The sequence below is a fragment of the Phalacrocorax aristotelis genome, chromosome 4, assembly GCF_949628215.1.
Source record: "Phalacrocorax aristotelis chromosome 4, bGulAri2.1, whole genome shotgun sequence".
NCBI lineage: Eukaryota > Metazoa > Chordata > Aves > Suliformes > Phalacrocoracidae > Phalacrocorax > Phalacrocorax aristotelis.
In genome coordinates this window covers 77,473,766-77,614,954 of record NC_134279.1, presented here as the reverse complement: position 1 = coordinate 77,614,954, position 141,189 = coordinate 77,473,766, and the positions used below count along the sequence as shown (strand labels likewise).

Sequence of the window (141,189 nt, the reverse complement as noted above, 5' to 3'; positions counted from 1 at the left end):
CAAAAAGGATGTGGACAGGCTGGAAGGGGTCCAGAGAAGGGCCACCAAGATGATCAAAGGACTGAGAAGCTGCCATACGAGGATAGGCTGGGAGAGCTGGGTTTGTTCAGCCTTGAGAAAAGGAGGCTCAGAGGGGATCTCATCACCGTGTACCAGTACTTAAGGGGCAGCTACAAAGAAGATGGAGACTCCCTTTCTACACGGAGTCACATGGAGAGGACAAGGGGGTATGGACACAAGTTGCTCTTGGGGAGATTCCGATTGGACACCAGAGGAAAATTTTTCACACTGAGGACAGTCACCATTGGAATAATCTCCCCAGGGAAGGGGTTGACTCGGCCACATTGGACACCTTCAGGAGTCACCTGGACAGGGTGCTGGGCCATCTTGTCTAGACTGTGCTCTTCCTAGAAAGGTTGGATGAGATGATCCCTGAGGTCCCTTCCAACCTGGGATTCTGTGATATTCTACTATCAGATGCAGTGCCAGAGCACTACACAGTCAGCCGCGCGAGGTCCTGGTACAGAGAAAACATATTCTGGTGGAGTGTTGTTCTTGTTTGTGAACAAAATGAACTGGGGATGAGGAGATGACAGTGAGTCATTCTGTTGCTGTGATAGTCCTAGAAATGCAGTCTGAGGAAGGGGGATTTAAGGAGCAAGGCTGTTGCTGCAGGGCTGGGTGTTCGAGGCACCTGGTCTACAGCCAAAGTATGGAAGGAGAAAGTAAACAGTTTCTGCCTGACCTACATTCTGCACCCGTTTACGGCAAGACAAATAAAGCAGACTGAAGGCCAACAGAAGGCACGTCCAGAAAGCTGCTGGAACTGGGGCCAGGCTTGGATGGTGGTCTGTGCAGAGCAGAGCCGGTCGCACTGTGCAGGCTGGGAAGCAGCGTGATTAATGCCGAAGACATGAACATGGCAGTAAAACCAGAGGGATGCTGCCAAGCTGTGATGAGGAAGTAAATAGCATCAGAAAGGCGAGATTTCTTGACTCAGTTGTATACTGAAATCTCCACATGCATTCTTCCAGTGCTGCCAGAGACTTAAAAAGTGGCTGTATGTAAGCCAAAAATTAAACATCAGAGAACTGCACATGCCCTATCTGGCAGGTCTGAACAAAGTGAACTCTTTCCTCAATGATAAAGATAAGGCTGATTCTTGAATTATTTTTAGTATTATTTTCATAGAACCACAATAACTGTTGAGGGACAAAAAAAGCCAACTGCATTTCACAGGAAGTCCCACTGCCCCCAGGGATCAATGTCTTACATGCCCTCAAAATGGGGAACAGAGAAGGACCTGGCCAGCTGTACGCAGAGCGTCAGGTAAAAGCAAGTGTAAAACAATGAAATGATCATTGGTAGTAGATGACAAACTGGCCTCACAGCTAAGTCCTGCTGTTGCAAATATTTTTGGCAGTGCTATTGCAAGTAGACAGCCAGAGAAGCAAGACACTGCTTCTATCGCAATTTGCTTGAGGATGGCTGGAGAAATTTCACTTAAAAGGACATGTGAAAACATAATTTTTAGTGCATTACTGATGAAAAAGGGGCTTAAAATGGATGGTCCCTTCCCTTCCCTCCCCTTCCCTTCCATGACCTCTGTCCAGTGAAAAGCTATGGCAGATTTACTGCAAAACAAATTGTAGTTATTTGCCGTTAAGAAGAAAATCAAGCAGTTACTCCGAGGTGCTAAAAAGCCCTCTTTACCCAGCCTGTATCTGCTGTACCTGAGGGTTTATGAAGCTGGTGCTAAGAAGCTCTCACTGCCTGACATTTTGAGGACTTCTGGGCCAAAAGCTCTTCATCCTATTTCATGTCCACATGAGGAATGTCGAACCATATAATTTCCAAAGATAAGAATGACTAAGGGTGCTTACGTTGGATTAGATTACATATTCAGCAGACTTTTTAGGAGCTTTTCTGCTGTATTAAAAGCCCTCTTTTGTGCTAGTGATAAGTAAAGGGGGCTGGGGCAACTAAACTGAGCTCTGTCTTCTTACCACTAATTAAACAGCAGTAATATTGATTTAAAAGAAAGCTGAAGACCTCATTTTCCAAGACAGCTATCCATCTTACTCTTCATACCTTTCATGAGAAGCAAATAAACACAACACAAACTACCCAACACAGGTGTGGTGAGTTGACCCTGGCTGGACACCATGTGCTCACCAAAGCTGATCTATCCCTCCCCTCCTCAGCTGGACAGGGGACAGAAAATACAACAAAAGGCTTGTGGGTCAAGATAAGGACAGGGAGAGATCACTCAGCAATTACTGTGACAGGCAAAACAGACTCGACTCAGGGAAATGAGTTTAATTGTATTACCAATAAAATCAGAGCAGGATAATGAGAAAATAAAAACAAATCTTAAAACACCTTCCCCCCACCCCTCCCTTCTTCCCAGGCTCAACTTCTTTCCCAAGTTCTCTACCTCCTCCCTCTGAGCAGCGCAGGGGGATGGGGAATGGGGGTTGCCATCGGTTCATCACACGTTGTCTCTGCCACTCCTTCCTCCTCAGGGGCAGGACTCCTCACACTCTTCCCCTGCTACAGCGTGGGGTCCCTCCCACGGGAGACAGCCCTCCATGAACTTCTCTAATGTGGGTCCTTCCCACGGCCTGTAGTTCTTCACAAAGTGCTCCAGCGTGGGTCCCTTCCACAGGGCACAGTCCTTCAGGAACAGACTGCTCCAGGTGGGTACCTGGTCCTGTCAGTGACTTGGCACTCTCAAGTCCTGCCAGGAACCTGCTCCAGTGTGGGCTTCCCATGGGGTCACAGTCTGCTCCTGGCACATCCACCTGCTCTGGTGTGGGGTCCTCCAGGGGCTGCAGGGGGATATCTGCCCCACTGCCAACCTCCAGGGGCTGCAGGGGGATATCTGCCCCACCGCCAACCTCCAGGGGCTGCAGGGGGATATCTGCCCCACCGCTAACCTCCAGGGGCTGCAGGGGGATATCTGGCCCACCGCTAACCTCCAGGGGCTGCAGGGGGATATCTGCTCCCCCGCTAACCTCCAGGGGCTGCAGGGGGATATCTGCCCCACCGCTAACCTCCAGGGTCTGCAGGGGGATATCTGCTCCCCCGCTAACCTCCAGGGGCTGCAGGGGGATATCTGCCCCACCGCTAACCTCCAGGGGCTGCAGGGGGATATCTGCCCCACCGCTAACCTCCAGGGGCTGCAGGGGGATATCTGCCCCACCGCTAACCTCCAGGGGCTGCAGGGGGATATCTGCCCCACCGCCAACCTCCAGGGGCTGCAGGGGGCACAGCCTGCCTCACCATGATCTTCACCATGGGCTGCAGGGGAACCTCTGCTTCAGTGCCTGGAGCACCTCCTCCTCCTCCTCCTCCTTCACTGCCCTTGGTGTCTGCAGGGCTGTTCCTCTCACATATTCTCACTCCTCTTTCCAGCTGCAGTTGCACAGGTTTTTTCCCCCCCGTCTTAAATACATTACCCCAGGGGCACTACCACTGTTGCTGATGGCTTGGCCTTGGCCACCAGCGGGTCCATCTTGGCTGTCGCTGGCTCTATTGGACACGGGGGAACCTTCTAGCAGCTTCTCACAAAAGCCACCCCTGTAGCCCCCCCTGCTACTGAAACCTTGCCATGCAAACCAAATACAACAGGGTGAGTGGAAGAATATAGATGGGAATATAATTGGAAGATACTACAATTACATTATCAGCAAAATTTGTAACTCTAATTTGATTTAAATTGCCATATTCTATGTCTTTTCTGTTTGCAAACAGGCTACTCCCTAGGGAGTCAGATTAATTTTTATACCTCTGCTTGCTGCTGCTACAGAAAAGCTGTGAATAGGTGACTTACAGCCATGCTCATGCATGAGTCGTCTGAAACATCACATTTTTCCATCTCCAGTTCTGCAGATCCCTGTTACTATCCATCAGAGGCTGTAATACCTAATTAAATGAGCTTTCCCCCCCCATTTTTTTTTCCACTCCAGTCTTTTAATACTGTTCAACCTTGCTTAAGGCAAGGTCTGTTTATCTGCTTGCCTGACATTGTTTATCCGAAATGTGATGCTGGTTTCCCCTGAGGTTCATCTTACCCAACCTCCAGGCCTCCCACAGCAACGTGGATATTTGAGCCAGATGCTCTGAGCCTCCTTTTGCAGCAGCCAAGAGAAACAGGCATGTTTAAGGTAGGATTCACCCTTCTTCCCATAGCAAGGTCTGCAGCAGAGGTCCCATACTATAAGCAGGAGCCCCACAATCATCCATGACTCTATCAAACACCTCCTAAAATCAGGGGGAAGACATTTGCAATGAATTTTATAAGGGCTTTACATTACAGGCTATGGTAGAAACATTTGTCAACGTAACCTCAGCACGTGCAGTTACTGCTGGGAGAAGATACTCCAGCAAATGCTCTGAGAGAATCACCCCACTGATCTTTCAGCCAAAATAAAAAAGTCACAGACAACAACTTTTCAGTACCAAAGCTTAAAGACGGAGCCTGGCCCCTATGGCCACAGCGGTGGTGAATGCCCTTACTGCTTCCTGTTCATTATCGAGCAGAGTGAGGATAATACTCAAACGCTGCATTTCCTCTGAAGATACTTCACCTTTGTGCTTGTTAATGCACTACTTTCTAATGCTTTTAAACTAGTAAACTTCAAAGGAGTAAGTATTTAATAGTGATATAAGTGCATTTCCATTTGGGGAAATAAACTATAATGATGTCAGCATGTTTATACTAAAATATTTGTGGTTTTTCCTGGTAGGATGCCTCTGTGAAAAAAACCCCAAGCAAACAAAGTTCATACCCCTAATTAAAGCAGTTATAATCTTTATAAGGGATTACAACACCAAAGGCCAGACTGACATCCCCCAAGTCCTACTGACAAAGCTTGCTGCCTGTTGCCTTGCTTTCAGCGGTGCCAGAAAACCTCCTGACATGCAAGTGGGAACTATTTTCAGAGGCAGAACCGCAGTGTCATTCAGCTGCTCCGGCGCCTCTCGCGCTGTGGTATCGGCACCACCACCGCAGCGATGCTGCCATGCCTTAGCTCTGTGGCATTGGCTGCTCTGCTTGTATTTTTGAATGCTGCCCCAGACCTAAAAAGGTAATTATTTATAAAAACTGAATTTAGGGATGAGAAAGGGCTCACTGGTCTCTCATCAGGGGAGAGAAAAAAGTCTTTAAAGGGGCATTCAAGCAACCAGTCTCTCTTCCACCTTAATATTTCCCATAGGTTTTGGAAAGACCTCTCTTCCTGCTAGTAGTCTCAGAGCACAGATTCCCAGCCAGTTAAAGTCTCAGCTAAAAATAAAAATTCTTGGGTAATCTTGGGTTGCTTCCTAGAGGCGGAAAAGTCCTGGCTCAGCTTAGCTTGCCAGGGAAGGGAGCACTGTGAGCAGTGCCAGAGGGATGGAAATTGCTGTTTGGATAGAAGGGATAATGGGCAAAACCTGATCTGGCAGGGAAATGGCAATGCCGGTGAAGGGGGTGATATGGCAGCACTGCTGGGGGAAAGGGAAAGCCAGGAAAAGCTCTGGTCCCTCGTCACTCTCTCAGGCTTGGTGCTGCAATGCACAGCAGGAATGGGCAGCCTTTGTGGTGCATTACAAGAGACTCAGTGACATCCTCTTCTATCTGCAAGGCAGAAGGCTCTCAGCAAAGCAAGGCAATGTTTGGGTGGGGTTCCTGCAATGTGAACTTCTGTCATGTTCACACACTCCCAGAGTACATCAGTCCATCCTAAGTATTCACCATGTTCCTGTAGAATCGGCATCTCGCAGTTGTCAGCTCATGGAGATCACACGTTACTCTGCAAGGTTGAAAAAGAAGAATAATATTTAAGCAAGGTGAATGATAGTATTTTTGATAACAAACATTGCAAAAAGAACAAAATATTTTTCTGATTGTGCTTTAAAACACAGCATCCTTCCTACAAATTATTTCCGTGGTTTCTCATTCAACACTCTTCTGAAAAGCAAAGACTAGACCAGCAGTACTTCCTCTTGCCCTGGATACAGAGCTGTATTTATTCTTTTGGTTCACTAAGGCACCATCTGAACAGCCAGGAGCTCACAGCCTTTGGCCACTGTCTCTCAGGAACAAACCTTTTCAGCAGAAAGACAGTGTTCAGAAACCAATATGCATTCCAAAGATAGTTTTGTGGTTTTTTTTTCAACAGAAATAAAAACAAACTGGAAACAAAAATAGAAAGAATAGACAATGCAGATTTAAGCCGAAGTAGAGACATGTCACAACATATTGAGCATCCAAAGCATGGAGAAGGCCCAAAGATGCCTCCAAGCAATCCTGCAACTGGGTTTTCAGGTTACATGCTTTTGCAGGAAGGATTCTCTATAAATCTATCACAATATCAAACCCACATTATTTCTGTTTCTCAGCATGAAATGCCACATCTTAAGCAAATCATTTGGCAGCAGTGGGAAGGGTAGAAATGGCATGATTTGACTTAGGGCATTTGGTTTTGAACTGGCTCACCAGCCTAGCTGGCAAGTAATGTTCTCCACTTTCAGCGTTCATTTGTCTTGGCCCAGGTGCCTCTTCGGCTCTCTCGCACAACTTCAGCAATACTAGCGAGCAAGCGTGATTTAACTTCCGTACATTTCTAGGAAGAGCAGCTTTATTTCTGCTGTCAGGATAAAACATCTCCCACACACAGGAAGCGTTGGTGGTCATACTGCAGTGGGGAGGCTGGCAGGTGAGTCCAACCTCCAAAGGTGTGGCCTAAAAGCACTGCTGAGCCTCCAGCTCTAAACGCACACCCCTGCCTCCTGCCTCTGTATTATTAGGGGAAGACATGGGCACCCACTGGCCTTTTTTGTAACATCTACCCAGATTTACAGAGAAAAAGTCAAGGTAACTCTTTTTCCCTGAGCTCTTGAACCAAAATAATCTGATTTAACAATGACTTGGAGTGGTCTGCTTTTGATGAGTACTCCTCAAAAGAAAATCTGATCCTTAGAATAGGGGAAGGAAAGAAACAAGGAGATGGTTTGGACCTGCTCAGAAGATGCTCTGGTCGTGTGTGGGCTACACATCTGACCACAGGATGACAGACAGAAGCACATAGCCATCACATGAGGTGGGGCTCAGACCACGCTGCCCTGCTGGGCTTTGCACGGGCAGGGGAAGGGAGACATTTGCTGCAGAAAATCTTTGAGAAAACAGACTTATTTCTGGAGAGGAGGGATCAGTTGTGGGATTGCTGTGCTTGGTATGTGAGATGAGTCACCACTGCCCAGTGCAGCATTGATAACCCCATGCTCTCAGAGCTTGCGTCCTTCCCCTTTGGGTAACAGCAAGCAGCCTCGTATCTCCATGGTATGAAAACGGGACTGTTTTCATCTGTCCCTCGCATGGCCTCCATCTTGCCTGTTCTTTTTCAAGCTTTTTAATTGTTTTATCCAGCTCTGATTTCTATTATGGCACAGTAAAACTGTGCGCTGCAGAGAGCACGGTTTATTTAATTTGTACTGCAGTTCAGAGAAGTAAAAGAAACTCTTCAATGACAGATCCTCAGCAGATCCTGAAAACCCTGCATAAACTCCTGACACGGCCAGGCACTAGTTATTCACAACATAACGCAAAGCAGGACCCTGTCTGCCTGTGGCACATTGTCAAAATACGCTCTTCACGCTTTCTGCAGCTGAGAAAAGCCTTGATGGGCTCTAGTAATTGCTCTTGCGTCTGTCAGGCAACACTAAATCAGTTCTTTCCTCCTCCTCATTACCCTTTGGGCTCACAGAAAGCAGAGAAAATACAACACGTGGCAATAGAAACAGAAATGTTTGGGTGTGTTTGGTTGGTTGGAGGTCAATGGTCACCCTTCAATGTCTTCTGTAAGCAAAATCCCCCTCCTCCCAAAGCAAAGCCATAGACTTTCATTTCAGGGCAGCTCCCTGGGATGTGCCTTGCAGATGTGACTGCAACTCAGCAGTTGTAGCACCGCTGCCTAGTTATGAGTTATGTATGTCATGCTCAGACACTTAACTTATGACTTTATTTTAGGTAAAAACACTTTTGGCAGAGCATACACTAAAGCAATCAGCAGCTTGCACAACTGCTCTGTTTCCCAGATCCTAGCACTGCCTGAACAGAAGCCCTCTCAGCTCTGGAGCAGAGCTAATAAGCACCTTCCCGTCTACAACAGCTTTACATCTTCTACATCAGCCTGATAAAGCTTGTGCCTGGCAGCTGTAGCCTTGGTGCAGTCCTCTCTCTGTGACACCTTAGCCTTACTCATAACAAGTTGTCATTTTGCTGCTCACGCTAAGCAAGTATTTTTTGCCACGGCTCTCTGGCTCATCTTGAATATGGCCCTGTATCAGGGGTGGTCTCGGAGGGTCCCAACAGGAAGGGACAGGAGGTTTCTTTCAATCATGGTCTTGCTAGCCTCCTCTTTCTTACTGTTTTAATCACTGCCTGTCTGGTTTACCTCAAGCAAAGCTGCTGTGAAGATTACAGCGGTGGTTTTCTCAACAGCATGGTGCTTTTTTATCAGTTCACAGCAGGCTGAATCAGTGAAGATACTAGTTCTGCTTTAAGAAGCTGGCACCCCAAATGGGCTGTATTTGTGTGTCTGAGCATGGGCATGAACAAACATAGGCTTGCCATGACTTAGCTGTAAAATACTAATGTATCTCATTGAAACATCCGCATGGGGCAACTTAGTGTGGAATAATTGCTGGAGGTGACTTAGAAAGTAAACCTATGTTTTTAGAAAAGGTACAGCACTGAAGAAGCTGTCAGGGTGAGGTGCAGCTGCTATGTGAGGAATCCATTCCACAGAAGTTCCCTAGTAACCAGAGATGTCGGCAATACCAGGAGAACTTGGCGCACTGACTCTAAGAGGAGTTGTCCAGAGGGTGGAGCGGTGTGGAGGCATCGTGGCCAGGCTCTGTGATAAATGGGAACTCGAGGTACCATGGAGCTGGTGCGCTGCTTATTTGTTACCCTGGGCCAACAGCCTGTCATACTTTTGACAAAATGCTGTCCTTTTGGTGAACTTCGCTCATTATAATATCATTGTAATATGAAAACACACCTCCGTCCCAAAAGCTACCCACCTCTAAGGTACGACAACCACTCACTGGGCATGCATTTTGAATTTCTTCTAGCCTACACTTTTAAAAGTAAAGTGAGAAAATTTTAATGCAATCATAATAAAGGTATGTATGACTAGAGTCGCTCAAGCTCCACCTGAAAGGTAAAAAATAGTATTACACGTGTGAAGAGAAAGAGGGTGTAAGGGAAGATGCCATCACGTACCACTCTGACTTCTGGGACCAGTAGAAGGGCTGAGCCTCTCTTACCCCCCACTGGGATGCCTTTGGGTAAGATTGGAAACCTCTATAGAGTCACTTTAAACCTCTAACGTATTAGAGTTGCTTCATATTTGTTTTGTGTAAAACTCCATTGTATAGAGTTGCATAAATCTAAGGCACTGGAGTCATCCTGTAAATCTCCATTGCATAGAGTTGCCTCATATTCATTTAGCATACTTGTAGCCTAGCAGTGTACTCATATCTTTGGTATTTATGTGTATCTTGTAACCAGCAATCTTATCACCGGTAATCCAAAGAACCTGTGTATCTGTTCCTTTAATAAATTGCACTATTCATTAATTTAGCTGCGACCGCTCTCGTTGAATGCGACCGGCCTGGGCATCTGCCACATTAGTTACTAACAACAAATACTCTGATGAGTGCTTACTTCTACAGACTTTAGGAAATAAACCGTTGACCAAGTCTAAGACTGGACTTAGCTGCACCTAGACTCCTCTCAGAGAAGGAGTTTAGAAAGCAAGTGGGTCCTGTCTGAACCTCATGACACAATGGTAGGATCTTCCCCTAGCCACTCCCCAGGCTCCTACCATTAACGCAACACACAGCAATGGATGATCGTCAAGGCAAGGGATCACTTGAGAGAACTTGACACATACAAGTCCATGGGACCTGACAGGCTGCATCTGTGGTGCTGAGAACTGGCTGATGTCCTTGCAAGGCCACTCTCTGTCATCTCTGAAAGGTCTTGGAGATTGGTGGAAGATGCCAACAACTGGAAAAGGGCTAATGCCAAACACATTTGCAAAAAAGGCCAAAAGTTCAACCTGTAGAAAACAGGTGGGACAATATCACTTTGGACCCTGGGAAAAATGTGGAGCATGTCCTTGTGGAGCATGTTTCTGGGCACCTGAAGGAGAAGGTGATGGGGAAAAGGTTTAGATTTAACAAGGGTAAATCAAGCCTGATCAACCTGATTCCCTTCTATGGTAAAATGACCGGATTTGTGGATGATGGGACAGCAGTGGATGCCGTTTACTTTGACTTTAGCAAGCTTTCAAGAGAGTCTCCAACAATATTCTTGTATCCAAGTCAAGATGTTATGGTCTGGAGGGATGAAAACCGTGTTGGATGATCAAGATCAGAGGGTAATTGATGGGTGTACTCCTCCTGGAGGTGGCTAACAGGTTCAGTACTGCAGGGGTCTATCCTGGGACCCGTCCTGTTTAACATCTTTGTCCATGATCTTGAAGAGGTGATAGAGTGCATTCTCGTCAAGCCTGCAGTTGACACCACGTTGGGAGGACCAGTCCATACACTTGAGGGCAGGGCTGCCACTCAGAAGGACCTACACAGGCTGGAGGAATAGGATGACAAAAATGTTAAAAAATTCAACAAGAACCCATGGAAAGCCCTGGACCAGGGAAGGAAGAACCCCTGGCAATGACACAGGCTGGAGAATGACTGGGTGGGGAGCAGCTCTGCTGAGAAGAACCTGGGGTCTTGGTAGACAGTAAGCTGCACATGAGCCAGCAGTGTGCTTTGGAAGCAAGGAAGGTCAAAAATCATCCTGGGCTGTATTAACAGGTTCACAGGCAACAGATTGATTACACCCCTCTACCTAGCACTTTAAATGAAACATCTGGAGGGGACCACCAAGGTGGTTGAGGGCTAGAACACATGCCCCATGAGGAAAGACTGAGGAAACTGGAAACTTGTCCAGCCTGGAGAAGAGATTCATAGGAGATCTGATTACTGCCCCCCAGTTCCTCTAAGGAGGTCACTGAGAAGAGGAAGCCACGCTCATCACTGGGGTTCATGGTGAGGGGATGAAGAGACAACAGGCATCAGCTGAAACATGAGAGGTTCTGCCTAGATGTAAGGAAAAACTTTTTCACTGTGATAACACCTGAACAGTGGAGCAGATTGCCCAGGGAAGTTGTGCAAAGTCCATCCTTGGAGATTTTCAAGCCCCAAGTGGATAACACCTTGAGCAACCTGGTCTGACCTCAGAGCTTACCCTGCTTGGAGGAGGTGTCGTGGTTTAGCCCCAGTCAGCAACAAAGCACCACGCAGCCGCTCGCTCACTCCCCCCTGGTGGGACGGGGGAGAGAATTGGAAGAGTAAAAGTGAGGTAACTCATGGTTTGAGATAAAGACAGTTTAATAGGTAAAGCAAAAGCTGTGCACACAAGCAAAGCAAAACAAGGAATTCATTCACTACTTCCCATGGGCAAGCAGGAGTTCAGCCATCTCCAGGAAAGCAGGGCTCCATCACACGTAACGGTTACTTGGGAAGACAAATGCCATCACTCCCAACGTCCCCTCCTTCCTTCTTCTTCCCCAGCTTTATATACTAAGCATGACGTCATATGGTATGGAATATCCCATTGGTCAGTTTGGGTCAGCTGTCCCGCTGTGCCCCCTCCCAGCTCCTTGTGCACCTGCAGAGCATGGGGAGCTGAAAAAGTCCTTGACCAGTGTAAGTGCTACTTAGCAACAACTAAAACATCTCCACATTATCACCACTGTTTCCAGCAAAAATCCAAAACATAATCCCATACCAGCTACTACGAAGAAATTTAACTCTATCCCAGCTGAAACCAGGACAGGAGGAGATTGGAGAAGGGTTCTCCTGAGGTCCCTTCTAACCTGAATTTGTCATATGATCCTAATGTATGTCATTTAAGTTTATCTACACAGAGTAGCGTATCTAGAAAATGGTAGACAAGGTAACTTGAAAGTTTGCATAACTGATAAAGAATGGCACAAAAGAGTGTGGTCTGTGGTGTGTACATACTTCCCATTAAACAACTCTTTTTTTAGGTCCCTGCTTCAGAGGTATGCCAAGAGTTACAGTAGGTATGCTAAGTAAACAGGCTGATCAAAACCACAGTGTTGGAATTTAAAACAACAGGTGATAAGCACATACACTTTACTCTGCAGAAATCTACTAATCTGCCTAAACAAAATTCAGGTAAAAATGACAAACTCTATTTGGTGTTAAAGATAACTGCTAAAGGAACTGCATAGCAATTCAATGTTCTAGAATAAAAAAAGGCAAAATTTACCTAACATCAAAAGAAAGCTTGCTAAACAAATCTAGAGATTTGCTCCTTTTGCTTGGTGTTTTAGATTGATTCAGTTTCCATTGTAACATGGACATTTCCAGGAAGGGCTGTGGCAAGGTAGAAAGAAGCCAGAAAAGTCTTCCTTTTGGCTCAGGCTGATGTGACCGTATGTGACATTCCTGGGAGTGGCAGGCCACAGTCTTGTGGCCAAGGTATGCCTCCTACCCGGCTGAGCCGTGGAGAAAGAGCTTCCAGCAGGCCGGATGCTTTTGTCCTCTCAGACTGCTTCACTCCACATGCTCTTCTCTCTTAGAGTTCTTAGAAAAACTATTAGACATCTACAGTCTTGTAAAATAATTTAAGGTTATATTTGCTCTCTATTACTAATGCTTTGTGGCATTAGGTAATTGCTTAATTGAGCATTTAGGAAAGCATTAATATATTTTTCTCTGCAAATGCATTATTAATATATGCATTACAATCTCTGCTGTTAAGGCTTTGTACAATTATTAATAGACTTAAAACGATATGAACTGCATGAAAATATTTTCATCTAGGAAGAAGAAACTCAGAAGGACACAAATTGTATATGGTCTATCATAATTATAAAGTACATATTTGTATTGATACTTCTTTACTCCAATAGCTCTAAGCCTGTCTGCACAAGTTAAATGGGAAATACAGGAAATATGAATATTTCTACCCTGTTTCCCCTTAATTCACAAAGCCAGCTCAGATGTTTTGAAGAGCAACAAACTGCTTTGCACCCACCCATTTCGACCACTGCCTTTTCCACAACACAGTGTATTACTTTCCTCTCGAGCAGCGCACTACGTATAACATTACTCCCTCCATTTAGGCCATATTTAGGATTGCACTTACAACCTGCATTCCCCTGGAAGTGAGAAAGGCAGTACTCCTACAAGCATTAATTTTTTTTAATGCTTCTGGGAAGAACACATTAAAGACTTTAAATGAGATTTTTTTCTCAAAATAGTGGGCAGTGACAAAAATGCATGCGGGCTTAAACATAATACTGAGGTACAGGAACAGTGAAGGAATTAAGGCAAAGACAAAAAGGAGGTGCAGAAACCCTACATGATTACTTAATGATCTGAAATAGTTTGGGGAGATTATAACAGTTGGATGATCTGGGGTTAGGAAGTAATATTATCAGGCTCACTACAGTCAAATAATCACAAGTACATAAAAGCTGATACTGGGTCGGATGAAAGCTCCATCTAGCCCAGCAGCTTCTGACAGCAGTTGATAGTATCTAAGTAGGAAGAGAGCAAGAACAGGGCAAACACGTTCTGTATTTCCCCAAAATACCTTCCCAGCTCCAGCAACTTGCAAGTCAGGAACTTGCTGAGCTAGATCAAGAGTCTTTGATGATTCTTCAGAAGCAAAGACGACTTCTAGCTTAACTGTATGAAGCATTATTTCCTTTCGTTTCTTCTGAGCCTTCCAAATTCTACTTTTATTTAATGTATGTCAGTTCTTGAGTCTGATAAGTTACTGAACAATCTTGATTCTTGTTCCTTATTTGGACCATTGCAGATTTTATATAGACTGTGATATTATCTCCCCTCCATTTCAGACTGAAGATACCCAAGTGAGTTAGCTATGCTTCATCTGGAAGCCCTCCTACTATTTCTGATAATTTTATTAATTTAAAAAAGTATTTTCCAGTTCTACCATATTATTTCTGAGATAAGGATACTAGAACTGCATGGGGAATTCAAGACGCAGGTGCAACAGAGATTTACACAATGGCATAATTACTCTTAATTTATCTTTTGGTCTCTATTTCTCTCCTAATAAATTTTAACAATAATCCTAACAGTTCTCAATTTCCATTTGGTCACTGCTGAGCCCTGAGCTGATGTTTTCACAGAACTCTCTCTCATAACACCAAGGCTTTTCCTCAGTGGTAAAAGTCAACTCAAAGTTCCTCAGTATATATGTAAAGTTAGGATTTTTTTTCCTCATATGTTAACCTTTCATATTTATCTGATTTTAATTTCACTTGCCATTTTGTCACTGAGTCTATTAGTAACATGAAGCCATTCACTGTTTTTCTCCGTTAGCCCTACACTGAATAGATTAGTATCATCTGCACATTTTGTAAATCACTATTCACCTCCATTTCTATCAGTTATTTGTCCATGTTTCATATCCATTAGCAGCCTATTTTTTATTCCTTTTGGGGAGGAATCTTACTGAGTGCTTTTGGAAATCATCGTAAAAGGTTAATTGAATCTTCCCTGGTCCAAGAAGTTGTTGACTTCTTCAAAGAAAGATGATAGATTTGTGAGACACTAATTTGCTTTACAAAGACCTTAATGACTTCCCCAAATATGTTGTCCTCTCCATGTGCCCACTAAGTCTTTTCTGTTCTTTAACATAATTTCTACTTATTTGTCTAGTAAGGACATCAGGCTTCCATGTCTATAGCTTCCAAAATCTTCTCTGATTCTAAAAAATCTGGTGTCAGATAAGCAACTTTGCAGACCCCTCTGAGGCCGGGGTAGTTTTTTTAGGTGAGAAGTTAGAGACAGCAGATACAACCTGAACCACTTCATCTCTGCTTGAAAACTCTTGGCTGAACACCATCTGGTTGCAGCAGTTGGCTACTGCTCATTTTGTTAATGTATTCCTTCATCTTTTATACTTACACTTTAATCTGAGACACGTTTTCCCAATTACCTCCCTTTAAGAAGCTTCCCACTACTGGAGTTTATTCAAGCTCATCCATCCCTTTCACAAATGTAAAAATCCATTTAGCTTTTCTTTCATGGCTGTATCTTCTCCAGATGTTTCTTCTGCATCTTAAACAACCTATTTGCCTTACAGAGCAGTCAAGCTCTGGCAGGCTTCCTGATTTGTTCCAGGAAAGACATGGTATTATTTTCTTTATCTTTTGCAAGTTGATCCTGAAACCTCCTTCTGGCTGCTTGTCATGATTTTGTACTTAACCCATCAGAGGTTATAGTCCTTTCTTTTCCTAATCTGGGTACAACTTCTGCTTGTTGAAGGAAGCCTTCTTCATCTAGTAACATCCCTTACTGTATTTTTTACTCAGTCTTCCTTTTAGAAATTCTTTTTTTCTGGTGCATTGGTTCTGCCTCCAGAACAGCAGCTTTAAACAGTCTCCATGGCACCCAGGAAGACTCAACTCTTTTAGATGTTCCTTTTAGGCCCCTTTTAATGAGAGGTGTGTCTTGTTTTATATTTCTCCTCTTTTTTTTTTTTTTTTTTAAAGAAATCAGAATACTATTGATTTTCTTGGGGCTAAAGGGTGTTGAATCCAAGGATGCTACAGTTACTGCTACAGTGTGGTTCTTTGTCAATAATGAGGCTGTTTAGGACCAAACCAGGGACTTCTTTTCCTCTTCTGGTTTCCCCACTAGTAGTCACGGACAGTTTCTAAACAGTTAGATACAGCACCACCCCCTCCCGTGACATTTACCCAACCTACATTTGAATTATTGAAGACAGTTATGATCTTGTTTCCTGCCCTGCAGACTCTCTGGTCTTACCTCCTTGTCAGCTAGACCGGTGAGACAGACCTAGTACTGTGTTTTTCCTATTTAATTCTGGGACTTCGATCCACTGAGACTCTATCTTATTTATTGACAGAGTTAACCGGTAATTGGAAGATCCTCTAAGCTTTCTTTAAAATATAGCATCACTCATCCACTGGCATGCTTCATCCTGCCTTTATATTTTACATCTCAACAAGGAAACACATAATAAATTTATTGTTCACTTTTCCTGTTAGCTTTCAGAACCTGAGGCTATCTTCCCACTGAGATTAATAATGTTGTGGCTCCCGTCTCAGTTTGAAAGATGATGGTCAGGTGATGGTTTCACATGCTGTTCATGTCAAGGGGGTATATGCATACTGCATAGTTATTCCAGTAACTGATCCTCTGTTAGCATAGCCAAGGTGCGTGGATTTCTACAGTGGAGTCGTATCTCCATTACTTTGTCCTTAACTGCTCCTAGAATGTATTTTGACTTCTTTGTGCTGTCACTAAGCATCTTTCATGGCCAGTTACAGAAGAAGCTATTTTCCAGGTAGGATAGTGGGATGGGACATGGAAATGATAAATAGCCATGTCATTTTGCCTTTGTCCTCCATTCAAACTGGACAGGTCCCTCCTATACAGATGAGTAATATCATTATATACACTGTTCTAGGTATACAATTTATGCCTAACCACAGGAGAAACTTCACTTTTTAAAATTACTGTGGAAAAACAGCCTGTATTTTTAGCAACAAACACCTAGTTACAAAAGCACTCTGTTGAGAAAATGTCTCTCCTATGAACTACAGCAGAACTGTCTAAGTAGTTCTTCTCTAGTACAACAGCAGTGTCACTATTCTGTAATTCATTTATCAATCAGAATAAACACTAAAGCATAACACTGCTTAATAAATCCATTAGAGCTGTGCCACAGAAATAATTACAAAGACTGGTAATAAGAGAGAGCCATTTACTTAAATGGAGCATCCTTTTAAAGTGATGACTTACCTTACCCCACCCATCAGAGTAGGACATCTGGAGCATGAGAAGCAGCAGAGTCCAAGATTCAGACTCTTTCCTAGAAGGCCAAATTGATGACTGACCCTGGAAACATTTTTATTGGGTGGATCTAATTATGCTCAGACCTGAGATCTCTCAGGTCTCCTATTCAGTAGTGGCTTGCTCCTATTCACCAATAAAAACTGAAAGGCATCCAGGGTCTCAGTTCTCCTACAGAAAAGTAGTTTGTGGAAATCACTAGACACAAGCTCACAGTTAAAACAACAATACAGGTAAGAAGGCAATTCTTAAAAAACAGCTCTAGAAAATAACAGATGCGCACAAATCTAAAACCAGATCCAAATAAAAAATTTTCTTTTAGCAGCTCGTGCATATGCCAAGGGGATGGTGTTCTCAGGCTTGCTTAAATAAAGATACTGAGGATAGACATCACAAGGCTTTCAGAAGCGTTCTGGTGCCTAACTCCCACTGATTCAGTGAATAATTGCCCAGATGCACTTAAAAACCCCTTTCCATGCCTAAACTGTATGTTCAAGCATCCAGGCATCTCTGAGAATCACTAAGTCCATAACCACAAATCTCAGAGATCATGGGAGCTATTCTCATATAATGTTTGATGAGATGCTGCCTCTCTGCCCGTCTACTCTTCCAGCATTGCCCGGCGGTGTGAGCTACGTGCACACCGCCGTGTGTACCCTGTGCATCCTAACCCCAGACTGCTGATCCGCCGCCTCCCCTGTGGAAGAGTGGACGACGTTTCAGAGACTACATCACGCAGCAGGAGCAGGAGCTGGCAACAGCATGGTCCACACCTCTGCTAGCTCCTAAATCCAAACATATGTACTGCCATGATGCATTACACTGTCATTGTCAAAGCCGCTGTAGCAACATACTTTCAGCAGCAAATATAGCAGTTGAAAACTGACTTGAATCTATTTCTAGCACTTTTTCACTCCGGTGGAAGTGAACATGTTCTGAAATGTTTTCTGCTATTTCTCTCCCTGCCTCCCCCTACCAGATGCCATTTTTTTCTCTTCCAATGATGTTTTTTCTCAGATTTATTAGGATTTTATTTCTGATCCACTGAGATCACTCCTGCATTTTTTTAAAGAAATTAATATAATGCATCTTTGTTGCAGCAGCTCTTCTCAAGGCTGCTTGCAAAGCCTGGTTGTTTCCCAGCCAAAGCCCAATGTGACAGACCCTGTGATACCCTTGTGCACGCCTGGCTGTACAGTCGAGGTCTTTATTTGCATCTTCAGGCTTCATCTGAAAGTCCAAACCAATGAATAGTTGCTTGCAATTATGGAGGACCAGAGTTAAGAGCTAATCCTAAAAAAATATGCCCTTGGTTATGCCAATGGCTGAAAAATGGAGAAGGAAATATTCTTCTGTCATTTATGTATTTTCTCTTGAATTGTATAAAAAGTGGTCAAGGATCTGCCCTGACTATAAATCAAACCACCAAACAGCCAACATTACACATAAGCAATATATAATCTGTTGTAGAGACTAAGAGACATTGTTTAGCAAGAAACGTGAAGAAAAGACCAATTTATGGATAAAAATCACACCTGCATTTATATTGTTTAAAAAGCATCTAAACCATCCTGCTTCAGGATATGAGCTCATCCATCTCTTGCAATAAAGGAATATATCCGTCTAAAAAACATGGTTGTTTTCAGATCTTGTGTAGCAGTTCTTCTCATAGGAAAGTGATGCAGACCTCTACCGCATCACCCCTTTTTAACTGTGAATGACAATGCAGGGCCAGTGTTTCCCCACCTTGCCTAAGAGCAAGTGTGTCCCTGCAGCTCCTCTGACATGGCCACCGTGGTGCGTTATGTGCTGTATTACCAGCGCTCATATATTAGCACTTTCTGTTTCGCAGCAATCACCTAGGTTAGGAACCAATTTTTAGGTGCCATAGCAATAAGCCACAGATTTAAAAAAAAAAAAAAAAAAAGGAAATTCCTAGCTAGCACAATCCGTAATGACTTAAACTGTTTTCTTGCCTCATCAGCTCTCTCCCACAGCCAGCACCCACGCTTTCTAGCCCTGCTCCAGTGGTTTTTCAGCTCTTTTTTCCTTTTGGTGGTTCAACATGTGACTTCTACACCCTTGGTCAGGCAGGTCTACAGGGTCATTTCTCCTCTCTTGCAAGTCAAGCGGCTATTTATGCAAGTCCACTACTGAATCGGACATTTTTTCATGCTTATTGTGGTGGCGAGCTTTGTCAGAACAAGTTTCCTAAGACAGCTGCGGAGAGGCCTGAAAACCCTCATGCACCCGAGCTCCTGGGAGTGTAAGGCACGATAACAGCAGCTAAAATGCTGTGATTTTGGGAGCGACCGCGATTTTCCACAGGGAGAGGGTGAAGGTGCTGTGCAGGCAAGGGGGAATGAGGTGGCGGAACGGGGGCGGCCGGGCTGAGGGAACGGGGGGCGCAGGTCCACCCGCACGGCCCTTTCGCTGTGCGTGTGTGTAACCCCCAAATCAGGATTTTTTGAGGAAAGAAAGGTGGGGAAAATGTTTATTTCGTGAAATAACACGACAAAAGGCCGGTAGGCGGGTAGGAGGTGGCCTCCAGCCGCCGGCTCGGCGCTGCCCCCCCGCGGCCCCGGCCGGCGCAGGCCCCGCTCCCCCCCCGCCCCGCTGCGGAGCCGCGCTCGGCCCCCATTGGCTGCGCTGCGCCACGTGCCGCGGCGCCCCCCGCCCCGTCCCCGCCGCCCCCCCCCCCTTGCCTGGAGGTGGGGGTGTCGGGGAGGCCGGTGCGGCGGCGCGGGGCCTGCGGGTGCGGGGAGCTGATGGGGGCGCGGCGGTGCTGAGGGGGCTTTGCGCTCAGGAGCACCCCGGGAGCCTCTGTGGCTGCCGAAGAGGGTCTGAGGCGCAGCTGAGGCGTGAAAGCACCAACATTTGTGGGGGTGTTTTTTGAGGGGGCGACGAGTCGTGGAGATACTGACCCGAGGCCGCCGGGGTCACCCGGGCCAGGCCGCGGCGCCCACCCGCTGTGATGTGGGGCTGAGGTGTCCGGGATGCGCCCGCCAGCGCCGGTGCTTCGAGGTGTCTCCCGGGGAAGGTGAGGAGACGCGGGGCCCGGGAGGTCTCCGGGCGGTAAGGTGGCGGCTGCGAGCTCTCCAGCAGATGGGCGATCTGCTGGAAGGCAGGTCTGTCTTGGGCCTCTCCTGGGAGGAGTGTAGCTGGGGCTGCTTCGAATTGTTCCTCTGAAATAAACCCCATAGGTTTCCGCTCATCTGCGGGTTGCAATGGCCTTTCTTTGGGTTATTTTCTTTTCCTCCTCAGGAGTGATGAAAATGCAAACCAGAAATTACTTCTGCTGTTGCTGCCAAAACCTTTTTTATCTTCTTCAGCACTACTCAGAAAAAAGAGTTGTGCTGAGCTGGTGTTTTTTTTTTCCCCCTATTTCAGTAGATAAGATCAAAATAAAAGGCTAATGGAGGAGAAGTGTTTATTTTGCACCTCTCTTTAGTTATGGAAATGAATGGGAAACGTTCATAAAATTACTGGAGGTAAATGGCTTTCCTGTGGTAAATGGCTGGCTTTGTCTCATTCCGAGAAAAAGGGTAAAGATAGATGCATATTTCTTACTTTTCTAAAGAAAACTTGTTGAGATCATGCTCATTATGCATCTAAAGTGGTTACATGTTTTTAAACGTAGTTTATGACAGGACTGTACAGATGCAGTTCAGAACTGGTGCGTGGTTTTCCTGCAAACCGTGTTATTCCATCTGTTTTGCTGCAGCGAGGTTACTATCTCCCGTCTAGATCATGCAGCAGGAAACCTTGAGCTGTCTTCCAAGCTCTCTGCTAGCCGGACAAGAGGCAGCAAACACTGGGAATCTCATTGAAAGGTCAAAATGCACCTGGAGAGTTAGCACATGCAAGTGCTTTGGTGTGTTGGCCACTTCCTAAGGGCTGGTGAGAAACAGGCTCATCCTGCTTCTGGTTTCCTGGACCTTCTTGGGATTTAGCATCCTCCCTTCCGCAGAGTTTGATTAAATTGGCCACATGATTGTCAGGCAGTTAGGGGCAGGATGCAGGAGGACAAAGTGGGATAGCAGAAACTTCCTTTCACTGAGGAAAAGGGGCTAAAAATGTTTAAGTTTGCTTGCTTTGCATCCATCTGTTTAGGCGACAGATGCAGAATATGCTAAGATTGCTGCAGAGTTGGGGTGCTTGGAGGGTGGGTGATTTTGTTTAGATAAGAGAGCCTTGAAAACTTAAGTAGGTCTTGAGTTCTGATAAACGCTAGCTTACTGAATGAGACCCAGCCAATGCTTCAAACTTGTCATGGAGTAATTTTCAAATTACAAGTGAGTCTGAAGGAAATTTAAACACAGCAGATTCAAGCAAGTGCAGTGAGTGCATCCAGTCCTTCAAAACCGCACAATGGTAATTTGGACATAGGACTTCTGGATCATGGAGGAGTCTCCTCAGCTGCAGGCAGCTGTCTCCCATAAGGCCATTCAGAAATTACTAAGGGCTTCTTAAGACTTGTGTAGGCTGTTATTTTCTGTTACTGCCTTGGGAAGCCATGGGAAGGCTATTCCTTTGCTGTTCAGGAACCTTTTGATTGTAGTCCATATATATATTTATGACTACTTTTTTCCTGTGCCTTAACATTGTCCTTTTGTTTGAATTGTTTGCTTTTGGATCTGGTGTTCATGTGTTTGGTGTATGTAAAGACAGACTCTTAACCTGTCTTGAGAAGCTAGACGAGCTGAGCTCTGTTTGCCTTGGGAGCAGCTTTTCCTTCACCCATCCCACCAGCTCTCTCTGCAACCTGTTATGTCCTGAAGTCTTGAATTCAGGGAATGGCAGGAAGATGTGCCAGGGGAGGGTTAGGCTGGATATTAGGAAGAGGTTCTTCCCCCAGAGGGTGATGGAGCACTGGAACAGGCTCCCCAGGGAGGCAGTCACGGTGCCAAGCCTGACACTATTCAAGAAGCACTTGGACAACGCCCTCAGAGATATGGTGTGAATTTGGCGTGTCCTGTGCAGGGACAGGAGTTGGACTTGATGATCTTTGTGGGTCCCTTCCAACTCAGGACATTCAATGATTCAGACAGTAAGCACTAAAATTGGTCACAGCAATGATCTTCACTATATTGCAATTTCCTTTTAAGCCTTTTCATCATGGGAGGCTTTTGGCGTCTCCTGTTTTGCTTCTGTAGGCTCAAGTGTGATTTTTACGATGATCTCTTGGTGCGTTAAATGATACGGTGGTAAAAATGCTGCTGTACTATTAACATTGTTCCATAATTACCACTTGTTCAGTGCTTTTCTGCTGCATAGTTCAGATGTAATATGAAACATCTTGGCTGTGTAAGTCTGCTGGCATGTTTCCTTAGCCCAGTAAAGATTAACTCTATGTCCTGTCTTTTCTGGCCATTCTTCTAGGGAAGATTTATTCCTCAAACTTCCCATGCAAGGGGAAAGACCTAATTTGTTTTGGCTTCCTTGCAGGGGCTCAGAAATACCTTCCACTTGTGCTAGATGAACCCACCCAGCTGGTGTTGGGTGATGTGCTGATACATGGTGCGCTCTTTTTTTTTTTCCCTCCTGGCTGGTGTGGCTCTTCCGCAAAGTACTGGAGCAGAGCAGTTCTTTCATGTATGCTGGGTCTGTGGGCCTGGGGAGGAGATCCGCTGTGGAAAGGAGCATGTGAGATGTGCATAGGAGGGGGTTTCTGAGTAGCAGCTGCCTGCTGTTACGCTGCAGTTAATTCTCTCTGTGTGTTTGCTGCCTTCAGCAGATGCTGAGAGGAGTGGCTGACTTCAAGTTCTGAACACCCCGAGCAGGCAGGCCACTGTTTCTTAGAGAAGTAATATAAATGGGAAAACTGGGATTTCTCTTAAAAGGGGGGGGGCACTCAAAAGCTTCCTCTGCAAGAAATAAATCTTTAAAATATCACACTGTTCACAACAGCAGCGCTTTAACTCACCTGTTTCTTCCTGCTTGGCTGGAACACTGACTTTCTGTGGCTCATGTGGCAGTCAGAAAAATTCCAAATTCAGATACTGTTTTCATCTGTTGCAAGATGTCATCTGTCCTCTTAAGGGTTGACGCACATCTTGTTGATATTTCTTGTTTATGCATTGTGGATTTTTGCTGTTCCTCGCTTTAGAGCCCCCTAAAGAGGTTTCACAGAAAAGCTTAGAAAAGCTTGGAAAGCTTGACTAGAGAAGAGGGTGCCAAGGCAAAAGTGAAATCAAGAGGGTGATCCCTGTTATGAACATTGAACTGCCATTCAGATCCCCGCTAAGAGTTCTTTGTCTATAACGTTATTTTAGCAGACACTATTAATATCCAAAAAGCTTCCTGTGAATGCTGCTGGAAGGGATGGTGTCACACCCTGAATATCTCTAAGCTGCTAATTGGACTGAACTTGAGCTGGAATAAATTTTTTTGTGTTCAATCTGGATGACCCAAAGTTAAGAGCAAGTTAATAGCCTAGCTATATGTATCCTTCCTAAAGGAAAAGCCTGGGCAAATAGCCACAATAACGTAAGGTTATTAATGATTTCATGAGTTAGTTGGTGATTGATGTTGCAAAGAGGATGAAGGACCGAGCCATTAAACAATTAGAAGAAAACGCAAGTAGAGCATCAAAGACAAGGAGGGAAAAATGCTGATGCCTGTAAGGTACTGTTGCTTCTTGCTGGTATTCATGGATCCAGGCAAAATAATTTTCACCTGTGATCCTCTCTGTGCCCTTGAAGAGTGCCTGTCAACTGCTCTGAAATTTTCATTTACTTCTCATTTCGCTTTTGGCTAATTGTGTCCACAAGTGTAGGATTCAGTATTACGTTCTCATTTTCTGAGGAGACAGATCTTGACCAAATGAATTGCAGATTGTACAGATGACATTGGTTTTTACTTTTTATTGTCTGATTAAAAAGCCTTACCAGTCAAAGTTCATTTTGTAAGACACATTATATGCTACTGTAATCAATGTCCTGTTGTAGGTGCTTATAACCATATTATAGGTTAAACTTCTTTCTGCCATCAAGAATGTAGTCTTTCTATTGACTTTATTAAATTAACCAAAACAACGGACTCTACTGTTCATCAGAAAAGGCACATCTGGTAAATGCTTTTTTTCATTCAATAGTAGTAGGTGCTAAGGAGATAATATTCAAAGAAAGTTTATCAAATATCTAAAAGTACCAGGTTTACTGTAGGGTTTATATAGTTGCAACAGAAGAAAGAATTGACAGAAGTCTCTAATTTTTAACTTTAGTTCCAATTTTTCCTCTGGTGAGAAGCTGTCAATCTTTAATCTGCAATAGCACCTAGGCTGCTGGCTTGTCATGATTTGTGACCGTTTCTGCTAGGAGGTGGTAGGATGATGATCAGAGGATTATCTGAAGTAAGACAAATATCCAACAGTTAGTACATTGCTAAAGATCGTAACATGAGTTTCTCATGCCTCAAAGTGTCCCTGATAAGTCTGCCTCAGATCTTTAATATCTCTGGAATTTTTCATCATGCTTGTGGTTTTAAGGAATTTTTGTCATGTCCATTGAATGAGAGTCTTAAAGAAGGTTTTTCAATGTTCATTGTGTTATACAAAGAGATTTCCCAATCAGAAACGGTTCCTTTGGTATAACTTGTCTGTTCCTCTTCTTTCCCCATTTTTCCTGAGTATTTTGTCACTGTGGGGAAATGGGCCCATTCAGATAAAGGCTTTTTACTTTCCTTGTGTAGGCTTGAAATCCAGTTTCAACATCTGGGCAGCTTTTCAGTTGACTTTCTGTCATGGTTTAACCCCAGCCAGGAACTAAGCCCCACACAGCCGCTCACTCATTCCCCCCCCAGTGGGATGGGGGAGAGAATTGGATGACTAAAAATGAGAAGACTCATGGGTTGAGATAAGAACAGTTTAATAATTGAAATAAGGAAAAAATTTGATGATGATAATAATATACAAAGCAAGTGATGCAGATGCAATTGCTCATCACCCGCCGGCTGATGCCCAGCCCGTCCCCGAGCAGCCCCCTGGCCAGCTCCCCCCGGCTCTATGTGCTATATGGAATATCCCTTTGGGCAGTTGGGGTCAGCTGTCCTGGCTGTGCCCTCTCCCAGCTCCTTGTGCGCCTCCTCACTGGCAGAGCATGGGAAGCTGAAAGGTCCTTGGCTTAGTTTTTGCTAAGCAGGGCTTACACTAAAACACCGGTGTGTTATCATGTTATTCTCATGCTAAATCCAAAACGCAGCACTCTACCAGCCACTGGGAAGAGAACTAACTCTATCCCAGCTGAAATCAGGACAGTATCCACCCCTTATTCTATACCATCTACATCATGCCTAGGTCCTGTACTTCCCAGTACATACCAATTAATCACCACCACTTTTCCTGTCTTTTGCTATGTACACACAGGTATCATTAGTCTATGGGTCATTCCTCTAAAATATCTGCTGGGTTGATTTAGTCCATGCCTTTGCACTCCATCTGTCATAAGTCTTTCCGGGCAGGAGAGATGGTGTGTGGTGTTGGATTGTTGCATGCTGAAGCGGGTTCTGGCTCCATCACTGCTGCATTTTAATCAGTTTCATCAAAGTTCATTATTCATTAATCTCGGTGATCCTTACTGTAATATCATTGATATGGCATATAGTAGTGGTGACATACAGTATTATATAGCAATTAACATCATACAATTCAGTTTGCTGGCTGTTTTCACCCAAACTCAAATCCCCTTGATATACACATTGGGCTTCCCCAACCTTTCACATAACCCGCTGAGTGCACCTGGATCCTCAAGCAAAAGCAGTCCCACAGATGGGTTTGCCTTTGCCTGTGACATGAGTATTGCAGGCTGTCTTCCCCAGCAGATTTTTAATGTGCCCTACAGCGACTTTATCACCCTTTACAGTACATAAGTGTTCTGATTGGGCAGGGGCAGCTCGATTGGCAGATCCCGTAGTGATGTCTAACTAGGTGGCCTTTAATAAATGTGCATCCCAGTGTTTAAATGTTCCACCCCCCATTGCTTTCAGTGTAGTCTTTAGCAGTCCGTTGTACTGTTTGATTTTCCAGAGGCTGGTGCATGGTAGGGGATGAGATACACCCACTCCACGCCGTGTTCTTTAGCACAGGCGTCTATGAGGTTGTTTTGGAAAGGAGTCCTGTTGTCTGACTCAATTCTCTCTGGGGTGCCGTGTCGCCATAGCTCTTGTTATTCCAGGCCCAGGACTGTGTTCCAAGCAGTGGCATGGGGCACGGGATATGTTTCCACCCATGTGGTGGTTGCTTCCACCATTGTAAGCACGTGGTGCTTGCCTTGGCGGATTTGTGGGAGTGTGATACAGTCAATCTGCCAGGACTCCCCATATTTATATTTCAGCCATCTTCCCCAATAGCACAGAGGCTTTACCAGCTTCACTTGCTTGATTGTGGCCCATGTTTCATACTCATGGATAGCCTGCGCAATAGCGTCCATGGTCAAGTCCACCCCTCGATCACAAGCCCACCTGTATGTTGCATCTCTCCCTTGACACCTGAGGTGTCATGGGCCCACCGAGCTAGAAATAATTCACCCTTATGTTGCCAGTCCAGATCCACCTGAACCACTTCAATCTTAGCAGCCTGATCTCCCTGTCGGCTGTTTTGATGTTCTTCACGGGCCCGACTCGTGGGGACGTGAGCATCCACGTGACGTACTTTCACAACCAGGTTCTCTACCCGGGCAGCAATACCTTGCCACAACGTGGTGGCCCAGATGGGTTTGCCTCTGCGCTGCCGGTTGCTCTGCTTCCACTGCTGCAACCACCCCCACAGGGCGTTTGCCACCATCCAGGAGTCAGTATAGAGATAGAGCACTGGCCACTTCCCCTGTTCAGCAACGTCTAAGGCCAGCTGGATGGCCTTTACCTCTGCAAACTGGCTCGATTCACCTTCTCCTTCAGCAGTTTCTGTGACTTGTCATATGGGACTCCATACAGCAGCCTTCCATCTCCGGTGCTTTCCCACCAGGCGACAGGACCCATCAGTGAACAGCGCATATTGCTTCTCATTTTCTGGCAGTTTGTTATACAGTGGGGCTTCTTCAGCACGTGTCTCCTCCTCCTCTGGTGATATTCCAAAGCCTTTGCCTTCTGGCTAGTCTATGATCACTTCCAAGATTCCTGAGTGACTGGGGTTTCCTACTCCAGCCCACTGGGTGATCAGTGCAGCCCATTTACTCCGTGTAGCATCAGTTGCGTGGTGTGTCGAGAGGACCTTTCCGTTGAACATCCAGCCCAGCACTGGCAGTCGGGGTGCCTGGAGGAGCTGTGCTTCAGTACCAACCACCTCTGAAAGCAGATTGAACCCCTTCCTGTGCTGCCAATATCTCTTTTTCAGCTGGAGTATAGCGGGCTTCGGACCCTCTGTATCCCCGACTCCAAAACCCTAGAGGTCGACCTCGGGTCTCCCCTGGCGCTTTCTGCCAGAGGCTCCAGGTAGGGCCACTCTCCCTCGGTGCGGTGTAGAGCACGGTCTTTACATCTTGTCCTGCCCAGACTGGCCCAAGGGCTACTGCATGAACTACCTCTTGTCTAATCTGTTCAAAGGCTTGTCGTTGCTCAGGGCCCCATTTGAAATCATTCTTCTTTGGGGTCCCTTGATAGAGAGGGCTTACGATCAGGCTGTAATTTGGAATATGCGTTCTCCAAAAGCCCACAATGCCCAAGAAAGCTTGTGTCTCCTTTTTCCCAGTTGGTGGAAACATGGCTGTTATTTTCTTGATCACATCCATTGGGATCTGCCAACATCCATCTTGCCATTTGATTCCTAAGAACCGGATCTCCAGAGCAGGTCCCTTGACCTTACTTTGTTTTATGGCAAAACCAGCTTTCAGAAGGATTTGGACTATTTTCTTTCCTTTCTCAAAAACTTCTTCTGCTGTGTTGCTCCCCACGATGATGTCACCGATGTATTGAAGGTGTTCTGGAGCTTCTCCCCGTTCCAGTGCAGTCTGGATCAGTCCATGGCAAATGGTAGGACTGTGTTTCCACCCCTGGGGCAGTCCATCCCAGGTGTACTGGATGCCCCTCCAAGTGAAAGCAAACTGTGGCCTGCACTCTGCTGCCAGAGGGATTGAGAAGAATGCATTAGCCATATCAGTTGTGGCATACCACTTGGCTGCCTTGGACTCCAGTTTGTATTGAAGTTCTAGCACGTCTGGCACAGCAGCACTCAACGGTGGAGTGACTTCGTTCAGGCCACGATATCTACTGTTAGCCTCCACTCTCCGTTAGATTTCCGCACTGGCCATATGGGACTGTTAAAGGGTGAGTGGGTCTTGCTGATCACTCCTGGCTCTCCAGTCAGTGAATGAGCTCATGGATTGGAATCGGGGAGTCTCCGTTGGTGCAATATTGCCGCTGGTGCACTGTTGCGGTGGCGATCGGCACCTGTTGTTCTTTGACCCTCAGCAGCCCCACAACAGGACGGTCCTTCGAGAGGCCGGGCAAGGTAGGCAACTGTTTAATTTCCTCTGTCTCCACGGCAGCTACACCAAAAGCCCACCGGTACCCTTTTGGGTCCTTGAAGTACCCTCCCCTGAGGTAGTCTATGCCAAGGATGCACGGAGCCTCTGGGCCAGTCGCAATGAGGTGTTTTTGCCACTCGTTCCCAGTTAGGCTCACTTTGGCCTCTAGTAGAGTTAGCTCTTGGGATCCCCCTGTCACTCCAGCAACGCTGATGGGTTCTGGCCCTGTAGAGCTTGATGGCATTAGGGTGCACTGTGCACTGGTGTCTGCTAGAGCCTTATACTCCTGTGGGTGGGATGTGCCAGGCCATCGGATCCACACAGCCCAGTAAACCTGGCTGGCCCTTTCCTCCACCGGGCTGGAGGCAGGGCCCTTCTAGTCCCGATCATGGTCATGCTATTCATTACTCACTTCTTAAAAATGTGAATCAGGAGTGTATTTATTAAGATTGGAAGTAAGGTCAGACCTTCTACTCTGTCTTGGGACCTGTTCACTGGAAACTCGATCAACAATCTTCCTGGAAGAACCCCCTTTTTTAGTTGGGTTTTGTTGCAGCTTACGTACCTGTGCCTCTAAGGCTGTTGTTGATTATCAATCCCACTTTCTTGTGTCCCCTCTGTGGTCATGCAGATGCAACCATAGGGTGGCTGTGTAGGCCTGAGTAGCTTTCCTTTTTGGTTTTGTATTTAAGACAGACTCTGTGTTTTGGATGAAGAAAAATACCTTCAATCCATTGCAGTTGTAGTGGTTTTACTGTACAGCTTTTGCAACTGCGGAGTCCTCTCTGTATAATAGGTTGCACAACTAACTATCTCCAGCTTAGGCGTTTTTATTCTTTGTGTTATCATTTTTCACTGTGAATATTACTGGGACAGGGCTTGGTCCACTCTTAATTTAAAACAAATATTAAAAATAGTTTATTATGATTTTTTTAAAATAGGGTAGAGATTATTTGCAAAAATAATTTCATTATGGTTTGTTGTTTCTAATGAAGGGATGATGAAGTTTGAAAGCGTAGGAAGGATATGAAGGTATTATATGTTGATTAGGAGGCTTGGGAGGGAGAGTCCTGGGGGAGGGACACCCCTGAGGGACTTGTGGACTGCCTGTGCCAGAGGAGGTAAGCTGGTAAGAAGCAGAGAGCACCAGAGGAAACCCACTGAGAATCACAGAGGAGCTGCAGACAGAAACTGTTATGCATGTGACCCCAAGCTCCTGCACTGCGTGTCGCCTCCCCAAAGGTGTTGGGGTGGGCTCCGTGTAACCTGTAGCAAAAATAAGGGAAATTGAGACAAGGAGGGGAGATGGAGAAGTGTTTGCCTTAAGTTTAGCCTGTGAAAGGGGAAGCAAAGGTGTTTACTCATGGGTTAAATTGGTTGCCTCCTTTTTATCAATATTAGAATTGGTGATCAGAAGTTGTATTAATTGGCAATAAATCGTATTACTTAAAAATTCCCAAGTCAAGACTGTTTTGCTCATTAGGGAGAGTTGAACAGGTTTAGAGGATGTGGGAGGCAACTGGGAGAGTTTTATACTGATTTCTGAATCGTGTTTTTTAATGACTTTCTTAAAAAAGAACAGAAGATAAGTTACATTTTTCATATTCTCAGGTTTCTTCAAGTGAGAAGCTCTGCTTAGCAGATGGCTCTTAAACAATTTTTTACATCTGTTTAAAAACAAGAAGCACAAAACCCCACAAAAACTACTAATTAACCTTTTGTTTCTTTTTTTTACATCTCAGCACTTACGTTTGATCTCTGTGGGTTTCAGTACTGCAGAAGCAAACAAAATTAATCTTAACTATAAATTTTACCAAACCATTTTTCATGTTGTTAGATAAATTAACAGCCTTCTATTCAAATATTATCAGTCTTGAAAGCCTTTATGAAAATTAACATCTCATGTATTTGGTCGATAACAAGGATAGATTAAAATGTGTAATATTTTTATGGGCACAGCTCTCGCAAGTAATCACAGACATTGGTGTTGTAGTTGTGTCCTGGTTTTGGCTGGGATAGAGTTAATTTTCTTCCCAGTAGCTGGTATGGGGCTCTGTTTTGGATTTAGTATGGGAATATTGTGATAACACACTGGTGTTTTAGTTGTTGCTAAGCAGTGCTTATACTAAGCCAAGGACCTTTCAGCTTCCCATGCTCTGCCAGCGAGGAGGTGCACAAGGAGCCAGGAGGGGGCACAGCCAGGACAGCTGACCCCAACTGCCCAAAGGGATATTCCATACCATGTGACGTCATGCTCAGCATATAGAGCTGGGGGGGAGCTGGCCAGGGGGCAGAGATCGCTGCTTGGGGACGGGCTGGGCATCAGCCGGCGGGTGATGAGCAATTGCATCTGCATCACTTGCTTTGTATATTATTATTGTTGTTATTTTTGTATTTCATTTGAATTATTAAACTGTTCTTATCTCAACCCACAAGTTGTATTTTTTGTCTTTTGCCCATTTTTACTCATCCAGTTCTCTCTCCCATCCCACTGGGGGGGAAGTGAGTGAGCGGCTGTGTGGGGCTTAGTTCCTGGCTGGGGTTAAACCATGACAAGTTGACACTTTGTCTCATCTGTTTTCCCCAGATGTGTCCCAGGAAACAATCTGTAATTGGTTTAAGTTTTCTTAAATGTACTCTTCTAACTCCTTGCATAAAGTGTCGCAGTATGTCTGTGGGTCTTTTTGTTGTTTTAACAAGCCTGGGAACAGGAAGTTCTCCAGAACTAATCACTGATGATGTGCACATCTCAATGCAGAGTGTCTTGCTCAAGTTGTGAAAACACCTTCTCTGATTTTAACTTCACCTTTTTTTTTAAAAAAACACAAATGTAGCTCAAAACTAAGTAACTTTCATTTTATCATTTACTGTTTTTGAAAATATGTTCCATAAGTAATTTGTGTACCTGATTTATAGAAAGGGACATGAAATGAGCAGGTCTTTTTAGGTGTTTTTGCATTATGTTTTACCTTCTGTTTCACTGCCTGCTCAAGCTTTGTTGCTTTTGATTAGCAATTCCTTTTATACACATGTGACTTTCCATTTTCAGCTGCTGTGGGTTTTACACTGCAACCTTCTTGATCTTGTTGCATGAACTTCAAAGGCTGCATTGTGCAGCAAGATGGACTGTGTTGCAGATGACTCATAAGGCTGGCTGTTTCTACTGCTTCTGGTGGTACTGTGAGAAGGAAAGTTAATAAAGATTTTTCAGCTCCTAGGAACTTCAGGTGTAGTCCAAGATCATGTTGTGCTAGATGCTCTACAACTGTAGGACAGAAGATGCCTCTTCTCCTGCTGGGTTTTCGTCGGCGGCCTGCCTATGGTAGCTTTCCCACAGGCTTTGGTAAGAGCCTGTAAAGTTGCAGGTTGCAGATAACAGCCCATGTGCAGATACTTGAGTAGGTAGGGGGATAAGCCTCGACATGAAGCGTTACTGACTGACAGTAAGTGTCTGTGCTGGTGCTTCCTCTGTGGCTCTGGTCCTTGCCTGCACAGGCAGTTATTTTGGAATGGTAACTGCCCATGTAAAATGCTGGACTCAGCCATGGTGGCTGTTAACTGGACCTCGGTATGTGGGGAGACAAGAATGTGCTTGAACTGGTAGGGCGAAGGGGGTAGGTGGAAACATCCCCTGCGTGGGGTTATGGTTCTGGGGGCTTAATGAGAGGATGGTGAGGGAGGTGGGCATATGCCTCATTCTGCACTCATAGGCAGGCTGGTCTGGTCCTGCCTCTGTGCCTGGTAATGCTGTTGACACTCAAATGATGGGGGTGAGAGTCCTTGTCTTTGGGTAAAATCAGGTGTGGTACATAACCAAACGCAGTTTTTCAGGGTGTGGCAGTGGGTCATGTACAGCTCAACACATGCTGCTTTTTAGTTTTTAGCATTCCCACATAAAAAGACATCCTGAAGACTTAAATTAATTGCTTCTGAAATATTCCAAGTGAGGAAATGTTGTCTGCTTAAGAATAACAATGAGACAAAAGTAAATTATGGTTAAAAGAATAACACCACAAAAAGCTGTGGAGTGTGTTCCTACTGATGGACAATTTAGCTTTTGCAGCAGCTTTACACAGATCGCTCAAGTTCAGTAGATGAAAAGCAAATTTAAGTCCCTTGAGTCCTCAGTAATTACACCACAATGAGTAGCTATGGAAATGTCAATGCAAAATGTGATTGTAATAGAGCACTACTACTGAGACATCTTTTGTATGTAAATTGAGACATTTGCATTTATGGCTTCCAAAACAGCTGTAGCACTGCCCCTTTCTGAAAGGGTGTAGTGGTGTTTGGCAGTGGTGTTTGAATGCAACAACAACAAAATCTGGATGATATAGGCATAGCTTGTCTTTGGTGCTTGGTTTCTTAACTGCCATTGTTCTCTTTGTAAACTTATAGATTATTTTTTTCTTTTGAAGCTCAGGAAGCCTGTGGGAAGGGCTGGCTCTCAGGTGCTTGTTACTGCTGGCCTTGATCTTTTGAGCACTCTTACACCATTCCAGCCAGTGGAAGCTGCTTATTGGTTTAGGTAAGAGTGTAGGATCAAACCCTGAGTAGTTTTCAAAAAGTGCTGTGCTGCACAGGTGTATTTTGACTTGATCAGTCTATCTATCGATGTGTCATATATATAGACTTGATCAAGAAAGGATTCATCTGAAGTAAACAGAACTAACAAAAGTCAGCCTGAAATACTGTTGCAAATGAATTGAAAACTGACATTATTTCAGTTATGTAAACAAATTAAACAAAACCATGGAGCATACTAAGTACTGAGAGCTGGACTCAGAAAGGATGTTCTGAGGTAATTAATTAAATTCTTTGTGTTTTCCTGTTCCTTTTTGCACATCCAGGATGACTGAAGCAACTGTTTGGGGATGACTTCCCTCAGACGGAGGAAGACTTTCTGATAGTACTCGTTTATTGCAGTCTTGTATTCTTCATTAATCCCCTTCTGTCTTCATTGCTTTCTACCTCTTCAGTTCCTTCTCCATCGTTCAGATCTCTTGCAGCCTTCCCTTTTCTTTGTTTTGAAAAGCCTCATGAAAAGTGCATCTGTTGTAGGATCTCTGCATACAATTCTGTAGTAGAAAATTCTCACCCTTGGAAATTATTAAAAGCATGCTGTTTGCAGAGCACTCTTCTTTGGTAATTTATAGAGCAGAGGAGACTGGTCGTGTCGTTCCATGCTGCAGGATGATTCCAGCAGTATGTTAGTGCCATTAGGCAATAAAAAGTTTTATATATATTGAGCAGTCTTTGTGCTGGTTTTGGCTGAGAAAGAATTAATTCTCTTCACTGTAGCACCTGTAGGAGTCAGGGACCTTCCCAGCTTCCCATGCTCTGCCATGTGGGCAAGAGGCCAGGAGGGGTGGGGCCACAGCCAAGACAGCTGACCCCAGCTGGCCAATGGGATGTTCATTCCATACCATGTGACACCATGACCAGTATATTAACTGGGCCAGCTGGCGTGCCGGGGGCGGTTGTGGCTCAGGGACTGGCAGCATTGGGTTGGTGGGCGGTGAGCGGCTGTGTCAGGTGCAGTTTGTTTTAGTTGTTCATTCCCCCTGCCTCTGGGTTTTGTGCTTCTCTCGTTGTTTTCCTTTCCATTGAATTTTTGTTGTTGCTGCTGTTGTTGTTAATTATTAAACTGTTCTTATCTCAACCCATGTGCTTTAACCCTTCTGATTCTCTCCCCCATCCTGCAGCGGTGGAGCGAGCGAGCAGCTGTGTGGGGCTGAGTTGCCGGCTAAACCACAGCAGTCTCTTTTGGCGCCCAACTTGGGCTCAGAGGGTTTGAGGTAATAACTGTTGCTGGTCACAGCACCATGTTCTTGTTTTTGCAGTTAGTGATAAAGATTGGTGTTGGTTTGTTTAGTCTGCTGTGTTCTGCCGTGATTAGTGATGTTCTGCCTAAGAGGTTTGTTATGCAAACACTGGTTTTCAGCTTTATCTGGTATTTGGGGTTTTTGCTGGAACCGTTACTGTACTTTGGATACCACTTTGTTGAGGCAATTGGCAATTATACCTACTCCTCTGAGAGATTTTATATGGAAAGAATACAGAATGGTATCTTTGCTACTTTCTTCTACAATGTCTCCACCTTTATTGCAACAACTCTTTTGTATCTTGAACATCCTTGGGTAGTTAAGATATACTTATTGTTAGTTTTTGGGCATGTTGTTTCGGTTTTGACTAAGGTTAGAAAGCAACTTAAGAATATCACTCAGAGATCTGCCGCAAGGCTTGATAGTTACGAGTGGCAGGGCATGTGGGATAGCATGGGCAAATACCTAGGGCAGTGGGCATCTCCAGTGTTTTGGAGCTTTACCCCTGAACAAGTGCAGAATCCTGAAAAACTAGTAGAATATTTGGAGAAAGTACGTTGTTATGCTGGGAACTCCAGAGAGACACAGATAACTGCAATGTGCTGGGGCCTGGCCTGTGTGTACCAAGCCCTGTTCAACAGTATTCAGTGCTTCCAAGGGGAAGAGAAGGTCTCTGGATTGAAGGACAAAGTGACGGGCAATGTGGTCACTCCAACCCCGATGACAGGCACTGCTGCCACTCAAACCCTCAGGACAAGCACTGTGCTACTCAAACCCTCATGACAGGCACTGGAGCTGAATGAGAATCAACCCATGCCAGTATCGGTCGCCCCCATACACAAGATGAAATCTTGGAAGCAGAAGTCAACCCATTTAGAAACGGATGATGAATAATCAGGGCCATCATGATAAGAAGAGGCGGAAGAAGTTATAAATGAAACAGAGACCACCCGATCCCTGTCCTTGAGTGAGTCATAAGATATGTGAAAAGATTTTGGCCGTTGTCTAGGTGAGCAAATTGCCACCTGGCTGCTCCGATGCTGGGATAATGGGGCCAGTACCATGGAATTAGAGGGGAAGGAAGCCAAACAACTGGGATCCCTTTCTGGGGAAGGGGGCATTGACAAAACAATTGGAAAAGGGACACAAGCCCTCAGCCTCTGGAGGCGACTTCTGTCCAGAGTGAAGGAAAGGTTTCCCTTCAAAGATGTTACATATCGCCTAGGAAAATAGACAACCGTGGAGAAAGGCATGCGGTATCTAAGGGTATTAGCTGTGCTTGAGGTGATTTATGGTGACCTGGACAATCAACAGTCATCCAAAGATCCAGATGAAGCCCAGTGCACACGACCCATGTGGCGGAAGTTTGTACGGAGCTCACCATCCTCATATGCAAACTCATTGGCAGTAATGTCCTGGAGAGATAATGAGGCACCAGCAGTGGCAGAGGTGATTGATAGAATCTGTGATTATGAAGCAAATATCTCTTCCTCCCTTGTCTCTGCTGTGGAGAAACTATCCCAAGAGGTCCAGCAACTCAAAGAAGATATGTTCTGCTCCCCACCTCTACAGTGTAGTGTATGAGCTGTTAGAAATAAGCGTCCTTTGGCTCAAAGGAGGGGATACAAAACATGGCCACCCTATGGTTCTACCTGCATGAGAGGACATGAGGTGGTGGGATGGCAAGCCTACCTCGATTCTAGAGGCACGGGTGCGTGAACTGCAAGGAAGAACAATCACTCAGGGAGGTTCTTCCAGGAGAGCTGCTGCTAGAGTTCCCAGTGAGCAAGTCTCCAGACAAAGGAGTAAAAGTGCTGATTTTATTTCTGAACTTAATAGAGGGACCCTTGATTCACGTTTACAGGAAGTGAGTTGTGAATGCCATGATCAAGACTAGAGAGGTCCTGCCTCCAGCCCGGTGGAGGAAAGGGCCAGCCAGGTTTACTGGGCTGTGTGGATCCGATGGCCTGGCACATCCCACCCACAGGAGTATAAGGCTCTAGCGGACACCGGTGCACAGTGCACCCTAATGCCATCAAGCTCTACAGGGCCAGAACCCATCAGTGTTGCTGGAGTGACAGGGGGATCCCAAGAGCTAACTCTACTAGAGGCCAAAGTGAGCCTAACTGGGAACGAGTGGCAAAAGCACCTCATTGCGACTGGCCCAGAGGCTCCGTGCATCCTTGGCATAGACTACCTCAGGGGAGGGTACTTCAAGGACCCAAAAGGGTACCGGTGGGCTTTTGGTGTAGCTGCCGTGGAGACAGAGGAAATTAAACAGTTGCCTACCTTGCCCGGCCTCTCGAAGGACCGTCCTGTTGTGGGGCTGCTGAGGGTCAAAGAACAACAGGTGCCGATCGCCACCGCAACAGTGCACCAGCGGCAATATTGCACCAACGGAGACTCCCCGATTCCAATCCATGAGCTCATTCACTGACTGGAGAGCCAGGAGTGATCAGCAAGACCCACTCACCCTTTAACAGTCCCATATGGCCAGTGCGGAAATCTAACGGAGAGTGGAGGCTAACAGTAGATATCGTGGCCTGAACGAAGTCACTCCACCGTTGAGTGCTGCTGTGCCAGACGTGCTAGAACTTCAATACAAACTGGAGTCCAAGGCAGCCAAGTGGTATGCCACAACTGATATGGCTAATGCATTCTTCTCAATCCCTCTGGCAGCAGAGTGCAGGCCACAGTTTGCTTTCACTTGGAGGGGCATCCAGTACACCTGGGATGGACTGCCCCAGGGGTGGAAACACAGTCCTACCATTTGCCATGGACTGATCCAGACTGCACTGGAACGGGGAGAAGCTCCAGAACACCTTCAATACATCGGTGACATCATCGTGGGGAGCAACACAGCAGAAGAAGTTTTTGAGAAAGGAAAGAAAATAGTCCAAATCCTTCTGAAAGCTGGTTTTGCCATAAAACAAAGTAAGGTCAAGGGACCTGCTCTGGAGATCCGGTTCTTAGGAATCAAATGGCAAGATGGATGTTGGCAGATCCCAATGGATGTGATCAAGAAAATAACAGCCATGTTTCCACCAACTGGGAAAAAGGAGACACAAGCTTTCTTGGGCATTGTGGGCTTTTGGAGAACGCATATTCCAAATTACAGCCTGATCGTAAGCCCTCTCTATCAAGGGACCCCAAAGAAGAATGATTTCAAATGGGGCCCTGAGCAACGACAAGCCTTTGAACAGATTAGACAAGAGGTAGTTCATGCAGTAGCCCTTGGGCCAGTCTGGGCAGGACAAGATGTAAAGACCGTGCTCTACACCGCACCGAGGGAGAGTGGCCCTACCTGGAGCCTCTGGCAGAAAGCGCCAGGGGAGACCCGAGGTCGACCTCTAGGGTTTTGGAGTCGGGGATACAGAGGGTCCGAAGCCCGCTATACTCCAGCTGAAAAAGAGATATTGGCAGCACAGGAAGGGGTTCAATCTGCTTTCAGAGGTGGTTGGTACTGAAGCACAGCTCCTCCAGGCACCCCGACTGCCAGTGCTGGGCTGGATGTTCAACGGAAAGGTCCTCTCGACACACCACGCAACTGATGCTACACGGAGTAAATGGGCTGCACTGATCACCCAGTGGGCTGGAGTAGGAAACCCCAGTCACTCAGGAATCTTGGAAGTGATCATAGACTAGCCAGAAGGCAAAGGCTTTGGAATATCACCAGAGGAGGAGGAGACACGTGCTGAAGAAGCCCCACTGTATAACAAACTGCCAGAAAATGAGAAGCAATATGCGCTGTTCACTGATGGGTCCTGTCGCCTGGTGGGAAAGCACCGGAGATGGAAGGCTGCTGTATGGAGTCCCATATGACAAGTCACAGAAACTGCTGAAGGAGAAGGTGAATCGAGCCAGTTTGCAGAGGTAAAGGCCATCCAGCTGGCCTTAGACGTTGCTGAACAGGGGAAGTGGCCAGTGCTCTATCTCTATACTGACTCCTGGATGGTGGCAAACGCCCTGTGGGGGTGGTTGCAGCAGTGGAAGCAGAGCAACCGGCAGCGCAGAGGCAAACCCATCTGGGCCACCACGTTGTGGCAAGGTATTGCTGCCCGGGTAGAGAACCTGGTTGTGAAAGTACGTCACGTGGATGCTCACGTCCCCACGAGTCGGGCCCGTGAAGAACATCAAAACAGCCGACAGGGAGATCAGGCTGCTAAGATTGAAGTGGTTCAGGTGGATCTGGACTGGCAACATAAGGGTGAATTATTTCTAGCTCGGTGGGCCCATGACACCTCAGGTGTCAAGGGAGAGATGCAACATACAGGTGGGCTTGTGATCGAGGGGTGGACTTGACCATGGACGCTATTGCGCAGGCTATCCATGAGTATGAAACATGGGCCACAATCAAGCAAGTGAAGCTGGTAAAGCCTCTGTGCTATTGGGGAAGATGGCTGAAATATAAATATGGGGAGTCCTGGCAGATTGACTGTATCACACTCCCACAAATCCGCCAAGGCAAGCACCACGTGCTTACAATGGTGGAAGCAACCACCACATGGGTGGAAACATATCCCGTGCCCCATGCCACTGCTTGGAACACAGTCCTGGGCCTGGAATAACAAGAGCTATGGCGACACGGCACCCCAGAGAGAATTGAGTCAGACAACAGGACTCCTTTCCAAAACAACCTCATAGACGCCTGTGCTAAAGAACACGGCGTGGAGTGGGTGTATCTCATCCCCTACCATGCACCAGCTTCTGGCGGCATTGGGTTGGTGGGTGGTGTGTTCAAATTTATACTTCTGCCCAGCCGTGTGTGTGGAGATATGTGGGACTGACAGATGTTTTGCCTGTTGTGTGTTGTAACTTAGCCATATGCAGTGTTCAGTAATCACATCCATGCATTAAGTCATCCATGTCAGTGAGTGATCCCCTTTCATTTGGCAAACAGTGCTGAGTGCCCCTTGTTTGTGCTGGTCTGAGCCAGTCTCCTCTGAGGTGATCTGTCTGTTGGTACCCTATGTAGTACGCTGAGCAATCCTGGAGTTTCCACATGGTGTACAGGCCTCATTCATGCAGCTTTGCAGTGTTTTCTAATGCCGTTGGTTTTGTGTGACTGTGCTGGCAGGCTCCATGAGCAGGGGCTGCTCCCTGTGTGCACTAGCAACGTGATCTCTGTGGATACCTGTCGTCTCCAAGATGTATTGGTATGAAGGTACCAGGTCCCTGGTAGCAATGAGGGGTTGTCGTGGTTTAACCACAGGCAGCAATGAAGAGCCACAGAGCCGCTTGTTCGCTCCCCCCCTAGTGGGATGGGGGAGAGTATTGGAAGAGTAAAAGTTAGAAAACTCCTGGGTTGAGATCAAGGCAGTTTAATGGGTAGAGCAAAAGCTGTGCATGCGAGCAAAGCAAACCAAAGGTTTCATTCATTGCTGCCCACAGTCAGGCAGGGGCTCAGCCATCTCCAGGAAAGCAGGGCTCTATCACACGTTATGGTGACTTGGGAAGACAAATGCCATCACTCCGAACATCCCCCCTTCTTTCTTCCCCCAGCTTTGTATGCTGAGCATGATGTCACATGGTGTGGGACATCCCTGGGTCAGTTGGGGTCAGCTGTCCTGGCTGTGTCCCCTCCCAGCTTCTGTACCTCCTCAGTGGCAAAGTATGAGAAACTGAAAAGTCCTTGACTTGTTGCTAAGCATTGCTTATACTAACTAACATATCAGTGTGTTATCACATTATTCTCACACTAAATCAAAAAAATAGCACTGTACCAGCTACTGGGAAGAAAATTAACTCTATCTCAGCCAAAACCAGGGCAGGGGTGCTTAGCTGTCTTGCCTGTGTAGTGTTGGCAGGAAGGACATGTGTCACACCTGGAATATAAGGTGACTGTGCAAGTCCTGCTGGATCGGCACTGGACATCCCAAGACAGAGCAGCTCAGCTTGGTGATCTGTAACTGGCACTAGGGTATGGTCCTTGTAACAAATTTTTCCTGATGCACACTAGGCCTTTACCTGTGAGGACTTGACTGATTTCCTGCAAATCTTAGCTGAGAGGAAAAGGGATGCATAATGTGGATGCCTGGGGTGGTGGTGTCAGCACCCAGTTTTGTTCCTCAGTGCTGTTTTTCAGTGGTATAGATGCAGCTAGTAAAGATAAAGTGTTGCTCTGAGAAGAGGATGAGCTTGTAAGGCTTGATAGGTTCACTGTTACCTGCTGCTGGTGTCCTGACACACTGTATGGGAGACTAGAGCTGGATTTGATTTCCAGCTTAACTGCTAGCATCCTGGGGGACCTTGGGTTTTGGTTTAGCCTGTTCCAAAACAGGTGTAATGGTACTGATTTTGGTTTGTGCAGTGTTTTCAGATCTCCTAAAACGTGGTGTTTAAGGTATTGCTGCTTTGTGACAAAGGCCTACAAATGGGTGTGACAGCTCGGAGAGTCTGTGCAATTAATCGCTACAGCTAGGTGTGTAATTTGAGGTTCTTGGTAGTATCATAATACCTCAAACATAGGTAACTTGGTTAAGTGAAGTTTTCTGCTGGCAAAAAAGCAGTAGGCTCCCCCCCCCCCCCCCCCCCCCCCAATGGTCTGTTTTGTGGGTTATGACCACTAGCATGTGACTCTAGAAAGTATCACTTAACTGTTTGCTCTTCAAAGGAGTTACGATGCTGGTGTCGATCTTATCTCCTTGTTCTGTCTCACAACGGTTTGTGGCTGTTGACCTTCCACCATGCACAACTGAGAAATGATGCATGACTGTGCATGACTGACTTTGAGTCATATACTGAATTAGATATTCCTGAAATTTCAGTGGGCTGGATTTGAGATCTGGAGGGGGTGCTTCTGTCTCATCAGCTCCTTCATCCTGGTATTTAAGAACATCAGTTGTTTGTCCAAACAAACAGTGTTTTAAAGTGGCAGTACAGGCTAGTTCAGATGGGTCATATCAGCATATAAAGTAAAAGGAGGCAGAGCACACAAGAGAATGTGGAAGATCATCCCTAGATAAAAGCCCTGCTTTTTTAAAAAGCTCTTATGATAGAGCTCTTGGCAAGAGAACAGAAGAGTGCAAACATCTTTGCAGTGGAGAGTAGAGAGGGTTAAGCACCGAGATCAAAGGGAAGGAGGAAGGCTGAAATCCTCCATTGTGGAGGACCAGGCTGCACCCTTCCATGGTTGGCTGATCAAAAGGAGTGCAGCTCTGGGGAGTTGGTAAGGCAGCAAAACCCCCTGCCTGTATCCCTTCTCCTTTCAGGGCAAAACCAGCAGCTCATATGGGTAGGCTGTGCATGGCATTTCCTTGTTTGCTCACGTCTTGGGTTAATGGCAGCAGACTGAGAGAAGTTGATGTGTCACACAGTATTTTTCTTTCCAGAATCAGGATTGAAGCATGCTGATGGAAACTCGTGGGAGCTTACAAACAGTGAACAGCAAGATGGCTTCTCGTTAGCTGACTATCAGTGACTTGGCCGTCTGTGAGGGAGCACTCTGTGCTTCTGCTGGGTTCACAGTTTTTGTTGGAGGGGACCTGCTGCTGTGCACAGGAATGGCCCTTGTGCTGGCAGCCCCCTTGTCCTGCTGCGTGCCAGGCCGAATTTCCTGCACACCCCCTTTGGTGTTTGCTGTTGAAGTTGCTGACCACGTTGTTGGGGCTTCTGAAGAAGTCAGCAGTAGATTCAGATTGATGATGAGACAGGTTTGCTTAACCTCAGGGAAAGCAGGGAGTTGATTTGAGAAGTGGGCTCTGGTTTTAAGGATAGGATCAGGGTAGCATAGTACTTGGACGCTTTGATTTGGGGATCCTGAATACCCTGAGCACACCGCGTTAGATGTTTTTCCTGTCCGGAGTCTCATTGCTCAAACAAAATGGTGTTTGACTAAGATCAAACAATAGTGTTTGACCGTAACTGGTGTCATTGCAATTATTAGACCTCAGACTTATGAAGAATGCAAAGACCTTTACATGGCAAATATGTACATATTTTTAGAATCATGTCCTAGTGGTGCATGTGAAATGAGTATATTCTTGATCACAGGGAGGTCGGGGTGATTCAGTATTCCTGACGCGATAACCAAGAATCACAGTCTTGTCTGGGAAACAGAGTAAGTTAACAGTTACTGGATGTCCTCTGAAATATTTTCCATTCAGGAAAAATTATGATAATTTTTTTCTTTTTTTTTTACAGCAATGCTGAGTGACAATAACTCTGTGAAGCTGAAAAGTGATTGTTCACCTCCTGTGCAATGGTATAAGGTGGCTGCACATGAAGATGAGAAGACCAAGCTGGTTTTTAAAAGGTACTCGCAAGTAAGTGTCGTTGTCATGGCAATATAGAGGTCAGTTGCTCTCCCTCTAGCTTGGGCAGTTACAAGAAGGATGCAGAAATCAAGGGATGAGACTGCCACAGCCACTGAATGGAGGGTTGGGCTCACAGCTTTCCTGGGGCACCTAAAGCACTTGGTGTAGGCTCTCTCGTGGTAGTACCTGTTCTCCCAAGCCCATGTGAGATCCCAATACTTCGCTCACACATATTTCCAGTCTTTTTTTGTACCCAGATAAGTAACAATGTTGAGGCTTTTGTACCCTATGAAAATTGAAGACATGGAAGGGCAGTGGATATTTAGTGAGTACTTTGGAGGGGTGTCCCCTCATAGTTAGTTTGTTTATCAAGACTTCTGGAATGCTACATCACAAAGTCTTCATTACTCTATTGTTTGTAGTTTAACATCAAATTGGAATTAATGAGTGTGTGCTAGTGTACTTCCAGAACTGTATTTTAAACCAGAAAAGCTCACTACGGTGATGCCTCTCTGCCACATGAATTTTTAGGTCTTAAAGCTGAAAAAACCCAAAGCCGAACTGTTACATCCACTGGTGTTTTGAGCATCTGAATGGTGCAGCCCCAGCTGAATCTAGAGATACTTGATAAACCTTTCTGGAGGAAATTCAGCCTCATTCATCTGCTCTGAATCCCCTGTTTCTGCCAGTCAGTCGATTTCCAGGGGCTGCAACCTAATGTTAATGAATGTTTTAGATCCCCTAATGGTGCAAAATTTAATTTAGTTAAATCAGATGTGAGAACAGTGCTGCTTTTCCAGTGTCCACCTTATTTGCAGCTCATACAGCAAATTAAGTGCCAGGGTTGCATCTGTTAGCCCATATGGTACAAGATTTTTAAAAAAAAAAAAAGTCTTGGAAACCTGCATTAACTTCATCTGAAAGAGTTTCAAGAAGCACTGCATACTTAGTAGATTGTATATATTTTTAAGACATTTAAACAAATATTCAGTCCTCAGGAAATCATGGGAAATGAAAATCAATAATAAAGCTCAAACTACGTACTTGAGCAGCAACCACAGCTCTAACCAAATCATGATGCAATTTTTGCAAATTGGTTTAGATGTGAAATGAGCCAAGTGAGTAGTTGGAGATCAATGGTATGGTTCCTTAGGAATGAGAAATGAGTAGATCAAAAATACAGATAGTCTATATTACTCAATTTTAGAGTTGGGGTTTTTTTTCTTCTGCATTTTTTTTGGATGTAAAGAATTAAATTAGGCTTCTTAAGATAAACCCGAGCATCTAAATTCTGCATTCTAGCCTGCCAATGAGTTGAAAGTTTTGCTTGTGGGTGATGGCCATTGTTCCAAAATCTTGCAGTTTGAAGTTCCAGCCCTTTTTTAACTTGCACGAAAATACATATTTCAGAATAAAGTTGCCCTTTAAAGTAGGAAAACAGAAGTCACTTTTGGTTTCTTTGTGAGGAGAGCTGTTTGACCCATTGGAGATGCTTTTGAAGTATATGATGCAGGCATAGAACTGCATAAATCAGAGTGTCAATATGTAACATTTTCCTTATCAAAGCATCTATATATGTTTGTACGTTTCTGCAGATAGCTCTGAAGAGTTGTGAGAGACTTGCAGTAAACAAAGCAATAGTTTTTCATGGTTTGAATGAAATGCAAGTATTCACCTGAAGTTCTTGATCTGCCTTAAATTTGTTTAAAAATATTCATTTAACAATTAATGGATTGCTGGGAAAAAAGATGACTTCCTACACCCTCTTGTATGTTTTCAGACTTTTCGCAGTGTTTGTCGTTGGAGGGTGCTTCCTTTATATCCTCAAATTACATTTTGGCCCTGAAGAATGTGACAGAACAAAAATGCTGTATGTGGACCTCGATCGTGTAAGGGTTGGTATTTTTTTGAGTCTTTTTTTTTTTTACTTGGCTTAAAAGAAGTTATTAACTGACAATATAAGAGTTGTAAGGGTCTATAACAAAGAACTAGAAAGCTGAAATTATCCTGTGAGCGAAAATATATTTTTGCTTCATTTCATGCTATAGAACTCATGGTTTTTGTTCTTGTGGAGCAAAAACAGAAGTGCATAGAGTAACTGGATTTTTAGAGGTAAAACAAGATAACTGTGACTGTTAAAAATAGCATTTGAAGCGGACATGTCATCATACAAGTGTGTCAGTGCAGGTGACACTGGTGATCAGAAAATTGATGCAAATGAAAAGTAACATATTTTAAAAAAACAAACAAAAAAAAGCCTCAAACTCAACACATTAAACCAGGGGTTTATTTTACCTAAGCCAGTGCCCGGTCTGCTTTGCCTTGTAGTTGCTCAGATGTTTCTGGAATCACAGGGTAAATGTGCAGGAGGGTGCAGCTCTTGCTTCATTTATTTGTTTAAGGTAGCAGCTACTTCAACTGCAATTTTTGTGTGGCTTTTAAGCTGGTGTAACAGATGCCAATAAAGCTTTCTCTTAATTCTTGCTGACATTTCTCTGCTGTTGCTACTTAACTTGTTTGCTCTTTATAACAGTACACCTTGGCTTAGAGTTGTTACATTTCTGTCTTTGAATGTCTCAGTCCTAAGACACAGCTTATAGCAGAAGCCCTGATTTAAGGTAGTCTCATCTGAGCATCACTGCATGCGCATTGTCCCCCATCTCCCACCTCCTTCTGTGCATGTTTTTCCCCTTCTGAGCCTCTTTGCCTCCCCTTCTTATTTGACTTATTTCTTTTCTCAGTAACATATTCTTGCTTCCAAACAATCACCACCTTAAGCCAAGCAAACCTAAAGACTGCATGAACTGTGTTTGTTGCTGTCTCATGATTCATTTTGTTTGTATTAGATGCAGGATGAGGAAATAGCATTGCAGTTTGTCTAGTTAGGTAGTAGCTGATTGCAAACTATTTGGGGCAGTGGTTGAGTGATTTGCATTAACTTTTACTGACAGGATGTACAACTGTCAGCCCTAAAAATGAAGCTATTCCGAAGAGGCAATGACCTTTGATGGCATAGTACAGCATGAAGTTGCTCAGATGCGCTTTGCTCAGGAGGAAGTGTGGTGTTTATGCCCAGACTTGCAGAGATCTTTGTAACGGTGGCAGAGGCAGTTCTGTAGAACAATCTTTTTTTTAAAAAAAAAAAACAAAAAGGCAGCACAATTTCCCTCCTTTTGCACCCAGATGCACACTTCTCTTTCCTTAATGGTACAGAAGGGGAACTGAGTTAGCATGAGATTTGAATCTTAGCCCTCAGACCCCTGTGCTTGCTCATGTTGTTTTTTTTTTTTTTATTACATGGACGACAGATCAGCCGAGTTGGACTGAGGAAGATAACGTGCAAAAAGATTTTATTTTAACTGATAAAAATAATATCTTCGCTATTTCTCTTCTTTCTTACATCAGATACTGGCTTGCCACTACAGATTTCTAAAGAAAGTACATGAACGGTTTATTGGGTTTGTGGCGTTCTTTTGGTTGTTTTTTTTTTTAATGAGATGAATCAATGTGTAGTTTTATCTGACAGCTTGATCTTTTATGGAATATGGAACTGTAGTTTTTTATTTTTGTGACTACGCTTTGAAATAAGACCTGAAACACCTCCACCTTGCATTCCTTTTAAAGTTGTGTTTTAGTCATTAGCTATACCACTTCAGCAATATTTCTGGAAGAAGCGTTGCTTCGTTTTCATGAGTAAGCAAGTCCAGCCTGGCATTTCACAGAACTTACACCCAGTGGATGTGTCTCTGGTAAAATCTTACTGCAGGCAGAACCCAGGTCACACAGCTGAGCAGCAGAGTAGAGTTGCGCTTGCTGGCTGGCTGCTGAATTAGATGGGTAGAAGTACGTCTAGATTTTTAGTCTGTTTTTGTAAGTAACGGTTCTCAAACAGTTCATTTTCAATTACCTCTTTTAGTGGCTGAATTTCTTCTTCAGAAAAGTTCCTATCCAGATTTAAGTGTTTGGATGGAGAGACATTCCTTGCGGGTTTTCACCCCGCACTGGTTAGCGTCTGCATTTGAGTGAATGCTTTAAAATGTCTTGCATTTCCATGTTTAAGCTTTCTTTATAAACCCCTGTCTTTGCTAAACTGCTGATGGTCAGCTGGTGGGTTGCATTAAGAGGGCTTTATGTTCCTGAAGGTAGCTTTCCTGACTGAAATCATGTACATTTTATTTTAGAGAGCACAACAGTATGCCAGCGCTGCACTGCAGGAACAGTGCCGGCCTTCTTACGTGAAGAAAGAAATGGGGAAGTTATTTGCGGAGAAATACAGCGTTGACATATCTCCCTTTGTAAGAAAAAATATAAATGAAGATGAAGCTTTATTTAAATATGAGCCTCCTTTTGGATTTCACAAGTTCTTTGATAAGCTTAAAAATCTCCTTGAACTCTTACCTGAGCATGATTTACCAGAAGATTTGAAGTCAAAACACTGTAAGCGTTGTGTTGTTGTTGGCAGTGGTGGAATTCTTCATGGATCAGAGCTGGGTCACTTACTGAATCAGTTCGATATTGTTATAAGGTAAGTATTTCCCACTTAAGGATTCTAACTACTTCAACTTTACTTCATGAGCCGACTTTGTTTTTTAAGGGGAGAGTATCTCCAACATTTACACAACTTATAAGACTATTTCTGAAAGTGCTTTTGAGAAATTTACTTGTGACTTGATGGAATTTGAAGTCTTAGGAGCAAAATAAATTGTCATGTTCGCAAGACAGGAATTCAGTGTAATTATTTGTGGACTTCAGATAAAACAAAACAAAAACAAAACCAAAAACAGTAACAGAAAACCCAAACAAACATGGGCAGAAATGGGATAGAAACCAGTGAAATGATAGACAAGCAGACAATCCTGTTTTTACCCATTCATATGTTTAAGCTTTCAGAGGTGGGCTTTAGGAGTCACCTCTGCCTTTCTTCCCTTGGTTAATTGGGATGCTTATTTGACAATTTTTTTTATAATAGCTATTTCAAACACAATAAAAATTAATTGGCATTTCAGTATACGGTTTGTTTACACACTGTATAGCACGCTTATCTTTCCTTATCTTTATAAGATCAGCACATGCTTTCTACGATTACCCGTGTTTTCTAATCTCTGAATTAAACACATGCTTTGTATTCGTGTCTTCTGAACATCACTGTTTGAACTCTCCTTCTTTGTGTTTTGAATCATCTAAAGTCATGACTGAATTTAATACACGCATTTTCCCAAGTTGCTTTGTAAACTAAGACTTGCTCCTCTTAAAAAGGGAAGACTTGAGACAGTGAGTCCATATCCCTTACACAAAGGTAAACAAGCCTGTTAGTTTGTGGAGGGGCAGAGAACTTGCATTAACTGTTCCCTGAAATTAGGGCTGGCACTGTGAAGGTGACTTTTCTGTTAATATGGAAAAGTTTGCAGGACTTGTACTGTTCTGCAGAACTGATGGAGCCGGATGATGATGTTCGTGTCAGCAGTGTCCTAGCATCTGAAGTTTTTGGTGAGCTGGAATGATGTACACCCACAGGATGCATTACATTGCATTGAAGGGATAATTTGAATGCCTTTCTGTATGTAATACTCCTGTGTGTGTGTGTGTATGTAAGTGTATAGAAAAAAAGATAATGCAGGCAACTTGCTGTGTGTTTTCTTTCCCTTCCTCTTTTAAGCCTCTCTGAGCTGGCACAAGACAATGAACATGAAATTCTGCAGTGCTGTTTTAACTTACTTTTCTATTCAAGCTTTTCTTTTTGAAGTTTTGCGCTTGGGCCAGTAAATCTAGAAATAGAATTGGCTTTCTCTCAAAGATAACGGGTGGATGAGTGTGTGAGGCGAGGAACATGGAGATACTGGGAAAACGCTGTACTCTGCTCTGTTAAAAATCTGTGGGCCAAATGCAAGTTCTTTGCTTAGTGTCTGATGCTGTGATGAGATTGTAACTCATGATTATTAAATACAGCTGCTCTCTGTGGGTTGTTTTTTATTTTTTGTTAGGTTAAATGATGCACCCGTTCAAGGATACACAGATCACGTCGGTAACAAAACTACCATACGGATGACTTACCCGGAAGGAGCCCCCCTTTCTGAACACGAGTATCCTCCTGCTAGCTTGTTTGTGGCTGTTTTATTTAAAAGTGTTGATTTCAATTGGCTTCAAGCAATGGTAAAAAATGAAACCTTGGTATGTAATGCGGTAGTGTTATGTACCTGTGATTTGTGTTTGTTTTTTCTAATGCTTAAGAAGCTGCTGATCTGTTATTCCTGTTTTATTATACTAAGGATCTTTTATTTAACTTTGCAGGTTTTTTTAGCTATGTCTCCTGGTTACAGTTGGTACCAGCATTCAGCATTCATGCTGAAGCCCCGTGCTGGCAGGCAGTAACACTTTTTTTTTTCTGCAGATATTGGCGGTTTGCTACAAGTTACATGACATATTGAGTGTCTACTAAAGTGGAATTCATTTCCCATTAGGCTTAAGGGACTTGTTCAGGTCTGCAGAGCTTGAAACAGAAATGAGATTTCTGGATGCTAGTCCTTTTTTATTTTTTTTTTTTTTAACAGCCAAGCCTGTGCTGCTGAAATAGGCATACCTGCAGTTAATGTGTAACTGAAGCATTGCAGTTGTTACTTCACATTTGCCTCTGGTTCCAAAATTAAGAGGTTGTTTATTTCTCACTGAATATTTAAAGAAGTGTAGAGATTACTAAGGAACCGATAGTAGGGTTCTATGTTTCCAAATGCTCTTTAAATTGGTGGTTTTCACCTCTTTCAATTTGCGGGCAAATAAATTCTCCAAGTTGAAAACCAGAAGCTAGGTTTCTCTGACCACAGATTGAATACAAGTGGTCTAAATTATTGAGACGGATTCAGAAGAAAGCCTGACAAGTTTTTTTAACAATTTGATACATACTAGTTTAGGTACGCCACGTTCCCTTCTTAATTCTGTGATTTTTACGACATAAGAGCATATGGACAGTCTGTTTAATATTGACCATGACTATCCACTACTTGAGAGAGTGTGTGCAGGGTTATTGCCTTGTTTTGGATAATCTGAATATGCTTTGTAGAGGGGAGATTTTCCTGAATGCATAAATTTTTGCAAATGTAAGAACTATTTAATGTTTTAAGGTTTGGTTTTGAAGAATGACTAGTACAAGGATGGCTCTCTGTATTAAAATTTGTTTTGGGAGGATTGAAAGAGTGATTGGTTTTTGGCATCCGCAGCATCCTCTGTTAGTGAGTTACAAGGCTGAAGTATGTGCTTTATGAAAAGAGTACTTTTTCTTGCTTCGCATGGCTTAGGAGCAGATGTGCTCATTCTCACCTTCGTCCTTGCTCTGGTGTTTTTGCTGGTGCAGAGAGCCAGTTTTGGGAACTGATCTGGGAATGGACATACTGAAGAGAGTCCACCAAAGGCCCATGAAGATGCTTAAGGGACTGGAGGATCTCTCCTGTGAGGAAAGGCTGAGAGAGATGGGACTGTTTAACCTAGAGAAGGCTCAGGGAGAAATCCTATTCATGTCTATAAATGCCTGAGGGGAGGGTGCAAAGAGGATGGAGCCAGGCTCTTTTCAGTGGTGCCCAGTACAGCATCAGAGGCAATGGGCACAAACTGAAACACAGGAGGGGCCCTCTGAACATCAGGAAACATATTTTGACTGTGAGGGTGGCCGAGCACTGGCACAGGTTGCCCAGGGAGGTTGTGGAGTCTCCATCCTTGGAGATATTCAAAAGTCATCTGGACGTGGTCCTGGCCAGCTGGCTCTAGGTGTCCCTGCTTGACCACTCGACCTCCAGAGGTCCCTTCCAACCTCAATCACTCTGTGATTCTGTGAACTGAAAACATACTTCTTTCAAATACAGGGCTTTCAGTTGGGTCAGCTCTCTGTGAAGGCATTGCTGCTTTAGTAAACTTGCTCAAAGTATGGGTGGGAACACAGGACCATGGCAACCTAAACCGGGTCAGTTTAAGCTGCTGTAGAGTTGTATGTTAGGGCAGTAATAAGCATGTTTGAAAAATACAGGTCTATGTTGCAGCTATATTAGTTTTATCATTTGCTTAGTGTTATGCTTTATATGGAAAGATTTGTCAAATGAACCTGATTTAGTATTGTTATTTACTTTAGCATGCAGGTAATTGACTGTGAGTGGCGTGAGATCAGAATCTGGCTTGCTGAGTCTTGTGTAAATCCTCTTCTGAAGTGTTATATTTATCACTAGGTGGATGATATCAAACAACAGCTGTTCGCTTCAAAGCCTGGGCAAAACTGTTTTAAATCCAGGGCTTGTTTCAGAATGCCCAGTTAATGTTTGTGGAAAACTGCGATTCCCTTTCCCGTTTCTTTAAATACTGATGCCTGCTTGGTTGTGGTGAAACCATGTGGATTCTGGTGGATATGTTGACTGATTAAACACAAAGTGCAGTCAAATATTCAGGATAAACCACTTTTCCGCCTGCTAATCCTCTCTGCAATTCCAAATACTTTGAAACCTTTTCCTCTTTTGGGTCACTCACTTGAGCTGTACACTGGTATTCTTGAACCCACCTTAGCTACAGACTGTTTCCTGAATGTCTCAGCATTGCTGATGGATTCTAACTTGTGTACTGTCTGCCATACGCTTTGCAGTCTCAGAGTTTGCCTTTGCCAATCTACTTTCTCTTTCTCTTAGCCTCTGTGGATGCGACTTTTCTTTTGGAAAGAAGTTGCTGAGAAAATTCCTTTTACATCAAAGCAGTTTCGGATTCTGAATCCAGTCATCATCAAAGAGACAGCTTTGGACATTTTACAGTTCCCTGAACCTCGATCAAAATTCTGGGGTTGGGATAAGGTAAGAATTTTCATTTTAGGAGAAGGAGGCTAAAATACAAAGTCAAATAAGGAACTGGAAAAGGTTTTGGGCTCTTCCTTCAATATAGTTTCTCTGTACAGTTTCAGAGCTGGTCTCAAGTAATAGGGAAATTCATGTGCTTTCAAAAGACTCTTGTATTTTCTTGTGTAAAATCAAAATAGGATTTCAGCTCACCTTTTTAGATGAGGTATTATGCCTGGCATGCTGACGTGAACTGGCTTGTTTTATAAAGCATTCGGATGCAGTGAAACGTAAATTAATTCCAGTACAGTGTGTTCACTCACACATCGTTATGACTGGTGTTAAATATTCAAAACACGCATTTGATGTATGTTAAGAGCAGCCCTGTTAAGTCAAAGCAGCGATCAGTATAGACAGGTGTGTCTCTAGCTGCAGGGACGGCAGAGAGAGTGTGGACACCAGGCCCGTGTAAAGCAACCTTCCAGCTTTTGGAATTGCTACGTATGCCAACGTGTTTGATAGCAACTGATGGGTATATCCTCCCCCTACGTCCTTCCTCCTGCAACAGCATGGAGCGATGAATCGCCCAGTGTAATTATATACTGCATTTTTGTTATTTTAATTATTTGTTTGAGAAATTGGATGTCACTAGTTCTACGAAACTACGAAACTACGAAAAATACTGAATAACCATCATCTTGTTACCTTTCGTGTGAAAGCATTTAATGGTAGTGTTATTGCACAAATGTTTGAAGGATCTCCTCACGTTTATTTATAAAAATAATGTAACATACCAAGCTGCATATCTTTTACTTGTATCATAGTATAACCTACTTCTTCATGGGTGATTCAGTGAAAAGTCGTATCGTGAAGAATACCATTAGAGAGACTGTTGCTCAGGACTGAAGTTAAGTGTACATTAAGAAATGTCAAGTTTAACTGCCTCTCAGGAGTTGTTTGAGTGTTTGGAGCAAGGGTTCACTTGTAGTTTAACTACACAGTAATAGGGCGTCTTGTCTTTGCAGAAAAAAATTGAGAGTTGACAGGCAAATACTCAACTTGTGTTAGTATTTGGCTCTGAAGTTTTTAGTTTTACTTGATCATTTAATTTAGTTTTAGTTTCAGTTGTAAATGGTTGTAAATGTTTAATTGATTTCCGTTTAAGTGAGGAGAAGGAATAGACAAAGCCATTAAATTTTGTAAAGTGTTTATAAAACTGGCAAAGGAGAATATATTTGAATTCAGCAGGATTCTCTTTCCCCCTTTTCAGAACGTACCTACAATTGGGGTCACAGCAGTCGTTCTGGCCACCCATTTATGTGATGAAGTGAGCTTAGCAGGATTTGGATATGACCTCGATCAGCCCAGCACACCTTTGCACTATTACAACAACCTGTGCATGGCTGCCATGAACGGACAAACTATGCACAATGTGACAAGCGAGACTAAATTCCTGCAAAAACTGATCAAAGAAAAAGTTGTCAAAGACCTCACCGGTGGGATACATTGTGAGTTCTGCGGAGAAGACAGCTAGTGATTGAAGTGCGTCGTGGTTTGGATTTGTTAAATTTCCAGAGGTTCAGCTGGAACAACCTTCTCACTGTCTTAAGTAGTTCTTTACAGCGTGTGTAGAATGGACGTAGATTCTCTGCTGCCTTTTTTAACATCAGGTTCAATTTGTTGGACTTTTAATTTTATTTTTAAGTCAGATTTTACTTTGCACATTTTTTTGGATAACTATGTAAATACAATGTGGAGTTGAAAGAGATCCATTGAAAATATTTAATGTTTTAAGTTGTCTGAAGAAAAGCAGAGTTTTTGTTTTCAGATGTATATGGTATGCACAACACTAGCCTGAGTTGTCTAACTGCATACAAGAGTTGTTTTCCACTGAATTACTGTCCTTGTTGATCTAGTTCTTGGTGTATGACTCCTTTTCATGGATGCCATGGAAAGAAAGACGTATGCTTCTCAAGTCTTTCATTTCTTACAGCTTGAGCATTGTGTTTCCCCATGAAATACTTATATTCCTTTGGTTTTGTGCTAATATTTGTTGGGGGTGGAGGAGGAATGTGGGAGTGAACGTGAAGGAAAAGGAACTGTCGTGGCAACAACTGAGTAGTAAGTACTTTGGCGTTCATGGTTGATATTAAAATCATTGATGCATTAATGTATTGGGTTAGAATCCTGCTTTATCATGAGGCACGTTTGGGCTGAGTGCACGCTGTAAGATGATTTAGCCAGCAGGAGACTTGCACCTAAATCAGATCTTTTCTCATTTCCATTCCTCAATACCCAGAAGAATGTTTCTAACTAATTGATTTACAGCAGAGTTCAGCTACCCCAACTAAAGAAGTGGCATTAATACAAAATCTCCCCCCCACCTTTTTTTTTTTTTTGAGTGACTTGAGAATTGCCAGTTCTATAAAACACTGGTTTGTATAAACTTTCCATTTAGCAATAATAGAATCTATGACTAAGCTAAAATTTCCATTGGTTTACTTTATGTTCCTTTAGTAATTAAATACAGATATCGTAACCTTAATAGTTTACAATGATGATAACCCTAACGAGCTCTAGTGTTGACTGTTCAATTGAAGGGAGAGGTAGAGTTGGTGGTTTTCCCAGATCAGCTTTTAAGTCAGCAATTGGGTGAGTGTGCGTAAGTTAAGAAAATCACTTTGAGAAAGTAGTATGATCTAGTAGCAAGCTAGATAACTGCCGAAAGCAGCATAATTTTTTAAAAATAGCTATAAATATATGTTCTTGTGACTGGAAATCAGTGCGATGCAAAGAAACTGGACTGTACAGATCTGCGAGCAGGTTTTGGTGTTCATTTTCATTTTGTTACTAGTAGAGTAGTAGGTATGACTGTGTTTGCACTGAGTAGTGTTGTTACTCTGACTACAGTATGTGAAAAATGCTTTCTTTGGGAATGAAAGCTCGTTAGCAAGTTGATCAAAGGGTGGCCTAGAAACACTGTTCATGCTATGAACTCCCACATCGTGAACATTCCCACTTCTTTTTATGGGCTAAGATACTGAATGTAGTTGTAGTTTTGAATTTTCAAATTACTAAGGCGGGAAAGCAAGGTTAGGGTGGTTGGGGTCTTGTGGTGTTTCTTTCCTGGTTTTTTTTTTTTTTTTTTTTTTCCTTTCTCCCATGGAGAGAAGTTCTAATGAATGATAATGTTAGCACACAGGAGTAGCAGACTGCTTCTGGCCGTTATATTAAAAGGCAATAAAATGACATCAGATCTTACAGCAGAGCTCTAAAGAAACTTGTGGACCTCATCTTTCCTAAGTCCCATGTACCTACATGTCTTTCAAAGCCAGTTTCGGATAGCGAACACATTGAAATACAGATTCTTGTCTCTGGCACTGTTTGTGTTTATAGCAATAATGTTAATCTAACTTCTCCGTGAAACATGTTAATTTTGTACTAGCAATAAATTTCTAGTCTGTTTTTCTTAATTATATTGTTTAATTTAAAAATATTTCATGTGTGAAGAGTTTTATACAGATAGTCTTTTAGTTAATATATTTAAATGTGCTAATTATTTTTGCCTGGTATTTAAACTGGAAACAAAGAACCTTAATTTCATTTGGTATTAGTGAAACTTTGGAAGATCTCAGAATGCATGTGTTGGGAGGACATCCTGAATGCACCAAAAGTTCAGAGCACTTGGTCCCTCACCAGTTTGCTTTACTCAGTATCTTAAAAATAATCAGTTGATTAACGTAAATGCCAATAGCTTTTTGGAGATGCTGTATTTACTGTCAAATTCTCAAATTATGTTGATGTAGGATTAGATTGTTTTCTCACCAGTTTTGTGGCTTGTGATAAAGCGTTTTCTCGGTGGTAGTGTGTACTGCATTGAATACGCCTGCACAGACTCAGCCATCCGTGAAATGGCAGCAAAGTTCAGGTTGCAAAAAGCAATAAACTGATGAAACCACTTTCTACTTACGTGTCTGTCTCACAGTTTGCGATTTGTTCTGCCTCCTTTATTAAGGCTTTTACGTTTCATACTGGTCCAGTTGAAAGTCTTGATGCAATCCCAGGCACTCAAGCAGAGGGCAGTTAGTGGCTGATGATGACTCTTTCTCCTTTCATTTATGGCTTTTTTTTTTTTTTTGACCTGTCAGCAGAGTTATATCTCTCTGGGCATGGAAGAGAGAATCCATCTCAGCACTGACTAATGGGGATGAGAATATGCCTCCGTGCTGCTGTGTCCCACATTTTACGCTCTGCAAAGAATCTGCATCATCCCTTGTAGATACGCCTTCATGGTGTTTGTTTAAAAAGTCAACAAGGAATCTGGGAGCTGTGATAAAGCCCTTGTGTTCCACATCAGGATTTCTTTTTGGAACTGTCAGTGTAGGAGCTATCAGTTATGTATGTGCCTGACCGGTTCTGATGCTGGTTTTGGTTTTTCATGGTTCCTCTCAGGGAACATAACTTCAGCTTTGTCCTCCCTTGAATTCAGAGCGGTCATTACTTGCATTATCTGTTATGCTTTAGTCTTTCAGGTGACACAAGTAGAAGTTCTCTGTTAGGACTGAGCAATTCTGAAACTGTTCTGAAGATAATTTGTGAAGCTTTTTTTATTCTTTCAGTATGTTCCGATTTTTATGACCACTTAGGGGGTAGGGAAAGAGATGAACGACATACTTATTTTGGCTAGATCTGATTTATTCAAACAAATGGGAACTTTGAATTGCCAAGTGTGACTTTATGGTGCCAATTTTCAAGTGTTTTAGAAGTCTTGCACCCAGCTGGAGACAAACTGATGTCGCCTTGGAGATGTACCATGGGTAAGGTTCGGATTTGTTTCTTATGATGCCATGAACAGGTGCCAGAGTTGCAGGAGGAGGGAGTTGCTTGGGTGCAGAGTGGGAAAGTGCCACAACTGGTGCTTGCGGACCATGGTCAGTGACTGGTTGACGTTGGAACTGGATATTCAGCATGTAGGGTCGTTTGTTGGGATGCTGATAAGGAACCGAAGAGCAGTTCAGCCTCTTCAGCAGATGCACGGAAGTGTGCCGATAGCTTCAGCTCTCATGCTGCGGTTGGCACTCCTGCAGGAGATGGGAGGGGATCAGAGGATGCAGCTGCCGCAGTGTGGTGCTGATCTCTTTGCCTGTCGCCGAGGGCAGATGAAGGAAGAGCTCGTGCACCTCTGTTAAGACTAGCACAGATGCGATGCTGTGACTTTCGTCCTCCAGCCTGCCAGCAGCAAGGTTTTACAGAAATACTGATTTTTATGAGCACCTGCATCTTGCCCTCTGAAATTTCTGTTGCCTGGGAAGGCTCTTGCCTTTCCTTACTTCAAATGTACCTAAGGTGATGGTATTCTACAGAGCCCTTTCATTATTAAATAAATGCAGGATATACATGTTGACAAACTAACATTTGTTGTCGTCTTCTAAAATGAAGGCTGTTTCCCATGAAAGAACAACCTTGCCCTGTGTCATAAACAAAAAGCCCAGCAAAATCCTGCCTGTTGAGGTTGAGATGATGACCAACTCCGGCAAAACTGGAGAATATGATATTTTAAAATGCTACTGCTGAAAAGCTGGGTGCTGTTGAAGAAATCATTGCCTGAAGTGGCATACGACCAAATCCAAATATGAATTAAAGGATGAAGAGGTGTGAAGAGGGACAGCTGAGCCCCACTGTGAAATGCAACTCCTTTGTTCTGCAGTCACCTAACTCTGGAAATGTTTATCTTCTCGCAGCAGCCCAGGTCTTGACCTAGCAGTTCCCGAAGCCCTGGGAGTTATGTTTGTAGACAAATGTGGTGTGCTGGTTTTGGCTGGGGTAGAGTTAATTTTCTTCCCAGTGGCTGGTATGGGGCTCTGTTTTGGATTTCTGCTGAAAGCAGTGTTGGTAATTCAAGGATGTTTTGGTTCCTGCCGATCAGGGCTTGCACAGAGCCAAGGCCTTTTCTGCCCCTCACCCCACCCCACCAGCGAGGGGCTGGGTGGGCACAAGGAGCTGGCAGGGGACACGGCTGGGACAGCTGACCCCAACTGACCCCAGGGATGTCTCACACCATGTGACATCATGCTCAGCACATAGAGCTGGGGGAAGAAGAAGGAAGGGGGGGACATTCGGAGTGATGGCGTTTGTCTTCCCAAGTCACCGTTATGTGTGATGGAGCCCTGCTTTCCTGGAGATGGCTGAGCCCCTGCCTGCCCGTGGGAAGCAGTGAATGAATTCCTTGTTTCATTTTGCTCGCATGCACAGCTTTTGCTTTACCCATTAAACTGTCTTGATCTCAACCCAGGAGTTTTCTAACTTTTACTCTTCCAATACTCTCCCCCATCCCACTGGGGGGGAGCGAACAAGGAGTTGTGTGGTGCTTAGTTGCCAGCTGTGGTTAAACCATGACATGTAGGTACATCCTGGTCCCAACAGGCTTGAGCAGTTTGGTATCGGCCTTGCCACATGTCTCATAAGGTGCTGCAAAGTAGGCGACCCACCCCTCGAGTCCCTGAGGAGCTTGGTCACACCACACCTAAAACGCCCTGTATGTCTAATCACCTTTCAGAGGCACGCAAAAAGTGCTTTTCCTACAAGCAGTCTCATGTGTTCTCTGCCTCCGTGGCTATTTTCTTTATTTTCCCTAGAACAACCCTGTGAGCAGGGACTGAAGCGCCCACCCACGTGCCCACCGGTGGTGTGAATCACAAACCTGGGTAGCGAGCGTCTGCATTTCAGCATGTCCCCAGCCACCGGGGGTGTGTCATAAGGTGAATGCTCTTACTCTTTGACCAAAACTTGCTATATTTTATATGTATATAATCCTCCCCACCGTTCCTGGGAGGGAGCCGCAGTGGCTCATAGCTCTGTGCTGGTCTGTGTATGGCTGGTGACGGATTCATACGCTGCCCCGAGGGAATCCTGCTCAAGCTCTATCTTCATGCCTTGCTCCTCTCTGCGTAAAGCTTATTGCGCTTCTGTGCTAAAAGCAGCAAGACTTTTAATTAAAAATAATACACTAAGATGCCCTTCCTTGAAGCATGGCAAGGGCTCTTTTGGTGGGGACCTGGTATGTGTTGCTCACGAGCTGGAGTTCAAAATTTATCACATGTGACTGACTCTCGTAAGGTCATGACATCATTGGTGGCAGCTCTGATGGTCAAGGTAGGAGGCAGGCATTAAATCACCTGGGCTATGACAACTCCTGTGGCTTATATTGATACACATGGCTAGGAATTACCAGGACTGGGTTTTAAGGCGGGGGAGTGGAGAGGCAAGGCCCATAGATTTCATTAATCTCTTCAGCTACCTGCCTGTTTCAGCTGATTTACCTTTTTCTTCTTGCCCAAGCACTTGCGCATCACCTCTTTGTGCTTTGACAAATAAAACCTATCATTGAATCTTGATGGAAATTCTTGTTAACACTTGTATTTTCCAGCCTGTGAACTTTAATTTGAGCTGCTCATGCTTGTAGAGTTGAGCAGGGCTGAACGTTTTCACTCGTTTTCACAGCCTGCCTCTCTTGTGCCTGGGCCAAACCCAACTTGTTTCCAAGCTCCTACACATGCCTTTGAGGAGAACAAAGCTTTCCTGTTCAGTGCAGCCGCCCCAGCTCCCTCCGCATGGGAAGTGAGGAGCACTGGCCTTTGGTAGGAGGCACAGATGGCTTCAGCAGGGGTTGAGTGCTGGAGCTCCTTGTTGGAAGGGGCTGCCAAGGGTCAACAGGAACATGATGAGTGAGTTGCAGAAAAACAACCTTTTTTTTTCCCCATCTTTCTGACAAAAGAAAACCAGAAATACAAGCAGGTGCTGTAGTGCTAAGCATTTCATGCTTCCTTCTCAGCGGTCTTTGCTTTCCTGCTGTAGCTAACGAAATTATTCTCTAGCTCAAGGAAGACTTGATCCCCAGCTTGGGCCTTTGGTATATAAGCCAGTCCTGAGAGGGAAGCAGAAACAAGGTTCCTTGCAAATTTCTCCCTTTCTCCGGTCTGTTTTGACCTGATATCAGCTTAAAACCCCCACATCTTGCAGAAGCTCGAGTTATTCCCCCCACTACCACAGCTGTGAGATCTGATGGAGCTGATAGAGAAGCTGCGAAGGAGTTTTTCCTTTGCAAGAGCTGGATTGTTGCTCATAATTTCTTTCCCTTGCACCCCTTTTGGTTCTGCCTCCTTTATTTTGGGCCATCAATAGGTTTTGGGTTTTTTATGCTGTTTTACTCCTTTCTCCACCACCTTGCCTACTCCCATGTGCTGCACTGGGCTGTGGTGTCTCTCTGGCCTCTTCTTGAGGCTGACCAGCTGGAGAAGTTCAGGTGGGAATGGTCTGTGCCCAAGGGGTGCAAAGGCATTTGCTGTGGGGTTGAGACTGCAGCTGAGAAACCTGAGACAGGGTCTTGGGGAAACAAGGGATATGGTGCAGAGGAGGTGTGGGACAAGCAGGCCTGGAGGGGAATGAAACCAGCACTTTGGCAGTGGGCTGGAGAAGACAGGAATATACACGCATCTCATTTCATCATCTGAGTGCAGCTTTAGGAACACGTCTGGAGCAGGACAGCAGCTGTGAGGATTGACCCTCTAAAGCATTGTGTGCCTGGGCTTTTTGTGCTATTGTAACATAAAAGACCACAAAATATCTCAGTAAAAATTTTTGGCCAACTTCTTTTTGCTGAGGAGAGCAGATGCTCATGAGAAGCAGCTGGTGTGATTTTTCAGGGCTTGGCATTGCTGTACCTGCAGGAAAAGATGAGGATGTGGATCTGGGGAAGTTTTATGACCCCTCTGTGATGCTCTGTCAGGGAAAGAAGTTTGCAGGTTATTGTAGTTGGTTGTATCATGCCCTTTTTTATGCAAAATATTCAAAAAGCAGGAAGGGTTGGTTTGTTCTAGCAGTCAAGTATTGAGATTTCTGTGAGCATTTTCAGCTTTATGGCTGGGTGGAGAGGTCTGTGGTTATTTTTAAGGAAGTCCTTTCCTGTTTATAGAGGCAGTTAATTGGGACAGGTCATGGCTTAGCTCAAAACCCAAGGGGTTTTCCTCTGTGTGGTCACAAGGGTCTGAAGCCTGTGACCATTTCTGCTGTCTGGTTTTATCGGGCTTGATTTCTAAGCCTACTTTTCCTCACAAATGAGCTGTGCCTCATGTCACTGGCCAGTAATTCGTGCCAGCTTGTCCCTGGGTCTGGCTGCTGCTCAGAAGTGGGTGGATGAATGTTGGTTTGTAGCTCTGCAGCTCAGGGAAGCACTTGTGGGTATCCTGGGCTGGAACCTGCTGCTGCAAAGTGAGAGTCCCAGCCATTACCTATAACGGCTCACACTCAGGCTGCATTAGAAATGTCAATGATTTTTTGATATCTGGGTACCGAAAGAGAAGTCCCCATGCCTGACAGCAGGTCTGGAGGCTCACAGATGCTGAATTTTACACTGTGGTATAAAAGGAAATGTGGTGAAGTGGTCCATGAAAGCAGTGCCAAGGAGAGTTCCCTGTGGTCGGTAAATGCATCTTGGGCTTTTATTCCAGCTGGGCCTCAGGGAGGCATTTCACGTTTGCAGAAGGACTGGAAATGAGAAGCAGGTGCGTAGCCCCATCTAGTGCTTTGGCGTGAGTCATGCTGCTTAGCTGCAATGTGCACAGGCTGTGGCGAGGTTCTCCTCCAGCTGCAATGTGCCGTTCTGAAGGATCAAAATGGGAAAAATCCTTAACCACTAATGCAACACGTATGGGCTGGGTGCTGGAAGGTAAGCCTGAAGTGAAAGCCATGGGAATGAACTGTTTTTCTTGCTCAACACACAAGTGGAGCTCAAAATGAGGACTTTCATCCCACGGCTGAGTATTAAATACCATCAGCTGTTGGCCCAGCCAGAGTGCAGCAAAGGATGCAACCCAAGGTGACAAATATCAACCTACACACAGGCCTGACACTCTCCAAAAGGAGTCAAGTGTTTTTTTGACCAGATAATGTTTTCTTGGATTGTAAATTCAATTTCTTTCATCTGTGTAGGCATGAATATAACAAAACCGATATCTAATCATGTTTCTATATTCCCTTTCCTCAGAGTCAAAGTCTCCATTGGTCTGAGAGCTGGACCAAGGCAGCGGTATCTGAAAGCTGCTAAAGGACCTGGGTGTCCAACTCTGCACCTGTGTGTCCCTTGCCTGGGACAAATCAGGTATCCAAAGAGGAGCCAGGAGTGCAAGGTAGGTGTAAGATGGGTGTAGAGCTCTTAGACAGGACGGGTGTAAAGTGACAAGCAAAGGGTGATAACAGGGCTTTCTCCACATGGGCTGGAGGGAGGAGAGCTGATGTCCCCATTCCTACTCACTCTGTCCCCCACGGATACAAGTGTGTGTCCTCTGAGCAGAGCATCACCCTCGACTTCAGTGCTCAGGTGGCCAGCATACAGCACCAGTCCTGGATTTACTACCCGCACCAGGAATAAAATAATCATGGGTCTTCACACTCTGCATAAAGGTATTTAGGTTTATCCCTCCTTTATTTATTTTAGTTCCTCTGGTGGGGGAGGCCACTTAGTGATTTGAGGTGTTCGTATTTTGTTCCCCACCCCACCAATGTTTAAAAGCATTTGGGAAAAGGGATTTTTTCCAATTCCCTCAGATCAGGGGCAGGTTGGGGAGTGTTTGCACGTTGCATGGACAGGGAAAGTCACTGCTCAGCTGTGACACTGCTGCTCTGCGCACCAGCAGTGTGGAAGGAAAAGCTCACTTTGTATTTGAGGTTGGTGAAGACAGAAGTGTGGAGCTTGCCTGCCAAGGCAGAAACTCATCAGACCTCTTCAGAACAGTCCAAAAAATACTACCTCCTTTACCAGAAACCCTGAATCTCTGATTCCAACACAGTATTTTGAAGGTAAGTCAAGGTCTCTACCACCTCCTGCCGTGATCCTGCTTTGTGCTGCTTCTGAAGGACCACCTCATGGTCTTGATCAGCCAGAACCAGTGGTCCTTCTCCACATTTGGAGGAGTCACCTTGCTTCCCTCCATAAGCTCAAGCCTCTCCCCTGCTCTGGGAACTGTGGCAGTAGGCACCAAGTCATAGACCAGCAGAGATGCCGTGGTGCTGAGCTGCCTCCGTAACACCTTGCAGGGCCTTTTGGAAGGCAGATGACCCAGGTGCAGCCCAGCACGGGGCCTTTCCCCAAGCTCAGGAATGAGCTTTCCTTTGTATGCAGCATAATTGACTCTTGGTTCAGTGGTTGCACCCATGAGCCCTGCAGAAATGACCTCAAAAGGGGTCTCAGCCGTTTGGCTGCCAACCTGAAGCCCTGGCTATGGCTGGGGGTAGAACCATGGGCCATCCAGACAATCTCTTCTCCGAGGATTCACAAAGCACTGGGATTTGGTATCATTTGAAGGAATCTGCCCTGTATTTTATTCCCTTCCAGCACGAGAAAGTGGAAGAAGGCACTTGAGACAGATGTTTTATGATGCATCTTCACTTCTCTGGATGTGGGAGTGCATCAGCAGGCTTACTGATGCCTCTGGCTCCAGCCTTCATGGACATACAGGCTGTTGCTCACAATTCCCAGAGGTTTGTAGACAGCAGGAATATTCTGTATCTGAGGAAAGCTAAGATCTATCTGCGTGGGAAAGTCTGGGCAGCCATAATGGACAGGACAACAGTGATGCATGTAAAATCCTCAGCAGCCCTGGCTTTAACCCAGTACATCGGGAATTGTGCTAAAGTTTGTTCCTCGCTTCAAAGCATGTAACTGATGAGCCAGAGCTTGTTTGATGGTGGCTAATATTGCAGCCCATCTCAGTGCTGATGCCTCTTCTGTGTGAGATGGTTTCAGCAGATTGCTTATGCTATAGGCAAATGGGGAGGAGATCAGGACTGAGCCTGGGAACGGCCTGAGCCCGTGAGTTCATAGTGATGAGTCAGTCTTGATCTGTCACGGTTGAGTCACCTGTGTTGGACACTCACTGTGAGTGCTGTTCAAGAGAAGACTAAAAATCAATAGTGTTTCCTAGTTCTCTGCTGTGAAGTTGCCACAGAGGCCATTTAGGACCTCATCCAAAGCCCACTAAAACAGAGAGGCTCATTGACTTCAAAAGGCTTTTGACCAAGTCTGGGAGCAGCTTACTTTACAGAGCAGTAAAATACCCCTGCTCATGGTGGCTCCACACAGGTGTAGCGCCACAGGAGGGAAGGTATAAAGCAAAAACAAGTGGTTATGTGACTTTTTGAGGGTGTTCCTTCTCACTTGTTCGGGATTCATTAGCACCAAGGTGAAGGTACTGGGTGTTTGCCTGCTAAATTCACCCAAACCCTTCCATATTTGGTAGTACAGGGAGGCTCAATGATGGTCTTTTCAGGCATGTGAAGGTACAGGCAGTAGCTGCCTGTTCTCTGGTTCAGAAAACCTTCCCATTTTCCCCTCCTATTTTCAGTCCTAGTGCTTTGCCTTCAGAAATGTGGGGCACAAATTTAAGGAAACCAGTGTGTTGGAGGAAAACTATTCTGTGATTCTATGAAAAGCAGGACTTCTGCCAGCCTGAACAATATATGCATGTAGCCTAGAAATCTTGTGTAGAGATTTGTGGAAGGGAACAGTCTTCAGCTCTAGAGGGATCATTGCTACATATATTGTGGGTTACTTTGTTTCCCAGGGAGTTGGACCAATCCACGGAGGTCTGCCCAGCCTGGCTCAGTCCTTTTTGCCACCAGAGAGATTTGGAGGGCAACAAAAATCCTGAGACCTCCAAAAACATGGCTGGCCAGGATACATGAGCAAACAGAGACCAGCCAGTCCAGAGAAGATGATGCAAAGGGTCACTGACAGATTCCCTCCTTCCTTCTGCATCATCCCAGGGAAAGGCCAAGCAGTAACAGACACAAATAGCATCCTGGGAGGTTTAGGTTCAGCAAGAAGATTTTTCTAACATGAGATTAGAGAAGCATTGGCATGGATTGTGCCGGGAGGTCTTCCAGCACTGGAAAGTTTGAAGACTGCATTGGATGAACTCCAGACAGGGCTGTTTCAGCTGTAGCTGATCCCACCGTGGGCCGGGGATAGATTTAGCTGCCCCAGAGGGAGGAAGGGAGTGTTCTTTCCAGCCTCTCTCTTTCTGCCCTTTCGGCTCGATGCATGATATTAGACACTGATGCTGGGGTTGCAGTTACTCACCCTTCCTCCTGAAGCATTTTTAGCTCTACTTACAGGGCATGTTGTGAAAAAGTAAAGCCCAGTGATAAAACTGGGGACAGACTCTCCCCTGTAGCTAAAGTTGATGCTGGAGGCAGAGGGGAGGGAAATGCAAGCCTTTGTTTCAGAAGGAGCTGCATGTTGAACTCAGCCGTGACCAAAATTAGAGCATCTCTTGGACTGATTTAAAATTTACAATCCTGGAAAGAGCACCTTAGCTTGCAGAACCTGTTATTTAGTTGCAGATGCATCTTCAGGTATGTTTGAGCACTGGGGCTTGGACTTACCTCTCTTCTTGAGTGGTGGTTGGGAATGCCAGCTTAGGAGAGGATACAAAGCTACTAGAGCGTGTCCAGAGGGGGGCCATGAAGTTGGTGAAGGGTTTAGAGGAGAAACTGTTTGAGGAGCAGCTAAAGTCACTTGGTTTGTTCAGCCTGGAGAAGAGGAGGCCGAGGGCAGCCCTCATCATGGCCTGCAGCTTCCTCACAAGGGGAGGAGGAGGGGCAGGCGCTGATCTCTTCTCTCTGGTGACCAACGCCAGGACCCGAGGGAATGGCGGGGACATGTGCCAGGGGAGGGTTAGGCTGGGTATTAGGAAAAGGTTCTTCCCCCAGAGGGTGGTGGAGCCCTGGAACAGGCTCCCCAGGGAGGCATCACGGCACCAGCCTGGTGATATTCAAGAAGCACTTGGACAATGCCTCAGAGACCTGGTGTGAATTTGGGGTGTCCTGTGAAGGGACAGGAGTTGGACTTGATGATCCTTGTGGATCCTTTCCAGCTCAGGACATTCTATGATTCTGTGATCTAGGGACAAAAGAGGTTCTACATTGTGCAGAAATAAAGGGGAGGCTCAAAAACTGCAGGAAACCTGCTCTCTGCACTTCCCTTTAGTTTCTCTCTCCTCCTGTGAAAATAATGTGTGAAAACTGGAGAAGCCAGCTGGAGCAGAGGGATGCAATGGACCTTGACACTGTAAAACACTTCCCTGCTAAATCCTGCCTGCAGCCTGTCCAGGGAGGATTTGCTCCGTGGCTCATTGCACTCTCAACTGGCCTTTTGCTTCAGCTGCTTCTCGCACCTGCTGTGGTGGTGGCAACAGGAGGAGCTACCATGTGAAACGTGCGGCACAGATGAGGTGGGGTGACACGGGGCAGATATGGTTTGGTCTGTATACAACATATACATCATTGCGCATGAAGCCACTGAAGCGAGATGGGGGTGGGTTTTTTGCAGGTGCAGATCTGCGTAGAGCTGGGAACTGCATTGATTGATGCCACAGCAGGGTGTGAGCCCACCCATCGATATCAACTGCTGCCGCTTCTGCTACGTCTGATGTCCCCGGACAATATTTTCCTTGTGATTGAAGGACCTCAGCTTTTCCTCTACTCCAAGTTTCTGATCACTGTGTTATTTTCACATTTATTATGGGAGAGGAGAAGAGAGGGAAAACTTAATTGGGTAAGACAACTGGCCTGGAAAACTTGAGCGTTTTTCCCAGGCTCTGCTTATCTCTGACCCTCAGCCCAATCCTTGACTATAAAGGGATTGTATGCATACCACTCCTGTTCTTATTTTGGAATACACTTGTAAGCGTGACCCCATATTATTTGTTCTTGGCGTACGCGCTTGCCCTTTGCTGGTCTCACAAGCTTGTTGTGACTGTTATTAGGCGATGTAGCCTGTCCCTGATCTAGCATGTGTGACAGTCAAGTCTCCTCTCCTGTTCTGGACTGGTTTGCTTGCTGCTGGTGATGGCTGCGGTGAGTTATGGTAATACAATGGCATCTTTTGGGCCCTTGCTCCAGGTGACAATGCTTGGAGGTCTCATCCTTTTTAACCCTAAGCTGATTCCTGAGCATGTGTGGGCCAGCGAGGGAGAACCCCACCACGCTGCTTCCAAACAGTGCTTCCCAGATCACAGCTTTGCTGCTATTTCTCTCTGCAGTCCACGAAGGACAGACTTGCCTTAAAATGATCACACCTGGTAGTACAACAACGTCTTGATGTACCCGTGAAGAGATCCTGATGTTCGACCCAGCAGCTGGCAATCATCAACATGCAGAGCTCCAAATAAAATGCATTCCCGTGCGGCTTTCGATCATTTGACAGAGATGTTTCCCAGTGTAAAGCTGCCATGAAAAGTGTAAGCCAAGAACATATCATTTCTTAACCAGCCGTGCTAGGAATACTCCTGCAAAATGCAGGAATGAAGCAAATACACCTGGAGCGGTTTTATTCTGGCTCTGACTTTTGTTCCCATCTGCACGAGCTGTTAGATGAGAACTAAATGATGCTCAATTCATCATCTCATCAAAGGGCTGCAGGAAAGAAAGGAGTAGGAATGTCACAGGAGGTGTAACGAGCTGTCCCTGGCACATGGTTGCCCCTGCTAACAGCAGCTGATACCCAAAGCCTGTGGTGTCACCCCAAATCTGCAATTATCCTTTGTGTTATCAGCTCTCTGGGAAGTCAGAGGACATGCAGGTGTTTTCTTATATAAAAACAAGGAGGCAACTGGGTGTTGAGGCCCCTCATCCAGCAGACACGTACAGATGTCGCTCTGGGAGGATCTGCAAGTCTGGCAGTTGGTTCCTGCAGGAGAACCATGGAATACCTCCAACTGCCTATGGAGAGCACTAGGGGAAGTTTTAAACTGACGGATCTTTTAGCAGGTCAAATTTTGGTTTTGCATGATCTCTGTGAGCCCTTTAGGTTGGGTTCCAGTGTCAATATGAGAGCAGTTTGCCTTTTGCTGATGTGTGTTTGGGTAGGCATGCCCGCAGCAGGCAGGCAGGGCAGATAAGAGGGGACGTGGCTGCCATTCAGTGTTTTGCTTCCACTGTAGCCTGCAACTAGCTTTCACTTTGTTCTTGAACGAGTTGTTGGTACGTTGAATGATAAGTATTTTTCCTCTTTTTCTTTATTTTTTTCAGTAGGTTTACTGAAGGACTAAAGATTACGCAGTGTGACCTTTGCCCCTTCGTCCCCAAGGTAGCTCATGGCCAAGTTTATGTAAACGTTGCATATGGGGAGGGTTGTAAAAGGTATTACGAGTTTGTAAACAATGTAAAAATCTGTGCCTGGGTAGCGGAGGAAAAAGGTAGGTAATTTCCCACCCTGTTTTGGCCAGCCAACTCTGGCTGTGATACTTGGTGGGAATCCAAGCTTGCTTAATCCTGCTGTTCACAGACCTTCTAACTTTGGCTTTTGCAGGTACAATTTTTGGGGTGACTTTAGGGATGCAGAAACACAATCACGGTGTTTTTCATTTTGCTTGAAAAGATGATGATATTACAATGGGGAGTTCTTGCAGGCAGGAGTTTCATCTTCATCAGAGGGAACCGGTGGATTTGATGGGTTCCTTGCTAGCAATCAGCGGGAAATCATGTTAGGGTCAGCCTCATCGCCAGGTTGGGCTGGAAGGGAATGGAAGGACCATGCTCACCTTCTGTTGTCTGTTGTGTTTGCTCCGCAGGAGAAGTGATCGGATGCCCTCCCGTGTTCTCACTGCTGCCATTATACAACTTGTGCTGCTCCTCTTCCAAAGCCCTTTCAAAAAGGCAGTCCTGCTGACAATCACGCTCTCCTTGAAGTGCCTCACTTGCCGTTGGCTCTCTTTTCCTTCCAGCAGACAAAGCTTGAGGGATATAAATCGAAAGGGACATGTGGAGTGTATGAAACAGGCTACTTCAGTGTGCACATTGGGGGAACCTCATAAAGTCCTTCAGAGCAGCCAGGAGATTCCAGGTTTGGCTGCAAGACTGTGGTCCATAAAAGTTGCTGGGATAGCTCTTGTGCTTTCCTCCTGAGAGAGAGGAAACCTTTTTCTTTGTCTCATTTGCTGCTTCTGCTGATGCCAGATTTCCCTGTGCAAATGTGTTTCTTTTCCTTCACACCCACAGACAGAATTTCCACTGATCACTGCTCAACTCGGTGGCCTTTAGATCCTGGACCTCAGCACTGAAATAGCCTCCTTCAAGATGAAAAGGAGGGATGAGGAGCTAAAAAGCAGTGGGTTTCACTTCTTTATCATTTACAGTGCTTCCTAGTCTATGAGGTTAGAGAAGTGCAGAGCTCAGGAAAAATCCAGGCTGAGGACCTGGCCTCAGCATCAAGGATTTCCTTTCTGAGATGAGCTAACTATTGCTACGCTCTCCAAAGTAAGGATCTCCCACTGTTTTATGTGATTGTATTGTATTTTTTATATCACACACCTCATTCAAGGGGCATATGAACATGGTTTTCTCATGGAAAGTGCAATCTGGAATGTGTTGCTGCGGAGTATTGCTGAATCCAGGCACTTAGCAAAATTGAAAAGGAGGTCAGATATTTGTATGGATCACACCACTAGTTCAGACCCATAAGAGATTATGCTAACAAGTTTTGGACCAGATCTGAATAGTGCTTTCAGGCCTTAGCTGTTCTCCAGTGCTCAGAGCTTAAGAGGAGACCCTCACGGTCTAGAGTTTCTCAAATATCTGCCTCCTTGATATCTTCTTATACCTTCTCATTGCTGTGTGCTGGAGGAAGCATGGCTCTGATCCATATTTCCTCACTGTGGTTGTCCATTTGCAGTGTGTATAGACTAGCTGAAGGAGCGTAAGCAAGATGCTCCCAACAAATGTTGTCTTGTCCCAACTATAGAGCAAAGAAGAAGCCAGCACAGGCAGGTCTCTGCCAGGGAGAGCTGGGGTGGCAAACCTGCCTCCAGTCCCATGCTGGATGCTGGGGTTTTGTGGGGTATCTTCTTGTGTCATTTGGGAAGCAATTCGTGTTCTCTTCTCCTTTTCCTGTATTACAGGACTAAGAAAGAGGTGTGTGAGGGCCCAAAACCCTCATGAACAAGGGGCAGAATAAGGCACCTGTGCAGGGATTGGGGTTCTCCACCCCTCAAGGCAGGTAAGTGACAACTACCTCTGATGGCCACCATGTTATTTTGGCCCCTTGTCACCAGATGTGCTCCTCACAGCATCTGGTACAAATGAAGCTACCAAAGGGGACAGGATGAGTCTGCAGACAACACAGGCAATGGATGAAATTACACCCTCCAGTTGCCATCTTTTGCCTGTGTGCTGGAGCGGTCGCTTTGCCCTGGGAAGAGGGGAGGCATTGTCTGGTACCTAAACATGCAGGCGTGGAGTGAAACACTGCTGAGCCTGTCGTCCTTCTCCAGCAGAGCTCTGTGTTGCATATGAATCCATCCATCCGTCCATCCATCTGTCCATCCATCCATCTGTGGCAGAATTAGAGATAGCTGTGATGGGAGTATTTAGAAGACTGGCACATCAGTCCAGTTTTGAACTGTAGAATTAAACTTTGCTAAAATCTGAACAGGCTTCTTGCTGATGGTCAGTTCTTCCACTGTGTTAATCACCATCACTGCATATACAAGACTCAGCCTCCAGCAATCCTATATACACTAGCTGTAAAAACACATTACTGACGGATGCTGTGCAGTGAGCGCCGGTCCCTGCAGTCTCGGTGGCTCCTGATCACCCAGGTCAAGGTAACCAGGCTTGAGAGAGCAACTCAGAACCAAACTGCTTCTTTTCTTGTTTCTCCAGTTTTTCCTCATTTAGACCTGATGTTTTTATGCTACTGCCCAATTCCAAAAAGGGGAAGGGAGGTGGTGGTTGTGTGTTCCTCCCCTCCTGATACTGCTTACCTTGTTTCCTTTGTCTTGCCAGCCATCCTCCTCGTGTATTGGGGGGATGCTCTGCCTTTTTGCAGCCCCTTGTATTTATCTTGGCCTCCCTCTGGCAACATTTGTCACCCGGATGCCTCCTAAGTGTGCCTACACCATCTCTGTCTGCCTTTTTTGTGATCACGGCACTGACTTACAAATGCAAAGTTGCGTCTGGCTATGCCATCAGTGTTACAAAGCACTTGCATGCTCTTGCTAGCTATGCTACTTTAGTAAGGTTATACTGGGCTTCAAAGCAAGTTTTAATTTTATGTTGGTCAGTGTGTTTAAAATTTATGGGTGTCATAGGTGTCTGCATCGGCCAGGCAGGCTCTCATGTGTGGGTGCATGGGCTCCGTGGCATCGCTCACTGCTCCGGTTTGGGTTTCATCTTCTCTGCACGGTGCAGAAGGGAGCTAAAGTTTCCCTGAAAGTGGGTGCAGGTTTGCATCCTCCCCTCTCCATCCTCATCATCGTTGCCTGACACTATGCCACTCGTGTCCCAGGCCTGTGAGACCATGCCAGACACACGGGGTCCTGAAGCTGCCACGCTCCCCGGCAGAGGGCAGTGACAGACAGACAGACGGATGCACAACGTAGGCCAAGTGCTATTTTGCTCTTCTCCGAGGCCCTTTAGCCAGGGATCTTGAGCCAGTTAAGCTGTAGCATAAGCCTCATACTTAACTGCTTTGCTGGATGAGGCCAGGCTGCTCAGAAGCTGGCAGGATCAAGGCTCGGTCTCTCGTTTCTCCAGCTGATGAGGATAGTGCCTGTGGCTCTGTCCCAGAAAACCTGAGCTCAGTGTGGGTCTTTGGTAGGACAAGGGTGGGTTAAAGGGGTCCCTGCAGGATGCTAATTCTTGCACAATTCTTAGAGAGGATTTCTCTTTGGCATAATTTATTTTGTGTGAGGGTTTCAGGGTGGGCTAGGGGGTGGTGGTGGGGTGGAACACAGATGAAATCCCATACTCTGACCATAGATTTTAGCCTGAACAAGTACACTGAGAGCAGACTGAAGACTGAGCCCTTGGGAGGTGATGCCAGGAGAAAATTACCACCCTAAAATGTGCATGAAGGTAATAATATCTTTTTCCTTTGACTAGCCGTTTTTTCCTCCTCCCTTTTGTTTCCCTGCTGGTCGCTGAGCCCCTGGCTCAAAGCACCACATGCAGACATGAATGCACACAAATAAAACCTGTGTATTTTATGCACTGACCCACCGATAGCTGAAATTTGAAGCAGGCGAGTTCAAATAAAACATTCGGTATTAACCTGTTAAAAATCCAGGAGGGTCTTTCTATAAACTGACTGTCTCCCGGTTTGCTCCAAATAGTGCAGCGTCCTCCTTACACTGCGCCTGTTCTTGTGAGGTTTCAAAAGCCGTGCAGCAACGGACCTGGTTAGCATTGAGATGGGAGACCTCCAAAAGCTCTGAGTTGTTGAGAAACAAGTATTGGAGGTTCAGTAAGTGGCTTTTTCCTCTCTTGAGTCAGTGTTGAACATGTGCCCATTCCGGCAGCAGAATATGTCATTCTTCAGCTCTGCCATTCTGGCACCCAAGAGCTCTACAAAGTTAAAACCCACCTTGTCAACATCAGATTCTCTGAGGTACACTAGATGCCTGCTAACACATGCACAGGACGTTGTTCTGCCACCCATCACAGTGTCCAGAGATGGACTGGACCTTGAAGTCAAGATTTGAGCAAAAATGAGTGTATTTTTAATACAGCAGGGTCAGGTTAGGTGATGCTAGAGGAAGGAGTTTTTGAAGGAAGGATTCAAATCTCCCTGTGCTTCTCTCTTTTACTTGACAGCGTCAGGCTGACAGTAGCTGGTCCTGACTCTTTCCTCCAAGGCTTGCTAGATAGCAGCCTCGCTCCTCTCACAGTGCCTGTTGGTCTTGCATATATACCACTTGCTGGCTTCTGAAGGCAGAACATTTTTCCAGTCTGTGTTTCCTCCAGACTCTTCCGTGTGGGCAACATTACTGCTAATTTACACTTGATGATTCAGAGCAGAAGATGGAGAAGATGAGGATGTTCTCCTCAATCAGGAGCAGGAAAAACTGCACCTGGAGAGTCTTTTTGCTTGAGTAAGCCGGATATCTGGAGGGGGACAAGCTCCATAAACAAAGGGATTCATCTTGGCGAGGCAAAAGAGTGAGTTTTATTTGCCAGAAGTTTATTCTCCCAAATGTTTCCAGTGATGCCCTGAAAGTCACCAGAAGCTGCAGACAAATGCAAAACTGGTTGCACAGAAGAACAGGGAGCAGGGGAAGGCTTTTATGTTAGAGCAAAGCAGCTATATGATGTGGATCTTTTTCTCCTTGTGGTCCTGTGCCATCATAAGGTTCTACAGCTGCAAGAGGTCTATGTGATGACTCTGGAGAGGGTGACATTGAAGCAGAAGACACCCTGCACAAGGCAGGCATGGAGCTGGGTAATTTTCTCAGAAATAAAACAGAGGAGACGGTGGTTCTTGTACTCGGTACAGGACTGGGGACAGCCTAGAGTCAGTGGCCTGATCCTAACCACTCCGTGACTCCATATGGTGCACGGGCTTATGTGGTGGGGGACAGAAATTACATCTGCCAGCATGTTCGCCTGCAGAGGCTTCCCACCGGTGGGGACTTAACCGGTGATGGCTGATGTTTGGGGGGGAGTGGGGGGAGCGGGTGGGGTACTACTACCATCCATTTCCACAGGCTATTTTGGAGTTTTTCCACCTCAGGGAGAAATGAGAAGCCCAATAATAGATTTTCACCCACAGACTGATGTCAGTGGAGAGGCCGTAGTGATTGCTAAGGACACGGTGGAAGTTTTTTGGGGTTCCTAGAAATTCAGTGTGGGTGCCTTGAGCTGGGGCTGCTTTGTTTTAAAAATGAACATGAGCTGTTGGACCTGGCGCTGTGGGATGCTGACACCACCTGGCAGAAGGGTTGTGCTCAGATCAGGATGACTGTATGTGTTTAATTTTGAGCTGGAGGAGGAGAAATATGGTGAGTCCTGGGTCAGTGACAATGAAGTCTGGACTCCAGATGTGCAAAGCCTGGCAGTGTGAGACGGGAAGGCTGTTTGGAGAAGAACATTTTGGAAGTCTGGGGGAGTGCACAGTGGGATACTAGATCTCGAATTAAATCTTCAGCCAAAAAGGGAGGAATCTAGCAGCAGCTTTATCAGGCTGGGCTACTGCAGGAATTGCTTCAGCTGCAGTCCAGGAGTGTTGGTGAGAACCTGGATCCTGCAGCACCCTTATCTGATGGGTCAAGGGAATGGTTTCCAGATTTTGCAAATTGGTTTATCTTAACATGGGGCGATGGGGCAGTGAGTTGGCTCGGGCTCGCTGGGTGAACTTTTGAAGGCGCCCAGTGTCAAGCGGTGCTTTTGACGGAAGGTTGTGCATGTCTGGAAGCAGTATTGCAGAGGCAGCAGGGACTCATTGCTGCCAAAAAGCCCCAGAGCTTCTGTTGGTTTTGAAAGCTTAACTATCCTGATTGACTTACCCCCACGGATGGCAAATGGGAAGGAGGTTTTGCAGCGAATGATGCTCCTTGGATAAAAAAATCTCATGCTTAAGTGTCAGTTACTCACATTGTCACCTCCTCAGATATGAGTGTGAGATGGCTGCGCATCGCTGGAGCAGCAGCCAGCACGTTCTGCTTCAAGCTCCCCTCCATGCGTGGCCCCGTCTGCTCCTGCTGCTCTTGGCAGGTGTTCAGTGCCTCCCATGGCATGAGTTGTCATGGCCTCTGTGCTTTGCACTGATGAGGGATCCATTTCTAGAGCAAAACGCAAGCGTTTGACAGCACTGTGACTGTCTTTGTGCGTGGTGTGAGAAATGAGCAATGCCAGAATGTGTCACGAGTCTTTTGAGAGGGTTGTGGCTCTCTATACTCATGATGCTCTTTAGCTGGATGTGCACTGCATGGTAAGAATCATGCTTTTTTTTTTTTAAATCAGGTATTTAAACACTTTTCTTACAGAAAAACAGAAGGAAAAAACCAGTGCTACAGAGAGAGGCAGTGCCCACAAACATGCAGGTAGGCACCTTGCTAGCAGGAACCATGGTCCCTACCAATGTCAGGTATCTCCAGGAGTACGCAGTAGCTGTGTGAATTTTAGGGATGTGAATTTTGAGTTAAGAGTTGAAAGTTCCTGCTATGCATCTTTCAGGCGCCCAATATCTTTGTTGGATGCAGGCCGTTGGAGGAGATGTGCCTCAAGCTCAAGAGGGAGAGAGTAGCTTGTACACAGGGCAGCTTTTGAAGGGAGTGTGGTGAGGAAGAGGAGGACAGATGAAATACTATTTGAGCACCGTGTCTTCTGTGCTTTCAAAGGGGCAAAAAGGCAGATGGGAAAATAAAAACACATTTGAATTACTGAGGTGTGTAACTTCAGAGGGGCTGCTCTGTTCCTCAGAGAGAGTTCAGAGCTAACCTGTTGGCTTGCAAGCTGACCTCCATCAGGGACTTACTAATCTCTGGATGTTTTCAATCATGCTGGTGGTGGAGAGCTCTCAAAAATCAAGAATTTATCCCCTCCACGGCAGTAAGTTTGGGTATGACCACCCATTTCAGCAGAGAGGCTCAGAAGCTGTTTGGCCATGGAGACCACATCCTCCTCCTCTCAAGGGGTTTCCCACAGGCGAATATTGGCAGACATCAGGTTCAATGTGTTATGGGGACATTTGTGTAGTAGCTCTATTAATTTTGGTGGTAAACTGGAGGTTTCAGCTTAGGTTTGCCCACTAACTCAGGTCCTAAGCTTTGAAGTGGCATCTGGTCTAAGTTCCCTCTGAAGTCAACAGAGAGAGATGAGTTGCCATAGACCTAGAGTTCGAATCATCTTCACAGGCTATAAAGAAAACACAGGGCAGTGAGACATCTTGTTAAAAATACAGTTGGATAGGAGGAATTCAGGCCCCACCCCTTAGCACTCTGGGTTGAGATCTGAAATGTTTTGACTCTCAGAAAGCCCCATATCCACCAGCTTTTACCTACTTGTCCTCCAAGATTGCCTCATTAATATTACTCATCCCTGCAGACCTTGGTGTGGCCCAGAATCCCATTTGACAAGGTCTTCCTCATGAAGCCTGCTGCCATCCTGCTCCTGAGCAATGATTGAAGTGCCCCTGTGAACCTTGTAAAATTTTGGTTTTGATGTTATAAATAGCTGATGTCAGCAGTGATAAACCCTCAGTGAAGCTCCAACTCTAGGATCTCTGATGTAAACCTGAGGAAGGGATCCCATGTTGGACCCAGCTCTCACATCCACCTCCCTCCTCTGATGCCCTAGTCCCAGGCTCTAGCCGACTGCAGAAGATCTAATAAATGTAGGAGTGGGTTTTAAAACAGTTTCCTAATGAGAAGCATGTGTCTGCTGCGTGGGATGCTGCACAACCAGACAACTGTGGTCCTGCAATGCAGGACCACGATGCACCATCTCAGCTCAGCACCTCCTTCAATTTGAAGCCATCTTAGCCTGCCAGGGAGCTCCCGGGAGAGCCTCGGGAGAGGGTTTTCAAGAGTGGGTGTTGTGGGGACCTTCCCGTCAGCAGGTGTGGGGCAAACGGCCAGATGACAACTAGGAGCATAGCAGGGAATGGGGCAAGCCCTTACAAGGGAATGTACAGTATGCCGGGCACACGCAGGCAGTGTCCATCAGTAAGTACAGTAGCAGCCTGGAATAGTCTGGCTGTGTTGCCCTGCATGAGGGAACAGTCCTGAAATAGGTTGATAGTCTTGATGTTATTTTTGTTGTGCTGGAAACCACAGCCCTGGCATCCTGCGTGGCTGCTGGCTCCCAGGTGGCTGAGCTGGGGTGGGTGCCCCTCTGCATCCCAGCAAGGGAGGTGAAGAAACCACCTTTCAGCAGGCAGAGGAGGGGGTTTTAGAGGGAAATGGTGATAGATTTGTAAAAAAGAGCTTGCAACGCTCTGGTATGGAGCAATATGAGTGTGGAAGCCAGTAGCCTATAATGCTGAGGACCAAAGCCTGAGGAGAAGCGCCCATGGAGGGATCACTCCTCCCTTCTTGCACAGCTTCATCATGTGGATGGCAGTCAGGGCTCTGTTGCTGCAACAAACTTTGTCTCAATGGTCCATGCAACACAACAGATGCTTCTGTCAGAGCCAACGTCTTGAAATCAATCTCCAGTTGTAAAATATCTCCTGAAGTGACAGCCTCCACTGGGAATTGAACGGTGGTCAACCAAATTTCCAGTTCAGTCAAAGGCTGGCCCAAAAGAAACCCTAGGGTTGTCGCCTTAAATCACTTAAGGCTGTGGAGTTTATGGGGTCTGTAGAAACTTTCTGACCTCAGTCATTCATATTTAGCCAAAATCTGTGCTTTTCATATCTCAGCATGAGGCAAACTTCAGTAGGAAAATAGTTGAATGCTCAAAAGCAAATTTTGCAGAAAAAGAGGTGTTAAGCCTAAAATTTCATATAGGGAAGCTGGGAGGAAAGCTGTGCCAGGCTTCACTTATGAAGTTAACTCTGACTTACTGGGTCCTCAAAATAAGTGGCCGGTTTTACAAGGCGATGACGGTTTCCAGATTGCATGTTCCTGCCTGCTTTGAGTGGGGGTGAAATGGGCTAACTTGCTGTCATTGGGTTTTGGGGTGGATCCCTTTTTCTTACTGCATCTGAAAGATAAGCAAAGTGAGGAAATTGAAGTTGAAATTTAGGGACTTGTGAGCCTTCACATAGCTCCCAGGAGTTATGCTTGAAGACAGAGCAGATATACCTACTGAGGTCCCTGTACAGTGACAGCAAAGTGGTGCGTGACCATAAAGAGGAGAAATGTCTCCAGAAATAGAAGCACATTCAGCTGCAGTGTGTGCCTCTCCTATGCTTCTCTACTTCTGGGGTGCACAGAGCATGAAACTATCACCTCCTTTCCTCCTTGAGGCTGTTACTTAGGCAGAGCTGGGGCTTATTATCTTCTATGGGAGGGTATGGAGGGAGGGATGTTCTTTGGGTACATAGGAGATGTTCCCATGCAAGAATATTTAAACATCTCATGTTCTTGTGGCTCCCTGGTGAGTGAGAGGAGGCTGTTCCTGTGTTATAACCGGGAACTGAAAAATGAGTCTTTCAGACTAATACAGAGGGAGGAGGGGGCTGCAGGGAATTAATAGGTTTCACAAATTCCCTTCTGTGAATTCCCCATCTACTGCTCTTGGAGTGAAATGTCATGGCTCATTTATTCTTGTCACTACTGTGAGCTGCTGTGAATACTTTTGAATTAAGCTGTGCCTTGTTAAAACACCATCCATATGGGCACAAGAAGAAAAATTATTCATGGGTTTGCCTCGCTCCTCAAAGAGTTGAGTTCCTACCTTTGCAACCAGCATCCAGGTTTCTTCTGCAACTTCTCATCATCCTTAGGAAGGACAAAAGCACTCCCATGGCCCTTCCAGTGAACTTTCTGCCTGGAAACCCTGAAGCTGTGACTTCATTTAGAGCCTGAAGGGGCCAGCTCTGGATTGTGTCAGGCAGGATGTCCTGGGACTTGAGGTCTTGAGGAGAAGTGATGGATAGAAAATTAAAAAAAAAAGAAAGAAAATGCCATTTTTGTTTCATTTCCCAAAGGCCTCCTTAACACTGTTTCATTTTAAAACAAAAATGTGCAAGAGCCGTGTGTTGGAAGGGGAAGGCTGTCTCAATTCACAAGTGTGGGGTTAGCTCCTGGGCTCGTGCTATGCTCCTTCAGGGCATGCAGTGAGGGAGCAGAAGTCTTTGGGCAATGCAGAATGGAGAGGACTTTCAAATGTCCCCTGCCTTCATCTCCCTTGGGAGGAGTGGGAACGTGTTCTCGAAGTCTGCAAACCAAGTGCATCTGAGGTGAAAACATTTTTGGAGTAAATATTAAGCTTGTAATACATGGGCTATTACATGGTTGATTATTGCACATGCAAGAGTGAATTTCTCTCCATTGTTAAAGTTAACTAAATTGAATTGTTTTCCTCTAGATGCACTTGTAGATGTGGTGGAGCCTTTTGTAGTTCTCTGGGAATCAGGAGACTTACATGAAATGGCTCCTCTCCTGACAGTCCCTCCTCCTTAAGGATGACATAATTGCTCCCATTTTCAAAGTCTCCGATGGTCAGAAAGATCCTAAAGATACTTGAAGACAGTGGGCCAGCAGAAGAGCTTGTGGGATTTTATGTAAGCTGACTCTGTGCCTGTGAGAACAGCCATTGACTTTTATTGAAAAAATTTATGCAACTAGTGCTATGCTCGGTATCAGCATTCCCAGGATTGAACCCAAATGCAGAGGGGAACTGAGAACTATATTGGAATTATAAGTTTAGTTATTAGGCCTTTCACCTATCCATCTGCCCTGAATTGGCTTTCTAGATGTATTTTTTAAAAATAACCAGATTAAAATATCCCTAGTGAACTTTGTCTGTTAAATATGAAGTATATAGGGAACATATGATATAGGGTGTGGTAGGAGGGGTTTATTGGCTCGCTTTTGGGATCACTGGGGTAATATAGCCTGAGTAAAATAGATGTGAAAGATAATGTAGCCTAGAAGTGTTTACAGAATGAATCTGAGTTACAGTACCTGAGTTACCTAAACTATACTCAGGTTATCTCAGGGATGTCAGGGAATCTATCTATTATATATGTTTGTGCATCATACATATTTAAGCACAAACCTACTTCTGCAATCTTTTCAAATGTGTGATCTTATAATGAGGGCTGGCTTTTGGCAGATCTCCAGCTGCTAAACCAGAGCTTTCTTATGGCGTGAGGAGGAGAAAAAAAATTTATGATGAATACATTTTTTGGAGCACCTACAATTTCCCTCCAGCAGAAGCTATTACTTAGTCTTCTGTTGGTATTGAAGCTGGCGGGAAATGTTCAGAGCTCCTTGGGAAAGCTGGTCTTTCCCCTTTCAGCTGCCATAAATACCCAATTTGTACACATGAACAAGGCAGTGAACTGCAGCTACCTCTGCCCACATCCCCACCTACGCTTGGCTTTGCAGCATGTGGGGTGAAAAGGCTCCCTGTGGAGCCCTACAGCAGGCATGGCATTGGGAGAGACTCCACCGGTGCAGGCTGGACCTCGTAAACCTATTTAAAGCCCCGAGGATGCCAGTGTGCTCCTCCTGCTGAGGGGGAAAATCAGACCCCAGGGTGGGGCAGTGATGTTTCAGGGGGTTGCATCCCTTTGGCTATCACTGTCCATGCTGAGGGTGAGATGGGGCAGCAGTCCACAAGTCTGCATGGGCTGCCAGCACCATGGCTGTGCCCACGCTGCTTTGTGCCAGGGCTGTGCTGTGGCTTTCCTTCCTCTCTCAGTGCAAAGGGAAGGAGACTTCTGTTCCATGTCAGGGCTTTGTTTCACTTCCACCTTTGACTGTGGAGGGCTGGGGCCATGATGTGGTGGTGGCTACCACGGATGTCAGGATGTGTTATTTTAATGGCTTTTGACAGCAGGAAAAGTAAGTCTTACTGCTTTTCTCCATCTGGTCTTCTGGATGGATCAATTTCCTTACCTCTTTTATAGGGAGCGCAGTCTAGTCCTACCCCTTCCTTGGTAAGGGGGTGGATTACAATTTCACCTGCACTTTGGAGAAGAGCTGCACTAGCTCTGTGGAGCAGGGACCATGGTTCCTTGTCAACACATTTTGCAGTAGAGTCCTGGTGAGCACCAGCACAGAAGAGGTAACAAAAATGGCCAATCTCATGGAAAACGTTATAGTGGGCTTTTTCTCTTAGCTGCATTTCCAGGCACAGACACTTTGATGGGAGATTGGGGCATCTTAGGTCAAATTTAACATTTATAGCTATACTTCTGTATTCGCCTACCTGTCCAGCATAGTGGTACCTACACATTCATAAGAACATGGGCGGTGGGACTCGAAGGGATCAGCTGGATGCATGCTGCAACCCTTTGTGTTTCAGGCAGCAGCAACATACAGCCACCCCACATCTTCATTACTTTAGTCAGATCCATCTGACAGAAAAGCGCTTTGTGTCTTGTAGTCCTTATTGGAAGGCTGTTCCAGGCGAGAGCTTCTCAGAGGGTTGTCTTCTCTCTCTAATTTCTCGCCTAATTTATTCCTGGCCTCTTCATGCCCGTTTGTTCCTGTGCCAACATTGTCTTTTAGCTTCAATAGCTCAGCTGCCTCCCTAGTGCTTCCCCCTGATGTATTTATAGACAGCAACCGTGTCTCCTCTCAGCTTTCATTCTGTGGCCTAAATAAGCTTTTTTAGGAGATGACTACCTAGGGAGCAGAGATGTGTAGACACATCACAGCTGGCTTGACAGTGGCTGGCACCCGTGGCAGCCCCAAGGTGTCGGGGCAGAGTGGGCTGTGCAGTCCCAATGAAGATCCGCAGGGCAACCTGGGCAGCCGATGTCCCTGCTGGCACATCCTAGGTGGCAGCACACAAACGTGGTGATGCCCAAGAGACTAAGTCCGTGTGACATTGTGTGGTGCAGTCATGCTGCCTTTGTGCTACATCCAAAAGGATGCCAAGAAATTGCTAACAACTGAGGAAGGAGCTGTGCTGATGCTTCAGGAACCACACACAACCCATTGGTGAGAGAACCCAAAGACAATCATTTTACTTTTTCTCTAAGAAGTTTAAGAAGTGGTGAAAGCATGAGACAAAACCATGACATTTCCATTCAGATACGCCTCCTCCTACTATAAGTCACTCACAGAATCACAGTGTGGTGGGGGGTTGGAAGGGCCCTCTGGAGCTCATCCCGTCCCACCCCCTGCTTGAGCAGAGACACCCAGAGCAGGGGCACAGGGCCGCGTCCAGGTGGGGTGTGAATGTCTCCAGGGAAGGGACCCCACAGCCTCTCTGGGCAGCCTGTGCCCCTGCTCTGGCACCCGCACAGGGAAGGGGTTTGTCCTCATGTTCAGGTGGAGCTTCCCGTGTTCCACCTTGTGCCCGCTGCCCCTTGGCCTGGCGTTGGCCATCACTGGAAAGAGTCTAGTCCCACTGTCGGAGAGCTGGTGCACTCTATACCTCTGCATGGCTTTAAAAAAATATACAAAAGCCTGTCCCACTCTATCCAGCCATCGTGGAGCATGTGGATGGAAAAAGAGGCACAGACTGTGGGAGTGAGGGTTTGCTGCCCATCTTTGACTTATCCTGGTGTCTACACACAGGTGTCCAGATGGAGTGTGAAGGGATGGAGAGCATGGCTTTGCCACGGATGCGTTAGGTGACCCTGCAGCAGCTATTCCATCCCTCTTTGCTTTCTCATCATCTTTTTGGCCTGTAAGCCCACTTGGGACCACATGAACTCAGCACACAGACCACAGCACCACAGAGAACCCTCCTCTTGGGCTTTCCAGGAGCTTCTCCAGCAACGCCAGCAATTCCTTCCTGCGTTGTTTATTGTTCCCCTCTGCCTCTGACCCAGCTGCTCATGTTGCAGAATTTACAAGAGTTTATGGTATTCCACAGGAAGGAAGTATAGGTGCATTTTAGCTTATATTTATGTGGTTCTCCTACTCCACCTATGCTTAGAGCTTCTGTGAGATCTGTCATCACTCAGCAGAAAGGAAGGAAACAATGAGTCCTTGCCTGAAAGCGATTTTTCTTTTACAGCAACTTTTGATGAAAACAAAAGTCTTTTTGGGTCTGTCAAAACAGGACATTTTCATGTTGCAGCTGAAAGTGGCAGTGGTAATTTGCTTTTCCCATCCCGGTTTGTTTCTGCCGCCTGGTTGTGTCTCCTTTTTGGCTGAAAGCTGTTCTCACGGTGCCTTTGTGGAGGTGGTTTGGCTGTGCCTTCCAACCCTGGAAACCCCAAGAGAAAACTACAGGTCCCATAAAGGACTGTAATGCTCCTTTTAAGTCTGATGGTTTGCTTGTTGTCGAAAAACGTCTGTGACAAAAATTACATTTTCTGGGGAAAGGTTAAAACAATACTGATGGACATGTGGCCATACACGGACAAGATAATCCCCCCCAGTTATGTGCACCTGGCCCTTACTGTCATGTTGTAAGAGTATTGGATGCAACCACTTTGCATGTGATGTGCTGCTTGGAGCCTTGTCTGTACCCTGACGCAAAGGCAATAGCTGTGTATGCTTTATTTCAGGAGATATTGGCAAGTTAAGGTGAAGCGCTCAGGCACAACTCTAAGAAATATCACAGTGAGGATCTGATATAGAAAGAGCTTGTATCCAGTGCAGGGTTTTTCCTAAGTAAATGTACTTAGAGACGATGATTTCTTCTTTTTGTATCTCTCTCTTGTCTCTTCCGTTGATAGCCAGTCCCCATATCACCACCTGTTTCTTGACTGAATAAAAAGTCTTTGGTTCTGCCTTTCATGCCCTGACCAGCTTAGCAAACTTCTTTCTCACTGACAAATTATGCAAACTTCCCATATTTCTCCCCTTTGGCAGCAGGGCAAAGTCCAGAAATGTTTCAGCATGTGGAGGGAGGGCACGGACAGATGAAGACTAGCACAGCAGAGCCAAACCCCAGTGGCATGGGCACTGGTGTGGGGTAAGAGAGATGAGCTCCCCTGCTCCAGCATGGTGGCATCAACCTGGGGCTGAGCCACAGCACTTTAACCCATTAACACCAGCCAGCTGAGGGACCCAGACTGAAATAAAATGATCCCATTTCCCAGACAGGGCTCAGCAGGGTCAGATTTTAGTCACAGGGATGGGGGACAAGATGGTTTGGTCCACGGCAGCAGCCAGCAAGGATCTGGGGACACACATCGGTGTGCGTGGCCCTGCGGATGTGAGCTGCAAACAGCCACGGTGCTGGGCCCTGCTGCGATGTGCCCATTGTGGTGCTGCGACCCCCAGGGTCGCGCGGTGTCACCTCTGGAGCAAAAGCATGTGGCATCGGCTGGGGAAGGGCTGTGCCTTGCATCCCACTGGAGCCCCACGAGGGTTTCCAGGCAGAAAGCAATTTGTCAAATTGTTGTCCTTATTTTTTCCTGACCTGTGTGATTGAGACCAAAATTAGCCAGGCCACGAAAAAAACCCACAAAAGGAACTGGGACTGAGGCGGTAGCCTTCTTGCTTGCAAGAGGGGCTGTAAAACTGCTTTTGAGGAAGCATTTTGTCCTTCCCATTGTGGGTCTGCCTGTGCTCACTCAGATTTCCAGTGTCTGCAAGTTTGTTCTAGAGGGAGTTGACCATCACATTTTTGTCAGCTCCCTCCTCAAAGGCAGAACTTGACGTCCTGCATCTCTTTTTCTCTTATTTGTCTCCCCCCGCCTCCCCTTTTCCCCTGTCCACATGACAGTCATAAAAATATAATGGAAACAATATGGGAATAGTCCTGGTTAGAGCAGCTTCCTTCTGGATGAGAACCGTGCGCAGAAGCCGGGGAGGCTGTGAGATCCCTTGGAAAGCTACTGAGGGTGGGTCACAGCATCCGTGTTTCCAAAACCGGTGCCGTGCTAGGACCGAACTGGCGGAGAGGGGCCAGTGGGGTACCAGGCACTGGGCATCTCGCTGGCAGGATAGGAAACCCCAAGATGAGGTTATTATATTATTTTTAATTGTGTACTGAAAGTCTCTTTGGGGCAAGGCTGTGCAACCATCAGAGGGTGCTAAGAGCACCCTGAATCCTTTCCTCCTTCCATCCTGGCCGTGGGGCTTGCAGGTCCCTGCCGGGAAGGAGCTGCTGTGGATGTGCTCGTTGACTGTAGCCTACCAGTGGCTGTTTGTGGCCAGGAAGGACAATATGCTGATTGCAGAATCTGGTTTAATTCTCACAGCACATGCCATTAAAAGAAATTGGCTTGGCTTTCGCAGGAGTAACACGTCTGAACTGACCCACCTTCATAAAACTTGGCTCACATGCTAATTAGATGGTTTGGCTTAAAAAGATTGAGCCTCTATTCTACTACCAGCTTGCAGGACCCAGTGTTATTTAAAGATCCTAGGTTTCCTTATATAAGAGTTCAATTGTTTCTTCAAGAGAATAAAAAAAAGACCCGAAAAAAAAAAAGACCCAAAAAAGAAAAAACCAACCCACCCTTTAAACAGAATATAAATTTATACATCATTGAGTTCTTAATTTTCATGGAATTTCTCTCCCCCTCACAGACAGAAGTTGTATATACAGGATTTTAGTATTTCCTCTCCGGCTCCAGCCCCAATTTGAAGGACTGTAAAAGTTTGAACCGATTCCAATAGCGCGCGGTTTGCATGGTCTCTGCTACGCTGCAGAGTCAAAACAGCCCACACAGTAACAGACATGCAGTAAATCTTGGGAGAAGTGTTTCCTTTCTTCACACACACACACACACAGAGGATTGAAATTCAATTATAGTTTTAAAATAATACTGAAATTTGGAGGCCAAAGATAAAAAAGCAAGCAATGCTCCTCTTGACGAGGAACCTGGTGTGTTTTGAAGCGCTATCAGGTTTCACTGAGCTTGGAGTCGATGATAACGTGTTTAGCATATTCTGTGGTCAGGCTAGTTTGCAAACACGAAGTCACTATAACGAATAAGCATAACAGTTAATTGTCTTTGCAGAGAGATTTAGAGTGTCCTCACACTGTGTTTTTTTGCCTATCCCGTGTACTTTTTCACGAATCTTGGGAAGAACAGAATGTAAAACTGCAGATCATCAAATTAGACTTTAATAATGCTGTAAGACCTGCGTGCACTGCAAATACACAAAATCCTTCATTCTCCTCTGCTTTTTCTCTCTTCTACATATTATAAACAAAGGAAGAGAGCAGCCGGCTGTGTGCCAAATCTACCCAAGTTTTCTTTTTATCTTTCCTTCCATCATGCTTTTGCCTAATTATATCATGGTGCCTGTAGGAGAGGGGCTGTATCACCAGATATTTACAAAACGCTCAGCAGTGGCAGCAACGATTGTCGCACCCAAATCAGTCTGCAGGGCTTTGCTGGCTGAGTGCAAGGAACATTTTAATAATGGAGCAGCGTTGGGTCAGGGTTTTCCCAGCGATGCTCGTATTGATCCCGCAGCATGCGTCTGGGCTGAACGCCGCGAGCTGGGGCAGATCTGTCCTCCTCTGTGAAGGAGGTTGAGTTGTGATTTTGGAGAGGAGAGCAGCCCATTTTGTGGGAACTGCTGCTGTTCGCTGTGCAGGAATGTGCCCAGAGACTGGGCGTAAAGCATTTCATTTCTCTCCCAGGTGAAGAAAGGCCGTGAAAAGGACCCAGCTGAGAGATAAACATGAGAGTTGGGGAAGAGAGATTGGACTGCGGAAGGGGAGAACAAGGAGAGCTAGCAAGACCAAGGAGGGCAGCAAGAAGGTAAAGCCAAGGAAAAGCAAACACAGCCCAGGAGCCCAAGAGACCTGAGTGGCTGTAACTGTGAGCTTTGGTAGTTGAACTTTACATTGGAACTGGTTTAATGATCGGGTGGAAAATCCATGGAGATTACACCCTGTGTACTCCCACCTGGGCATCAGCATTTGTATTTCAAGAGTATTTCAAGAGGTAGCTTAAGTCCTGCTTTCCCCATGGTAACATGGGGTGGTTTCTTGCTTACAGGTGTTCAGCTGCCCAGCAAACCCCAAAAGCCAAGAGAAGCTGGTCTGTGGAGGTTGGAGTTTCACTCTCTGCCACAGAGAATTAAAAGTGCCTTTGGTTGATGCATTTCTGGAGCATGTGGAGAATTAGCTGGGGAAGGGAGTGGGTGAGGTGTAGAAAGCATCTCCTCCTTGCATGGGAGGTTTGCACCTCTGCTTGAAGTTGCCTAAGTCTACGCTATCCACAGTTTCAAAGCCTAGTCCTGGTTTTCAGTACCTTTACTACCACAGTTTGATTTGGGCTTGTAGTTGAGCACAACTCAAGCCTACGTCCCTGTAAATACAGATACAGCAGGCTAGAGGGTTGGTGCAAGTCAGTGAAATATGTGAAATGTGTCCCTGAACAGGGATTTCAACAGTGTGCACATTCTGAAGCAGCCTGTTGAACAAGTCTGCCTCAAGTCACATTGCCTGTGGTTTTTAACTGGTAACCATCTCAAAGCCCAGGGATCTTTTCAAGTATCTTGGCTATGTTTTGTACCCTCCTTCGCCCGTTCCCTTTCCTCAGCATCCTCTCTGCTATCCAGTTCTAACATTCACCTGAATCACTTGGTCAATCAAGTTTGACAAAGGCAAGGTGATCTCATAGATTGCTTGTTTTTTAATGGATTTGTGCAAATTGATGGGAGGGAGAGGAGGCACTTGGATGTTACCCCTGAGGAGACGCTGTGCTGGCAGTGCCACAGGCCCTTTGCTGCTGGCCAGTGTGTAGGGTAACACTGGCTACACCACGTGCCTCATCTTTCCCAGCCTGGGACAGTGTGGGTGCGTTGTAGGGGAAAAAATTTTCAGGAAAACAGGCTTCACTGGGTCTGCCACCCCAATTTATTAATCTGTAAAGTTCAAACATTTTTTTCAGTACATCTCAAAATATATCTGTTTGGGGGTTGTTTTCCTTTTTTATGCCCTCTTTTGAAAGGCCCTTTGACACTGCTGGAGAAAAAGCCTGAAAGGTGCTTTTCTCAAAATGCTGATTTATAACCCTAGATGTGGCTCCACTCTAAGACCTAATATATTGCTACAGTTGGTTACACTGGCACATGACAGTATAAAGCAGCCTGTATTTAATAACCCCTATTTTGGGTGTTTGGAGTGACGTCTTCTCTGACCCCACTGGACCTGGTGTATGGGAGGGATAAGCATACATCAGCACAACTGACCTTTTACTGTTGCATCCAGCTTGCTGTCAGTAACTTACCCAAAAATTTAGATAACAAATTCCATAATCATTGGAAAAACACTGACCTGACTTTCCCCACCCAGTTCATTCACATATTCATTAGTGAAAACGCTTTTACAGCTGATGGCTCAATATAGACTGGTTTCCATGCACCCAACAGCTCTTAGACTCCCAATGGATATGTAATTGTCCGAGCCATTTTGGGTCACCAAACAGACAGTTTATTTCAGTTGCTGCACATTAAACTTCTGGGACCCTCTGAACTGAGGGTTTGTTGTCACATAAAGCTGGTGTGGGGTGGGCTTGGGAGCCAGGATTTGGTAGTACTTCATCAGAGCACTTGCAAGTAAGGGCACCAGAGCCATTAGGGTCTTCAGGACAGCCAGCAACCTGAACAGTGGGGAAAATAAGTCCCTTCACTAATGAGACAACTGCATTTTTGTTTCTGATCGAGAATGATGTCCATAAGACACTGCCCAGGGCCAGAAGTTTTCACCTACCGCATGGACAATACAAGTGAGGAGGAGGGCTCTGTTATTCAAGGTCCATATAAAAAATACTTCGATGGCTCACAGGGAAGGACAATTAGCTTAAATTTGCCAGGTCTTAGTGGTTTTGGTTTGCTTTTTTTTGGGTTGGGTTTTTTTATTTTCCTTTTTGTCCCAGGAGGCTCCAGCGCTCATTCAAAGGTGTGAGCTCGGCACCCTGGGGAGTGGTTTGGGCAAGTCACTTACTCCTCAGAGGGACTGTGCTGGGTGGCAGCTGGGGACTTACCTTCTAGAGAGAGTCTTTTACCTGTTAGACCTCTCTAAGTGACCTACCCTAGCTGAGGTGCAGCATCATAGACTCTCATTTCACCTCCTTTTGAGTTAAACTGAGATACAGGCTGGGCTGCTGGTACAATGAGTTTCACTCTTACAGATCTTGTCATAAACTGCCACCTGAAGGTGCAAAATGGCTTTTTGTGCCAGAAACATGGGCTTCTTGTCACTAGGGGGTATTTCTTCTGGTTACTTTTACTCAGAGATCTTCTAGCCTCCAAATAAGAAAACCACCAAAGGTGGCATCTCATACCCACTGAAAACTAGTGGTTTGGAGAAAGACTTTTTATTGGGATGAGAAGCTGAGCTGTGAGAAACAGATTTTTGTTTGTTTGTTTGTGTGTCTTAGTTACAGAACCAAGCATTTGTAAAAAAATTTAGGTTTTGCTCTAGCCAAGCTTAAAATTTTTAGCTTTCTTTCAATAACCCAAGAAATTAAAAAACATTCTTGTTTCGAGCCAAATGTTCTTTTGGTTTAAAGCAAAAGGTTTTATTTTCAGGCCTTTTTACAAAAAGCAAAGAACCAAATAGCCATGTGGTAGCTGCCTTGTATCCAAAGGCCCAGCTCTTTGGGTGTTTACCCACAGTGAAGGAAACTTAGATGCAATATCCACCCCCACCAGTTGAGGGTCCAGCTTGAAAACCTGAACTCGAAGGCAATCAGTCCCACCACAAAGCTATATGATATTCAGCAGAGGATGGTCTTCAAATCCACTTCTTAGAACTTTGTATGACAAAACCCTAAAAATCCTTTCTGCCACAGAGGAGAGACTATGGCTTTCTCTGTCTAGCCAGTAGATTAGGTTTCCCAATATTCATGTTTATGTATGAAAAGTTTAATAGTTTCAGTAAGAGAAAATGAAAAATCCCACCAGAGGACTATAACAGGGTGACTCAGATGGCACTTTGCAGCCTGTATCTAGACTGGGAGTATATTTTGCCCAGACCTCAGCAAAGTATGATGCTTCCCACATTTCTGCAGGTGGTTTTGTGTCTCCTACAGGTCACCTTCTCTTGGGGGGCATGTGAAGCTGGCTGCTGCCACCCCCAGCAGTAGGAGGTGGTGCGTGGTCCCCAGCTGGCCCTTGGGACAGAACGCTTCTCCTGCTGACCTCAGTAAGACAATCCACTGGGCTTTGGTAATGCTTAACTGTGTAGCTCTGCCCTGTGGTCTAGTGGTTTGGGGCAGGAAGAAGGGAGAGGTTCAGATAGCCCCAGGAAAAGGAGGAAATTGAAGTGGGGTCCCTCATAATCTAAGTGAATGTACTAACAATGAAGCTATTAGATGAAAGAAAGGGGTGTTGATGTGTGTAAGGGAGAAACAATCATAACTGCATTTTGGGGTAAATTTACTCTCCACTGAAAATAAATAGTCTGGCCTTCTCTGCTAAGAAGTCACAGTCTCCCATTCAAATCTTTGGGTTCTCTGTTCACAAAATGACCTTTAATTGTGTTAAAGACTCTGCAAGTCTCTGTTTTGGGGAGAGCGGTAGCCAGAATGGAATGGCTCCTTACGTAAAGCCGAGAAACATGAATAGTTCAAGGCAGCTGCAGGGATTAATGCTTTGCAGGGCGGCTCTTTGTCTTGGGCCATAGAAAGGACTGGTATTTGGCACTCTGTTTTGTTGCATATTTTATGGTCTGGAAGAGGCCTTAACATCTTTTATAATGCAGTCGCTCCACAATGGCTCTCTTCAGCGGGGCTGAGAACTCATTGGTAGGGCTGAATAAAAATATGAGCTATTTTTCTTTTTTGTATGGGTATATAGGATGGAATTCCTTCCAGGTGAAGGTAAAAGACTTGCTTCTAGAATCTGAGATTTCAAAGATCATGAGATTTTGGGGTGGCGCTGTGAGTTCTGGCAAGATGACACATGTTTTTGGTTTGGTTTCTGCTTTCAGAATGTGAACATGCCGATGTAGTGAGCCATTGGCACAGGGCACTGGGGTCTGAGACCATGACCAATGCTCTGTGATGCCAGATGTGGGGTTACAATGACTATCCTCAGTAGACATCAGTTCAAGATATTCAGCAGTAGGATCACTCACTTGTGGTAAAGGAGATGGTCTTGAGCCTTGTAGGATTATTTGACCTCTGAGGCCAACTGCTATTGTATGCACTAAACCAGAGAGCTAATTTTGCATTTTAGGCAAACAGAAGACATCTTGGTCATATGTCCGACCTGCAGAAACTTGCTACTTAGTTATTATTCCAAATTTCCTTCATGCTGCTTCTTTCTTGCAGCTTATTCCTTCTTTCTAACATATATTTGCTTTCCCCTTGATTATTACAATGGCATTTCTCTCTTCTGTCTCAGCCTTCACTTCCTAAAAACTTGTAGCATGTCTGGCCACTGGTCTTGTTGAGCTGGAGGGACAAATCAAATGTACCCTCCTTCTAGGCTGTAGGAAATTTGTAGGGATGTGGTCCTATTTTGAAATTTGCGTGGAGGGGAAATGCACATTCTGTGAGATCATCCACTGTAATATCTGTTGGGAGGAACTGGAGGTGCCATGAGCCACGCTCAGCTCACCCAAACCCTGTCTGACAGGAAAAGGAATTCCTGTGTAATAAAAATTAAGATAATTGCCGATGAATAAATGTTTCATTGTGGAGGGTATTTTCATACACTTTAGTGGACAGAAGGTCAAATTCAGAGAACATAAGATCAAGCCCTGGGAGAGGTGACTTTGTTTTTCTTTAAATTACCATTTTTTCACAGATGCTGTTGGGTTCTGGGGTAAGCCCCCACTTACTTTTCAGGGGAAAGTTTAAAAGCCCTAAAAATTGTGGGAGCTCTGAGCAAAGGGAAAGTCACTGTTCTCTCCACCTCTTCCACATCTATTGAGGAAGCTATTCCACATCTATTGAGGCAGAAAACAGCTTTTTACTTCTGGCATCAAAAAGTGCAAAGCTGAGTAGCTCGCCTCGACCCATCTAACCCCCCAGTCAGAAGAGCAGCACTTGAGCAGGGCCAGACCTGCCCATGTCTGGATGTGAAGATACCAGATGATGTTGTTTAAAGGAGTAACAGCTGGTTGTGAAGTATCTGGTCCTCACTCTTTATCTGTGCTGATTGTGCCTGAACAAACTTCAGGTCAAGGGATGGTGAAGGTAAGGTGTGATTTTCTTATTAAAAAGAGGGAAAATTAAGAAAGAGAAAAAGGCAGGAGGAATGAGAAGTATTATGCATGCAAGATTTTGGGGCTTTTGTAGGTGGGGTAAGTGCAGTTGGGTGGAGGATGAGGACAGAGCTGTGCAGAAGACCCTGTTTTGCTCTTAATCTTCCACTTCTCTACGAATACGTGCAAGCTCAGGACTTTTGGGGTTAGATTCATAGTAATGTTTGCTAGGATAGGTAGTAGGGGATGGACTAAGGGGGAAAAGAAAATATGAGAAGTCGCCTTCAAAATATTCAGAATGGGGAGAGATGCTCTTCCTGGTGTTGGCCATGGACTTGGAAGACCTTAGCTCTGCCCTGGGATCAATGATAAGGCACAAATTGACAATTGTAAGGTGCACAGGTTTCAGCTATTTACTTCAGAGTTGTAACAGACTAGGAGTATGTACTCAGCCGCCAGCTCAAATGCTAAGCCCATCACTGTGTTCATTGGTGTGTGCCTGTACATCTCCATAGACTTCCAGTGTGGTGCTGGCCACATAGTTTCTTCACAGTGGTTTAGGGAAGCTAGAAGTCTGTATGAGATAAGAGAACCCTTTGACTGACTCCCTGGAGTGTTAGGGAGCCTCCTCTATCAGTCTGAGGTACCACATGAAATACATTAGGTCTCCATCTGGTAGATAATGTCTGTCTTTCCACCAAGGGTATCTAAAAAGGAGATAAGCAGGGCACATTGTGATCAAAGAACATTATTTTCTCATCTACTTTGGGTCTGTTAAGGCCATCATTGGCATATTAAGAGCAAAGATTTGCAAACAAAGACTCCTTGTTTTTGTCTGCAAGAGAAGGACAGTGATTGTGCAGTCAGACAGCCCCTCACAGCTGGGATTGGCGTAGGATCACCAGAAGCCTAGATCTGAGCTTCCAGGAAACATATTGCTGACAAACAGGATTCCCAAACACTCAGACTCATTTGGATTTTGATCTCTGCTTATTTTATGCAGTAGTCCAAGAGGCCCTCGAAAGAATATGTTTCACCACCCTGTCCGTCCAGAGAGACCTCACGTCAGTTTGATACGGAGAGGCCTTGGACTGAAGTGCTGTCTGAGCAGCAGTGATTGCCTATCTGCTCATCTCCTTCAGCTGCACTGTCCAGAGAATGTTTTTTTGTCTCTACTTGCTATTATCTCTTCCCATTTGTCCTTGATTTTATCAGTTGAGAATGTGCCTATGTGTTGTCTACAATGGATTTTTTGAATGCGTGCCTTTTGGCCAGCTGGTGTTATTGGCATTTTGGTGTAGACTAGTGAGAAGAAGGAGAAGGAATTGGATTCAGGGCTCTAAAAACCGAAACCACCTCATTTTTCATCCCCTTTGATTAACTCACTGGTTTATTTGCCTGTAACAATGACAAATGATGCCACCAGCTGATGCTATCACATTTGGCAGAGTCAGCCTAGTTTTGAACTCGGCAATTAAAACTCTACATGGGACAGATTTATGGTAATGTTTCACAAACTCTGGGGGAAAAATGTCTTTGACAGATACAAGCTAAGTGGGAATCTGAAAAGTGCTTAACAGCAAGAACAAATAGTTCCTTTATGTCCTATCTATTTATTCTGAGCTACTAATACCCACTAATGCTACTCACTATCATGATCGTAGGGCGTCTGTGTTTTATTCTCATTGGTATTTTGTCTGTTTTATTGTCAGTCTAATCCTGTTCTTATTTACACCAGTGAAAACGGGGAGCACTTCCACGGAAATTAACTGTGCTAGATTTACAGCAGTGCAGGCTCCAGAGAGGCTTAAAATGCCTTGTCCAAGCAGCTGAGGGCAGGTGGTTGCTTGTTGAAGGAGAAATCTCACCTTTCACTTAAAATCTGCTTTTTGCCTTCATGGCTTTCAGGAGAGGCTCTCTGAATGCAGAAGGTTCAAACCAAGAAAGCAAATGAAAACTCCAAATATGTTCTTCCCCCTTGTTATTATTACCTCGAGGGGGCTGGGAAGGTGTCTCCCAGTTGTTGAGCTTTCAGCTCAGATACTACTGAATGTCAGGGCTTTGCAAGAAAGTGACCCCAAGCCATGCCTCTTATATCTGTTAATGCTAACAACAGTTTTCTGCACAGAGATGCTGTGCATGTAGGATGGACCCAAATCTATTGCCTTCCTGAATCACACATCTGACACGTTTTAGAGTCAGTGGAGAGGAACAGATGCCTCCAGCTCCTCTGAATTACTTGAGATGCCATATTAGGGGGCCATTAATCCCACCTAGTGTCCTAAAGTCCAGTTTAATCCCCATTATGGCTATAGCAAGTGTGGTCAAACTGACTCTGCAAGCTCTATATCCAAATCCTCATGTCCCTGCAAGCCATGGCACATAGCCCACATCTGGGAGGATGGAAGGGGAGAAAATCTCCAGGAGAAGCTCCAGGTGTGGCTCACAGGATGGTAGAAGGGCATTGTAAGACAGGTGCAAGAAGACCATTGGGACATTTTCTTGCTACCTAGGCACAGAGGAGAGGGGGGTTTTTGTGTTCAGATCCACTTTGCTGAGAAACAGCTCTACCAAAAGCAGGGATGTAATCACCCATGCCTGCTGGTGTGTGGCATGCTGCACATGCAGGAGGAGGATGAGATAACACACCCGGTCCTCCAGAGGAGATGCAGGTAGATCTAAAGGGCTCTGCCCTTGCCATGAACTCTAAACTCATGGCTTACAGGCAAACCCACCAAAGTGAGTAGCCGTGTTGTAAATCTGACCTGTACAATGCAATGCACTTGTCCATCCCTTCCCTTCCTCAGCGCTGTTAGTAATCCATTCTGCACATCTGCTAATGCTCCTTGTCTCTCTCTGCTGCCCATGCCTTTTGTTTAAATGTTAATACCGCATGTGCTACCTTTTATCTGGAGATGAAGATGGATTGCTGTGTCAGGCTGGATTTAAATTCATTTTGCTGTTAAAAATTTGTAATTATATTGAAAGGTTGTATGAAGTCCAAGACCTCTCTGGGCTACTGTGGTTAATTAGCTGCTACAGATATTGTGCATTCAATCAAATCGTGCTCACTGCATTAGATTAAGTTATTAAACATTTGAAATAGTTGAGATATTAGCAATGCTTGATTGCTGGAAGGTCACACACTTCGTTACTCATCTAGGCCAAGTGCTGCGTGTCAGGCAATTTAAGTGCAAATGGATTTGCAGGTTGAAGAGCCCTCTGAGAAGGCATTCGCTAATGGTTGGCGGATTTGCACAGACACTGAGAATGTAGTTAGAGGCTGAGGCTGGGACCTTCATGAAAGCAATGAGTTCCTCATGCAGCAGATCAAGTGAGGTCTGTCTCTGCTCACAGGCTCCACCAAGTAAACAGTGTTCATTAGGCACCTATTGAAAAGGTCCTGTCTGGCTCTTTGAAGGAAAGGAGAGGATTGCTCCAAATAAATTCAGATGGGAGTGAAGAGATAGATTTGGATGAAGATATGAAATTGGAATTGGGTAGGGAGCTGCTACATATAAATGGAAATAGATGCCTTTGTGCTGCTACTGCGGAAAATGTTGGCTTTTGTCCTTGTCCTTCTTTTCCAAGGGCCTTGTCTTTCGCACCATCCTTTGTGCCAGGAGGTCCAGGTGGGTCCCATGCCCAGCCCTGACCATTGCCACGTGCTGAATGTGTGACTCATGCTGAGCTCCTCACAGCCAGATCTACACCATGCTGTGATGTGCTGGGGTACCTTCACACCAGAAACAACCAGGGGAAGACTCTCTACCTACACAGGTCAGCTGGACCTGGCACGTAGTTTACAGGGTGGACACAACACTGCACTGGTGATGGTGGTGACATATTCCTCAGCTGCAACCTCTCCTCATTCTCTTAACCTGCTTTTGTCCTGCTATACCACTAAACGTATTGCTGATACATGGCAATGAGCTGCATACGCTCTTCCAAATAACTCCAGTTCCTCTCCCACGCATGCTGGCAGCCCAGTTTGTCTCTCCTGTGTTTGGTGCTCTGCTCCCTCCTGTGCATCAGCCATCCTTGCTGGCAGGCAGCTCGTTGCTGGGAGGGAAGAACAGCTTTGGAGATGTTAATGGCCATTTCACATGCAATCAAAAGCCTTGTGGCCACAGACAGGGAAGACTTCTCTTGAAGGTGCATTTGGTTGCACAGACACAGAAGAAAGCCCCCAAGCTTTCTTGGGGCGAGGCTCTGTCTGGTTTGTTTGAAGGCATCATGTGATGTGGCTGAGACAGCCGGTGAGGCAGCTAACACAGATACCATCATTTTAGAGGTGGGCAAACCAAGGCAGAAGGTTACACAAGGCCACAGACAACAGAAATCGTCTCAGAGAAAAGCTTTTCTATCACTCAAAGTCCATTTCAGTGCTTTATTGGGGTTATCAAAGACAGTCCTTGTCCCCCCTCTGCAGGGATGCTGCTGCAGGATAGGGTCCATATTTCAAAGCAGTGCAACAGATCCTCCCTCCTTAGCAGCTCCCACCTACTGCCTCCATGTCCCCAGGTGAGGGACGCAGCAGTGAATATTCAATTCTCTAACAAAACCGCAGTGAGCTGTATTGTACCCCTGATTCTTATTCCAGGTGCTCCCCTGAAATCGATATTACTATCTGCTCCTCTGCAGGAATGTGGCATGCTTGTCTTCATTGATCTTTCTTTTGGAAAAATACAGAGGAGAGTAGGTTACTGTTTCTCTCTCTGCTGGACATGCGCTATCTCTCAGACCCACAGCCTGCAGCTGGTTTTCTTTGTCAAATGATTTTGGCTTAGCTGCCGTGATAATTACACAGCTGGGCAGTGGGAAATCCCGCCCAGTAGCTGACGCCTGCCTAATCGCTGCTGGTTGTGTTCGGAGACTCCAGGACCTGCTGTAATAACACCACCACTTAATTAGTCTTTTCCTGAGCAACAGCTTTGGAAAGCAAAGGAATTGTAGCTTCCTAGATCCGCTTAACTATGTGAGTACACGATGGGTGAACACAGTCCTGATAAAGAACCACAGAGGGAGCTTATGCAGCTGGATGTCAGTCAAACCTTGGCCCTGCCTCAGTTTCCCCTTCTTGGGTTTCTCACTATCTGGTGTCAAGACAATCCAAATAACACACACTCCTGGGACATGGTTTGTTATAAGGGCATTACAGTTCAAATGTCAGCATAAATCTATATATTTCCTTCTCTGCCAGGGCTGTCTGGCACGTCAACCACCTCTCCATTTGTGGGGCTTTCATCATGAGCAGCCCCAGCTTGCCTTTCAGGCTAACTGCTCTGCTTAAGGGCCTCTAAAACTGGCCTGTGCTGGCTTATAGCTTGTTTTTAGGTTTGTATTAATGACAGAGTGTCTCTTCTGTATTTCGAGGGTTCAGATGCATAACTTAACAGTGAGCTGAATCACACTAATTTACTGTGCATGTGCTATCACCTTGTTGCAGCTGGGAAACCTTTTGCAGAGATTTAAACTAATTTATTCCCCTCACCTTGCTTGTCTTGGGCTTAGGGGACAGCACTGTTAACCATGGCTCAGCTGACAGGCAGCAGGACACTGTGTCAGGATTAAATAAACTTTGTTGAAAATCAGATTAGAAATAGTGTGAGGGCCATTATTATCCAAGTGAGGAAAAAAAAAAAAAAAAAAAAAAAAAAAGGAAAAACCCTCTGCTTTTGCAGAAAGCAAAAATCTGTTCCTCTTCATCACCACCTACCCAGCCCTCTTAATCATTCATTACCCACTTCTCCTCACCTGCCCCACGAGAACCTTCCTTTTTATCCCAAACCTGTTCCCAAATCCTGACAGATACCTTTGTCCTCATAACCAGCCCCTGACCTGCCTCCTCCTCACCCACCTGTTCCTTATTCCTCCCCTTCTCCATCCTGCCCCAAATCCATCTTTTCCTGTCATCAGTTCTAGTCTTGGCTGACCCCTTTGAACAGCCTGCTCAAAGTCCTCCATGCTGGTAATTTGCTGTGTGGAAATCCCATTTTTGCCTAAATTTGAGACTCTTCACCTCCCCTCTCCCTGCTGGCATACTCTCCCTCTTGCCATCGGCATTGCCCTCCCTATGTTCGCCTTCTTTCTCCTGTCTTCCTCACAGAAGTCCTAGCTCTGGCAAGGTCATTAAATACCTAGTTTAGTCCCTCAACCAAAGAAAACATCCAAACAGACCTTGAAAGAAAGAAAGAGGATATTTCCAGGAAAAAAAAAAGCCATAAGATGGCTCTACTTTGTTCTAAAGACTCCAAGATCTCTTAGTTTTAACTGGGCAAAGAATGGCTATTTCAATGGCTATTTAATGGGAGATTGGTTGGAAGACTGAAATTCAAAACCCGGTCCAAATTCACATTCACAGAACTTCAGGAAGCTGAGATTTGTTATTGTAGTTTGACTCTGTTGTAAAAATGCAGTCTAAACTCTGGCACTCAGAATCCAGTCCAAATTTCCCTCACTTCTGTGCAGTTTCTGGTTTCAGTGTTGGGTCAGATCAAAGTTATCCCTGGAGACAGGGTTCAAACACCTTCTCAGTTCTGAGCTGGGTTCGCTCTTCAGCTCCATCTCTGAGTTCAGTGCTGGAGTAGAAAAGTATTAAAGTTCTTAATTTTCTTTTTAGTCGATAGCATTGTATTTGTGTTAGAAGTCCTCTTTTTCATGTCCACTTTTCCTGTGCCAAACCTTGAATATTAACGCAGACTGTATCAGCCATGTACTTTGTGAGGAGCTTATGGTGGACCCAGAGCCAGCAGCTCTAAAGAACCTGTGGATAAATGCTGTTTGGATGCTTTGGAGGACCTTCGTCTCTCAGAACCATGGGTACCAATGTGGTCCATCAGGTCCTAGTACAAGATCTACTGAATTTAGAATCCAGATACTTATTTTGCTTTGCTGTATTTCTTAATTTTGACAGAGAGAGTTGGTATTTCATAGAAAAGCTCAAGCCATTCCCACCTCAGATTTGTTTGTCCCTGGGCAGGTCAGCATGGCTGCTCCACAACTCTAGGGCTTGGCCGTGTGGTGGTCAAAACCAGACCGTGGTCAGCCCTGAGTCCCATGGGTGAGAAAAGTGATCTGGGGAGAGGAGATAAAAGTGAGGGTGTGATAGTCCCTCCAAGGGATCTGCTTACAGAGCTGGATGAAATTGTTCATTCAAAACATTCTTTTTGCCGAAAATGCCTTTAAAAAAAATTTCTGTGGGAAAAGTCCAATTTCAACAACAATTTTGGGGTTTTCATTGAGAAAGAAAAAGCTTGAAAAATGTGCAGATTTTTTGGCAAAGGAAAGCTAAGGAGTTTGGCGAAAACCCAAAACAAAACCAAAACCCAGAAACCCCAAATTGTTTTGGTTTGTTGCCAAAATGTTTCCAGTTTTTGATTGCCAGAAACCAAATATTTTTCAGTTTTTGCTTTTTCAATGAAAACCCCTGAACTTCTGCAGAAAAATGTTACTACAAGCTTTTGTTTTCACCGATTGTCTTTCATAGGAACAGAAAAAATTTCTGCCTTTACCTTTGTCCTCTGTGGATGGACGCATGTGTGACCATGGGACTGTGATGGCTCGTTTGTGAGCTCCCTTTGCGTGTCAACCTGAGCTGCAGCATTTTCTCTTCCTGGCTTAGCTCCTCCGGCCCTGGCTGCCTGCCCATCGCTGGCTGTCCATGGGCAATTGGAGCATCCCCTGCAAAATACTTTGGACCTTCAGCTTCCAGAGATGTCAGTAGCATCTGAGGATGGCAAACACGTTGCCGAAGTAGCTGGGCATCGTGCAGGATCTGTCCCTCAATAAAACTACCTTCATCTTGGCAGGGAAGTCTGGATTATGCAACACCTCTTGGCTTCTTAATTGTAATTTTCCAGCCTTGCTTCCCACCCACCATGCCTAGGATTACACCTGTCTTAGTGTGTATGTTCTGCATTGCTGTGTTCCAGCTTGGATACACTCCCTTAAAAACAATTACTTCATGTGGTGGGTCTAGTTAACACCCCTTCACAGCTCTCGAGCTGCTTCTGACCCTACACATGCTAAGTGTTAGCGCTTGTGCTCTAGTTGCTGTAATTCTCATTACCTCCGTGTAGACAAGACCTGTTTGCACCTTGAGAGCCTTAAAACCTTTTAGGGGGGTCAACTATGGAGAGTTTGATGGTGGTGGTGGTTGTTTTTTTTCTTCCCAATGGTGCTGAGTGCCAGTATCTGCCAATTGCTTCACTGGAACTATGTGAGATGGGCACCCGTGGAAGCTCAGCCAACTTTTTGCCCTTTACCACCCCACTGAAGTCATCGCCAAATATAAAGCCAGGCCCTCGTGGATTTTCTTCTCTGTTTCAGATGTGAAGGTGACCAGCTGTTGATTGAGTGTTGCAGAGATCTTTGGAGAACAGTACGCGTTCGGCTTGGAGATGAAGGGCTAAATTCAAACGATTTGTATTCTTGGCATGGTGCTTGTCCTCATCGGCTCTGTGTTTGCTTTAGAAGTCAGACTAGTTGGCATGCCCTGGCTAATGTGGATTAATTCTGACTCTCTTCAAGCTTCAAGGAAACAGATTGTGGAGGGGTTTTCATTACAAGAGGAATTAAAGAAGCGAGCAAGGTATCTTCACCCGAATCACGTCACTGATGGCTTTCAATCAGAAAGGAGGACAGATGAGATTAACCTCAAAAACCCCTCAGCTTCCTTGCGGAGACTGTAAACCACAGCACCAAGTGAGAGAGGAATGCAGGAAGAGGTTCATTTTTATGTGGACATGTAAGAAACTGGACTTAGACCACCAAGCCCATTCCACATTGGCCACCAAACAGTCATCAGAGGGTGTTGACTTTTGACCACTACTGTTTTTGTTAACAGGGAAAATAAAACCATATGTTGCCTAAGTAGATGCACAAAACTTTTCTCCAAATCCCTACAGACAAACTGTCAGCAGCAAAAGTATTTACTTTGGTAATGCAGCTGGGCTTAATCCCAGCCCCATTGTGTTTGTGCATGCCTTTTCACCACTGAGCTCAATAACATGCTGTTTGCGAAGAGGGTGAATGAATGCATGCAGTATGATTTTGGTTATTAGGCCTATCGGTTACAGCCTGAGACAAAAGGCTGGAGACAACAATGGTAGCACTACATAGGCACTGCTCATGCTTCGATTTAGGCTAAATGGAAACCTTAGTCATCAGTCACGTCAACCAGCCATCAGCTTGAGGTAGGCCAGCAGGACTTGGCCTGATGGTGCAGATCCTCAGCTGGCTTAAATCAGCGTAAATCCAGTGTAGTCCAAGGAGTCACAGCTGAGGATTCTGGCGCCTACTGTCTATTTGTGAGTTTAGTGGTTGTTGAATATTTAATTCACTGGGCTGCAGGCTCCTGCAGCTGAGCGATGGACGTGCTCTGCTCCTTCCTGGCTCAGTGGACGGCAGACCCTGGTGGGGTCCCTGGCTAGGACCTCTGCAGGTACCAGCCTTCATCTGAGGCTTGGGCTTTTGGGTGACTGCTACTTGTCTCCCTCCTGCTGTCCTAGGGGAAGTGGTGTCTCCTCGTGGAACAAACTGGTTGAGATATTGCAAGGACTGAGGGTAAGAGCAGTAGTTGAGTGGAAAGGCTAGTGTATAGGGGTTGGGTGCTCACGTTACATAGATCTGTAGTTTGGGGCATTTCAGGCAGTGAATTGGTGATGGTGATGGTAATGGGGAATGCACTACAGCTCTGACCTCAGGTTAGGTACTCTACAATGTACTCTCCATGGAGGACACATTCAGGAAAGAGCTGCCTCCTTGTGTGATAAGATGACATGCAAGGAATATGTTGCATGTGTTTCTGCAGGGCTTTGGCTTGTGTATGCATTTAAAACAGTGCCATCACTGAGTTTTTGAAGCTGTCTGTGGCTTGGGTGCAGCTGATGTCATAGAATCATAGAATGGTTTGGGTTGGAAGAGACCTTTAAAGGTCATCTAGGCCAACCCCCCAGCAGTGAGCAGGGACATCCCCAACTAGATCAGGTTGCTCAGAGCCCCGTCCAACCTCACCTTGAAGGTTTCCAGGGATGGGGCATCGACCACCTCCCTGGGCAACCTGGGCCAGGGTTTCAGCGCCCTTATTGTAAAAAATGTCCCCCTTATATCTAGTCTCAGTCTACCCTCTTTTAGTTTAAAACCATTATCCCTTGTCCTATTGCATCAGCCCCTACAAAAAAGTCTGTCCCATCTTTCTTGTAAGTCCTCTTTAAGCACTGGAAGGCCGCAATAAGGTCTCCCCACAGCCTTCTCTTCTCCAGGCTGAACAACCCCAACTCTCTCAGCCTGGCCTCACAGCAGAGGGGCTCTGTCCCTCGGATCATTTCTGTGCCCTCCTCTGGACCTGCTCCAACAGGTCCATGCCCTTCTTGTGCTGAGGGCTCCAGGGCTGGCCACAGCGCTGCAGGGGGGTGTCACCAGAGTGGAGCAGAGGGGCATAATCACCTCCCTCAACCTGCTGGCTATGCTTGTGGTGCAGCCCAGGATATAGCTGGCCTTCTGGGCTGTAAGCGCACATTGTCAGCTCATGTCCAGCTTTTCATCCACCAGTACCCCCAAGTCCTTCTCCACAGGGCTGCTCTCAATCCCTTCATCCCTCAGCTTGTACTGATACTGGAGGTTGCCCTGACCCAGGTGCAGGACCTGAATATGGGTGTGAAAGCTGTGCCATAGGAAGATGCCCAAATTAAACAAACTTGTCCATGGATCAACCCAGCCCAGAGCAGGAATATGTCTTTGCTTCAGGCTTTGCTGGGATAACAGGCTTATTTTCTTGGATACATAAATTTGGACATTCCCTTTCTTCAGCAGGAGACAAAGGAAAAAAGTGACTGAACAGCTCCATGGGTGATGATGGGATGGGGGTAGAAAAAATGGGTGAAAGTTATGTGGAACATGAGGAAAGAACTGAAAGCTTTGGGGTGAGTGGAGGTTTTCCATGCAAGGCATGGAGCTGAGCAGGTGTGGTGTTGAAAGCTATGTGTAATTTGAGGGAATGGGGCAGGGAACATTAAGATAGGTGACCATCTGTGGTCAGAATTTGTGTGAGACACCTGAGATGGGAAAGCTTACAAGAGAACAGATTTGGCTGGTTTCCATCTCTCCCAGGGCCTGCTTCAAACCCTCAGCATTCATAATCTTCAAACATGGAGCTACTCTGCATCTGGATTTTGATGTAGCTGAGTCCAGAGCAGAAAGGCAAAGGTGGCATCCCAGCTGCTGCCTCTACAAACATCTGCTAGCGAGGATGAGCCCCGCAGTATCAGGTCCATGGCTGGTGCTGTATTCGGTTTGCATGGCAAGGTTTTTGGTAGCAGGGAGGGCTACAGGGGTGGCTTCTGTGAGAAGCTGCTAGAAGCTTCCCCCATGTCCAGTAGAGCCAGTGACAGCCAGCTCCAAGATGGACCCGCCGGTGGCCAAGGCTGAGGCCATCAGCAACGGTGGTACTGCCCCTGGGGTAATGTATTTAAGTCAGGGGGGAAAATAAACCTGTGCAACTGCAGCTGGAAAGAGGAGTGAGAATATGTGAGAGGAACAGCCCTGCAGACACCAAGGGCAGTGAAGGAGGAGGAGGAGGAGGAGGTGCTCCAGGCACTGAAGCAGAGGTTCCCCTGCAGCTCATGGTGAAGATCACGGTGAGGCAGGCTGTGCCCCCTGCAGCCCCTGGAGGTTAGCGGTGGGGCAGATATCCCCCTGCAGCCCCTGGAGGTTAGCGGTGGGGCAGATATCCCCCTGCAGCCCCTGGAGGTTAGCGGTGGGGCAGATATCCCCCTGCAGCCCCTGGAGGTTAGCGGTGAGGCAGGCTGTGCCCCCTGCAGCCCCTGGAGGTTGGCGGTGGGGCAGATATCCCCCTGCAGCCCCTGGAGGACCCCACACCAGAGCAGGTGGATGTGCCAGAAGCAGACTGTGACCCCATGGGAAGCCCACACTGGAGCAGGTTCCTGGCAGGACTTGAGAGTGCCAAGTCACTGACAGGACCAGGTACCCACGCTGGAGCAGTCTGTTCCTGAAGGACCCTGTGGAAGGGACCCACGCTGGAGCACTTCGTGAAGAACTACATGCCGTGGGAAGGACCCACATTAGAGAAGTTCATGGAGGGCTGTCTCCCGTGGGAGGGACCCCACGCTGTAGCAGGGGAAGAGTGTGAGGAGTCCTGCCCCTGAGGAGGAAGGAGCGGCAGAAGCAAGGTGTGATGAACCGATGGCAACCCCCATTCCCCGTCCCCCTGCGCTGCTCAGAGGGAGGAGGTAGAGAATTTGGGAATGAAATTAAGCCCTGGGAAGAAGGGAGGGGTGGGGGGAGAGGGCATTTTAAGATTTGTTTTTATTTTCTCATAATCCTGCTCTGATTTGATTGGTAATACAAATAAACTGGTTTCCCCAATTTGAGTCTCTTTTGCCTGTGACGGTAATTGCTGAGTGATCTCTCCCTGTCCTTATCTCGACCAAGCCTTTTGTTATATTTTCTGTCCCCTGTCCAGCTGAGGAGGGGAGGGATAGATCAGCTTTGGTGGACATCATGGTGTCCAGCCAGGGTCAACCCACCAGAGGTGCTGACACTGTTTTGGTGGCAGCATGTGCAGGACGCCAGTCCTCTCCTGGAGGGAGCATGATGTTGGCATCTCCCAGCTGCCATCGTGCTAGGCTGGTGGCAGGTCGTGTGCACACCCTCATTACAGACTTACCAAAGGGCTGCTTTACAAAGTGAAAAGCTGCTCCAGTTTCAGTTTGGGAAGCAGGGAAAGGCCACCTGTCCTCACCGTCACCAGAAGAGCCACAATATTTCAATATGGTTAAACAGAGAGTCCTTTCTCACACAGCTTCAGCTGGAGGGGTGGAAGTGGTTCAGCTCCCATAAAAAGCTGTTTTGATGGTCTCTCCTTGTGCTGGAAATACCATGTGAAGATGAACTTCTAGCAAACAGAGTTGTCCTTTGGGTCTGAGGAAGCCTGACTGTGGTTTGGCTCAATGCAAATTAACCCATTCCCAAACTTTGGAAATAAGTGAAGAAAGGTAATTTTGGCCCCCAAGAGGACCAAATTTCTCACTGTAAAGCAAATGTAAAGAACTTCTTTCTCTCAAGATAAAGGCTGATAGAGAAACCAGATCTTCTCAGCTAAGAGAAGATCTGCTTCTGCTGAGAATTCGATGAGGATGCAACTTTTTTTTCTAATATTCTATGATAAACTTGAACTGATTGCTGGAGACCTATGCAACACAAATTGTTTACACCAGCAAACAAACCCATGCCAGGATGGGTGGTTTAAAAAATCCTTTGTAGAGCTGCATAACAAAAGAAAACACCTGATAAAATTGAGGGATATTCTTTAAAATGCCCCTGTAAAACATGGAACACTTGTAGGGCTGTTTGACACCATTTGCCTCACAAAGGTGAGAAGTATTACAGTGCCACCAATTATTTCTGTAACATCAAACCTTTGGGATAAGAAGTAGATGTATTTTGGGACAATGGTAGAGCAAGATAAGAAGCACAGGGTGGTGCAGAGAAATTAAACCAGAAAGAAAGCCCAGCACCTCTGACATGCTCTGGTATCACACACGTTCAGCATCGCAAACCTGTGGCTGTATCAGAGTATCCCCATCAGTAACATAATCTCATTAAAATGCCAGCACTGGGTGTGCTGCGAGCTGCATGAGAGAGAAACCTGGCCCGTCCTGGAGAGGCTGTACGTGAGCTGATGGGCACAGTGAGGCGAGGGCAGGGCTGAGAGGCTCTGCAGGAGGAGCATTGAAGTTGAAGACAATGAGGCAACCATTAAAAATCACCCATGGAAAAACACTGATATTTTTTTTGGTTTTCTGGGGAGTGGCAAAATGACATTTTTGTGGAAGAATTTCAGCTTTCAGCAGAGAAAATGATCCTTTTGATATTGTCCCCAAAACATTTTTTCCTCTTTTTATTTTTTATATAGGCTGGAGACTGCTGTTGCCACTGAATCTTAAGTTTTTATTAGCAATTTCCTATGGGGAGGGAGACTGGAAATTACTCTAAATAACTCTTTCTATATAAAAATCCTAAGCCTCTCACCATTGCTCTCATGCTGCTCCTTCTAGTCACCCAGGAGACAGTCTCCTATTCAAGCTTCTCCTTGACCAAAGCTGCTTTAAGGGAATCCCAATGCTCCTTGGCCCCAGTGCTTTCCTGCTGTTGCTCAGCAGTTTGCTGTCCTGCTGCTGTGCCAAAAGAATTGCTTGTGGGTCATGCTGCAAATGGGGTCTGTGCACTGTTTTTAATCACAATTAATTTCCTCCCCCCCTTGACCCCAAGCGTTTTCTTTCACTGACTTGGTTTATAGACGGTTGCATTGGTCCGAAGGAGGAGGACATTCAGGGACCTCTTTAGCTGGCTTTGCCTCTGGAAAAATGTCACATGGAAAATGTTGGAGGAGCATTTTCTGGCCAGCACCACATGTTATTGAAGCGATCATCTCTTTGAGATCAGTCCCTAGTGGAACAAGGTCTCCTCTGCTGACCTGAGCGCTCTGTCTTCATGTGCCAGTTACCTCCGGGTAATTAAGGTCTAAGCAGCACACTACAGGGTAGGTATTGTGCGGCGTGCAGTATCGCTCAGGAAAGGACATGAACACAAACACTCCCTGAACGGTCATGGGTTAGCTAATGCCATTTTAATGGCTTCCGTGTCTTCGCTTGGCCCTGGTGCCCTGAGAACCTGCTGCAGGAGAGAGGGCTGAACCGCAAGAAAATTATAAGTGAGTTAAAATGTTCATGGCCTCCTCAAGCCAGCTAGGATGCTATTTAAAGGAATGTATTATTCCCTGCTGTATCTTCTGGCCTGCACAGGGAGCTTTCATTAGAGCAGCTGGCAGAGAGAGAGAGATAGTGCCTTGGAGAGCTCATGCAGCTTTCCACAACATCTCAGCTTGAAAGAGCCTTTGACTGTGCATCTTGCAAAATGTTTTCTCTGAGATGTCAAAATATGCATCAGTCAAACCAAAGGAGTCTGGAACGTATTACGTGCACGTCGATGCACCGTTACCAATAGAGCTGTAGCCATGCAGGAGGGGTCACAGCAGGCGCTCCCTAAAACTCTGCAAAGGCACTGTAGTCCTCAGGGGATTTCTAAGGTCCTGGGGGTACCTCAGCTTCTGTCGTGGTGGGGACAAACCTCAATCCCATGGGGGAGTTCTCCCCCAGGGGAGACAAGCCTTTCAAACCCCACCGGGTTTGAAAGCAAGCAGCTTTTTGCTACCCCATCTCTCAGAGACGGGCAGGTCCCTTGGTTTTCTTCCCTTCCAAAGTGTGAGATCACATATGTTGAGCCTCCCAGCAGGGGATGGGGGGGTGCACAGGCAGGGACAGAGGGTCATGTGTCACAGCACACAGTTACAACCTCCATGGGGACCATCTGAGCTGGGAGCCCTGGGAGGTGACATAGTTTCCAGACCCGGTGTGTTCCTGTCTTGCCCCAGAAAACGTGGTTTGTGGATCAGAGGCCGGCTTGCCCTGCTGTGTCTGGCCCATGATGTTGAGGAGTGGGAGACTGACCATTATGCAGCCTTGCAAACATTCAAGGCAGTGCTGTGATTTGGGAGTCAACTGGCAGGAGCCCATTTTGTGTGTCATGCCCAGCCTTGAGGAACTTGAAGGCTGTTGGAGGGGGCTGTGGAACAACAACATCCAAATTTTCCTAAAGAAAATACACCACAAAGCAAACTCTGATAACACAGGGAGGGACAGGCAGGGAAGCTGCTTTTAGTAAAACTCCTAAGGGTGTCTCTGGAGCCTGTTGAGAGCTGCTTGAAGGCACTTTATTTCAAGAAGAGATTTTGGTGTCTGTGTTGTCAGAAAACATCAAAGTGTGGCCTTGAGCATGGCCAGAGGGTGTCCTTCAGAGCATGTGGGATCCCATGCTCTTGGCCAGGCTTGGTGGCTTGCTGTGCTGCTGGAGCTCTCCCAGCGGTGCCAGGCTGACTGCTTGGACAGTGCCAGCCATGTCCCCTGGGCAGCCCAGGGAGCAGGTTCCTCCTGAGTCGCTCGCTAACAGGAATGCAGGCATAGTGTTTCCATGAGTAAGCCTTGCTTGCAGGGGTGCATGTTTGCAGGATGAGGCCATGGAGCGAATTAGTTAGCTCCCAGCCCATTGCGGAGCTGGCGAGGTACACGTGGTGTGGTGCCGGGCAAATGCACGCTTGAGAGCTTTTAATTTCACGCTTCCTGAGCAAGCACACTTTTCTCCATAAAAGCTGCAAGACTCTTCGTGGTTTTATTTCTGGATTAAATTTTGCATTTCTTTAAAAGTAGAAAAGGCTAAAAATGGGGGTGTGTGTCCGTGGTACAGAACTAGGACAGATTTGCTTGTGGGCTGGGGCAAGGACATCTTTCTAGTTTGCACTTATGGTGTGCACAACATGGTGTGGTCCTGCCCTGTACATCTGAGACAGTCCATGCCACTAATCATTCAGAAAAACCCATTGCAAACATCGTGCTCAGGTTGAGCTGTGGACCGTTCCTTCCAAGCACAGCAGATAACAGATGAGGTGTGAGGTAGGGGTGTGTTAGGGTTCCCCAGGCAAGGTCAGCAAGGGTTAGTACATCTAAACGGCAGGTCCCCATTCAGGTCCTAATTGCAGTTTCGTATCATGTTCACATGGCAGCACTGGAGCCGGTATGCTCCCGCAAGGACTAATTAATCTTGATTTTGGATGGTGCTGATGTGGTCAGACCATTTCCAGGTCTGGCCACCTCTGGGACCTGTGCACCATGTTCCATGTGCTGTGCTCCCAGATGTGCACAGAAAGGCATATCTCACCCCCCTTAGTGAAGTGCAAAGAAAGATCGTAGTGAATGTACTAGAAACTGTTGAGTTTGCTTCACATAAATGTACATTTTTTTTTCATTTTCCTTTTCTCTAACTCGATCCCTGCTCTATAGCCCTAAACACCACCCCAGATCTGCAAATCCTTATGAGGTTTCCAGTCTTTACCTGGTTTCTAATCCTTTAAACCCATTTTCCTCCATCTAGCAGATAGCACATGGAAAACTTTGGGTTCATGGTCACGCTCCCCACACGGATGTTAGTGCAGTCCAAGCAAATAAATCCTGAGTGCAAGCATTCATACATGAAGAACTTCACACTCAGAAACATGACCACACTAAATTGCTGCCAGAGTTTTAAAGGCAGCTTTTGAAAATATTGGCCCTGCACCTTGTATTTCTGGAGCAAATGGTTTGATTCATTAGGGAAACATCAGCTAACTCCACATAGGACTGCATCCTGGGGATGCAGAGAGGAGAAAGGCTGGGATGAAGACAGCTCTCTGCTTGTACATAAACACACCCTGGGCTGATTAGCTACCAGAGGAAAAGGAAAACTTTATGATTTCTGCCTTTATTTTCCATGTCTCTGCAATTATGAAGACTTGATATAGAAGAGTATCTTTCAAGTATATAAAGCATATGCTCCCCAGAAACATTTAGCAGCAATATTTTTGGCTCCTGAAAGTAATGCTAGTGGAAGGTTCAATTTCCTGACCGTCAGCACCAGTTTTTATTAAGAATGAACATTTTCCCTTTACTTTTCCCCCAACTCCCAGAGTATTATTGATAGTTGATTATTACTATTTTATGTGAGGTCATTGCAATTAGCTTTGAATTGTAGATGTGCAAATGTGCAGGCTGTAAAACTCCGGTCAGTGTCAGAGTATGTAGGTAGTATATGCCTATAAACTGCACTGAGGCTATGAAATCCATTGATGAGAAGTGAGGAGATTCCAGAATGAAGGTTTTATCTCCCATCTTCATTTCGCTTTCACAAGCCTATGTCTCAGGAAGGTCTCATGACCATTATACAGTATTTTCTGCAGGATCCTCGCCATTCAGCTCACTGAAGAAGCACCACTCTCGCAAGGGGCAGCCACTCCGTATTTAGCGTCAGCCCTATGGTTGCTCCAACACTTGTGCTACCGATGAGGTGCGGATCTCTGTCCACCATGGCTCTCCCCACGTCAGCCTCTGCTGCTCGGGGCCCTGCTCACCCCGCAGTCCCGCTCTCCCCCGCTGGCTCCTCAATAAGGGGCTCAAGCCTGTCTGTGGGTCTTGCCAACTTGTCTGTCTTTCAGCCTTCTCAGGCTTCTTCCAAAAATCCTCCCTTGCTTTCCTCTGCACAGCAACCCCAGGAGTGATTTATGGTGTAATTAATGAGTTATACGCTATTGTAATGCGTACCATGGAAAGGCATAGAGCAATGAGATCTTCTGCTTCATTGCAAAGACTCCTATACTTAAGCCCATGGTTTACACATGCTTACGTACGTGGGGTGGGGGCCAACCCTTGCTATCTCTTTTAGTGCAATGTGCCAAATGCGAGGAAACACACTTATGGGGATAGGAACTTAATTTTAATATCTACCAATACTCAAAGCTACATGATCTTTCGCTGCACAAAACCCATCCCTGACACTGGGTCACCTGGGCACCAAACTGGTTGGTTGTGCTTCATGCTGCAAGGAGTCTCACGAACTTCAGGAAGATCAAGCACATACATGGATGCCTCCAGATCAGACTTGTAGTTTCAATATTGTTGTGGAAGGCCACAGATTTTGTAAGTTATTGGTATGTTATGGGTTAAAACATTTAAAACAGTGTCTTGGGCAAGCTTATTCTATGTGTACTTTAGGGTTAAATTTAATTTTATTTTTAAATTTTATCCCCTTACCTTTTACTATACATTTTGTTTCAGTCAGGTTTTGCTTTACCTCACCCAGTTATATCTGAGGGCAGGGTTTGTCCTTCTCTCTGATGCTAAGTTCAGTTACACTTAAAATGAAGAGATATTAGGATTCTTGAAGGAAAAAGTACAACTAATAACAGTAAAATTCAATTACCAAACATTTATCGATGACAAAGTGTTGTGGAAAATATTTTGTTCTGAACAAAACATTTAGCTCTACACAAAATGAAATATTGTCTGATATCTGGGGCTTTTCATAAGCAAGTGGAAACAAATGTAATTACGATAGGCAGAAAGGAAAAATCACTGTTTTGCTTTGAAAAATCAGCTTTTCTGGATTTTTTTTTCTGGTTGAGACAGTCTGACAACATTTTGTGAAATATTTTGAACTGCTTCAAATTGTCTGTCTTTCTCTCTCCTCCCCCCCCCTTTTTTTTACCAAAAAAGATGGATTTCTGGCTAAAAATTTGTACTATATCCAGAAAGCAAAATCGTTCTGTCAAGGGTATTGTAAAAAGCCCTGTGTTTCATTGGCTTTTAATGGAACCTTAATAGAAGTTGGCAGTGTAGATGACAAAGCTGGAAGGCTGCAGTGAAATTAAAATAATCAGAAGTTGTTCTGAGGTTCATGACCATGAGAAAGCCCTCAAAGCCCGTAACTATTCACTCAGCCATAAAAATGGCTGATCTCATTTCTTCCCATCACGTCCCATCCTTGGAGAAACGATCACAACGGCGAGGAGCCCACAGGGGACCATTGATTTTAGATGGAAGATGTGCAGATACTGCGGTGAGGAGGGCAAGGATCAGCTTCACCAAAAAAAGTGCATTGAAATCTGGAAAAGTTCTTGGATCTGGGAAGGAGAGGATACATTTTAATCAATGTCAATGTTTCCAGCTGATTTAGAAAAGCCTGACTGTACATTAAGCTGTGATGACCTCTGGCAGACTTTTAATCTCGATTCAAGCATTATAACTTTATTTTTTAATGATAAGTACGGCTTCTAAATCCTTTGAAACAGTTGCATCTGAATGAGTTTGTGCTATTTGGAGCCTATGTTGCACCTACTGGAGGTTCCTCAGATTTTTGCTGGAGTATTGCCAAAATCAGGGTTAGAACAAATGTTCCCCAGGGATAACACTACCTGGACTGGTACTTCTGTTGCTCCCTGCACTGGATATTTCTCTCCCTAATATACCTGCATGCTCTTTCTTTTTCCCCATCATTAGTGCTATATATTCAGACAGCTTTTGGCTTTCAATCTATTGGTTTGTCTACTGCAGAGCCGTTAATAATGGTCATTTCCTGGTAGTGAACACTCAACTTGGTCTAGGGGGACCTGTTTGTAGCATAGTTTTCTGTAATTACCCAAAATTTACACAGCAATTCCAGGCCTATTATATGGGGCACAGTATGTAATTACAGGCATAACATATTAGGTCCTAATAACAGCAAATATATCATTACACAAATCATTCATGTTACTGTGCTGATATTTTTATATGGAGTAAGTGAATACAATTACTGATAATTACAATACACATCTTACAGCTGCAGTGTAACTGGTGCCACTGCTACATATAGCGGGGCAGGAATAAAGAAACTCCCAGCGAAATACGGTTGACTTCGTGAAATATTACATCTGAAAACCAAGGTGGAAACCCTTTGTACATAGCTTTGTGTGTGTGCGTGTGCATATATACCGTATTCATCAAAGCAGCCATCTAGGAAGAGGGATCCACATCATCTTGCTTAGATGATGGATCTCCTAGTTAGTTGTGGGGGGAGATAGTTCTCCAGGCCCCAGGGCTGTACAGGGAGGGAATAAATCCTCTAAATGCAGCAGCAAGCAGAGTTGGGCCAGCGTATCACCAGGTCAGCTGTGCAAATGCTGCGTCTGACCTTCCAGTTTGGAAGAGCTGGGCTTGGCCCAAGATTTGTAAAAAAAGTGCTTTGAGGCACTTTAAAGCTTCCCTGAAACTGACCTGAAGCTGACCACTGATGCCTGCCAATGGTAGGTAGCTTGTTGGGAAATTGTGTTAGTGCTGGCATCTGTCAGGGAGCATCAGCTGCAGCGTGGATTAATGCCACAGAAGGGGTGCAACGTCAGTCCTGACCTTTGCATGCAGCTTTATGAGTGAGTTGGGTTGATCCACGTTCATTAATGGGTTGATTTAGGCACTGCCATCCTGGCACTCCGAGGTGCATCATCTCAGCCCTTGGCATGGAGGGCAGGTAGGTGGAGGGCAGCTGCAATGGGGTCTTTTTCTTTTTTTTCCTATACCACTATATCAATAAGTTCACATGGTGACCTCTGTTTCAACATCTATTCAACATCTATTTACGTCTGATGCATGGTTTCCTTTAGTCAACAGGTTAACCTGCTTTCTGTGCTCTGTCTGCAGCATCCCAGCAGCACTTTGACAGCACTGACTTGAAACATCAAGCCTCCTTTCTCCACAGCGACAGGATAAGGGGCAGCCAGTCTCACCCAGATTAATAGGAGTTTTGTTTACCTCTCCAGAGCACCTCAAACTGACAATATGAGGAGAAAATCAGGGGCACGTGGTTAGAAGTTATCAGCCTTGGCCTCCTTGGTTTGGGCAGAGGTCTTCGCTTTCCCTGTTTCAGTATGGAAATAGCCTGTTAGAGCAGGGATGATGAATGGGAACCATGGGGCCCAGCACCAGCCTGCCAAAGACATTTTACCTGTCCATGGAAATACTGGCCAGCCAGCCTGAGTGGCAATATTTCTGTTCAGGTAGGGCAGAGGGAGATGGAGGTGTTCAACTGAGCCTGGTGAGAGCTGTTGTGCAAAAGTGGTTGCATTGGTCTATGAAGACCAGTAAAAAGGGCCGGCATGAGTTTTTATCAAGATAAAGCCAAAATAATACCACTGGCCTTGATGGAGACACACAGCAGAGCACAAACCACTTCACTGTAGAAAACAGGCAAGTGTGGTGGCCAGGACTCCTCGTCCTGGGTTGACACAGCCTTTTGGGATCCATCCCACCTTGCTTTTTGCCCGGGCCCGGTCTGGTCATAGCTGGGATTCAAGCAGGGGCAGCACCACCATGGGGGTCTTTGCCTAGAGGAGGCTGGTCCTTCGTGCAGGGGCTCTGCACTGATCACTTGCCCTATGCTTTATATCCTCGATGCTTAATAAGCCCAAGAGGCTGGGAAGTGGCAGCTGTTGATTTATGTGAAGCTGGCAGGGATGTCTTCAGAAGCCCAGGCACCTAGTGATCTCTGTCCTTTTGCAGTGTGACTGTTCTTGTGGTGTTTTCGTGCTTAACCTTCAAGGGCAGAAATGGAAGGAAAGCTCCTACTGCTCCCCTGCAGCTCTGCTGATCCTACTGCCCTTGAGCAAGACAAAACCCTTGATAAAAGAAAGAATCTGGCTTTATGGGACCGATTATTACAAAGGGTATTTTTGAGACTCTGTAGACAGTGTTTCAGCCCCAGGCAACTTAAGCTGATATAAAACCTGGCTTGAAGATGTTTGGATTTCAAGGTGTCTCTGCAGGGCAGGGCTCCTTGAAGGACATGGCAGCTGCAAGGACGTTTACTTATCATGCAGGTAGATGGTGACTGCTGCTGCGAATCCTGTGCAATGCTTCGAACAAGTCTGGTGGTGTTGCCACGTTCATAAGATGATCCTCACCTAGGTCCTCACCTTTGGCAACTCCTTGGCTGCTAAATTCCCTCAGCAATTATAAGATCAGAAATAAGGGGAAGTGCTGATGCCTTTCACTGCAGCTGGTGACTGATTGGTTTGGGGTGTGATTTCTGGTTTAATACAGCATTCAGCATCTGGGAAAACCACAAACAAATCCCACTGGCCTCTCAGCATCCCCTTTGCCTAATGAATGTCACCTCCACACTGTCCCATGGTGGGTGATGGTCAGCTGAGTTCCCGCAAATTGTCCTACGTGGGGGCTGCATTACAAGGGCTCCCGTGCCCTCCCATCCAAGACCTGGAGCTGGGGGCCGGCGCCAACTGGGAGCAAAGGCTTTGGCTCTGCTGACCCTGGGGAGGTGAGAGCACAGGGGTTGTTTTGCTTTTCCAGCATGATACAAACATCATTGCCTTGCTATTGGCAGAGAGTGATCACTCGGCATGTTTGCTGGGAGGAGCGAGGCAAGGCCGGCTCTGTACCTCGGCTGACCCCAGCTGCATGCCTGTCTAGGAAAGCAGAGTGACACCTCCGCTATGGTGTTCAAACTCATGCTTGCTACCCTTTGCTAAAAAAATTACCCTTGTGGTTGTCAGAGCTGGTTGGTGGAGCTGGGCTGGGCAGCATGGGGCGGTGGTTGGGACGGCCATTGCCGCTCCTCTCACCTCGCCTGATCTCCCGCTGGGCTGCAAAAGCATTCACACAGCCTCTTGTAGAGGCTTGTTCACTTAAACCAAGGAAACTTGTTTTTTAAAACCTTTTAAGGTCTATCTTTCTGCCTGCATTTACTGGAGGGCAGCGGTAGGGTGGGAATAACAGGGAATGTTCAAGGCAAATGAATTTGGGAGTTTGTAAATGAAGCAACTTGATCCCAAAGGTTAATGTTTCCCTAATCAGGGGGACAAACAATATTGCATAACCTAAAGCCCCAGTCGCAACCCAATGATGCCGCCCAGCTTCTGAGTTACGTATTTGCAGTAAATTCTGTATCTATCAACAGGAATGGAAGGGAAAAAAAAGGTGAATAAAGAATATCAGCAGTATTGTATTGCTGACCCTCCCTGCAGACCTTACCTTACTGGTAATTATTAACTCTCACAACCTGAGAGTCACTGCAGAACTAGTGACTAAAATACAATGGCATTTCTCAAATTAACAAGCTTGGTGAATTTTGGTTGATGCTTGAAGACAGGAATGCCCACAGGGTTTTCTTAGCCCCCAGCTACATGGTGTAGGCTGTGTGTGTCAGAGTGGGGACAACCCCAAATTGTCCCTATTGCTCTTGTTCAAAACCCAGATGGGAGAATTGCAGTGTGGCCTCACGCAAAAACTGCTGTTCCCCTTCTAGGTCATCTTGCGATACTGGTTTTTTTTACTGCCTTCCAGTTCCCTTTCTCTCACTGTTTCCTGTGGCTGGGCCACATCTGTGGGCTCTCGAAAGCAAATGCACTTTAAACCCAACCCTTTGACATGGGTGCAAACACTCCTGGAGTGTTTCCTGCGGTCAATGAGCTCAGCCCCTCTCCCTGCTATAAGGTACAAAGCTGGCCTTAATGTATATAACAGGGTTATATACAGGGTTATATACAGGTAAAAACAGGGTTAAAAACTGTGCTTTAATAAAGAAATACAAATGACAATCTAGAAATGTATTTTATTGGGCTGCTAATAATGACCGGCGGTGAGGGCAGAGGGGTGAGCAGTATAATGAGCTCCTGGGAGGCAGCTTGTACACAGCCATCCTCCGTGTGTCCCAGAAATCAGGCAGAAAACACCTCAAGCACTGTTACCAGGAGCTCGCCCATCCTCGACTGGGCCAAGGGACTGGGCAGCGAGCAGACCGGCACTGCACAGCCTGGCTTTCCCCCAGACCCAGACCCTGCCCCAGTAAGCTCAGGTTTTGCATACCAGCTCCCCAGCTCAGCGGTCATCTTCCAATTGCTCAGCTTGGGAAATAAACGGGCAGGCACTGAGTAGTTCAAGTTTTGTATTCATGTCAGTAAAACAGAGACTATTCCCCTCCCCTGCCCGCCGATGCTCGCCCGCCCCAGCCCCTCGCCCTCGCCAGCGCCTGGCAATGCCTGGCCAGATTCAGACTGGAGTAAGTCAGACGCCTGGGAACCTGATTTATGCTGATGTAGCCAGGATGTGTATCTGGCCTTGCAAATAACTTTTCCCCTGGAGTGGGAAACAAAATATGTTAATCTCCTTGGTTTGGAAACCCATATTTTTTTTACTTGAACACGGCGCTCCGTCCCCGCCATCATTAGCAGATGTCTTGCATACGAACTGCATTACCTATAAAGTCTGCTTACTCCAAGCAAATGTTTCTCAAACTTTTCTTTTTTTTTTACTTCAATTTGAAGTGAAAGGTACAGTATAGGATTCAAATGCTTTTGCATTACACGGGTTTCCGACCCCTTGAAAAACCCCACGGAAAAAACAACTTCACAAACCTGAAACGCCCGCTGAATCGTTTTGCTGCATTTTGTTCTGCCTAGCTGAACTTTCTTTTGATTTCCTTTTGTCTTTTTGCTTTACATGGCACTTCGCTTTTGCTTATTTAATTTTATTTATTTATTTAAAAAAAAAAAAATCATAGCTCCTGTTTTAGCTCTCACTTCATGTCAGTATTTCTACCCTGTGGATATGTTGCACAGGCAGGAACGTCAGGAAATTGCCCAAAAGGCAGAACTACGGAGTAGCTCAAAGAAAGAAGCAAACCTGAACGCCGAAGCACAATTTGGTGTTGTCTCAGCTCCTGCCCACACTGAATGCTGGCTCTGGGGCTGCAGGCAGAGAAGCGCGGGCAGGAGAAATAAGAGGCGACTCACAGAAGGATTCAGAAATTCGGCTTTGTCACCGACAGCTGGCTGGCCTGCTTGCCACCATCTGAATGGCACCTCTGACTTTTCTTTGGCTCAAAGATTTAACGTTAAGGCAAAAATAAGACACAGTGTAGAAGCTCCATCAAATCTTTGGCACAACAGCAACAACAACAACAACAAAAAATTACTGTACACATGAGCTGAGAGGGTAACATTTCCCATTTAAGCAAAGGGAAAAGTGCTAAATAAATTGCACGTACTAAAAGGTGGCTGGCTTAACAACAATAAGAAGCATCCATGTCCTTTTTTTTTTTCTTTTTTGCTTTTTCTTTTCTGTTCCAGAGATTAAGAAAGTTCCTTGGCCAATCGTCATCTCAAAAAGGGGTTTCTGCAAAAAAGCTGCTTGCAGTCTTCATCTGGATCGTGCAACCTTTGCCAAGAACAGATGTAACTCTGGCTGGAAGCTCTTCTGAATCCTCCCTTCCTGGTTATTACTCCTGGAAAGAGAAAGATGCACCATCATAACAGAGAACACGTGGTGTCCTGGTGGCTCCTTGCACGAACGACTGTTGTTGACACAAGTGGGGTGTCCTCAGGGACTGTTGGCCATGGGACCCACTGAGAGTTGGCCTTGCAGAACAACCACCTGTAGGTGCCACAACGGTGGCCAGAGCCTACACAGAGCAGGGGGACTGGCAGGGAGGGGACGAGGAAGGTTTGGGGAAGAAATGCAACCAGGTAATTAGGTGCTGGCTCCATCTCCTGCTGCAGAAAAATTACAAATGATGGCAAATGCCTGCTTTTGACAAGACCTGCGGCTTTTTGGGTCTATTTTCAGCTTCAGAAGCCAATCTCAGAATTACAGAGGAAAAGCAAAGGAGTTGGGACAAGCTGGATTTGTACAGGCTATGGGATGTATTTCAATGACTGCATTTACTTTTCTGCATGCATGGCTTCTCAGCCTGCAGGACTGCAACCTGTCCCTTGTGCCTGCACATCCCTCTGCAAGTCACGGCTGTGGCAGATGTACGTGGGTAATTGCATTTGGCTACAGAGTATGACAGCCAGGCTCGCTGGAAAATGCACAGCTCCGAAGCACAGAAGCTTCAGACAGGGGAAACCTCATCTAAACCCCCTTTAACATTAAAATAAGTCCTGTGAATAACCCACAAACAATTGTTACCATAGTTCAAACCAGAGTAAAATCCTCAGGGCTTGCTCTTTCATGAGATCACATCTCTGTTGTCCAAACTGCCTTCATCACGTGGGCTCCTAAATCCTCCTTTAAGTAACTTAGGAATTAGAAACTTGGAAATGAGATCCCATTTACCAAGTCCAACCACCGTTGCTTGCTTTTTGCCAGTGGATTTAAGAGCCTTTAAGGGTGCAGTATGGCCGCTGAAGATCCTTTGGACATGGTCGTCAATTCCCTGGACAGATCAGCCATCTTTCTGACAGCCTTAAAAAGGTCAAACTCCTTACAGCTTGGCCTGAAAAACATTTTTTTCCTCAATCTGTTTTGTGTCTGTACTGCATTTCCTTTTCCATGACTGGATATTTTAACACGAAGGTATAAAATATTACTGAGATACTGATGTTTTATTTTAGAATTTAATTTTGTTTAATTTATTTAATTTATTTTTATTATTAGGGCAGCTGCTTGTGAGACCAACCATCACAGCTGAGCATCCACACCAGGCTAAGGGGCAGGGGAACCCAAACCCACCTTGCCACCCCCTCCTGCAAAGTGCAGGCCCTGGGAAGCACAGGATTGCCCCAGGACCATCAGGATTCCCCTCAGTAAGGGACCCCGGCCATCCTCCATGCAAGAAATGCTGGTCTCTGCTGGACCCCGGACTCCTGGAGTTGGGGTCAGCACATCTGGATATGGTGGAGGTGGCGTTTGGCCACGTAGTTCTGCTGGAGGATAGGACAGAGCCATGGGCCGGCTGCATCCCAGTGCACCCCTGTGATAACAAAGTCCCCAGATAAATGCCACTCCATTGGTCCCAGTCTGCATTGGTTACTCTCCTACATAACCAATAATGAATTCTTCACACCTGGCACACACTAAATCTGAAAACAGAGCTTGTTATTGCAGTTATTATCAGTAAGGAGGTGTGTCTGCTGATTCTAAGATGCTACCTAGTGCTGCTCCAAGCAGGAGAATGTGGAAACTATTGCCCTAATTCAAGGCCTTAACTAGGATTTGGGATTTTGAATAAATGAGATTTAGGTGGGAGAATGACAAACAGCCTTGTGTGTCACAATTGTTTTTGTTAGGAAACCCCTAAAATTATTTTCCAATGATAAATATTATATATTAATAAACTGTAACAGAAAAATCAGTTGTTTAATTTATCCCACATGGAAAGAAAATGTAGAAGAAGAAAAAGGAGGGAAGCAATGACTACTCTCATTAATATTAACAGACAGTAGAGAGACAAATCCCCCCTGTTCTTGTCTGGAACAGCAGCCTTAGCAAGCAAAACCTTTTCCACTGCAGGAACGAATTACCCAGCATTAGGAGCCTCGTGCCCTAAGCCAAAGCCATCGGAGTCACAGGGCCCCCGGTCCCCTCTCTTGTGCCTCTGGTGCTCTTTAAAGTGCTGAACAAACAGGACCTGAGACTGCAGTTTGAAATTACCATGAACCTCCTGCTTTGTTCAGAGACCCTGTCCTCTAGCTCAGGGTGCTCAATGCTGATAAAAAATATTGGTGGGTTTTCGGAAGCAGGATGGTTTTAGGAAGAGGAGCCTCAGTGACAGGTCTCTGCTCTGAAGTCTTTTGCAACCGGGGAAGATCAGCCATGGAAGGCGGCAAGAGGGAATACGTACAAACCAGCCAAGGGCTGTATGTTCAAGGCAAAGAAAATGGGAAGAGGAATGGAGAGAACCCTCTGCAACACGGTGGAAGGTCCCAGCAGACCTCGTTGGCCCTGCTTGGTTGGTCCCCCAGGTGCTGGCCATGGGTTATGTGGGAACAGGCTCCTTTTTTTCCCCCCTCCACCTTTTTCCACTCCAGCCAGGAGCTCTGAAGACAGATTTATTAACCAGGGTCTGCTTTAAACTAATAATATCAGAACTCCCATGGCTCTTGAATTTGACAACTGGCCCAATGACCTTGGTGAGTTTGCAGCATCCCGGAGCATTTCAATCTCTATAAATCAAAGCACTTCTGGAATTGAGTCAGCCTTTGTTCCAGGGCTTCTCCTGTCTCTTCTACTCACATTTTCCTTTTACTGTAGTTACCTGATAGCTGTGGGGCAGATCTTACCCTATTCTTGGTAATGCCCTCACTACAAAGGGAACGGAGCTTACACTGGGAGCCTGCTCCCAGCCTTTGCATGCTGCTATGCGGCTGCTCCAACACCCCTTAAAGCAAAGGGGCTTTTGGGGTGCTGTCATGCAACAGTGGGGTCCCTCATCACACCCCTTTTTCAAGGAAAAGCTTTGGGCCCTGCTTTTTGGGATACTGATGCTCAACCCCCCGAGGGGCCAACGCACAGGGCGCGGTCCCTCCGGGATGCACAAAGCTGCTGCAGCCTCCCTGCCCGGCGCTGGGTGAACTTGCTCATGAACTTGTCACGAGCCCTTAGCCTCACATCCGTGCCCCATTTGCAATTGCTGTTTCGGGTTGCAGGGACATACCAAACGCAAGGGATAAGCACAGGAATCTGCTACGGTGCTTACACAGCCTCATGACCCCCTCGCCACCTTATTTTTACACAGGTCTGTTCCCCGCGTGCGTAATCCTTCAGCTAGCATGGGGCAGGGATAACCCGTGGCCAGGCAGATCCAGGCTCCCCTTTCCTGGGGATGCTCCTGTCCTGCTGCCCCGCAGGCAGATGGACGGCTCGGAGCGGGTCGCTGCTCTCCTGTGGTCCAGCTCCTCCCTGGGGCCACGGAGCCGGCGGCCGTGGGGAAGCAGACTGGCTGGCTGCCCGCTCTCGCCTGCAAGTCCTAGCAGGGAAATGAAGCTATTTTTAAAGAGGAATCTCTGCTAAGTCAAACTGCAGAGAAAGGGAGGTCGAACCTCATTATCAGACCCCCCTCCCCGCGCAACCTGCACAGGACGGGAAGTGGTGAGGAAGAAATGCCATGCAGATCATCAAGATTTTTACTGTGCTGGCTCCGAATGTGTTGTAATAATCAATATCAGATGATCAATAACAGCAAGCCCCGGCAGCCAGGATCATCCACGCAGACCAGGGGGTGGGAGCTGTGGCTTTATCTTGGGACTCTGTCTAAATAAATCATGAGTCATGATACCGTGTTATAGAAAAAATGTGCTTGAAGCAAATGGTTTCAGTGCCATACAAATCAAGCCTGCCACTACCATTTCTTTTTTATCAAAACCTTAACTTGCTCACTTCTGCAAGTAACTCTGCCTGCAGAACGCCCTCCTTTGAATTTTTCCATGGGAAAAAGCGTTACCTACGGTTGGAGCCCTGCTTTTAGCAAAGTAGCAATGAGGCGACATCAAGGCATGGCAGAACACCACAATAACTATTTTATATACTGCAATAATTACATACACAATGTGAGCCATTTTAGTGCAGCAGACTGCAACAAATAGAGTGGCTTTTCATTCTATATGTGCTTCTATATAATTTAATTATTGGGGAATATATATATATATAGAGAGAGTGCATTTTAAATTTTTAATTCCTTGCGTCTGTGTGCATCCACACACACAGGCACAAAAACAAGAAACTAAATTCCAGCCGAAAACTTTTATTGAGCTCCAACTGCTCGCCTGTTATTCATAACCCAGTTTCCTCTCTCACAAAGAGACCTTTCGCATGGTTTGGTTTTTTTTTTTTTATGTGTGTGTGTGGGTTTTTTTTTTTTCCTTCTGCCTTGCTAACAGCTGCTCGCAGTGTTGTATCCTGAGTGATGATGAGGTTCTGAAAGTGTTTTTTTGGAACAGATGGCCAGGAGAGAGCCGGGGAATGTGCCAGCAGTGAGCTGGGGAATGCGCCAAGTCCTGCAGTGACTGAGTACTCCGGGTTCCAGCTCGCGTGCCTTTCCCCTGCCCTCTGCCCCAAGTGGCGCCAGCAGGACTTCCCAGCTCGCGCTCCGAACATCTGGAGTCTGCGACTGCCAGAAGAGCTGGGATGGGGGGAGGATGAAGCAAAAAAAATCCCTCACCCATCCCTCCCTGCTCCGGCTTAGCTCCCATGGCCGCGGCGATGTTGCTGCCTAGCACGAGGGCTAATCAAAAGCAAAGAGGGGAGGGGAAGGAAAAGAAAATGAACCTTGCGATGAAAGCTTGGTGTTTTTGGTTTTTTTTTTTTTTAGTGCTCGGGGTTTTCTGCTCAGTGCTGGGTGTGTTGCACAGGGTATTTGTTAGTGGTCGGGTCCTGCTCTCTGTTGACTGAAGGGCTGTGGTTGTGCTGCCTGGCAGGGAGGTAAGGTTTGCCCCATAGCCCTGTGGGCCAGATCCTGTGGGGCTTGGGGATGTGGCGGGCTGCAGTGCCCAGCTCTGCACCCACAAAAACACCAATCTCCAGCGAGAGCACCTGGCCATGCACCCTAAAGCCCTAACCCTACTCTGAGCCGTAACACCGCCTTCCTGCAGGGCACCAGAATTTGGCCCTGGGGGAAAAGGTTATAAAAAGAGATTGTACAAACAGCAGGCTGAACCTGAAACCCTACAAAACCCATGCAAGGCTATCAGACGACCTCTGGCCGCTCAGGATCATGTCCCATGCAGAAACAGGGTACACCAGGAATGACAGAACTTGGACTCCTCTTTGTGATCCACCTCCTTTCGCTGTCGCATCCTCAGCGCTGCCGGAGGATGCTCTTGGCTGGAGCCAAGGTCAGATGCCCCCGCCTTTTCCCAGGACACTGGTGTGGCCCCTGCAGCAATCAGGGCTCTGCTAAGGCTGTTGCAACCCAAATCTCCGACGTGGTGTGTCTCTTGCATGCACGTTAAAGGGCAAGGCTTAGTCCAGATCGCTTGTATAACCAAGCAAAAGGCAGCTTTAAAAAATGAAGACTATCATCAGAATTCACCACCCGCCCTGCAGCTTTTTTTTTTTTAAAGGAAAAGGCATTTGAAGCCCTTCAATTACCTCCTTTGCTGCTTATAAATGAGATCTCACATCACCAAACACCCTTAGTCAAGTCTCAATTGCAACAACTAAAATCACCGTATAACTGTAGTTAGGACTGGAAAGGGGATTTTTTTTTTTTCCCTAGTCAAGTTTGAAAGGCTAAAGCCAACTTTTCTAATTAACAAAATGGAGTGGGAAGCGGGGGAGAAAAACAGCCATTAAATTTTCTATTGCAACGCCAAAGTCTGAAGAACAACCTAACATTAGGGATAGCAGATAATTTGCCCTCAAAAACAAAGCAAAAGGCGATGCACAATCCTGCAAACACAACATCTGGAGCCCCTGCCTGCCAAAACAAACTCCAACCAGCTACTTTTTTGTGTGAAAAGCTCACGGTGCCACAGCACATCGCAATCAGAGAGCTGAGAGAGAGCGACAGAGGCAGAGACACAATAAAATATAGACGATAGGAGATAAGGGTGCTGTGGACTCAACGGTAGAGCTCAAGGAGTGGAGGTCTGTGCTCGGGCTTGCTGTGATTTTGTTTTTTAAGAGAGAATAAAAAAGGAAACCCAAAAAACAACAACAAAAATATAACAACCACCCCAAAGTCGATAATTCAGAGGAATTGCTCAGCGAGCAGTGGTTTTGGAGACCTGATTAAAAACACACACAGCTTAGAAAAACGTGCTGGTTTCAAAATTAATGAGGGTGCGGTGATTTTGGGCCAAGCCATTGTATCCTCATCTAGCCGCCCGCGTGAGACCCCCCAGGAGAGACATCCCTTCACACCACCTGACATCCAGAGCTCGGATCTTCCCTGCACAGCCACCCCGGATCTATAACTTCCCTTTGACAATGGCATTTCCCTCCCTTGTGCTCAAAATGTCATTGATTTGCGTGGCTCAAAGAGGAAGGGGGATACCAAGATGAATCCTCCTAACCCAGGTTTTGCATCCCCATCCCTACCTACTGGGAATTACTGGTGTTACTTAGTGGTACCTACTGGTTTCAGCTTCATCATCAGCTGAACACGCTCTTCCCATCACCTGAGCAAATACTGCTGGAAATAAAACGATACCTATCAGCCAGGGGAATCCATGGGCTGCCCTAAACTTGGGGCAATTTTGCCCAAATAGCAAAAATGCATTTGCAAGACACTTTCCAGAAAGAAAAGCAAGGCAGAGCAGGGACCAAGGCCCTGCCTTGGGTACAAAGCCCAGCTTTCTTTTTGGAGAGGGCCTTTGGAGAAGGGTTAGGGTGCACGTCCTTCAAGAATGTGGAGAAAAGGCAGAGTTTCTCCCATTTTTTTTTTTCTCCGCTGTTTCTGCAGATCAGTGGGGGCCAGCTGGGAGGCAAATTGTGTTGATGCCCTGTGAAGGTTCATGCACTCTCGAAGGCTTTGGGACTTGCCGCCACGCATCCAATTTGGAGCAAACTTTAGAGAACAAATGCCATAAATGGAAGGCTTTTAATTCTTAATTTATTTTTTAATTAAGGATGGGCCCAGCCGTAACCTTCAGATGTGAACACCCTGGGATTCGGAGCCATTTGAAGTCTGTCTCTGTGTTTTCTGTCTTTAAGCTTGCGTTGGTTTACATAAGCCAAGACCACGGGTCTCAGCCCATCAGGAACCCAAAGCCTGAACACCGGCCCAAAAATGTGCTGAATCCCCAAGAAGGATGCTCATCCTCTTCTTACCCCACATCTCAACCTGGGGAGGGGGATTCAAGACCCAACTAGCAATCTTGCCGAAGCCCCAGAAAGGATGCTCATCCACTTCTCCTCGATTTGGGAAGGGGACCCAAGACCGAACTCTCACCTCGCCCTAGGGTTGGTGGCATCACATCAGTGGCCCTGGGACACCACCGCCTGCGGCACTAGGGACCCCACAATGAACCCTCAATTCTGAGCCATGCTCAGGAGCTCCCCCCGCACCTCCCAGTGCACCTCAACTGGTGCTGTTGGCTGCGGGCGAGTGGTGCCGCATCTCCACCTGGCACTGCTGCTCCAGGGGCATAAATACAGCCCATGACAGCGAGAGGAAGCGACAGGGAGTGTGCTATTGTGTTTATTTATAAACTGAATTTCTGCAGGATGATTTGTTGGGCTAAAGAGGAGGAAAAGTGAGGAAACCTGCCCGAATGGGAGGCAGATCTTAACGACACCGGGGAAGGAGCCTGCTCCCCGGCTTAGCTGCCCATTCATCCATTAAAATCCCTCTGATTTATTATCCTGCCTGACAAGCGAGCCCAGAAAGCAGGGGGAAGTTCAATTCAAGTTTACAAAACTCTTTTTGTCATAAAAGCCTGAACAAAGACATCAATCACTCCTTTAATTCACCCATGTCACTCTCCGAGAGGAAAACTGGCAGAACGCTCTGCTTCCTCCTCCCGCCGCTTGACGATGATTTCACCTAATTGGTTCAGTGTTAAGTAACCTAAGGAATGCAAGGCGTAATTAGATTTAACGTCGTTTCCTCAAGATACCCACATGTCCTTCAGGTCATACATCTTACTAATGTGTTTATACATACAACATCTCCATTAGCTACTTTTTTTTTGTTGTCGGGTGATTTTTCTCGGAGTTAAGTGTTAGATTAAACAAAACAGAAAACACAGGCGGGCGACCGTGTTTTATGGGCTCCAAAAGGCGACGTGAGGTTGGTTTGGTTTAACAAATAACAGCCCCAAGATGACTCTAATAGGATCACGCTCGTGTTAAAATACACGATGGGCGACTAACGAGAGGAAGAGCTCTGCACGGAGGATGGGGAGGAGAGAAAAGCTTTTGATTAGAGAGGAATGTGGTTATTACAAGATCAGATGGACGGAGGATAAAAAGTGAGAGAGAAAGGCAAGAGATAAAAAAACCCAGGATAATCGCAAGAGGTTGAGAAAGGAAGGAAACTGCTTAGAATTTTTTCTTTTTTCCCTTTTTTTCCCCTTTTGTAACTTTTACCGTTATTCGGGGGGTGAGGGGGGGAGGCCGTAACATACCTTCCTTTTTTTAGATCTTCCTTCTGCTTGTAAGGTCCTAGTGCACTGCTCCACGCATTCAGAGAAGCTCATGTTACTGTGGTCAGCGCTGTAATCCAGGTCTGCTAGTCTGGCCAGGGAAAGGATATAGTTACAGGCTATTCTCAAGATGGCCAGTTTGGACAACTTTTGACCATAAGAATAGCAGGGAACCTAGAAAGGGTAACAGGGAAAAAAAAAAAAAAATTAAAAATTAGGCCAGATAAACAAAATATCTTGCTTGAAGCATGACAAAACAACTGTAGGTTATTTTCTTAGCAGTTTTTAACATAAATAGAAACTCTAGTGATAAAAGGCCATATGGTCCCAACAGGTTTTAAGAAGAGCTCTCCCGCTGATCTCCATGGGGATGAAAGCAGCACGAAGCCTCTTGATTTCAGTGGGGCAGTTCTGCTTAAAACGCGATGGCAGGATATGGCCTGGGACGCCTGCCTGCCATTCAGTTTGCTTCGCAGAGGCCCTGTTTTTCTCAGAAACCTGCAACCCCCATGCCACCCAGTTACTTGTCTTGAGTAACTTACACCCTGCAAGTAGCTCCAATGCCATCACAGGTCTTGCTGAATACGGCAAGAAGTGGGGTATGAGCAAGTGTATCACAACCTGGTGTTTTTGCACTCAAACAGCATCAATCATGACATCCAGCCCATGCAAAAACACAATGCTGTTGTAGGAGCAGGAGCTGGAGGCAGTAATTCCCACCTGCTGAAACACCCCATCACAGTACCTCACCTCCCAGAAGAGACCAAACCAGAGCCTGGTTCAGGGCCCTGGCTGTATCTTATGCGGTTTATTTCTTTACCCTTGAAGGTTTCTAGTGTAATGTGAAACATTCAAACAATTCAAACTAAACAGCATGTGTCTAAATAACTGAACAGGATACCTTTCCTGCTGCAGAAGGTTTGATTGCTTTTCAACCATGATCCAACAGAGCACTTCACGTACGCTCAACTTTAGGCACACAACTTCGACACGTCTAGCTTAAAGAGAGATCTTCTGAGTTCAATAGGCTTGGGACCCCATTCGCTAGTTTGCAAAACCGCTAAAGGTCATTCATCTTTTAATGCCCAAGAGTCTATTCCCTATAGGAAACTGGAGCTGGGCATTTATATGCGATCCATCCTAGCCACTCAGGCTATCTGACTGCAAGTCAATCTAACTTTTCATACTACATCAGTCACTGGGATGCTTCAGTGACCCTCTACCACCTGCCTCTGTACCAATCTCCATCCTCCTCATCTCTCGGCGGTGTCTTAACTCCGCTTATGGTTGGAGATTTTTTTAACACTTCTTGCCATGCTCATGCCTCACCGTCTCTACTCTCTGCAGAGACACAAAGCCAGGCTCATTCCTGGATTGATGTCCCTGACTTTACATGAGGTGAGATGGCTTCATCCCCTCCACAAACCCCACAGCAGCCATATGCAGATGCCAAGGGAGGCGAAGAGCAGCTCAGGCATATATAGTATTTCCCCAAGTATTCTGCCAGGTTCCAACTAATGTCAGCTCCATGATTTCAGCTAGATGTGCCTCCTCTGTATTTAGCAACCCATGATAGATCTTTTTGTCCATTAATTTGGTCTGGTAAGGTGAACATCTTTCAACTTTTAGCACCTGCAATATTCTTTCGCAAAGTTTTCTTCCCTTTCTATATAATACAGCCCTCCTTTTGCTTGTTTTGAACTTAGCTCCTACTGCCTTCACTTGAGATTCCTCAGTTCTTGTACTAGAAGAGAGGACAATACATCTTTACTCATTTCCTCTGTGACACACATTTTTAGCCCTCCATCACCTCTTCTGACTCTTTTCCAGAAGGAAAAGACCAAACCTCTGTAGCTGGCAGCTGTGTGGAAGCCAACCCATAACTCAGATAATCCCTGCCGCTCTTCCCTGAACATTTCCTAGTCCTACATGTCCTTTTGGAGGTGTAAGGACCAGAAAAACATGCAGTATTCATGTTGTGGGTGTTCTATTTGTCTAACAGATGTTGATGTTATCCGTTCTGTTTTATATTCCTTCTCTGATCAGTCTGATTTGATTTGTGCCCACTATCAGGCACTGACTCGAGATTTCCATTGAACCATCTACAGAAACCCTGAGGTCTCCCTCATCTGAGATAATGGTCAGCTCAGGGTCTATCATTTCGTACGTGGAATCTGGTATGGCTTTTCCCATATGCATCACTTCATCTTCTTCATCTGCCATATTATTACTTAGTCACTTGGCGTCATAAGGTCCCTCTGTAGCAATTCTTATCCTTGATACCTTTAGCAAATATCCGTAACTTTTGCTGGAGTATTGTCAGCAAGCTTCCTATCTCACTGCTTACCCACCTTTCCAGGTCATTTATGAACACACTCAGCAGCACAGCTCACACAGTCACAATTTCAGGTGGTGAGACCTTTGGGGTCTCCCTGCTCAAAGCAGAGCTAAGCTCAGAGTCAGACCCTGGTTTGTCCACCCATGACATCCCTCCCCACAGGAACCAGCCCTTTTTCCCTCTGCACTGTTCCCCACCTGTCCACTGACTGCTGTTTCTTCAAACACTCCTAGGGAGGAGCTCTGCCATAACACTTATGGAAATTCAGATCAACTACAATAAGCTGGATCACCCTTATCCACGATCACATGGATTTTAATGCTGTTGGCCCTACGGGCCATTTGGCTTGTATAATACAGCCCAGGTGCCCAGCAGTATCCAACCTCTCCAGGAGCCAGCCAACAAGCTTCAAAGGTCCTTTTTCTATAGCATCATCTGCTACTGATACCCCGGAGGAGGCAGGGAATCTATTTGTTCTCTGCGAACACCCAGTGTCACTGCTGCGTTGATCTCTGGTGTCAGTTGCACAGAGCAGAAACTTCTCTGCTGGTAACACCAACCCAAAAGGGACAGAGCCAATTCCAAGCTCCTTCTGCTGGAAACAGCACTAGATGACCCACGGGATTTGAGGTATACCCTGTAAGACCCTCTTTGCAAAGCTGGCAGTCAAGGAAAACGCAAGGCTAAGTGTTGTCCCCCTTGCTCTAGTGTGAATCAGAGGGGTAGCTGGAAATGGCTGGAATCTGGTGGCACAAAGGGCCTCTTTTTGCCCAGCAAAATCTCTCTCCAAATCCTTGCCTTCAGTTATTTGCCAGCATTATGCACCCACCAACGGCGCTTGCCCTCAGGCCATAATACCTGGCCCCAGATGCAATAAGCCGAGAGTTATTTTGAAAGCAAGAGCTTCAGGCAGCAGAAACACCCAAGTCTCTTTCGACGCTGATGTAACAAGAACAGTGGGGTTCCCAGATCAAACAGCAGTGTGAAAGACCAAAGCAAGATGGAAACTAAAATGGAAGGATTCAGTGAAATGTGGGAATAATTTCAGAATTAGAGCAAGAAGGAAGTTAAATCAAGTGGAAGGAAAATAGACCACAAAATCCTTGAGGCTGACGCCCAGACGCTGTCCAGTTACAACACAAGAAGGCAGGCTAATGTCTTTTTTCCTCATCTGTTTTGCCCTCTTTTGTGTTTTGTTTTCATTTAAAAAAAAAAAAAAAAGAAGAAACAAAATAAAAACCAAACTGTTTTGTAGGACATGTTTGCTACAAATTCCAAGAAAGACCTCAGTGCTAACACAGTTGACAAAACCCTCGACTGGGATTACACAACACTTTTCCCACATGCTGCAGCAAAGTCCAAACTGGAGCTGGCCCATGTGTCCACGGGAAGAGGTTCACCTTGAGCAGCTCAGATACCACCGTGATGGGTGCGGGGCACCAACGTTAAGAGATAAGACTTTTTGCCATGGTAACAGTGTTAGAATAACTGTTTTGTAGGAACCCTCCCTGTCTTGGCTCAGCTCCTGCCATTTTAATGTTTCCTTTCGAATTAAACATGGGAAATTGAGAAAGGAATGAACCACTTAGTTCAGCTCCAGATCCAAAGCTTCCCCATGGGGGGCGGCGGGGTGGGGGGAGTGGGGAGAAAGAGAACTTTGGTTTTATCCCTTCTTTAACGTAAAGCCAGCAGGGAAGAGGGGACAGACTTGCACAAGCTGGAGTGAAGGGTGTTGATGACACACCTGGATGCCAAGAAATCTTCAAAATCCAACCCAAACCAGAGTGAGCATCTTAGAAGTAGGAAAAATGCCTGATGCTGGTGTGGCCACGCAGGTGTAACCCTCCCAGCTCCCGTGGGGTCTGCACTGCACAGATTTTTGGCAGGAGGTAATGCAAGCAGGCATCTGTCACGCTCCTAGTGAGCACCAAGCCCTTTCCTTCTGCCACCTTCTTGCTCATCATGGCTGAGCCAAACAGACATCAGTGCTTTGGTGGGAGAGCTGCAGAGACGGGAGCTGAGCAGGTCCGTTCAGAGCCAGGGGGAACCAGGGGAGAGCTCAAGTTCCCGGGCAGTTAATGAAAATATTTCCCTTATCTGACCTCATGGATTTCTGTGAGCGGCAGCGCAGCTCACCATCTTGCCTGCAATATTTGCAATGATTTAAAGGAATTAGGAAGGAACTGCAACTGAAATTTCACACTGATCCAAAGGAATGCAGCTGTCTGCTAGAAAGGAAAGGATACTGGCACCATCCTCAGCTTCAGGAGATCAGCACGGCAGTGGGCTGGGACCAGCAGGAACCAGAGCTTGAGCCAGAGGATGTTTGTTGGTTGTGTCTGCAAAGGGCTCTAGAGTCTCATGGGTCTTATCAGTGATCCCCATGCTGTCAGGGGCTGAAGCAACGCAAGATGAACACTCTTGAGACATATTCCTGTGCAGAAGAGCCCTTCTTTGGCAGGAAGATAGGACGGGATGTGACCTAACAGGTCTTTTCCATCCCTGACGTCTGCGATTCACAGGCAGCGCCCTTGGAAAACCAAAGATGCTCCCTTTGAAGTCTGTGGGAAGTCTGCCGCACACTTGACCGGAGCAGCGCTCGGCCCGCAGCCAGCTCTCTCGAGGAAGGCAGGCCTCGCTGCAGCTCCCCGGAGGGTCACTCTTATCCACCAAAGACATGGTCTTGAAGGGTATTCTCACGCAGGGTACAGGAGAGGAGACTGCGGGACGAGGTTGGGGAACAACTGGAGAAAAAGATGGGTGAGAGGGTATAGTAACCACCCCTGCCACATGAGGGTATGTTCACTATGACGGGTCTGTGGGGAACAATCAGGAGCATCCCATGGACTTCAGGAGCATTAAGCCAGTTCACACCATTGTCCGTATTTGTGATGCAATGTAAGCTAGGCCCTCCTGATAGCTAGCTCCTCCGCAACATGCCATAATAAGCTGCTGAATTTACCTGTCTGCTAATTCATCTGGTTTATTTTTATGCTGGGAGTTGAAACACATCAGGCCTGCCCCTGGGAGAGCATTTGGCTGCCTCTTCCCTGCATCCGAACACGGAGTGCAACTGCACTGTCTCATTGTTTGTGCTGCGCCTCCTGCCAAAAATATTTCCAGAAGGTTCATATAAATGTCCAGTGCTTAATAGCACTGGCTTTCATACATCCCTCCTTCCACCCCGGGGTGAGTCAGACATTTCCTGGGGTTAAGGCACCCTGGGGGAAAAGCAGCAGGTTGGTGCAGCTGGACTGCTGGTGTTCCTTGCTTGTCGGTTCTGAGAGCAAGGGAAACTTCTTTCTCTCATCACCCTGAAGTATCTCCAGGGCTGGTGTCTGCAGGGCTACTGGGAGGAGGAGGAGGAGAAGGAGGAGGGGGAGGAAGAGAAGGAGAGAAGCTGTGGATGCCCCATCATTGGAAGTGTTCAAGGCCATGTTGGATGGGGCTTTGAGCAACCTGATTTAGTGAAAGATGTCCCTGCCCATAGTGGGGGGTTGGACTAGATGATCTTTAAGGGTCCCTTCCAACCCAAAGCATTCTGTTATTCTATGAGTAACAGCCTTAATAAGCTGAAGGCCTTGTCCAGAAGATCATCACCTGTTTTCAAGATATGTTACATTGTGGACAGTGTTTGGGAAGGGTTTGGAGTCAGCCTTTTTTCTTTCTGGTGAACACATATGGATCCTCCTACTTCTTGGGGAATCCCTTGGTTGAAGGGCTAGTTGGTGCAAGAGACTCGGCTTCCCTACCTTGCTCTTGACAGCTACATGCCCTGAGTCCTCCTAACAATCCAGGTGGGACAATGATGATGATGATACAGCTATATTATGGAAAAGCCTGTGAGCACTGCCAGGATGTCCCTTCACAGTCCTGCCAGACCCCTTCAGTGCAGTTGGTTATCAGTGGGTGGGTCTGGTGATGGCAGTAACGGCACCATGGAAGTAGACAGCTTCCATGGAGTGCCTGAACTTAGGACCCAGGAGAACCACAGTGTGTGGTCCAGACTGACCAAGCAACTTCAGCTACCAGACAGGCAGCTTTGCTGCCTGCAAGACTACTCCCTCACGCAGCAGCAGAGCCTGCTGCATGGCCCTCGTCCCCAAATACCCCTCCTCCTGCCCACGGCACAGCAGCAGCCAGATTCCACCGACAGCTCCGCCATGCTGCTGGTGCTCACTATACTGAACTGAACCTTTGCGACAGCACAGCACGGGTTTGAACCCAGCAAGGCCAGATCCTGCTTTGTGGATAAATGGCATGGTTCTCAGGGGAGTGCTTTTGGAAAAGGGCCCCACAGAATCATAGAACAGTTTGGGTTGGAAAGACCTTTAAAGGTCATCTAGGCCAACCCCCCAGCAGTGAGCAGGGACATCTTCAACTAGATCAGGTTGCTCAGAGCCCCATCCAACCTCACCTTGAAGGTTTCCAGGGATGGGGCATCGACCACCCCTCTGGGCAACCTGGGCCAGGGTTTCAGCGCCCTTATTGTAAAAAATGTTCCCCTTATATCTAGTCTCAGTCTACCCTCTTTTAGTTTAAAACCATTATCCCTTGTCCTATTGCATCAGCCCCTACAAAAAAGTCTGTCCCATCTTTCTTGTAAGTCCTCTTTAAGCACTGGAAGGCCGCAATAAGGTCTCCCCACAGCCTTCTCTTCTCCAGGCTGAACAACCCCAACTCTCTCAGCCTCTCCTCATGGATCATTTTTGTGGCCCTCTTCTGGACCTGCTCCTGTCCCATGCTGAGGGCTCCAGAGCTGGACACAGCACTGCAGGGGGTCTCACCAGAGCGGAGCAGAGGGGCAGTGCTCCTCCCTCAACCATCTGTGGGCACCGCAGTGTCAGATGCTCCATAGAGCTCTACTCCAGCCAGCAATGGGCAGCTATTTCATACCACGGGTGGGGGAGGCTTTTGTTTCTCTGCCACCAGACTACAGCAGTGGGGAATGGGCAGCCCCGTACTAGCAAAGCAATCACAGCAGCTTGAAAGAAAGCCCCATCCCTGCCTTGCCACAGGCAGTGAAGCACTCAGCCAGGGACCAAACCTAGCTTAAAAATGCCAACAAGAAAAAAAGCAGCATCGCTCAGGCGGGAGCACTAGTCCCGACCCAGGCGCCTTCGCCTCTCGGGTGGGTCCACACTGTCAAATAACCCAGCTCCTGGTTCCCTCCCAGCTCCTGGCTCCCCCATCGCTCACATTGCAGAAACATGAGTTCACTCCTTGGAGCAAATGAATTGGCTTCCTCCAAACAAAACCTAGGTGTGGTGCTGGGTGAGTTCACCCCAGGGATCTCTTCCAAACGGCAGTCTGGTTAACACTGCCCCAGGCCTGGCTCTGCTCCGTTTTGGACAGTCCTCCTGCACTGTCCCTGGATATTCTGCACCTCAAAGCCTCCTGCACATCCTCAGGGCATGCAACACACACTCTCACTATCATGCATGAAAAATATCATATGACTGGGCTGTAGCAGAGCTCTTACTTTATTGGAGGCTCTTTGAACCACTGCCCAAAACAATAACTACACAAAGGACTACTGGGGTACCACAGGAGAAATCCCAGGGCCATTGGGAACAGAAAACCTCCTCTAGAAGGGGCTACCCTCAAGCACTATAGTGGGGAACACATTTTGGGTGACATTTTAATAGCAGTCATCTCCATCTCTGAGGTCCAGTGGGTCCAGTTCACCTGGGGAATAGGAGAAAAAGCTCCACTGGTGCTAATGGCCTTACACCAGCCCCAGCTTGGCCTCAGTGAGTTTTCAGTCACCAGCCACTGCTGGACACCATGGGGTTTTCCACTTCCTTGCTATTACTGGTGAGACCCAGGAGCTGCCCCGAGTCCACGGTCTGCTGCAATTAGCACAACCCTCCTGCAGCACATGCACAGCTCTGCTCACACCCCTGCCTGCTACAGGGGACAGTGCAAACTGGGACCAGGGTAGGATATATCACTTTGTGAACACACGTGGCACAGACCAAAGGAGATGTGGGTTAGGAACAAAGAGCCCAGGAGGCTCTGCTGCAAGGTACCACACAGTGTCCCACCACCCCACCATGGGGACCACAGCCTGGAGAGGAATTTGAAAGAGGATTAAGGCAGCGAGCAGAGGCTGGATTCAAAGCTCGCCGGAGAAAAGCGAACTCTTTCCTCCAATTTCAGCAGGAGCCATAAGAAAACACAGAGGTTAACTCGGGGTGGCTGCAGCAGGCAGAGCAAATACCTCCCGACAGGAGCAGGATTTGTAGCAGAATATAAAATCAGTTAGCAGCAAAGGGAACAAGCAAGCCCCGTTCTTGGTGACACACAGTCATTGTTTTCAGGATTTTTGTCCTTTTGTCTGGTTTCTCCCTTATTTTCTCTCCCCTTGCATTGCTTCAGGGCAGTATTTTGTCATCTTCTTTAGCTGTTAAACCACAGTGCCACCCTGCTCTGCCCCAACCAGGCTCTAAATAACCGTAAGCGTCACTCCGGACTGGCTAAAACCACCAAGATGCTCCAGTTAACGCTGTGCTGCTCGATGACAACGCGCAGCGGTGGCACCACAACACTGGTGTGGTGAGCAACGTGTGGAGGACGCTCCAGCTCTCCCGAAGCCTGGCGGCATCTCTCCAACTGCCACCGTGGAGCAGGGCCAAACCCCCCCGCCCGGCTGCCACCTCCAGGGAGCTTGATGGGCGGTTTGTCTTCAGAAGCCAGGTTTTAAGGCATCTTAGGGCTTCCTGTTGGTTAGAACATGGGGGGGTGAATCACTGGAAATAGGGCTGGGAGATGTCAGCAGGTGATGGAGGAAAGCTCTGTCTCCCCACCACGCAATAAGAACACGCCAGTGACACTGGTCGCATACGGTGTCCCGCCTGCAGAGGTGACAAACCACAGCTGCCTTTGGGATGACACACAAACAGGGCGAGCACGTAATGATGCATCCCCAGAATAGTCTCAGCCTCCACCGGCTTGTGGCTAAGGCACTGCTCAAGCCACAGGTCCTGCCTGCATTTAGTGCCTGGCTTGTTCCCTCAAACCCATGCAGACAGCTTGCCCCCACGCCACCCCACAGCAATGCAAACTCCTCCCGGGGCCTTGAGGCTGCTGCTCCTGATGTCCCACCATGCTCACAGCGGGAGCGAGCGGGGTCTTTTCTGCACTGATTTAACAACAAGCCACAGCAGCCACGTGCATGCCGGCAGCAAAAAGTGAAAGGATGCTAGTGGGGGAAAAAACCTCCACTCCAGCAGCTAAAAAGCCCTATAAAACCCTAAAATATCTCCAGAACCCACATGAGTGTGGAGAGCAAGGCTGTCAGCTGCTAAGGCAGAGAGCGCCCTGGTAATGCAGTGGTGAAAAGATTTAGAAAAATGCCAATATACTTCAAGGGAAAATAAATGTCTGTGGACACATTTGCTCCTGGCGCAGACTCTAGCTCGCTGTGGCTCGATGCGTTTCTTTCTTGAGGAGGAGCTGGACAGCAGTGCTCCAGAGAGAAACCAGATGTGCAAGGCTATGCAGGCTCCAGATCAGGAAGGCTGCTGTGGTTGTCTCCGTCCATCGAGGGAGAGTTTGCTGCCACCTTAGGGTCTGTCAGCACAGCTGAGAAGCTCTATCGCAACTCCTGCGAGTGAAATATACTGGTGGGAGTTGGTTTGCTTGGGTGCCCACTGCAGCGTAACAGTGGAGAGCACTATCTCCTCCTGGCCAAGGACTCCAGGAGCAAACTTGGCTAAGTCCATGCTGTCATAAATGTTAAGGTGGTTCAGTTTCACACTTGGGGATGTGCTGAAGTAAGAGACTCTTGCTGCCAAAAGGAATTTGCAGACAAAAAAAAGGAGCTGGCGTTGCTGGCAACTGCAGCCTGGACAGCAGTTGCTCTGAAGATGTGCAGTGGTGGTGTTGTATCTTGTCCTCTCTGAACAGTTGCACTGCGTCACATACCGAAACATCCACCAGCCCAAGGGCACTTCAGCTGGAGGAGGAGATGACCTTGGGTTCTTGTGAACTCAGTGCTGCGTCTCTATCTGCATCGGAGATGTTTGGATTCACTGACTAGCCACAACAGCAGGGAGAGGGAGAGAAAAAAGGTGGAAGTGTCAACTCGTCATGTCACTTATGGGGGGTCTTGGAGCAGCTGGAATAGTGCAAGAACCCACTGACCAACACCTTCCAGGGCATCTGAGGGCAGGAGACCAGTGCTCCAGGTAGGAGCTGCCCAGCCATGGGGACAGGAGCAGCACCCAGGAGGGACACCCAGAAAGGCAGCAGCAGAGGGAAAGCAGAGTATAGCAAAAGTATCTCCACCATCTCAAAGTGTTTTAGAGCAGGTGAGTGTTTTCCACAGGAAAATACGCTGTTAGCCTCAGGAGTCCACTGTCAGGGGAAGGATCACTTCGACAAATGGTGCTTGGGGGATTGAGGGGGAAAATCTCTTCCGGATTGAGTAGCTGAAGATGACAAGTGCCAAGACCTGGGGGAAGGAGCTGTATCTCAGGAGCATCTACTTTTCAGTCCCACTTCAGTGTTATGGCCCTATGATGAAGGCAGCAGCTTGATACAGAGAGAGGGAGAGATAGCTTTGTTGCTGGTGGCCGTGACACCAAGGGGTGAGCACAACAGCAACGACACATCTGTCCCAACAGCAGGCAGCTTCCCAGAGCCGGCAGCTGCCCATCTACCTCCCATCTCTGAGGCGGCCCTGGCTTCGGAGGCAGGCCAGGGACAGCTAAGTGCTCAGGGACACGGCTGGATTAGTCTCTCCTTGTGTGAAATGACTGTGGTTGGCTCTTCCTCCACCAAGAACTGGGGAAAAAAACAACCCACCCCTTCCTGCCATCTGGAGAGCTAGCCGGCACAAGCCGAAACATGTGTGCCATATGTACACAGCTGCGGAGCGCAGGGACGCCGCTGTCAGCCCATCTGCCCGGCACGCTGCGTGCCAGTCGCTCACCCTCGGGTGGACTGCTGAGATAGGGTTGGCTTCCCCTTCCTCCTCCTCCTCACTGGGCACGGATGGGCTCCCTACGGCATGGCCGTGGTGGGCCTGATCCTGCAAGCACTGGGGTTTTATCTCCAGCCTCACACACCCAGAGTGCACAAGGGATGACACCTGCGTGGGTGCTGGGTACTGGTGGCTAAGCGGGGCTCCTGCTTCCAGCGGCTCCACATCCAGCACCCGACCCCTTCCCAAAGGAGCGTGGGGCCGGCGCCGGCTGCGTGCAAGCACAGCACTCCCCTGTGCTCCTCGCCTGCCCCGTCTGCCGGGAGGTATCGGTTTCAGTGCCTCAGGAAAAGCCTCCCAGCTGCTTAAGAGCCTGATATGTGATGACAAGGAGGGGACGGAGGACTAACTGAGGAACAAAAAGTAAACTGAGGTCTGCGGCTGACGGCACACAGGGATTGCCTCCTGCATGGGGCTGAAGGCCCTTTGTATGCCTGGGGATGTGAAAAGACAGTGCTTTCCCGAGGCAAGAGAAAGCCTCCCTACTGTGTTTACCTCTACAAAAGCATCTCTCTGTACCCCTGCTTCCCGGCCCTGCTGACCAAGATATGACAGAAAGCAACGTCCTCTCTTCTGATCCGAACTGCTCCTCAAAAGCCTCGCCCCGGCACCGGTGTGAATGATTTGAGTGACAAGCCAGCACCGCGCGTATGTGCAATGAAGCTGACTGTCACCTGATGTCACGTACGGCACCAAGCACGCCGCTGGCAGCCCGACAAGAAATGAATCCAAATGTCATCCAATGATGGTCGGGACAGCCAGCCCACCCCTCAGCAAATTGCTAGGAAAACCTCCCAGCAAACATTTCCCGGAGAATGATTTCTTTCTCTCTGCAGAGTGAATACAGCTCTGCCAGTATGTTCCTGTGCTGACCCCAGAGACCGGCTTTCATGGGAAGAGAGGACAGCAACTTGTTCTCCAGGCTCTTTGGGCTCCCAGCTGAGTCCAGGGCTGAAATGATTTATGGAGACAGGGCCAAGGCCAGGAATCTGAGGCTTTTCAAGAGTTGCCCATTTCCCAAAAGAGTGCGGCTTTAATTTGTTGCTTGCCTGACTTCTGCTTGAGGCTCAGCCTAGAACAAGATTGCCAGTGATTTGGGAAATCAGTGCTACTTCCCCTTGCGGTTTTGGTGGTGTAGATGTCTGTCCGTGGAGAATTAGACTGACACTTCCCAAGCGCATTACACACAGTCGCCAAACAACCGAGATATGGAAGCAGCTTATAGAAACAAAATATATCAAGTCTGGAGTTTGCATCTACAAGGGGCGGCCTCTCAGCACCGGCGGGACAGCATCCAGCACGCACTGGATTACCGCGATTATAACAGAAGCTGTCAGATCTCACCACTGCACGGTGATTAAAAATGCTCTACTTTAGATGTTCGTCAGCAATTCTCTCTCGACATAAAGCCCCAGTCTCAGCCAAGGTCGGGGCTGGAAGTCTGTTTGGAGAAGTAGATGATGGGGAAGGATTAACTCTTGGGGTGCAGCTACTCAACAGCCAGTGGTCATTCAGAAGGGCTCATGCAGGAGTTGGGAACAAGAAGAGCAGGAAAGAAGATTAAGTCCTACAGTGAGCGCACTTGGGGAATAGCTTGGATAAGCAATGTCGGAAAGATAGTAGCCAGAAGCCTGGGTGAGCTCCCCTGCAAGCTGAGCGTACTGGCGGGACCATCCTGGGAGAGGCAATGCTCAGCATCTCTTAGGATCAGATTCATCTGCAGCTCCCAGCCCTCCAAGCCCTGTGCACCTCCTCCTTCCTGCACACCTGGAATAGTCCCGTCATCATTTACTGGAAAGGCAGAACAGCCGGGACAGCTGGGCTTGCACAGTGTGACAGCACATCTCTATCAGTGAGCTGATACAGAGTGCCTACACGCAGATAGAAGTATAGGGCTGAGCACAGGGGCCAGGGCACTGATTTATTCTTGTGGGGAAGAAACAAGAACCTTGCGGCTTCTCTGGATCCCTCCTCACCTTCCACGTATTAAGGGGTGATGGAGGGGTTTTGTCCATTACCTCTCAGAAGCTCCACCCTGCCAGTGAGAACTCGTCTATCACCCTTCACAGATGACCATGAGGATTTTCAAGACCTCTCAACATGAAAGCCGGCACCATACACACTTCAAGCACACACTACAGTAAAAATCATGGGAAACTAACTGGCAGGGGACCACAACTTAACTCGGCTATCCCTGGCAGACACAGGGCACAGGGAAAGCTTCAGAGGCGGCTGCAGGAACTCCAAGGGCCCTGAGGGGTCAGGCACCCTGCACAAAAGTCAACGGGAGCGTGTTGCTGCCCAAATTCCCAGCGATGCCTTTGGGGCAGCCCACCCCAGGAGGAGGGCGAGCAAGAACATGAGCTCTTGGTCCAGGGGCATCACCCCAGCTCGCAGCTTGGCCAAGCACCTCTCTCCAGCCTCTGTTTTCACTCAGACGGCTTTCTCGGTTTTGTTTCAGTTTTACCCCCTCTATGCCATTCTCCCTCCGGAGGAGAAAAAAAAAAAGTCCAAAAGTTTCTGACTGCAAGCAAATTAAAAGCCCTTATTTATTTATCTTGAGTGTTAGCATAGTTCTAGGGTTGGTACTTCCAGGCATTTTTAACCGACTTCCCCTTCTGTCAGGCGTCCACTCCAGGCTCCTGCCTTTAACCTCCCCTGGCCCCAGGGCTTTCCCCCCGCCCTGCGCACCCATCAGCACCTCTCGGGCGTCCCCGAAAGGGACAGCTGGGACGGGGACGACTTCGCAAAGCGATGCCCGGCCGCCCCCCCACCCCCAGCCCCCACCGGCCCGCCGCCCCGCAGCCCGCCCGCGGAGCCCCGGCTCCCCGCGGGGCGGCAGCAGCCGTGGGGCGGGCGGGCGGACAGCGCGGTGCGGTGCGGTGCGGTGCGGTGCCCCGGCCGGCGGCAGGTACCTGCTTCCGCAGCGCCTCGAAGGCGGCGCTGATGGTGTGGACGCGGGTCCTCTCCCGGGCGTTGGCCAACAGCCGCCGCGTCTGCTGCAGGGCTTTGATCTCCGGCGAGACGCCGGACGCCTCGCCCGGCCGCGGGCGCGGGGAGGAGGCGGCGGGGGGCGGCGGCGGCGGCGGCGGGCGGGCGGCGGGGGGCGGCGGCGGCGGCGCGGCGGGGAAGACGGCGGCGGCGCCGAGCGCTGCGGTGCGCGGCTCCCAGGCGGGCTGCGGGGCGGCGGGGGGCGGCGGAGGAGGAGGAGGAGGAGGAGGCGGGGGGGGCCCGCGGAGCCCCGTCCTCCTCCCGCTCAGCACTTTCAGCTCCACTCGGAAACTTTTGCAGCCGTGTTTGCGCCGCAGCCGCCGCAGCCCCCCGAGGTCGGCGGCGCAGAGGCGCGGCCAGGGCTCGCCCTCGGCCAGCGGCGTGCTCCGCATGGCGCGGGGCGCTGCGCGGGTGCGCTCAGCACCGGCCGCTCCGCAGCCCCGCTCCCGCTGCTCCCGCTGCCGCCGCCCCGCTGCCGCCGCCGCCCATCTGCGCCCGCTCGGCCGCGGCGGGCAGCGGAGCCTCGGCGGGCCGGCTCCCTCCCTCCCTCCGTGCGTGCGTCCGTCCGTCCGTCCGCCCGCCCGCCCGTCCGTCCGTCCGTCCGCGGCGGCTCCCCGCAGCCTGCCTCCCACCGCCGGCAGCCGGCCCGCCGCGCAGATGAGCGGCTTTAAAGAAACAGGAAGGCTGGCCTTTTTTTTTTTTTTCTTCCCAAAACAGCTGTGCTGCCAATCTCCTTTGTTCATCCCCCCCAACCCCCCCTTCCCTTCTCTCCCCTCCCACCCCACTCCCACTTTCTTCTTTAATCTCGCTCTTCCATGCGATGGAAGAGAAATCCTGCCCCCCGGAGACTCGCCGCGACCCACCGTGTGCGCTTTTTCTCCCCGCACCCCCCGTTGCCTCCCCAGGGAAGTCCGTGATTTGCTTTGGTTTTCAACTCCCTTCATCCCGTTTCTCCCCTCTTTTCCCCTCATCAAGGTCCTCATCTGCGAGGTGGGGGGTGCCTGACTTCACGTTGCCTTCCTAAACGTCCCCGGGAGCACGGCGGGCACGCCGGCGGGACGGGGAGCCGGGGGAGCCCCGGCACCTCGCGGGTATCCCTCCCATCACCGCATCGCCCTTCACGGCTCCCTGAAGCCTTCGGTTCTGGCTCTGCTGCCGACTTCGCATCCCCTTGAAAGAATTATTCTTCAGCAGACCGTTGCCCTGTTTTTCACAGGGATAACAACGGAGCCCGGACCCGTCGGTCGTTGCTACCAGCCGTGGGCTGTCTTTTGCTGGCACCCCGAAACCCCTTAACACCCCTTGCCCCAGCCACGCCGGGGGAGCAGCCCCAGCGCAGCAGGGCCAGGGGGCTCTGCAGAGTGGGCAGGCAGGGTGGGAGGGAGCGATGGAGGGGTGCAGGGACTTGCCTAAGGTCACAGTCAGAGCTGTGGCACAGCTGGAAATAAACTGCATTTCACAGGATTGTAGGAAAATTCAGGACAGAAGGGACCTCAGGAGGTCCTCTGTAATTTTTAAAAGAATCTCTGTTATTTAGGCACCTGGCTTCTGTTTTCAAGTCACCTGAACCCCTCAGACATTGAGTTGTACTGAGAATCAGAGGGATGTAAGCTGTGAGATGCTTGAATTCACTGCAGAGAAAGGGATGTTGGTTCCTAACCCTCCTCCTCCTCCTCCTCCTCCCATGGCATGTCACCCTAGCAGCCATCAGCACCACATGGGGCGAGCAGAGGGAGCTTCCATTGACCTAGCTGAGGTCCATGAGGCAAGACAAGCTCTGTCTGGTGGCTGATGTCCTCTG

At 46.6% G+C, this 141,189-nt stretch overlaps 2 protein-coding genes and 1 long non-coding RNA gene across 10 annotated transcripts; 2 read left to right on the top strand and 1 right to left on the bottom strand.

The window, feature by feature from the left end:
* The first annotated feature begins 19,645 nt into the window (after nucleotides 1-19,645).
* On the top strand, nucleotides 19,646-55,256 carry ST3GAL5 (ST3 beta-galactoside alpha-2,3-sialyltransferase 5). Of its 8 annotated transcripts, none has more exons than XM_075092124.1 (7): nucleotides 19,646-19,990; nucleotides 42,377-42,488; nucleotides 44,270-44,378; nucleotides 46,671-47,014; nucleotides 48,471-48,657; nucleotides 51,147-51,305; nucleotides 52,558-55,256. In XM_075092124.1, the coding sequence occupies exons 2-7, from the start codon at nucleotides 42,379-42,381 to the stop codon at nucleotides 52,819-52,821; spliced, it is 1,173 nt and encodes a 390-aa protein (XP_074948225.1). In that variant the 5' UTR covers nucleotides 19,646-19,990; nucleotides 42,377-42,378; the 3' UTR covers nucleotides 52,822-55,256. The 8 variants fall into 8 exon arrangements, with proteins under 8 accessions (XP_074948225.1, XP_074948226.1, XP_074948222.1 ...); XM_075092125.1 differs by having other exon boundaries at nucleotides 44,270-44,384; nucleotides 48,471-48,639; XM_075092121.1 differs by having other exon boundaries at nucleotides 19,647-19,990; nucleotides 44,270-44,384.
* A 12,207-nt stretch (nucleotides 55,257-67,463) lies between these two features.
* On the top strand, nucleotides 67,464-69,700 carry LOC142056973 (uncharacterized). Its single transcript, XR_012660501.1, has 5 exons — nucleotides 67,464-67,540; nucleotides 67,916-68,187; nucleotides 68,343-68,451; nucleotides 69,242-69,339; nucleotides 69,614-69,700. It is a non-coding gene; the product is annotated as an uncharacterized LOC142056973 (long non-coding RNA).
* Nucleotides 69,701-115,486: 45,786 nt separating this feature from the next.
* Nucleotides 115,487-140,086, bottom strand: ATOH8 (atonal bHLH transcription factor 8). Its single transcript, XM_075092120.1, has 3 exons — nucleotides 139,313-140,086; nucleotides 125,053-125,244; nucleotides 115,487-116,486 (listed from the first exon to the last, which is right to left on the bottom strand). The coding sequence occupies exons 1-3, from the start codon at nucleotides 139,778-139,780 to the stop codon at nucleotides 116,481-116,483; spliced, it is 666 nt and encodes a 221-aa protein (XP_074948221.1). The 5' UTR covers nucleotides 139,781-140,086; the 3' UTR covers nucleotides 115,487-116,480.
* Between the last annotated feature and the right edge of the window lie 1,103 nt (nucleotides 140,087-141,189).

What these genes read in the sequence shown, in the direction of transcription:
- ST3GAL5 (XM_075092121.1), top strand. Translation starts at nt 42,379, where the DNA reads ATGCTGAGTGACAATAACTCTGTGAAGCTGAAAAGTGATTGTTCACCT. An exon ending in TGGACCTCGATCGTGTAAGG is followed by an intron (nt 44,385 to 46,670) that starts GTTGGTATTTTT and finishes ATTTTATTTTAG; the next exon opens with AGAGCACAACAGTATGCCAG. An exon ending in TGGTAAAAAATGAAACCTTG is followed by an intron (nt 48,658 to 51,146) that starts GTATGTAATGCG and finishes TCTTTCTCTTAG; the next exon opens with CCTCTGTGGATGCGACTTTT.
- ATOH8 (XM_075092120.1), bottom strand. Translation starts at nt 139,780, where the DNA reads ATGCGGAGCACGCCGCTGGCCGAGGGCGAGCCCTGGCCGCGCCTCTGC. An exon ending in TCGAGGCGCTGCGGAAGCAG is followed by an intron (nt 125,245 to 139,312) that starts GTACCTGCCGCC and finishes TACCCTTTCTAG; the next exon opens with GTTCCCTGCTATTCTTATGG.